The 103,636-nt window shown below is 46.8% G+C and overlaps 1 protein-coding gene across 5 annotated transcripts; it reads left to right on the forward strand.

Annotated features, from left to right (window-relative positions):
- Positions 1–30,387: 30,387 nt before the first annotated feature.
- Positions 30,388–93,870, forward strand: LOC130124079 (long-chain-fatty-acid--CoA ligase 1-like). Of its 5 annotated transcripts, XM_056293480.1 has the most exons (21): positions 30,388–30,576; positions 32,860–32,974; positions 41,447–41,511; positions 42,054–42,155; positions 46,191–46,290; positions 46,663–46,838; positions 47,072–47,104; positions 47,233–47,284; positions 47,436–47,494; positions 54,083–54,097; positions 74,985–75,062; positions 77,045–77,179; positions 78,998–79,132; positions 79,634–79,729; positions 81,802–81,874; positions 82,092–82,180; positions 82,817–82,933; positions 83,090–83,233; positions 91,616–91,720; positions 93,144–93,215; positions 93,543–93,870. In XM_056293480.1, the coding sequence occupies exons 1-21, from the start codon at positions 30,388–30,390 to the stop codon at positions 93,681–93,683; spliced, it is 2,091 nt and encodes a 696-aa protein (XP_056149455.1). In that variant the 3' UTR covers positions 93,684–93,870. The 5 variants fall into 5 exon arrangements, with proteins under 5 accessions (XP_056149455.1, XP_056149446.1, XP_056149471.1 ...); XM_056293471.1 differs by lacking the exon at positions 54,083–54,097 and having other exon boundaries at positions 30,388–30,582; positions 47,436–47,509; XM_056293496.1 differs by lacking the exon at positions 54,083–54,097 and having other exon boundaries at positions 30,388–30,477; positions 47,436–47,509.
- The last annotated feature ends 9,766 nt before the right edge of the window (positions 93,871–103,636 follow it).

A 103,636-nucleotide genomic window follows, 5' to 3' on the forward strand; every position in this document is an offset into this window, starting at 1 on the left:
CCGAGCTGCCTCCCCGGCATGTTCAAGCCACTCCCCCAGCTCGGACGTGCCGGAAACATCCGAGCGCTCGGCTCGCGCTCTGAGGAGACGAGCGCTGCACTGCACCAGGTGTTTGCCATCATCCATCAGGCACACCTGTGGCAATCAGGCAGCCTTCTACAAGAAGCCTCCCAGAACGTCTCTCAGTGCTTCGACGTACTGAACCCTGCGGTAAAGTTCTGACAAGCCCTCCAGCGTTCCTTGCATTCTGTTTATTCCCCAGTGTCTTATCTTCGTGTCTGTTTCCTCCCAAGACTCTCCCTCCGCGATTTCCACGGCTCCCCGCGTCTCCTTCGTCCCCAGCGACCTTCACGTTTCTCCCCGGACCTCTCCTGCGATCTCCCCCCTTGTCCCTCTATCTGGACCCCTCCTTTCGGACTCGACTTCCCGGACCTCGGACCTGGACTTTCTCGGACAAACCCCTCTTGGATCACGGACTGGACTTTCTCGCCAGGTGCACGCACATTTTTTCAACACCTCCTGGTCATTTACATACCGCACCACACATTGGCTAAAAACACTCACACATAGTTATACACGCAAACCACGGGACACCACACATAGTTTATTCACACATCCCACTAACAGAACGCCTTTTTTCACCATACATTTCCCTCCCACAATAAAACCTGCCTTTTGTAGATTTTGAAGTCATCTCGTGTCTGTCTGTCTTGGGTTTCGCCACACGGGTCAGGTTCTGGTGCGCGAGCATAACAGTAAATCTCCCACTCCTTCTTACTCTCACTCATGAACAACACCCCGAGATACTTGAACTCCTTCACTTGAGTTAACAACTCATCCCCAACCTGGAGGGAGCAATCCACAATTTGAACCATGACCTCAGACTTGGAGGTGCAGCCTCTCATCCCGGCCATTTCACACTGAGCTGCAAAACACCCCAGTGCATGCTGGAGGTCGCGTTCTGATGAAGCCAACAAAACCACGTCATCTGTGAAGAGCAGAGATGCAATTCTGTGGTTCCCAAAACGGACACACTCCTCACCTTGGCTGCGCGTTGAGATCTTGTCCATAATCTCACAAACAAATCGGAGACAAGGGACAACCTTGGCGGAGTCCGACACCCACCGAAAACGTGTTTGACTTTGTGGTGGGAATGCGGACACAGCTCTCACTTTGGTTATAAAAGGACCGGATGGCTTGTAGCAACTGCCCCGGTACCCCATACTCCCGCAGTACTTCCCACAGAGTGCCACGGGTTACACGGTCATAAGCCTTCTCCAAGTCCATAAACACATGTGGACTGGCTGGTCAAACTCCCATTTCCCCCTCGGTACTTTCGCAAGGGTAAAGAGTTGGTCCGTTGTTCCACAGCCAGGACAGAGTCTGCATTATTCCTCCTGGATATGAGGTTCGACAATCGGTCGGAGCCTCCTTTCCAGCACCCTAGAGTAGACTTTCCCAGGGAGGCTGAGTAATGTGACACCCCGATAATTGAAGCACACCCTCCGGTCCCCCTTTTTGAATATGGGGACCACCACCCAGTCTGCCACTTCACAGGTACTTTCCCAGACCTCCACGTGACACTGAAGAGGCATGTCAGCCAAGACAGCCCAACAATGTCCAGAGCCTTCAGCTTCTCAGGGCGAATCTCATCCACACCTGGCACCTTGTCACCGAGGAGCTTTTTGATTACTTCAGAGACCTCTGCCAGGGATATGGGTGGGGCTTCCCCTGAGTCTTCAGACACCACCTCCTCCACTGAGGACGTGTTAGCCAGGTTCAGTAGCTCCTCAAAATATTCTTTCCACCGCTTGACAACATCCTCAGTCTGGGTCAACAGTTCCCCTCCTTGACTGAACACAGCCTGAGTCAAGCCCTGCTTCCCCTTCCTGGGCCACCAGACGGTTTGCCAGAACTTCCTTGAGGCCAACCGAAAGTCCTCCTCCATAGCCTCGCCGAACTCCTCCCACACCCGAGTTTTTTGCTGTTATGTAAGTGAAAAAAGGCAGCCTTGGTGATTTCTTTAATGTGCTTATCAAACAAAAGGCTGGGATCAAACATACAACCAAGATTTTTGGCTGCCACAATTTGTGAACTTACAGAGTTGTCAAGTCTTACTGTTAGTTGATCAAATTGGTGTCTATGTCTAGCAGGGCAAACGACCAACATCTCAGTTTTATCTAAAGTTGAAAGCAGGAAATTTAGTGACGTCCAATTTTTTAAAGCAGCCAAGCAGGCCTCTAAATTAGTCATCTGATTACGATCATCAGCCCGTATAGGCACATACAGCTGAGTATGATCTGCATAGCAATAGAAATTTATTCCATGATGGCGACTAATTTGGGCAAGAGGTGAAATATAAAAAGAGAAAAGTAGAGAGCCAAGGGCCGAGCCCTGAGTTATGCCATATTTAACATCAGAGATTTTGATGTGATATTATTATAGCAGACGCACTGTTCTTCCAGATAATTAGGACAGAAACCAAGAGAGGGCTAGATCAGAGACACCAAAATTAGAGAAAGATTAGAGACTGATCGATATTTATTAAGAGATCCTGGATGGATGTACGATTTCTTAAGTAGAGGTTTGACCACAGCTGTAATGTCCGTAGACGCCTTGTCTTACTGACATAAGAATAATTCAAGAACGAGCCGACTTCGTAGGTTCTTAACTCTGTGTAGCTTTTACTAGCGTTCATCCGACATACAACCTTCATAACATGCCTTTCTCACTTCCTGTATACGTCACACGCACTGCACGTACACCCGTGAGTAGGTCAAGTTAAACACGTGACCTTTCATTCATTACATCTCCCCCTCTAAGATGATTTTCTAACCTGTATATCACCCCCCTTTTCACAAAAAAAATAAAAAATCCCCCACAGTACACAAGTCCATACGCCTCACAAATCCAGCCGGATTGCTGGCTTGCTCACCCTGCCAGAGCGAGTAACATATGGTGTGGAAGTTGGCATTTCTGCTGCTCGGGACTCATCCATGTTTCCACTCTCCCCTGGAGTGACATGGTCAGGATCCCTGCTGACAAAGGTGAGTGTTTTAGGTGTGGCCAACAGGTGGCGCCTGTTCCTTCTGTAATGTTCACCTTGAGCTGTCTCCACTATGTAGGATCTGGGAGTGGAGCGCTGACTGTGAACAACTGCTGGCATTGTCCATGTTTTCTGTCCATCAAGTTTGGTGAGTACTGCGTCACCCGAGTTCAGTGGGCGCAGTGTCCGCACGCCGTTCCTGCGGTTGTAGTAGAAAGCCTGCCTCGATTTGGCTGCGGCGTCAGCGGTTTTGATCAGTTCCTCTTTAGGCCAGGCCGGTTTCAGGTTATGCTGCAATGTGGGTAAGGTGGTTCTGAGTCTCCTACCCATGAGCAATTCCGCTGGACTGGCTCCAGTGGAAGAAGAGGGTGTAGCTCTGTATGTCAACAGGGCGAGGAGAGGGTCTTCCTGCCTTAATATGCTTTTGGCTATCTGAACAGCCCTCTCTGCCTGTCCATTACTCTGGGGGTAGTGTGGGCTTGAAGTCACATGGATGAAATCATAATCCTCACTGAACCTCCTCATCTCTTCTGAAACTAGCTGTGGCCCATTATCACTAACTACAATTTCAGGGATACCAAAACGTGCAAATGTAGCCTTCAGCCTAGCTACAACCTGACTGCTAGTAGTTGTTGGTAGATTTAGAATCTCCAAAAACCTGGAATAATAGTCAGACACTATCAAGTAGTTTTGCTTTTTGTACTCACACAGGTCTATGCCAACTTTCTGCCATGGTCTGGATGGGAGCTCACTTGACATTAAAGGCTCTTTTCTCTGTGTGTTCTTGTGTTCTCTGCAGAATTGACATTGCTGTATCTTTGTTGTAATGTGCTCTGTCATTTTGGGCCACCACACTGACTGGCTAGCTCTCTCTCTGCACTTAACTATCCCCTGGTGCCCGTCGTGTATTCTGTCTAAGATCACCTCCCTCATCTCTGTGGGAATGACGATACGACTGCCTCTGATGACTAAACCATCTACCTCAGATAACTCCCCTCTCACCTGATAAAAGTCTCTGACTGTCTCCGGCACTTTATCGACATACTCAGGCCAGCCGTGTCTGATGAAGCCCAACACTGTCTGGAGCTGCAGATCCCCATCCGTGCTCTGTTTTATCTCCTGCATCCTTTGAGGTGTGGCAGGCACCTGGCACACGATGGCATCAATGTGCGCTGCAACATCATCATGAGAAGCACCATCTCCGTAGCGCTGCTCTGGGCCTCTGGAGAGTGCATCAGCCACAGCTAAAGTTTTGCCTGGTGCGTATTCAGCCACTGCATTGAAACTCATCAGCCTCATTAACAGTCTCTGGCACCTAATGGGCACATTATCCAAGTCTTTGCTGTTCATGAGGGGCACTAGTGGTTTATGATCGGTGACAAGTCTGAAATTGTCAAGCCCAAACAAGTACTTCTCGAACCTTTCACATGCCCAGACGCTGGCTAAGCACTCTTTCTCGATCTGTGCGTACCTTGTCTCTGCGTCACTCAGCCGTCGGGAGCAGTAGGCCACGGGCTTCCAGTGTTCCCCGTGCTGCTGGAGCAGAACGCCTCCCAGCCCGTAGCTGCTGGCATCTGCTGACACCACCGTAGCCTTAGTGACGTCATAAAAGGTGAGTACCGGGGCGGTGGCGAGTGCTGCTTTAAGGTCTTGGAATGCTGTGTTCTGTGCAGGTCCCCACAGCCACTCTGTCGTTGCTTTAAGCAGTCCATAAAGCGGCTGACCTACAGTGGACAGCTCTGGGACGTATTTTGCCAAATAGTTCACCATCCCGAGGAACCTCTTGAGTTCCGTCACGTTCTGGGGCTGAGGAAAGTTCTCTATTCCGGCCACTTTGTCCGGGTCAGGTCTGATGCCTGCCTCGTTGATGATATGACCAAGGAAGCGGACTTGTTTCTGTTTGAACTTGCATTTCGCTTGGTTCAGTTTGAGACCTGCTGTTTCAATGACCCCCAGCGCTTCTGCTAGGCGCCGGTCATGGATTTCCTCAGTCTCTCCATGTATAAGGATGTCATCCATGTACACCTCTGTGCCCTCTAGCCCGGTCAGAGTTTCCGCCATCTTTCTCTGGAAAATCTCTGGAGCACTCGTTATACCAAATGGAAGGCGGCAGAAAGCATACCTCCCAAATGGGGTGATGAAAGTGGTGAGCCCCCTGCTGTCTTCATGCAAGGGGATCTGGTAAAACCCACTTGCTGCATCCAACGTTGTGAAGAACTTTGACCCTGCGAGCCTTGGCATTATTTCCTCCATAGTGGGCAGCACGTATTTCTCACGTTTCACTGCTCGATTCAGCCTCCTGAGGTCAGCGCAGCAGCGAACCTCTTTCTTGTTCGGTTTCAGCACCGGCACCATAGCGGCGCACCATTCTGTGGGCTGAGTCACTTTTTCAATAATGCCCTCATTTTCCATGCGCTGCAGTTCTTTCTTAACCAGTGGTACAAGTGGCAGCGGTATCCGTCTGGCTGTATGCACCGCGTATGGCTGGGCACCCTCCACCAGAGCTATTTTCACTGGGTCTGTTTTCAGCAGTCCACTTGAACCGAAAACTCCACTGACCTCATTCATCCGCTTCACTAGACCCATCTCCACTGCCTCTGGACGACTCAGCAGACAGCTGCCTCTCCCCTTGATCACATACACTGGAAAGGAGTATTGTTTCTCCTTGTAGTTGGTTGTGGCTTGAAACTGTCCTATGCAGCTGATGTTTCCACCTGGGCTTATGAAGCATGTGTCAGGAGGTCCCAGTTTTATGTTTGGCTTCAGCTTTTTAAATGTCCCTTGGTTGATAACAGTAGCGTCAGCCCCCGTGTCAATTTTAAAGGTTATTGGTACATCACTTATTTTTAAACTAACAGTCCAATCTTCCTGACTGCTCTCTTTGCCAACTTCTCCCAGAAAGTACAGCTGTTTAACCTCTTCAGTGACTTCTCTCACCGCTTTAGAGTGACATACACGCTCCCAATGTCCCTTTTTATGACACTTGTTGCACTTACTGTTCGTTGCAGGACACTTCCGCTCATCGGTGTGCTGCGTCTTGCCGCACCTCCCGCATTCATCTACTTTGTTTGTTGCCGGACTGCCGCCACCATGACGCTGTCCGCCCTTTTTGTTTTGGCGTTCGTCCCGCCATCGGACAACATTGACGTTAGCCAGCAGGGCCTCTGGTTGGTTAGCTTGGAGGCTGAGCTGCTTTGTTATTGCCTCCGCCTGGCGCACTTGTTCAATGACTTTCACCAGAGTAAGGTCCGCTGTGAGCTGGAACTGACGGGAGAGCACCTTATCTTTTATGCCCACTACCAGACGATCTCTGATATGTTCATCCCTCTTGTCCCCAAACTCACAGTGTTCAGACAGCTCATACAATGTCCGGATGTACATCTCCGCTGTCTCTCCTGGCTGCTGGCTACGTTGATAGAAGCACGCCCTCTCATGTATGATGTTACGGCGGGGAATAAAGTAGTCGTCGAACTTTTTCAGTACGATATCATAGTCCACTTTATCACCCTCCGCCGCGAAGTCAAACGAGCTGAATATCTTTTCAGCCTCGCTGCCCATTGCATAAATCAGCGAACTCACTTGAATCTCCCCGTCGTCTTTATCCAGCTTTGTCGCGAGCCTGAAGCGCGAAAACCGTTGTCTCCACTCCGGCCATTCAACGGGGCAGTCAAACTTGAATTCACTCGGCGGATTAAACTTCGGCATGACCGCTCGTGTTCAGATACACAGACTATTCTGACACCATGTAATGTCCGTAGACGCCTTGTCTTACTGACATAAGAATAATTCAAGAACGAGCCGACTTCGTAGGTTCTTAACTCTGTGTAGCTTTTACTAGCGTTCATCCGACATACAACCTTCATAACATGCCTTTCTCACTTCCTGTATACGTCACACGCACTGCACGTACACCCGTGAGTAGGTCAAGTTAAACACGTGACCTTTCATTCATTACAACAGCTGTCTTAGAATTGCTGGGAACAGTGCCAGTAGTAAGTGATAGATTAACATGTCTAGCACTGTCAGTCCCCAAGAAAGTCCAGAGGTCTTTAAAAAGTTTTGCTGGTAAGGGTCAAGTAGGTAAGTAGTTGGTTTAGATGCTGACAGAGATAGTCTCGAAAGCTGTAATAACAGGGACTATCAGTGACTCATTGTATAGGTGTGAATTTGGTAAGACAGGATCTGCAGCAGTAGCTGGAGTTGAAGAACTAATTTTGCCTCTGATCTCATCAACCTTATTGCAAAAAAAGTCTAGAAACTCACGGGCCATGAATGGTGAGCAGCTAGTAGACAACTGCTTTTTAGTAAATTTAGCTCAAGTGTGAAAGAGAAATCTGGGATTATGTTTATTAAAGGAAATTGTTAACAAATATAAATGTAAGGACCTCTAAAATCTATGGTACATATGTTGTGGCACTTCATTTACCAGCATGCTTTGTGTCTTGGATGTTTCCTATGTTGGTGTGGTTTCCGAACATGTGGACCAATGGAATGTATTTGTATTTGAATTTTGTTATTGGCCAAAGGTGTGGAGTTGTTATGCCCGCGAAATCGCGAGGTTCGCAACGGTCGATCTCCTCACGGGAAGGGAGGAGTTTGGGGATTCGCAGCAGGACTCCAAGGAGAGAGGTCTTTTTTTTTCTCTCTGCGGCCCCGTCTGAGTGCCCGTTATGCGGAGACTTTGTACACAGCCGTGTACTAGGCCCGCATTTGAGGACAGGAGTGTTGCAATTGGCCCACGGTCGTGTGCTTGCTGGTGGGGTTTGTTTTGGTCTGATTGCTTTGTTTCCCACCGGAGGACCATTGTCTTCGCCAGGGTTTTCGGAACGTTGCGACTTGTGGCCATCTTGCGGGTGGAGGCCGCTGCCGGGGAGCCGACAGCTAGCACAGCACCTTCCATCCTCTGGACTGCACACAGCCTCCTGGTCGTGGGAGCGATGGGTTGTGAGTAACCCGAAGATTTCACTTATACTGACACACACACACACACTTTTGTCTTGTCGCCTGGGCATCGTAGGGTGTCTGCCTTGCTCTGCGCTCACAGAACTGCTTTAATGTGCACCAACGGGCCCCAACAGAAAGCACTGGGTATTTTTGTACTCTTTTGATACTTTCTTTCTGTTTATTGTGACCGGTTGTCACACCCTGTGTAATTTTAATTAATGTTTATTTGACCAACAATACTACACTCGTGTGGTACTCTTTTTTCTCTCCCTCTCTCTCTCTCTCTCTCATTATTATCCAATAAATCCTATTATTATTAATTATATTTCGGGTGTATTGGCAGCTCATTTACTTTTAGAGTGCTGGTAATAAGCTGGTACAGTAATTCAGTACACAGCAGGGTTTAAGATCTGCCTTAACCACAGGTTTGTTAAATTCTGGGAAGATACACCATTCACTAGCCTTAGGTAAGTGTAGTATTTTCTCAGTGGAGGCACCGCGCTACTAAATTGATAATTATCTTGGTTAATTATTTCTATTATCATTTATCACTAATATTGTCATTAGTGGCACTAGCCTACTAGTACACAGGAGGTTCGGCCAGCTCACCATTCCACCGCTGAGAACTCAGGATCCTGTTGCGCCATTGCATTTTATTGTAACACTTTAGTAACTGGTAGCATTAAGATGTTGTCTTGTTTAAATGTGCTTGGCGTTGCCCGCCAGTGAAGAAGGGGTTACATAGAGGTCAAAACCCACCAGTTCTTATGTGTTTTATTGATGCTTCTAAAGCTTTTGATCGTGTTAACCATAGAAAGTTTTTTGTTAAATTGAGTCAAAGAGGGGTGCCTAAATACATTGTGAGAATCCTGGTTTATTGGTATGCCCACCAGACTATGCCAGTGAAATGGGGTAATAGCATTTCAGCCCCATTTGTGGTTAGCAATGGTGTCAGACAAGGGGGGAGTCCGTCTCCAGTTCTCTACAATCTATCTATTGATGATTTGTCCAAACAGTTGAAAGCTTGTAACACTGGGTGCACGATTGGTAATACCTTGGTGAACCATATTATGTATGTGGATGACCTTGTCATCCTTAGTCCCTGTAGCGGTGGTCTCCAGCAGCTCCTTAATACATGTTGTGTGTATGGTGTGGAGCGTGATATCAAATACAATGCTAATAAGAGTGTTGTCATGATCTACAGAACCAAAGTGGTCAATTATCTAAAATTCCTGATTTTAAATTGTCTGATAATAATATTGGGGTATGTAATAAGGTGAAATATCTTGGACATTATATTACTGAACAAATGACAGACGATGATGATATTCATAGGCAATGCCACATGATGTATGCACAAGCAAACACTCACGCAAGTTTGGTATGTGTTCAGTTAGTGTGACGATATCTCTGTTCAGAGCAAATTGTACACCACTTTATACTGCACACCTGTGATCAAACTACAAAAGAAGCAAGCTTACAGAGACTTCGAGTAGCTTATAATGATGCAATGAGAATACTACTGTGACCTAGATGGTGTAGTGAAAGTCAAGTCAATTTTTGTATAGCCCAATATCACAAATTACAAATTTGCCTCAAGGGGCTTAATGCAAGTGAAATGTTTGGAGCTGCAGGAGTCAATACTTCTCAGGCTGTTCTAAGAAATCTCATGTATAAATTTATTTGCCAGCTCAATGACTCTGATCATGTACTCATCATGAGTTGAAGAAAAATAAGATTCAATGCCACATGCTACCAATACCAGCAGTAGGACCATTGGTATAGCTGCCCCCTTGTAAGACACTGAATTGTTCCTTTTATGTTATTTTATTGTGTTTACTCCATGTATTGTCTTGGGTTTATCATTTACCAGTGGTTCTTACCTTTTATGTCTTTATTTATTTATTTATTTCACCATGTTCTTTGTCTGTTATTGACCCTGAGTCTGCAATAAAGTTTTGAGTTGAGTAATCACCTGCGACCTGCTGAACGTTAAGTCCCTAGTGTCAAACTACACATAAACAGCTATCTATATTGCTAGACAAAAGAGCGGTGTCATCCCCAGTAGGGTGAATGCCATCCACTTTCAGCAGATAAGGGCAGGCCCTTATCTGAAGAAAGAAGGCCAGTTATCCACAAAACCAAATCCCTGCTCATTACAGCAACGAGCCAGCCAGCACTTCATTGCGGTGAGTCTACTCGGGTAAGGGACCTGAGACGATTAATCGATGCCGACACATCTTTCTGGCCAACTCAAGCATCTTGACTAGGGTAGCTTTTGTGATCTCTGAATTTTTTTCATCCTAGCATTATTGGTGCCGACACGAATAACAACGTTGCTGAAAGTAGTGGTGCTGTGTGCCTGGGTTCCCCAATTCTCCCTCCGTGATGCCAGCACCCTAAGATTATCCTCTATGTCGGAGGCTCTAGCCCCACCAAGACTAGCAAAGCTAATCTAAGGTTGCGGGTAATGGTGTCTCCATCACTAGCGTGCATTGCTGTACTCTGTCAACAGGAGCGGGAGAGGCACGTTGGCCGGTAGGTCTACCAACAGGGCTGGGGAGTGGCGAAAACCGGATTGCAGTTGGGAGAGGGGACTGCGGACCAGGCCACACGACCACTGGCTTGCTCATGCGAGCCTTCCTAACAATAGCAGGTCTGCTGTCAGGCCCAGGGCTAATGCTATCTGGAGTGCCAGTCACGTCTAACATAATCCTAGCCGAAAGAAGCTGCTCTAACTCATGGACACGTCTCCAGTAAAGACAACCTACTGTATCTGTAACTGCACAGCAGCTACCACAAACCATCATTTTAATAAGGCTGATTTGACTGCAAATTCAATAAAGCTAACTGCTAAAGTCGGCTAAGTTCGAAGCTAGTAAACAGACTAGGGACGAAAGGCTACCCACTAACACAAGCGTCATTTGAGAAAGAAAACTAGTGAATCTATTGTTAAGTGAACTAAGCACAGAAAGTAGCGACATCAGTAGGACAAATGAAGAGCAGAATACAGAGGAGAAGAGAGAGTAAGAGAATAAACGGCAGTTATCGAGCTCACTAAGCCAGAAGTTGAAAGCAGTGTGAGGGTCAGGAGTTTCAGAGATTCTTCTGTCTATTCCCACTTCAAAAGGCTGAGCTCTAGGTCCAGACTGTTCTCTCACCTGGCCCAAAAGTGGTGGAACAAACAAACTCCCATCTTCCATCGGCGCTGTAGATGTTTGCTTCGTGAAAAAAAAAAACGAAACAAAAAAGGCCCCAAACGTTCCTTTTCCCAGTCTAACTTAATCGATCGATGGTCTGACTATGATATGGATTTGTGGCATAGTCTAGCTAATTTGTCATTTGAATTCCCTATTATTTACATTGCTTGACATGACATACATTCTTGGCTATGACATTATTACTGTTAAGGTCTGTAGACTGAAACACAAATAAATCTACCTGCTAGTTGTGGACTCTATTGTGTCACTTTGGATAAAAGTGTCTGCTTAACGGGAAGAGGCAAAATGAAAATGTACATAGAGGGTATTTGAACGGATTCATAGGGTTATCAGATTAAAATAACTCAAATGTATGCCCATTGTGTTACAAGCCATCTGGTAATTGTAACGATAGGAACAAATGGAGGTTTGCTTATTCTTTGTGTGCCTGTCGGATGGAGCATGCGCAGAGGTGGGGTCGTCTGTGTATGAGTTGAAAACTAGGCTTTAGGTGACATGTTCTGACAGTGTCTGCTGTAAACATGTGAATGAAGTTTGTTGATAAAGAATAACCTCTTTCAAGTTAGACTACGGTGTCGTTATTGAAGAACCCACAGTATAAACAAAACAGTAATGTCTAGAGTAGCAGTAAATGAGTGATGAAATTAAACTGAGTCCTGTTGAAACGTAGTTTGACCATTGCAGTTGTCAGTATCAGACACATTGATGCCAACATCCTACTCCCTTGTTCTGTATTATTTGTCTACATCTAAACTGATGTTTCTATATCGGCGGATCTTGAATGCTGCCCATTTCTCATTGGTGACACAAGACTGGTTTTTGGCTTAGTAGAGTCTACTGCTACTACTACTTTCGGCTGTTCCCGTTAGCGAATTTTTGAAATGCAGGGTGGCAGGGGAAGGCTTATTAATATTCATAAAGAAGTGCTACCTGGTTGGCCAGTGAAACGTTGCCACTCTGATGTTGGCGTTGCTCCTGTCAAAGCACGTGATTCCTTCATTGCCCTGACAATGCTTGGCTAGTCAGCTACATTAGCTAGCATAAGTTATAACCGAGCTTTGCCCATTACATCAATATACTATCAAACCACAATCAAATATATATATATATATATATATATATATATATATATATATATATATATATATAGTATATATACATACTGTTTTGATGGAAAGTATTTATTTTTCAGTACAAGGTAGAGCCCAGCTGGACAGAATGTGTTCTTTTTTGTAGATGACGAATGTCGTGTGTTGTGCTGGCATCTAAGTCACCCTTAGAACATAGAAATGCTTCATTAAAATGTTTAACTATTTAAACAATCATGAAATCAATAACATTCATTTATCATGAATGCTCTTACTCTGTGCTCGTTGTAGCAAGCAGAATCCTCAGTAGCAGGATAAGTTTTTGCCACCCTCCAGGTAAACTGGGATGACCTTTCAAAGACCTCCAGCCATCTCTGAACCTCCTCCCTAGTGCTTAATTGTAGTTTCAAGGAGGCTCTGAAATCCCCTCCCTCCCATGACTGATGAGAACACACATTGTGTGTGTACCCCTCAGGGAAAAGTTGCTGTTTAAACAGATGAAATATAATTTTAGTAAATCAACATTATTTCAAAATTCAACCCTAACCTGTCTTAACACAAATTTACAATTAAGTATTTATAATAACTGTCTATTTTACTAGCTTTGAATAGCTGTCTATTTTAGTAGAACAAAGTAGGGTGTCTGCATAGTCAATTCAGTCCTATGGATCTAGTCCCATGTACCTAAGAGAAATGTCCTTTATTTTCCTTTATAGAATCATACCTCAATGCAAAAAATGGCTAATGCATGGTCAGACTGTAACTATAATTATAATAACTTGTGTTTAACAGTGAGTTACTCTTAGCCGTCTAACCTCAAGATGCTCCAGTATGTCCAAATCATCTTGTTTCTCGCAAATATGACACCACTTAATTGGCATAGCTTCCTCCTCTCTCTCGTCTTCTTCCTCTCTCACCTCTCCTTCCTTCAGTAGTCTACCTTTATTGATATGAAAGTATAAATGCTAGACATGGTATCAGTTGGTCCAAACTCTCTATACCAACGTATGAATGAATTGACTTGGCTACTATCGGCACTGTAGTCACGCCAACATCGTTGGACGAGCATTCACGAGAGCTAGCATAGCTAGCATAGCTAGCATAGCTCGTCCAGCGATGTTGGCATGACTACAGTGCCAATAGAAGCAAGAATTGACTGTGTTTGTAATAGCCGATGTAGAACGTATGTCTTCTCTATTCCTGTTACGTTATACAAAAACATATTCATATAACGTTATCAGTCCATAAACAGTAAGGTCTGAACGCTTGCAAAATCCGTATTCGTATAACTATACGTTAACGAAAGTTAATGTATTAACACCTTCTTACCCTACGCTCATCTCCTCAGGATGTCTTGACAAGAGCGAGCAGCAACGTTTCACCGGCCAATGAGGCAGCGCTTCTTCCCGCGCCACTCACCGGCCAATCAGGCAGCGTTTCTTCCCGCGCCACTCACCGGCCAATCAGGCAGCGCTTCTTCCCGCGCCACTCACCGGCCAATCAGGCAGCGCTTCTTTATGATATTAATAGGGCTTCCCCTGCCATCCTACATTACGGAAATCTGCCTCCCGTTAGTGGTCACCACAGCGGATCATCCATTTCCATTTCGTCCTGTCCTCTGCATCTTCCTCTGTCACGCCAGCCACCTCCATGTCCTCCCTCACCACATCCATAAACCTCCTCTTTGGCCTTCCTTTTTTCCTCTTCCCAGGCAGCTCCATATTCGTAGTAAAGATACTCCATACTCCATATAGCCTAGTATGTTCTTATTGTATAAGAAATGAGACTTTGTTCAGTTTTCAACTCATATATATATATATATATATATATATATATATATATATATATATACACTACCGTTCAAAAGTTTGGGATCACCCAAACATTTCGTGTTTTCCATGAAAAGTCACACTTATTCACCACCATATGTTGTGAAATGAATAGAAAATAGAGTCAAGACATTGACAAGGTTAGAAATAATGATTTGTATTTGAAATAAGATTTTTTTTACATCAAACTTTGCTTTCGTCAAAGAATCCTCCATTTGCAGCAATTACAGCATTGCAGACCTTTGGCATTCTAGCTGTTAATTTGTTGAGGTAATCTGGAGAAATTGCACCCCACGCTTCCAGAAGCAGCTCCCACAAGTTGGATTGGTTGGATGGGCACTTCTTTGAGCAGATTGAGTTTCTGGAGCATCACATTTGTGGGGTCAATTAAACGCTCAAAATGGCCAGAAAAAGAGAACTTTCATCTGAAACTCGACAGTCTATTCTTGTTCTTAGAAATGAAGGCTATTCCATGCGAGAAATTGCTAAGAAATTGAAGATTTCCTACACCGGTGTGTACTACTCCCTTCAGAGGACAGCACAAACAGGCTCTAACAGGTACTATTTAATGAAGATGCCAGTTGGGGACCTGTGAGGCGTCTGTTTCTCAAACTAGAGACTCTAATGTACTTATCTTCTTGCTCAGTTGTGCAACGCGGCCTCCCACTTCTTTTTCTACTCTGGTTAGAGCCTGTTTGTGCTGTCCTCTGAAGGGAGTAGTACACACCGGTGTAGGAAATCTTCAATTTCTTAGCAATTTCTCGCATGGAATAGCCTTCATTTCTAAGAACAAGAATAGACTGTCGAGTTTCAGATGAAAGTTCTCTTTTTCTGGCCATTTTGAGCGTTTAATTGACCCCACAAATGTGATGCTCCAGAAACTCAATCTGCTCAAAGAAGTGCCCATCCAACCAATCCAACTTGTGGGAGCTGCTTCTGGAAGCGTGGGGTGCAATTTCTCCAGATTACCTCAACAAATTAACAGCTAGAATGCCAAAGGTCTGCAATGCTGTAATTGCTGCAAATGGAGGATTCTTTGACGAAAGCAAAGTTTGATGTAAAAAAAATCTTATTTCAAATACAAATCATTATTTCTAACCTTGTCAATGTCTTGACTCTATTTTCTATTCATTTCACAACATATGGTGGTGAATAAGTGTGACTTTTCATGGAAAACACAAAATTGTTTGGGTGATCCCAAACTTTTGAACGGTAGTGTATATATATATATATATATATATATATAGCCACGCTATAGACATCATTACATCCCCTTTCCTAAGAATGTCACATAACATAACTACAACTTTCAAGGCTTCCATATAAAACATTTGTCAAACACAACCCCTCAATAAAGCTCAAATACACTCCCAGAACTTGTTTGTACTTTCTCTTGTTTCCCAAACTATCAGCATTGTTTTATGGTCTAATATTGCATCTCACCTCTCGTATGAAATATTCCATATCACTTTGTTTTCTTGTCTTTGAACATATTCTGTTTAAATGCATTTCTTTCACACATCACAATATGGCCTAGTAAAAATACTCCATACTCCATATGGCCTAGTAAAGAGTGTTACAAATTAAAAACCTTAGTCAGATGATGACTAGGGTAAACATTTCCTGCACTTTCCATTGGCTTTCTTTCCTTCTGGTCACTGTGTTACTTTGTATCTGTACTTCGTGTCTCCCAGCTTTTGACTGTCTTTGCCTTAAACAACTGCGTTTGGATTTCGGATCTTGGTTTACCTGATTGATATATTTTGACTTTGACCTACACCTGGATTGAGACAACGAGCTAAAAACTACTACTACTGCCACAGCAGATCATCTAATTCCATTTCTTCCTGTCCCCCGTCACACCAACCACCTGCATGTCCTCTCTCACCACATCCATAAACCTCCTCTTTGGCCTTCCTCTTGTCCTCTTCCCTTGGCAGCTCCATATTCACCATCCTTCTCCCAATATACCCAGCATCTCTCCTCCACACATGTCCAAATCATCTCAATCTTGCCTCTCTTGATTTGTCTCCAAACTGTCCAACCTGAGCAGTCCCTCTAATACAATCGTTTCTAATCCTGTCCTTCTTCATCACTCCCAATGAAAATCTTTGCATCTTCAACTCTGCCACCTCCAGCTCCGCCTCCTGTCTTTTCGTCAGTGCCAATGTCTCCAAACCATTGAACATAGCTGGTTTCACTACCATCTTGTAAACCTTCCTTTTAACTCTTGCTGGTACCCTTCTGTCACAAATCACTCCTGAAACTCTTCTCCACCCACTCCACCCTGCCTCCACTTTCTTCTCCACCTCTCTTCTGCACTCCCCGTTACTTTGGACAGTTGACCCCAAGTATTTAAACTCATACACCTTTGTCACCCCTACTCCTTGCATCCTGACCATTCCACTATCCTCCCTCTCATTCACACATAGGTATTTCATCTTGCTCCTACTGACTTCCTCTTCTCTCCAGTGCATACCTCCACCTCTCCAGGCTCTCCTCAACCTGCACCCTACTCTCGCTACAGATCACAATGTCATCCGCAAACATCATAGTCCACGGAGACTAGACAGCGAGCTAAGAACACAGACTTGAAATAGTGAGATGGCAAACTGGCAAGCTAGCTTAGCCTAGCTTGCTTAACTATTGAGGTTAGCTTGGTCCGTTTCCTGGCTAGCATTGGTGCCGTGAGATAACCCAGACTTTTTAATGATTGGTAGTGTTAACGTTAACTACCAAATTACCTACAGATTTCAACACTGATGCACAAGATGGGACCAGAGAAGGCAAGTAAGTTTACAGATGAGGAAGCTGAAGACATGAAGAAATCTCTAAACTTTATGTCGGAAGAAAATCTCTAAACAACAGAAACTGATAACGGACTTGATAGGAGAAATAAAGGAACTGAGAAGACAAAACGACGACAAGGATAAAAAGATAACCATACTGGAGGACCGTGTGGCAGACCTGGAACAATACTCCAGAGTGAATGACTTGATAATCAGTGGCTTGGAAACCTGGGCCTAGTCCTTTGCCAAGGCTGCAGCGAAGGATCCAGAGCCCACCGAGCCTGACCTGGTCTCCCTCGAGCAGCAAGTGATCGCCTTCTGCGACAGTAAGGGAATAAAAGTGTACAGCAGAGATATTGGGGCGTGTCATCCCCCCCCCAAAAAAAAAAAACATGAAACGAGCCATAATAATTCTCTTTGTGAGCAGAAAACAAAAAAACAGCACTGCTCAAGCAGGGAAGAAAGCTGAAAGACACCAATGTGTCTCTCAACAAGCACCTGACGAAGAAAAACGCGGACATCGTCAGACAAGCACGCATCTTGAGGAAACAAAACAGGAGTCAATCAACATAGGCAACAAACTGTGAAGTATTCATAAAACTGAATGGATCACCAGAGGAAGCTAAAGTGCTGGCCATCAAGGACATTGCAGAGCTAGACAAGTATCAGAGATGACAACCCATGGAGAATCAAAATCAAATCAAATAAATCTTATTTGTATAGCCCAATATCACAAATTTGCCTCAGTGGGCTTAACAGCAACACAACATCCTGTCCTTAGACCCTCTCATAATGATAAGGAACAACTCCCTAAAAAACCCCTTTAACAGGGAGAAAAAATGGGAAGAAACCTCAGGGAGAGCAACAGAGGAGGGATCTGTCTCCCAAGACGGACAGAGTGCAATGGATGTTGTGTTCACACAATTTACATAATACAACATTGAAAGGATAACAGAATTATAATGGACATAAAATGTATGAAGAATATGATGCACAAGATGCCAAGCAGTGTCCAGATGCCAGAACAGCAAAGGTAATAGTTCTGACACCCATGACAATTACAACCCATGGCAAGCCTCTTTGACTGTCATTCATCTCCAACTGGAGATATTAATCAACAAGTACTGATCTCTGAATATGAAACAGTTGGACTGAAAACCTTGAATTCACTGAACATAAAGGACATGATGTGGAAAATTATGTTGATCCTGAGAACAATTTCTACATCAACACTCACAGCCATTGTGAGTATATACTGAGGAACAGTTTAACAGACATTTAAAAATGCATGGAGTAATATAAATTATAAATTTCAATAGTAGGAGCCTGAATTCAAACCTTTCAAAGATCATACACTGTTTAAGACAACTGAACAACCCATTGGACTGCTATAGCAATCTCTGAGACTTGGCTTAATGAGGAACAAACTGACATAGAGGTATACGAGATGTGTTCTGTAAATAGGAATCAAAAAAAGGGTCAAGGAGTTGCTTTAAACATTGACAAAAACTATAATAGTAAATCTATCAATAGTATGTCACAAGTAGTAGACAATATCATGGAATGTCTTACCGTAGAAATAGAACTAGAGAAATCAAAAACCATACGAATAAGCTGTGTATACAGAACTCCAGGATCATGTATTGATACATTTAGGGAAACATTATTGGAGAGGTATGAGAACATAAATAATAAGAAAATGGTTTTTGTTTGTGGGGACTTCAATATTGACTTGTTAAACCCACTTAAACACAATACCACTACAGAATTTCTTAATTGAATGTACAGTATGAGCTTCTATCCCTCAATCACACGCCCGACCAGAACAACAGTGCTACACTAATTGATAATATATTCACTAATGTAATTGATAGGAATGTAATAACTGGGCTAATAATAAATGACACAAATGACCATCTGCCAGTGTTTGCAGTCATTCAGAGCTGTACATGGGCAAATAAGGACTGTACAACATACAAAATAATTAGACAAAAAACAGAAGGGACAATTAATTCATTTAAAAACGATCAAGACTGGAATGAAGTCTATGTGGAAGATGTAGATGAAGCCTATGACACATTTCTGTCAAGAATGACCTGGCGGCCTGTCCAGGGTGCCTCCCTGCCTGCCACCCAATGACTGCTGGGATAGGCTCCAGCATTCCCGCGACCCTGAGAGCAGGACAAGCGGTTTGGATAATGGATGGATGGATTGACAACAGCTCTTTATGGAGAAAAAAAAACTGTCCTCTAGTTAAGAAAGTAGTAAAACAGAAATTTGCTGAAAAGCCATGGCTAACTAAGGGAATATTAAATGCACGTAAGAAGAAAAAAATTATTGTATAAAGACTTTTTAAAGAAGAGAACAAAAGAATCAGAACACAAATGTTAGACATAAAAACAAACTGACAAAAAATATGAGAAGTAGCAAAAGGGATTACTATAGTAATTACTAGAGGACAATAAAAACAACACAAAAATACATAGACGGTATTGAGTAATATTATTAAAAATAAAAAGGGGAAAACTGGATACCCAAATTACTTCCTAACCAAAAATAATAAAACTATCAACGATATGGCCTTAATTGCTAATGAATTCAATTATTTTTTTTGTTGTTGGTGTTGGTCCTGGTTTGGCTGGGGAGATTGCAAGCACTGGCTGTAGAAATGATTGTGGCAGGTAAAGATGTACAGCTAAAATAATCTATGTTTTTAAAGGGAACAAATGAAAAATAAATTACTGACATTGTCAAAAGATTTAAGAGTAAGAAGTCAACAGACTGCAATGGTATTGAAATGTCGCTAGTTAAAGATGTTATTGAGTGTGTGGTGGAACCTCTTACTTATATATGCAATCAATCTCTGAAAACTGGTGTTTTTCCATGTAAAATGAAAACGGCTAAAGTCATACCCATATGGAGATAAACACATACTCTCAAATTACCGACCTGTTTCTTTGCTTTCAAAATTCTCTAAAATACTGGAAAAAATATTCTATTCAAGGTTTGATGACTTTATCACAAAACATAATGTACTTTGTGCACAACAATATTGATTTAGAACTAATAGGACTACATCATTTGCACACATTGAATTTGTGGGAGAAATAACAACTGCTATAGAAAAGAAAGAATATACTGTAGGAGTATTCTTACATCTAAAAAATAACATTTAATATGGTTGACCATGACTTATTATTAATAAAACTACAAAAATATTGAATCAGAGGAGTAGCTCTTTCTCAGCTATCCAGTTACCTAAAGAATATGTACCAATATGTGCAAATTAATAATTTTAAATCACAATTAATGAAGGTTAAGTGTGAGGTTCCTCAAGGCTCGGTGTTGGGGCCATTGTTGTTTATTTTGTACATTAATAATATATGTAAGGTTTCCAAAACATTAAAAATAATTTTATTTGCAGATGACACTAACATACTCTACAGTGGGGGCGACTTGGAACAACTTTTGGATAAATTGAAGAAACTAAAGAGTTGGTTTGATTCAAATAAAGTAACTAAATTTAAGCAAAACAAAATGTATAATATACGGGAATCGGTCAACAAACTCAAATAAGAAGCTCATAATAAATGATGTAGAAATCAAAAGTATCAAATCAAATTTCTTGGAGTAAATATAGACAATAGATTATGTTGGAAGCCACATATAAAGTATATTAAAGCAAAATATCAAAGTCAATTGCAATATTACATAAAGTCAAACCTCTCCTGCATCAACCAGCACTATACACCTTGTACTGTTCCTTCATACGTCCATACGTCACCTACTGTGTGGAAGTGTGGGGGAACACATACAAAACAAACACAGATCCAATCGTCATCCTTCAAAAAAGAGCCATAACAATTGTAAATAAAACCCCTTACAGAGAGCCTACGAACCCACTCTTTATCAAACTGAAAGCACTATCAGTTAAGGACTTGGTTGGCTTTCAAACAATTCAAATCATGTACAGAGTAAAAAATCAACAGTTACCAAACAGTGTCCAAAAGTTGTTCCAGAGGAGGGAAAGTAAACACGATCTCAGAGGAATATGTAGATTCAAAAAACAATTAGGGCCCTGTGATGGCCTGGTGGCCTGTCCAGTGTGTCTCCTCGCCTGCCGCCCAATGACTGCCGGGATCAGCTCCAGCATCCCCGCAACCCTGAGAGCAGGATAAGCGGTTTGGATCATGGATGGATGGATGGAAAAAACAATTAGTGAGGACAAATGCAAAACTTCATTGTATAACCGTCCAAGGAGTTACTCTATGAAACAAGTGTGGAAATAAATGAAGACGTGTAGATCATTAAGTAAGTTTAAACAACTCTTAAGAAATAACATATTGAACAGATAAAGGATGGATGAACAAAGAGGTGGACTGGAATAACATGACATTAGGTGCCTTGTTTGACTTGTGCCGTTTTGTTTATTTGTTGTTTATTGTTGTTGATTTTGGTTTCTATGCATTGGGCTTTCTTTTTTGTCTCACTTTTGTTTCGTTTTGAAAGGTTTTTTTCGGTTTGATTTGATCGATAATGTATAAGAAAGGGGTAGGACCAGAAAAGTTCTTTACGTCATCCTACGCCCTTGTCGAACACGGACTAGTTATTACTTGTGTTGTTACAGAGAGTGTGCAAAATGCAAAATATGTTCACTGCTATCCCCATTTGTTTTGTATTCCTGCCTATGAATCTTATTTGGTTATTTTAACATGTTTGAAATAAAATCAATCAATCAATCAATCAATATTTTTCCCTTGGCTTGACGGTCCTCTTCTGTCCTTCTCCTTTCCTCCTATTTATTTATTTATTTATTTGGATTTGGATTTACTTTACTGATCCCCATAGGGAAATTACACTCTGCATTTAACCCATCCTTGCTGTGTAGCTAGGAGCAGTGGGCAGCCGCCGTGCAGCACCTGGCGGGGACCAACTCCAGTTTGTCTTGCCATGCCTCGGTCAGGGGCCCAGACAGGAGTATTAACCCTAACATGCATGTCTTTCTGATGGTGGGGGAAACCGGAGCAGCTGGACAAAACCCACCGCAGACACGGGGAGAACATGCAAACTCCATACAGAGGACGACCTGGGATGACCCCAAGGTTGGACAACCCCGGGGGTTCAAACCCAGGGCCTTCTTGCTGTGAGGCGACAGCGCTAACCACTGCGCCACCGTGCTGCCAATTTTTTTGTCTCATTCCTTCTCTACCCAGATCCGAGAGCTTACCGGGGAATATGACTATGCAAATGTGCAAACATCTTTCTTTTTCTCCTTTTCTCCCTGTCTCTTCCTCGCCTATCCGTTCTTCCGGAATTTGTAATAAGCCTAGGAGACAGAAGTGAACTCAGAATGACTATCTGTCTCCAGACTGAAGCTATGTTGTTAGAAAGCTGCCTCTGCAAACTGTCAGTCTGCTGCAAATGTCGTTCTGTTGTCTATTGATCTTCCCTCCCTCTTCGGATTTTCTCCACTCTAACACCGATTCCACCCTCCTTTTTCCTGCATTCCTCCCTTCCTCCTTCTCTTCTTTTTCTATCACCTCCCTTCCTCTCTTCTTCACGTGTCTGACTGCTATCTCTTCCCTCTTTCCATCTTTCCCTAATCTTTTGCTTATGTCCAAAAGTTATCAGGAGTATGCTCTCCCTCCACGAGTCAAACGCCTCATTGAACAACCTGTTGAAGCAACCTCTAACCCTCGTTGATTAGTTTATCAACTCGCCAATTATTTGACTTCAAAGTCTTTCGTGCAGATGGGTCAAATCAATCAGCCCTATCATTACATCACCCGACACAGTGCATGTCTCAATCCAGCTGGCCTGTTACAGCCCTTGTTTGGACCAGCCTTAATCTTTGATAGGTAGATTAACTGGTTACACACCAACTTCAGGCAGTATGTATTGTGTGTGTGTGCTGGTGAGAGCAGTCAGTGAGTGTTTTGGTCTCACAGCAGTGAGGACAGAGCTGTCCCGGGGTGCTGTCATCGGCTCGAAAAACCAAAGAGGTTCATTTCGCCTGGTTGGCTGGTCGGTGGGACGGGTGAGTTGGTGTGACATGGAAATAATAAGCATTTTTCAGGTGTATTAATAACTTGCAGTTTGGTATGGAATGAATTGTTGAGCTTTTGGAAGGAAATGTTCCTCTTGTTTTCCCCTTTTTGTATGTTGTCATTTCCTGGTGGGTCTCTCATCCAATTCTGGATGTGACGTCCACCAAAAAGACTATTTGGTGTTGTTGGTGTCCCTTGATGCCAGTAGGACCTGGTAGTCAAAGACCTTCCTCGTGGCTTGCAGCACCACGGGTTTCACTTAGGGTGCCCATAATCTTTTCAGTTAATTGAGGTGGCAACACACACAGACACCTTTCAGTAAGGCAGTCTTACTGTTCTCCATCTCCGTCGTTTCTCTGTATGTTTGAAAGTTGTATACAGCTGTGTAAATGTATGTTACATTTGTTGTTTTATTTCTCTGAGCTGCCACAGTGATTGGATGAGGAAATAGGTTGTGTTATATTTTCAGAATGAATAATGGCTGGTTGCCAAAATGGCACCTAGTAACTTTATATGCAAGAATTCGTCAGACAGTGCCTTGGTAAATGGCTCACTTCTTCTGAGTGATGTGGTGCCAGGCTTTTCAACAAGCCCTTTTATTAGCTTAGTGTAAGTGATAAGGAAAACATTGACTGGTCTCCATGCAGCTAAGGGACTACCTGGCAGAAGAGGTAAAACCAGGCGTTTACTGAAGTGAATATTGGGATCAAACCTAGAGTCCCTGTATAGATATAGATATTGAATCATCACTCTTACTTGATGAAAGCTAAATGGTAATAACTGAAATCCCAAATGGTGCTTTGTATAACATACCAGTTCAGATGTAGGAGTTCAGTTGGGAAAATGCAACACTTTCTATGAAGCTTGCATCTATAACGCCCTATAAGCATCTATAATGTCCTGTAAGTATCTATAACGCCCTATAAGTATGTACAATGCCTTATAAGCATCTATTGCATCTATAACGCCCATAGTTTCCTATAATGTGCATTACAATGACTAACAGCTATGGCTTAAGACTGTGAAATAACACTGAAGTCTCATTATGCATCTCTACAAAACTTCAGCAAAACAAGTGGGCTATGATGCATTATGACATTTGACAGATAAACAGGCTGATGATGACATATTTATAATCCATAAATCTGTTTTAAATTGACAATGTATCATAAAGGCGGTTATGAGATGTTGTGAGGGTGTATACATGGTTATAATGAATCTTACAATGACTTATAGCTACACTTATGGGGCGTTATAGATCAATATAGGGCGTTATAGATGTAAGCTACATAGAAAGTGTTACCCATTCCTCTATAACACCCAAAGTTAAAGGGAGGTGACTCGCTAGCTTGCTGGCAGTTGTGTGGAGACTTGGGTATATTAGAGCTGCAACTAATTATTTTCATTATCAATTAATTCATCGCTTCCGGGGAGGGTGACGACTGTAAACTACTAATAAGACACGTTAGTCCCTAGTTAACGGGTCTGACCCTTTAGCCGAGCGGTTAGTGATGTCGCCTTGTGGTGCAGTACACTCCGTATCAAATCTCGCACCGGGCAAGAAAATAACCGGTTACAGTTGTATTACCGAAATTGCAACTGGTTATTTTTCTGTCAGTTGACTAATCTGTTGATTGACAAATTGTTTTCGCACAAATACCTGCTAGAAAACGGATAAGCTTGTGAACAGTTTTGGTCTTTTTGTTCCTAGAACATAAAGTGCGGGTAAAAAGTAAAGGTCAGCTGATTGATGGGTTTGGCCAATCGGCGGAACTTGGCTCCGATAGTGGCCAATGGCTGCACAGCCTCCACCGGCCATGTGGTCAACAAGGTTTTTGCATGGAGGCTCCACACACGAAGTCAAAGTAATGTATTGTCTACCTGAGATAAATATATATTTATTTTGTTTGTTTGTTTGTTTGTTTTTGGGGGGAATTTTTCTCCCCAATTGTACCCGTCCAATTACACCACTCTTCCGAGCCGTCCCGGTCACTGCTCCACCCCCTCTGCCGATCCGGGGAGGGCTGCAGAGACTACCACGTGCCTCCTCTGATACACGTGGAGTATCACCAGCCGCTTCTTTTCACCTGACAGTGAGGAGTTTCGCCAGGGGGACGTAGCACGTGGGATGATCACGCTGTTCCCCCCCAGTTCCCCATCCCCTCCTGAACAGACGTCCCGACCGACCAGAGGAGGTGCTAGTGCAGCGACCAGGACTCATACCCACATCCGGCTTCCCACCCCAATTGTGTCTGTCGGGACGCCCGACCAAGCCGGAGGTAACACGGGGATTCGAACTGGCGATCCCCGTGTTGGTAGGCAATGGAATAGACTGCCACGTCACCCGGTCGCCCCGAGATCGTTTATATTTAAATGAAAGTTGACTTTATATAAGACCGCTCTATTCGTAAAGTATCAGCATGGTAAGGTTGTTGGTTGTGGAATGGCGCTATTAATGCATTAGACTACAGCTAACCGCTGCTCTGCCAAAAGCGTGCCGTCTCTGTTTTGCTAGCAAGCATGGTCATCATGTGCAAGTTTGGCACAGCTATGGGCTAACGGCCATATCTGATCACTTGAGGGCAACTTTTGCTGAGAATATCCGTGTGCGTGTGATCTAACTCCTGATTAAAAATCTAAACAACTGTTAAAGGCCTCATTAAATGGCACTCTCACTTAATTGATTTTTTTTTAGACCGGAAGAGGCAGGGAACGCGCTGGCACTCCATCAATGCGAGACAGATGTTAACCCAAGGGTCCCCAATTACTTTTCATAGCGGGCCACTTTTAGGGCCACTTTTAAAACCACGGGCCACTCAACCTCCAGCAGCATGTTGTTCGTTAGTTTGTTTTGGTGTCGATACGTTGCAGGTATTCTAATTTAAACAGAGATTTTTCATCTATTTTTCGATATATTACTAGTCTTACTTTTACTAAGAATTTTTTTTTTTTTTTGGCAGGGAAATAAAAAAAATTCTTCCTTATGGCATTTCTCCAAAAATTCTCGCGGACCATAAATCAACCCGTCACGGGCCGGACGTGGCCCGCGGGCCGCCTATTGGGAACCCCTGCTTTAACCCTTTCACACGTAGTGGTCACTACAGCGGACGTTTATCAATGTAGTCTCCATCAAAAATGATTTTTTTTTCTCAGACAGCAATTCTCCAATCCACGAAGAAACCTTCAACGCATTTTTTTTTGGCGATAGGGTTAGAAAATGTGGGCTTGTGGTGATACACAATTGAGGGTAGAGTCACCAGGGGTTGCTGCCCCTTTAAGGCAGAAGTTCAGAGTGATGACGTAGGCACTGCTCAGAGTTTCCGGGGTGGCGCCATGTTGGCAGCAGCCTGGCGGTTGGTTAGCTGGTTGCCAGGAGAGGTTGCGCTGTATCGGTGTCGTTTTGTGTGGCGAGTAAACGGAATTGACTCGACTCATCTCTCCATCTCCTCATTCCTGCACTCCCACAGGCTTACCTTTTTGTTGGGCCAAACCTTTTTGGAACAGCTGATCTTACAGCAAGGCTGACACGTGGCATTGAAAGTCATATCTGGCCTGTTTTCAGTTTATTTCCCCCCACGATAGTTATCTCTCGAGTATATGATGCAACACTGTCAGCTCCTGGTCCACGATAGAACAGCTAGGCAGACGGGGAGGAAAAGAAAACATTCAGCTGTTAATTTACTTACCAGTTTGGCGTTCTCTGTTCCAAATAATCCAGCCATGTAACTGTCCATTCATGAAATGAAATGGCACACTGTAGGATCCTTCTTACCCCAGGAATATGCATGAACATTGATGGTTTGTCACACTTCAGGATGTTCTGTTACCAACGGTGTAATCCCAGATAGCACCCAGATGTGGGCCACTTCAGGCAATGATGCGGCACTGATGGCCTTCTTCTGGCCCTGGCAAAATGGACGTGAGCCTGAAGTGGCCCACATGTATCATAGCAAATATGGCCCAAATAGGCCAAATCAAATGTGGGCCTTTTCTGGCGAAGATGCGGTGCTCTTGGCAACATGTAATCTGGATGTGACCCTGAAGTGGCCCGTGTGGTAAATGGTGACTATGGCCCAAATATCACAAAACAAATATGGGCCACCTTCGGCAAATATGTGGCACATGTGGCATTGCTATGGCTTGGTTCTGGCCCAGATCTGGCAAACAGGAGCGGACTGCCCAAGTACCATCATTTCACGCGGTATGATGGCCGGATGAAAGTGTCGGGTGTGGGACAGGCCCGGGCCACAGTGGCGCCTCCAAGGGGATACTATCCCTGGCCACCGCTGCCCCCCCCCCCCCAGCCACAAGTGGCATATGCAGAATATGCTTCTGATTATGCACAATATGCTACTATCTGATATTTTACATTAGGTGCTGTTCTGTTCATTTAAATCAATAATGTATATTTTCATAATAATTCATGTCAAAGAAAATAACAAATGCATAGCCAGGCAGCCAGCCGCTTTTGATCGTCCGTCACTGCGTCACACATATACAATATAGCAATGAATCATCTAACATGTTACAATATATACAGATACATAACACATTAAAACAGAATTGTTGTGGAACTAAAAATGTTAACTGTACCGGTATTGGTCTATGCACATCAGCTATTTAGTAACATTAACTGTAAAAAAAAAAAAAGAAACCAAAGTATTTCAGTATGCGATTCCTTAACTCTCATATTGACCGTTTTCAGCTAGCCTATACAGTATACTGCAACAGCGTAATAGAATTCCTGAAATTCAGTCGTGGCTTTTGGGTTTGGTGTGCCACCCCAAGATTTTCAGTGGCCCCATTTGGCCCCCCCTATGAAACATTTCTGGGGGCGCCACTGCCGGGCCACAGCAATTTTGCTATCTGGGATCCATGAAATCATGCTTCAGGGTATATTTTCTTATTAATTATTCAATTCGGAGTGACAAAGAAACTGGTTTATTAAAAACCACGTGTGCAAAAGTAGCCGATTAGGAGTAAAATACATCATGCATGACAGCACCACAGACTCCGACTGATGTTGCAGTGATAAAGGGCTAATTCACTTTTTAAATAAGATTATGCTATACTTGAGTTGTCTGCTGAATTATATAGTGTTTTTGCATTTTTTTTCCCCCAAACATAGGCCTAATGACCTGGAAAGCTTCTGTGATGCTAACCATTTGTTTCTAACTTTAATATTAACTTTATCTTATTTGACTATATTATGACTTATTTATATTTATCTTTATAAGTGCAACTTAAATAAAACATTCTTATGTTGTTGTTTTTTTGCTTGCTTGTTATTGTTTGTTGTTTGTTTTTTGGAGGGGGGGTGGGGGAAGATATTGGCCAATTAATCAGCTATCGGCTTTATCCCGCTCCAAACGATTCTTATTATATCAGCCTTTAAAAATCCCCTATCGATCGACCATTAGTAAAACAAATTCAACTTTAATGAAAGGTGATACATTTCTGGTGAAGTTCTGCTTTGACATTAAGAGATTCGGTGTATGTGTGTGAAAGGGGCTCTTCCGGGAATAAACTGGTATTGACTTCGCAGTGTGAAAGGGGGATTTTTCAGCAATTTCAGGATTTGAAACCCAGGGAAACACCAGTCGGTGTGAGAGAAAGAATATAAAATCACACAGAAGGGAAGAGAAGAACCGTATGTATTGTCTTGATGCATGCTCAGTAATCCAGGTAAGGGCGTCAAAGAAGGTTGAATCGGTTCATCAGGATACAATGTTTATTGACCAATAAACCTTGTGGCAATAAATGTAGCCAGATGAACTAACTCAGCCGTCTTTGATTAACCTCGTGTATCTTATGTGTCTATATTTCGCCAGGCCTTGGCTTTTATGGTTGGTTTTCTGAACCCCTCAAGTTTTTCTCTTTTGCCCTTTCTTTTTTTTGTTTACATTCTTCGCTATCTGTTGTGATAGGAGCTCTGGCCATCTCCAGAACGAGCCTTGATGTGATCACAGGGGTCCCTTGGCTTTACTCTCAGCTATAAATGTAGGCCTAAGGTCACCCTATCTTCCCCAGGGTTCACAATGAGATGGACCCGTGTCTCTGCTCCACCTCAGCTATTTTGTTCTTAAACACCGGTTCATGCTATGCGTGTCTGGTCAACCAGCCTTGTTTATGTGTGGATGTGGTGTGTTCGTACGTGACAACACCGACACACACCATGGGAGCCTCACATCTGACACATAATAGTTATGCCAGGAGAAAATCTGTTAGATATACAGTAAGGTGAGCCATTGTACTGGTGTGGTGGGTCATAGCTGAACAATGTAACCTCGGATTACTAGTATTTGCGTTGAGGTTTGGTTTCTAGTACTTTCTTCATCCTGGGACCCAACAGTGAACCTCTACGTAAATGTTCTCCCTTCCTCTGTGGCCTATTAAAAAGAACTAATGCTGTAGTAACATGGAGACCCAAACATGCTGCACTGATCCTGTCTGACAAAACAGAAACACCACAGATAAGATCTCCCCCCCACCCTCCTTTCCCCCCCAATTGTATCTGGCCAATTACCCCACACTTCCAAGCCGTCCCGGTCGCTGCTCCAGCCCCTCTGCCGATCCGGGGAGGGCTGCAGAATACCACATGCCTCCTCTGATACATGCTGAGTCGCCAGCCGCTCCTTTTCACCTGACAGTGAGGGGGTTTCACCGGGGGGACGTAGCGCGTGGGAGGATCACGCTATTCCCCCCCAGTTCCCCGTCCTCCTCGAATAGGCGCCCTGACCAATCAGAGGAGGCGCTAGTGCAGCGACCAGGACACATACCCACATCCGGCTTCCCACCCGCAGACACGGCCAATTGTGACTGTAGGGACGCCCGACCAAGCCGGAGGTAACACGGGGATTCGAACTGGCGATCCCCGTGTTGGTAGGCAACGGAATAGACCGCTACGCTACCCGGACGCCCCATAGATACAATTCTTCACTTGTAACCAGCTACGTATGTACTGTACGTGTATGAAGATGTTTATTAACTGGTCAGGATGCAGAGCTTACTAGCTGAGCAAATACTGAAAGTGCACCCAACAAAGACATGAGAGTGAATGAATGAATAATTTCTCTGTTTCTCTTTCTCTCTCTCCCCAGATCTTCTCCTGGGCAGCTAACGCCCCATCCTTCCACACACTCCTCTTCACAAAAGTAGACACTGAGCGCCCCACCAGGGGACGTCCACTTTTACTCCACATTACCTCAAAGTCCCCTTTGAGTGCCAATTGTTATCTTAACACTACTGTACCCAACAGTACCAACACACTACTGCCACCCCAGCCATACTCATTCACCTGGCAGCTACTTTTGCTACAGACATCACGTATTTGCCGCCACCATCTAGGCAAACATTATCTCAACATCACCTACACACTCATCCACAGGCGTATCGTCCTCGTCCCCATCCTACCATCAGCAAAATGCTGAGCCAGGAGTTACTACGAAGGATGCGGTTGCCAGATCTGGACGATGTAAGTCAGTACATCAGGAGTCTTTCCACCACCACTCTGGTCAGCATGGGGGCGGTGGCGGCCATGACGACCTACTACCTGGCAACCCGGCCTAAGCCCCTCCAACCACCTTGCAACCTCTGCATGCAATCAGTAGAGGTCCAGGTGAGTTTGTACTTCGGGATACCAGTGCAAATTTTTTTTTAAAAGCAATGTAGTCAGTGCCTGATTGTGTGATATACCAAACTAAATTAGCAGCAGCAGCATAGCTTACAAACTATAGGCAGGACAGTCACCTCTTGTGCACTACAAGACTGACCTACAACCATTCCTGCAACCTCCAGTGACTGCCTGCTCTGTGCTTAAGGAAAGTAGTACTACATTTGACTGGGTTCAGATTCATCCCCTGCTCTCAGGCTGTGAGAGGCCTGCGTGATGGCTGAAGGTAACTAGTGTCATCAAGAGAAGGTGCAGGTTCAAAAGTAGCCTACTAGTAATATGAGTAGTGCTTTAGTTAGAATGATATACCCCAGTATAGGGACAAATAAACACATAGGCACAGTACAATCCAGAAATCCACTCCCCTCAATTTGCAAGGAGTTATGATTGAATTTGGTGCGGTTTGTAGGCTGACATGAAGCAGAACAAGTAGAGCCAGCCAAGCTAGGTGTGAGCTGTGGTTAAGTGACAGCACATCAGTCTGCCCCAAGACAAGTTCGTATTAATAGCAAACAGGAATTTAGTTCAGTTTATTGTTTACTTGTCAGGGACAACACACAATTTTACAAATGTACTTTCCCAATGCAAACAATCGGTCAATGGGCACAAAGCATTTCTGTCTCTCTCGCACAGCGCACATACCGCATGCTTAAGTCCTTTCAAATCAAGTTTATTTGTATAGCCCAAAATCACAAGGTAGTCCCGAAGGGCTTTAGAATCAGTACATTACGCCACAATGTACAACAACATATGATATATGACCCCCTCTATCCTTGGACCCTAGACCCGAATGAGGAAAAATCCCCACAAGAAAAAGCTTATCAGGGAAAAACATGGGAGAAACCTCAGGAAGAACAACAGAGGGGGGATCCTTCTTCCAGGACGGACAGACATACAATGCACTAAATACACAAAAATAACAGAATTATAATGTAACATCGTATATTCCACACAGAGCAAGGTTATGTAGAATATACACAGTTCACCCATAAAATCCAGCAAATCCAGAAGTTGTCGTAGCTACAACAAACAGTATAAAAGAGATTTGACATGAGGACAGCGCAAATGATAGCCTAAATCTCCAGGAGGGTAGGATTGTGTCCAAGGGAAAACAGGACCCATCACAGACAGGCTCTGAAGTCATTGGGCAGATGAGAGAGAGAGAGATATGATCCATGGTCATCAGACAGCCCATAAAGGAAGCAAATGTGTCGTGGAAAGCGGGAAAGAGGGAGATGGAGAGCAAGAAAAAGAGAGATGGGGGTGGGGGGGAGGCACACAACATTAGCCATGAGCACACATGTGGTCAGAGATACAAACCATCTTAGAATGGTGCGATTCGTTCAGAAAGTTTAAGAACATTCTCGTCGGCAGGACGAGACCAAGAGATTACTGCTAAGGCCTACGGACACAATATATGAATATACTGAGAGTGAGACCCCCACTTTTGGTGGGAGTCTCAGTCTTCTCTGCTGCCCAAACTTTGATCCATGCCTTCATCACATCCAGAATTGACTACTTCAGTAGCATTCTCTATGGCTCGTCGTCCAAAGTACTAAACAAACTCATATATAAGTACACATTTAAAGAGAGTACATACAGAACTCTGCTGCTTGCCTGCTCACCCACTCCCACTCCCATAACTACATCACCCCTGTCCTCCAGAACCTCCACTAGCTCCCTGTCCCACAATGGATTCAAAGTCCTTCTCCTCACTCACAAAGCCCCTCATAACCAGGGCCCCTCCTACCTCACCGACCTGCTCCACTACAATACTCCTTTCTGCACCCTTCACTCCTTTCGACACCAACCTCCTGTGTCCACCGCACAGCACCAAGCACCGGACCCGGAGCAACAGAGCCTTCCCCATAGCTGCCCCCTCCCTCTGGAATTCCCTCCCTAACACATCAGAGACTGCACCGAGCTGTCCACGTTCAAATAATTCATCAAAACCTACCTTTTCAGAATTGCTTTTAATGTTTGATTGTGTGTTTTGTCTTTGGTGTGTTGTTTTTATGTTTATTTTAACTTGTGTAAAGAGTCTGTGTGCCTTGAAAAGCGCACTATAAATAAAATGTATTGTCATTAAATGTATTATTTGTGTGGGCCATCTATTCCACTTCCTCCTCATAGATGTATGTATGTATGTATGTATGTATGTATGTATGTATGTATGTATGTAGTATGTAGGCAATGTTAACATTTTATTTCTTGTTCTGTCAGGGTGAAGATTTTGCACGCCGGTCAGCTCTGCTTAACACAGATGATCACATGACTCATTTCTATGACGATGCCACGACCATGTATGAGTCTTTTCTCAGAGGGGCCAGAGTCTCAAGTAAGTGTTAATCAGTATACAGAATATTTAGTAGTCTCAAGTATCATGCATATGACTTTAGTGCTGGTTCAACGAAGCACATAATCCTTGTTGGTTCAATGTTTTTCTGATGGTCAGAGAAACAAGGTTTACGTTCTCCTCTTAAGGGCTCACAATGTCCCTTTATTATTAGTTATTTTCCTCAGTCTACCGCTGTTTGTTTATCCTTGTCCCTCTTTAGCTGTTCTGTGATATGCTTTCTCTAAATCAGTGGTTCTCAACCTTTTTGGGGTCCTGGACCCCCTGCGTATTTTGATCTACCCTGAGGACCCCTCCACCTGATCTTGGGGGAGGGGGGGTTGCAATTTGATAGAAACAGTAGAAACTGCATTTTAAATTGCATTATAGCATTTATTCATTCTTTTACAATCCTATTTATTTAAAGTAATATTAAATTACGCAGTGCTTTTAAACAGTCCAAGTTCTTTTAAGCCATCAGAAACCCATAATATTGTAGCAAATTCGGGGGTGGGGGGGCAGCCACAGGAACTGCCGCAGCCGGGACGCGAACCCGTATTTCCCGCACCGCGGGAGACATCGCCAACCGTTCGACTAAAGGGTCTGACCCATTAGCCAAGGGCCAAAGTGTTTATTTATCCATGCACCATACACTACACAGCCCCGCCCTTAAGCATACCAACTCTTTCACGCCTCTGGGCTCAAACGCTTCCGATGGCCTTACGGTCTCCCCGTCCCACTTCTAACACCAATGTAGCGAATTCGGAGGGGCAACCACAGGAACTGCCGCGGCGCGAACCCGTATCGCCCGCACCGCGGGAGACACCGCTGACCGCTCGACTAAAGGGTTCGACCCATTAGCGGAAGTGTCTACTTATCCATGCACCTTCCACTACACACACCCCCGCGCTTAAGCATACCAACTCTTTCACGCCTCTGGGCGCATATGCTTCCGATGGCCTTACGGTCTCCCCATCCCACTTCTAACACCAATGTAGCGAATTCGGAGGGGCAACCGCAGGAACTGCCGCGGCCGGGACGCGAACCCTTATCTCCCGCTCCGCGGGAGACAGACCGCTCGACTAAAGGGTTCAACCCCTTAGCCAAGCGCCAACATGTCTACTTATCTATGCCCGTTACAATATGCTTCAACTAAAAGCTTACGCAACTAACTACTATCCATAGTTTTATCATTCGTTGTTTCGCCATGTTTGTGACCAAAACAAGCACTTTTTTCCTTTCATCTCCATTTCCCGTGCTTCTTACTTGACAAGCATCATCAGTTTTGCAAACAGATTTACAATCAACAGAAACTAGTGTAAACTACTAATAAGACACGTTAGTCCATGGCTAACGGGTCTGACCCTTTAGCCAAGCGGTTAGTGATGTCGCCTTGTGGTGCAATACAGCCGTATCGAATCCCGCACCGGGCAAGAAAATAACCGGTTACAATAGAAACTAGATTATAGAAAATAGACAAACCAACCTGCACACGTGAACCCTGAAGAGGTAAACTGCACGTTTGGCAGCGGCGGTTATCTTCGCTAGGTAAAACAGTCTGTCAAATTCTAAAGTACGCGTCTTACTGGCTGCCTTTCTGTACTTTGGAGACGCATCAGTCCTGCGCAGGCTCGCCGCAGATCTGCCATTACTTTGTTTATGTATTATATATATATATATATATATATATATATATATATATATATATGTGTGTGTGTGTGTGTGTGTGTGTGTATGTATATGTATGTATGTATGTATGTATGTATATATATATATATATATAAGTAAATTCTTTATGAAACAGTACAAGCCTGTTTCATGCAATAGGCAATCAGCAGCTGTCAATAAAGCTCTTGCCATTACTTTGTTTATTTATTTGTTTATGTATTTCATATATATATATATATATATATATATATATAAGTAAATTCTTTATGAGACAGTACAAGCCTGTTTCATGCAATAGGCAATCAGCAGCTGTCAATAAAGCTACTCCATCACAGTAGCTTTATTGATATTAAGAACAACAATAAAATAATAAAAAAATAATAATAAAGCTACTCCATCGGACAGCTGATGATTGCTTATGGCATGCAATAGGCTTGTACTGTCTCATAGAGAATTTACTTGATAATGGATGGATGGATGGGTGGATGGATGGATGGGTGGGTGGACATATATACTATATATATATATATATATATATATATATATATATATATATACACACATCCATTATCTGAACCACTTATCCTGCTCTTGGGGCTGGAGCCTATCCCAGCAGTCATTGGGCGGCAGGCGGGGAGGCACTCTGTACGAGCCGCCAGGCCATCACACAGGGCCCACACACACACAGGTGAAAAGAACCTGTGTTGAAAGAAAATACCAACTGAATAGATTACACCATTTTCATTCCAATTTTGTGTTGCTGTAAAGCCCACAGAGGCAAATTTATAATTTGTGATATTGGGCTATACAAAATTGACTTGACTTGACACACACACACGCACGCACGCACGCACGCACGCACGCACGCACGCACGCACGCACGCACGCACACACACACACACACACACACACACACACACACACACACACACACATATTCATACCTAGGGGCAATTTAGTATGGCTGGTTCACCTGAACTGCATGTCCTTGGACTGTGTATATATATATATATATATTTTTTACTTATCCATTATAGACAGGCAGTGTTCATATCTGTTCATTGGAAAGATGATTGCATATCATAGGTATCACCTATGAGTCCGCCTTCGTTTGTCTTTGTAAACCTACAGCTGTTTTCAGTCAATTTTTTTTCTCTAAATTTCTGCGTAGATTCATTTAAGTCCTCCAGGAAATACGATGGCATAAACAAGTATTATGAACACTAGAGGTTTAAATTAATGTCAATACACCTGAGTAGTATCATGATACTCTTTTATAATTCCGTATTGTTTTTCAAAAACACTATCAGTTCTTATAGATTACACATAGAAACGTGGCAGCGACACGATTTCATTGTGTAATTTTTATTGCTGACCACTAGGTGGCGGGTGCAGTATTGTAACATGGCTGCATAGTACAACAGCAGCCGCTGCCAGTGCTACACCAGCTATGGCTCTGATTACTCTGATTTTTATTCATATTGAGGTTTTCTGTGTGACATTTTTCTGAAATTTTGCCAAATATTACAATAAACTACATTGTTTGTAGTATGATAAAGTAATACTATATTGACTGAATCGTGATACAAATCATCTCGCGAAATACTTTAAAAAGCACACTATAAGTCAAATGTAGTATCATTAAATGTATTATTTATGTGGGTCAGCTTGTTACTTGTAAATACTGTAGTCCTTATGCGCCCCTCCTGCAGTCCCTGTGATACAGTTTTGACATAATTTTTAAAATCCATCCTTACTGGCTTAGGTCCCGGAATACTCTCTTTCCTCAGCTGTTCACTCACATCCAGGTCCATGCCTGACTATTTTAAAATTACCTGTGTTCAGTCAGCCTCCCCCTCAAAAAACCTTTTCTCGAGCTGGCAAGGGTAGAGAATTATAGACCGATTTCCAAACTTATTTTTACTATCCAAAATCCTTGCAAAATTAGTCGCGTACCAAATTTTGCAGCTGACTGAGGGTCATAACATGTTCGATAAATTTCAATCGGACTTTTGTCACAAGTATAGTTCTGAGACTGCATTACTAAGAGTGTCCAACAACATTCTTACGCATGCTTATAAAGGTGAATATTATTATTCTTCTATATTTAACCGCTGCCTTTGATACCATAATTCATGCCATCTTACTTAATAGGTTGGAGAACTGGGTTGGCATTGCTGGTACAATGTTAAATTGGTTTCATTCTTATTCGACTAATAGATATTTTAATGTTTGTATTAACAATCATGTATCCTCGTCAGCTCCCCTACTGTGTGGAGTCCCTCAGGGGTCTGTCCTTGGGCCAATCCTCTTCTCTTTATACACCCTTCCTCTGGGTCATTTCTTTAGTCACTTTCAAGAAAGCCCCTTGAGCCAAATTTGTAATATGTGATATTGCGCTATACAAATAAAATTGACTTGACTTGACATGTCATACCACTATTTTGCTGATGATACTCAGATCTATTTCTCTGACAAACTCAGTAACCTGAATCAACTGTCCTCCCCACATGATTGCTTGGCTGCCACCAAAGACTGGATGTCCCTTGATTTCCTCTATCTAAATCCTGACAAAACTGAAGTTCTCTTTATTGGTCCTGAGAACTTTGCCACTGCAGTTGTTCAGTTTATTGGTCCACTTCATTCAAACATCAAACCTACCGCTAAAAATCTTAGTGTCATCTTTGACCAGAATATGTCTTTTGATCACCGTGTTACTAAACTTGTCCAACCCTGTTTTCTTCAGCTACGAAATATTGCAAAAATCAGAAATATTTTATCTTTTAAGGATAACGAAATATTAATTTACACTTTCATTTTCTCCCATCTAGATTACTGTAACCCCCTCTACTCTGACCTCAACATGTTACTTTACATTGTCTCCAGTTGGTTCAGAATGCAGCTGCTAGACTACTAGCTAGAATTAGCCATAGATCCCATATTACCCCTATTCTTGCATCCCTCCATTGGCTTCCTGTAAAATTCAGAATAATCTATAAGGTCTTATTAATAACATTTAAAGCACTGCACGATCTTGACCCCAGTTGCATGTCTGGCCTTTTCATTCCTCATTCCACTTCCTGTACACAAAACAAATAAAACTAGAGGAGTGCACTCAGTAGAGTGCAGATCTCCACCAGGCATACGTGTCTCCACTCATCTGGTGTTTGAACTTGGTTCAAAAAAACACCCCTTTTTTCACCTACCGGGAGAAGGGGAATAGTCACACAGACAGAAAAACCCGTGTTTTTCCTGTCATTATAAGACTTTTGTGCAGCGCCCAAGTCAATTGAACGGGAAATATGAAGAAAAAAATATTATATGCAGCACTCAAAGCTAAAAATCTACCCAATAAAAACATTATCCCTGTCAGCCTGGGGGTGTGCAGCCTCCTAGTCGGACCCTCAGATGAAAGTGACCAACTCTGACATGAAATGACAGAGCTCAGGCTGTCATCATTTCAAAGCCCTGAGAGAAGACTTCAGATCTGTTTAACTGTCGTGGTTTTTGTTATGTATGGATGAGGCTATTCTACCAGTGACCACTAGGTGGCACCTGTATTCTATATTGCTGTTGTCTGGGTTGTAACCAACAGAAGAAGAGTTCCTGGAAAAGCATGGAAATGAACAGCCGTGTGTGCGTTGTGGTCCCTGCATCGTGTGTGAAATTGTTTACACCATCGTGTTATTAGCCAGCTACATAATAATTTTCATGATATCACATGAATAAAGGCGAATGGCTGTTCTGCGGCTTGACTTTAATTCATTAAACAATGAGAAGAAAACCCAGCTCAGCCATGGGGAAATGTGTTATTGTAGCTACTGAGATGATTTGCAGCTGTGACTGTGATTAATCCTACTGTTGAAATTGTATTTTTTATAGCTTGTTTTTTTCCGCACCCGCATTCCGGGAACTCTGCCTCTGATTGGCTAGTACTCGTTGCCCGTTGGTTAGGTTGGCTAAGGTTAGGGTTAGGGATAGGGTTAGCCAATCAGAGATAGAGTAGGGGCGGGTCTTCCCGGAATCCAGGCATGACGGAGGCGCGTTCTTGCGGAAAACGGGTACGGAAAAAATGACGCCTTTTTAGCGGAGTTTTAACGTGGGAGACGGATGGCACTTCCGCGTGGCGGCGTCGGCGGCGGCGAGGGGAAAAGGGCGAATTGTTTCCGGTTCATCCAGCGTTCCTCCGGTTCCCCTGTGCCCGGATCAGCGGCGAATGATTTGCTCGCTTGCGAAATACGACCAACTTCTCGTTTACTTTAAAGCCTCGTACCCGAATACACGATGTTCTGGTTCCGATACTGTCGCTGCCCGACCCGACTCAACCGTGGATGTGAGTCGCGCCTGCGCACGGCTGACTCAGGGCGGGCGGCGACAGGAAGCGGCGTTGGTCGAGTGAGCTAGAGCAGTGTTTCTCAACCGGGGGTCCGCGGACCCCTAGTGGTCCGTGGTGTAATTGCAAGGGGTCCGTGAAAATAAAATATCTTTAAAAAAAAGATCCTATGACATTTTTAGAAATAGGATTATTTTACTCAAATGTGACTGAGACCTTTATCTACCTAAATTACACTGCTCAAAAAAAATAAAGGGAACACCTAAAAACACAATATAGACCTCGATGAATGAAATATTTCAGCTGAAAATCTTTATTTATTAGACAGAGGAATGTGTTTAGAGCAAAATAACCTAAGAATGATCAATGGAAATCAAAATCATTAGCCCATTAAGGTCTGGATTCAGAATCATACTCAAAATCAAAGTGGAAAATGAGAACATAGGCTGATCCAACTTCTGTGGAAATTCTTCAAGACGATTCAAAATGAGGCTCAGTAGTGTGTGTGGCCTCCACGTGCCTGTATGCACTCCCTACAACATCTGGGCATGCTCCTGATGAGACGACGGATTGTCTCCTGAGGGATCTCCTCCCAGACCTGGATCAGGGCATCGGTCAACTCCTGGACAGTCTGTGGTGCGACATCGCGTTGGCGGATGGTACGAGACATGATGTCCCAGAGGTGCTCGATTGGATTCAGGTCTGGGGAACGTGCAGGCCAGTCCATAGCATCAATGCCCTCGACATACAGGAACTGCTGACACACTCTGGCCACATGAGGACGAGCATTGTCATGCATGAGCAGGAACCCAGGAGCCACTGCACCAGCATATGGTCTGACAATGGGTCTGAGGATCTCATCCCGGTACCTAATGGCAGTCATGGTACCTCTGGCTAGCACGTAGAGGTCTGTGCGGCCCTCCAAGGATATGCCTCCCCAAACCATCACTGACCCACCGCCAAACCGGTCATGCTGGAGGATGTTGCAGGCAGCAGAACGTTCTCCACAGCGTCTCCAGACTCTCTCACGTCTGTCACATGTGTTCAGTGTGAACCTGCTCTCATCTGTGAAGAGCACAGGGCGCCAATGGCGAATCTGCCAACCAAGATGTTCTCTGGCAAAGGTCAATCGGGCTGCACGGTGTTGGGCTGTGAGCACAGGCCCCAATTGTGGACGTCGGGCCCTCATACCATCCTCATGCATTCTGTTTCTCACTGTTTGAGCAGAAACCTGCACATTAGTGGCCTGTTGAAGGTCGTTTTGTAGGGCTCCGGCAGTGCTCCTCCTGTTCCTCCTTGCACAAAGGACCAAATAGCGGTCCTGCTGCGGGGTTGTTGTCCTCCTGCGGCCCCCTCCACGTCTCCTGGTGTACTGGCCTGTCTCCTGGTACCTCCTCCATGCTCTGGACACTGTGCTGGGAGACACATCAAATCTTCTTGCCACAGCACGCATTGATGTGCCATCCTGGATGAGCTGCACTACCTGAGCAACTTCTGTAGGTTGCAGATACCGCCTCATGCCACCTCCAGTGGTGAGGGCACTAGCAAAATGAAAAACTAACCAAAGATCGGCCAGAAAAGATGAGGACAGGCAAATGGTCTGTGGCCACCACCTGCGAATCCATTCCTTTTATAGGGGTTGTCTTGCAAATTGTCTAATTTCCACCTGGTGGAAATTAGACAATTTACCAACAGGTGAAATTGATTCACAAATCAGTGTTGCTTCCTAACTGGACAGGTTGATATCTCAAAAGTGTGATTGACTTGGAGCTACATTGCATTGCTTATGTGTTCCCTTTATTTTTTTGAGCAGTGTATAAAGGGTAACAGGACTTTTTTCTCTAATTACATCTGTTTCACAAGTGTAATTTATTGTATTTTAATAAGAGATCTCGCTCCCGTTTGCGTTGTTAAAAGTTACTGCATAAAAATTATGTTGTTACATATATCTGAAAGTTACTGCATAAGAATTCTGTTTTGTTAACTATATCTAAGTCACAACTGAAAGCTCTTATTTTTGCCCCAAAGAGTGAATAAATGCTATAATGCAATTTAAAATGCAGTTTCTACTGTTTCTATCAAATTGCAACCCCCCCTCCCCCAAGATCAGGTGGAGGGGTCCTCAGGGTAGATCAAAAATACGCAGGGGGTCCAGGACCCCAAAAAGGTTGAGAACCACTGAGCTAGAGAGTGAATTCAGAGAGGGAGTGGCGGTAGCGAGAACAAACTTCTTCTTTTGAAGGTTTTCAATCGCTGCGACCATGAGAGGTTCTTCGTCATACACTCAGAACTGTGCGCAAAAGATTTTAGGCTGAGGGGTCCAGCAGTTTTCGAGATTAGCCAGGGACAGATTCACACACGTGGAGACACGCGCGCGCGCGCGCGCGACCAAACGCACAATCCCCTCCGTTTACAGTCTACAATTAACCTGCTTTGTTTGTTTTTCTTCCATTGGCTCTCTTTTCAACACTCAGATAACGGCCCCTGCCTGGGCTCCAGGAAACCCAAACAGCCGTATGAATGGATGACTTACAGGCAGGTATGATTAAACAGCACCGTCATCAGATCGCCTCTGAGAGAATATCATCTTCACTGGGCCCTAAGTTAACACTTAACAGTATCAATGTTACTACAGTGGAATCATACCCACACGATTCCTCAGGCCCCAGGCACAGCTCTACTCAGTCTCAGCTATGTTTCGTATTTAAAATTAGATTTTTATATTTATCATATATTATATTATATTATATTATTTATGGTGAAAAGAAGCGGCTGGCGACTCCACGTGTATCGGAGGCATGTGGTAGTCTGCAGCCCTCCCCGGATCGGCGGAAGGGGTGGAGCAGCGACCGGGACAACTAGGAAAATAGGGTAATTGGCCAAAGTACAGTTGACGAGAAAGGGGGGGGGGGACAAAAAAGAATGCCCAGTAGAATTACATATTGCATATTTGTTTGTACATATTACATATTACATACTCTTATTACATAGTTGTTTTGTTGCAGCTTGTTGAACATTGAGTATTTCGTGCACGTGTGTGTGTGTGTGTGTGTGTGTGTGTGTGTGTGTGTGTGTGTCTAGGTATTGGACAGAGCAGAGCGCCTGGGTTCAGCATTCCTCCACAGAGGACACTCAAAGAACGTGGACCCTCACATCGGCATCTTTTCTCAGAACAGACCTGAGGTACACAAACAAACACACACACGCATACGCACACGCACGCACACACACACACACATCAGTAGCAAGTCTGATATTTTTGCTCCACAAGCTGTTTAATATCAGACTGGGTAAAGTAGTCATTTATATTGTAGCGAATTGGCGAGGTAACCACAGGAACTGCCTCGCTGACCGCTCGAGCGGTTAGCGACGTCTCCCGCGGTGCGGGCGACACGGGTTCGCGTCCCGGCCGCGGCAGTTCCTGTGGTTGCCTCCCGAATTCGCTACAACATTGTTTCTATGTATGTTGAGGTTTTAATTTTTTTTTACTTATCTAATTTTTTTCCCTTTGGTTTCCTTGTTCGTGTTTGTATTTAACCTACTGTAATGTGGTTTGATTCTGTTCTGAGAAGGGGGCCTGCGGGATGGGGTAGGAGTAGATAGAGGGGAGCAAGGTGTGGGTGAATGGGATTTGGGATGTTAAACTGTTAAAAAATATTATATGTATGTATACATACACACACACACACACATATATATATATATATATATATATATATTGCAGTACAGGCCTGTTTCTTGTGTCTCGCACTCATCAGCTGCTAATGTGATTATAACCACATCATAATGTGGTTAAACAAAGAATCATGTGGTTAAATGATTCTTTGTTTAACCACATTAGCAGCACAGGAAACAGGCCTGTACTGCAATGTATTAAAACTTTTTTTCCTGTATCCATGTTGATATACACTCACTGGCCACTTTATTAGGTACACCTTGCTAGTACCGGGTTGGACCCCCTTTTTCCTTAAGAACTGCCTTAATCCTTCGTGGCATAGATTCAACAAGGTACTGGAAACATTCCTCAGAGAGTTTGGTCCATATTGACATGATAGTATCACGCAGTTGCTGCAGATTTGTCGGCTGCACATCCATGATGCGAATCTCCCGGTCCACCACATCCCAAAGGTGCTCTATTGGATTGAGATCTGGTGACTGTGGAGGCCATTTGAGTACAGTCAACTCATTGTCATGTTCAAGAAACCAGTCTGAGATGATTCGAGCTTTATGACATGGCGCGTTATCCTGCTGGAAGTAGCCATCAGAAGATGGGAACACTGTGGTCATAAAGGGATGGACATGGTCAGCAACAATACTCAGGTAGGCTGTGGCGTTGACACGATGCTCAGTTGGTACTAAGGGGCCCAAAGTGTGCCAAGAAAATATCCCCCACACCATTACACCACCACCACCAGCCTGAACCGTTGATACAAGGCAGGATGGATCCATGCTTTCATGATGTTGACGCCAAATTCTGACCCTACCATCCGAAAGTCGCAGGAGAAATCGAGACTCATCAGACCCGGCAACATTTTTCCAATCTTTTATTGTCCAATTTTGGTGAGCCTGTGCGAATTGTAGCCTCAGTTTCCTGTTCTTAGCTGACAGGAGTGGCACCCGGTGTGGTCTTCTGCTGCTGTAGCCCATCTGCCTCAAGGTTCGACGTGTTGTGCATTCAGAGATGCTCTTCTGCATACCTCAGTTGTAATGAGTGGTTATTTGAGTTACTGTTGCCTTTCTATCAGCTCGAACCAGTCTGGCCATTCTCCTCTGACCTCTGGCATCAACAAGGCATTTTCGCCCACAGAACTGCCGCGCTCAGTGGGTATTTTCTCTTTTTCGGACCATTCTCTGTAAACCCTAGAGATGGTTGTGCGTGGAAATCCCAGTAGATCAGCAGTTTCTGAAATACTCAGACCAGCCCGTCTGGCCCCAACAACCATGCCACGTTCAAAGTCACTTAAATCTCCTTTTTCCCCATTCTGATGCTCGGTTTGAACTGCAGCAGATCGTCTTGACCATGACTACATGCCTTAATGCATTGAGTTGCTGCCGTATGATTGGCTGATTAGAAATTTGCATTAACGAGCAGTTGGACAGGTGTGCCTAATAAAGTGGCCGGTGTGTGTGTGTGTGTATCAACCCATATTGATATTCCGCTCCTCATTAGTCGAGCACTCAACATCATTGAGGGTTTCGGGAAAAAGCCGCTATATATATATACATATTGTGACGTGGTTAAATAATGGACTTCTTAGACACCCCTTTCAGAGTTAACAAGCAAGCTTTTAATGACCGCAAATCAGAACAGACACAAGCTTGTATGGGTTTTCGCTTCTCTCTTTTTCCGGCCACCGAAGCGACCCTATCTATTTGCCTACTCTTTACCCTCATGGTGGGAGGTAGCATGTTGTCTAATACAACTTCTCTCATAACGTCCCCATTACCTTCCACCACATCACCGCTATCTGTAACAGGTATGTCCGTTTTTAACATGTTCCATATCCCACGACATAACCAAAACATCGACCGCTCAGTTGCATTGTGGGTAATATGTGAATAAACCTCGGGGCAGAAACACTAGTAGAATTCGCCACACTGCCCCCTTCCTTGAAAGACCAACGTCCCGTTGGCCTAACCCAAATCCCATGTGGATCGGTCCATCCACCATGAGGGTTTCTTCCGCCGAGCACCTCTCACATCCCGGGCTGCGCCTTGTCGCGGGCTGCTGATAGATGACGGGGACGGCTCTGCATTCGCTGGGTCTGAGCCCCCACCTTCGATGTCACCGCTGTTTCTATTCGTGGCCAGGGAGCTTCACTCTATAGGTAACCTCTGAGATCCTCTTCAGGACGAGGCAAGGCCTTTCCCAGTTGCTGTCCAGCTTTGGGGACCGTCCCTTCTTTCGCCGTGGGTTATACACCCATACGTTGTCCCCCTGCTGGTACGCTTTGCGGTGGCAACGTACATCATAGGCTCTCTTCTGCCTTTCCCCTGCAGAGGCCATATTCTCTCGAGCCAGCTGATGAGTAGCCTCCATCCGGTCCTGTAGTGCGTCTACATAGTCCTGGCCTGGCGGCCCTCGTACTGGTGGGTTTGGCGGTTTGCCAAAGACCAGATCCACAGGCGTCCGTTGCTCCCTACCAAACATTAGTGCGGCTCGGGTGCACCCCGTGGACTCCTGAATAGCTGACCGGTATGCCATGAGTACCAGGGGCAGATGGCGGTCCCAATCCTTTTGATGCCTTGCCGTGAGCATGGCTAGTTGTGTGACCAAGGTCCGATTGAACCGCTCAACCAGGCCATCACTTTGAGGGTGTAGGGGAGTGGTCCTGGTCTTCCGTACCCCAAGGCGCCGACACATCTCCCCAAACACCATGGATTCAAAATTGCGTCCCTGGTCACTGTGCAACTCTTCTGACACCAATGTGTCGCCACAGCCGGGACGCGAATCCGTATCTCCTGCACCGCAAGCGACAACGTTAACCAGTCGACTAAAGGGTCCGACCCGTTAGTCAAGGACCAGCGTGTCTACTTATCCATGCACGTTACACTACCCACCTCCTTCGGGAAGCGCGTCCCCGCGCTTAAGCATATCAGCTCCTTCACGCCTCTGGGCGCCTACGCTACCGATAGCCTTACGGTCGCTCCATCCCACTTCTGACACCAATGTGACGTGGTTAAATAATTGACTTCTTAGACAAACTTTCAGCGTTAACAAATAAGCTTTTAATGACCGCAAGTCAAACAAGTCAGAACAGATACAAGCTTGCATGGATCTTCGTTCCTCCCTTTTTCCGGCCACCGAAGCAACCCCATCTACCTGCCTACTCTTTATCCTCATGGTAGGAAGCAGCATGTTATCTAATCTAGCTTCTCTCATAACGTCCCCATTACCTTCCACCACATCACCGCTATCTGTAACAGATATGTCCGTTTTTAACATGTTCCATGTCCCACAACATAACGAAAACATCGACCGCTCAGTTGCATTGTGGGTAATATGTGAATGAACCTCGGGGCAGAAACACTAGTAGAATTCGTCACTATATATATATATATATATTAACGTGTATTTTAGCCTTTTTCAGAGCTGGCGACTTAAACTTTGTCTTTACCTTGACATCACTGGTCTCATTCATGTGTGTGTGTGTGTGTGTGTGTGTGTGTGTGTGTGTGTGTGTGTGTGTGTGTGTGTGTGTGTGTGTGTGTGTGTAGTGGACCATCAGTGAGCTGGCCTGTTGTTGCTATTCCTTAGTGACAGTTCCTCTCTACGACACCCTGGGTACCGAGGCCATCTGCTACATCATAGACAAAGGTAACCGTCACACTCTGTTAGGCGCCGTACGCCCACACTTTATGGATAAATAACGTTTTACAAGAATTGTGTTGTTCGTGTTGTTTTGTGCTGTTTTTACTGTATGGCCCATATTGTCCGATCATTTTGTTGCTCTCTTCTCGTTTTGATTTTGTTCTGCTGTACTTTTACTCTGTCAAGTATCCTTTAGCTATATGGGGCTCTATTCACATAACGTTGTGATTTTTGTTGTTATTATTATTAAATATCAGTGTCTTTCAATCAGCATTAACATCACCCACCCTGCTGACATCATCGTGTGTGTGTGTGTGTGTGTGTGTGTGTGTGTGTGTGTGTGTGTGTGTGTGTGTGTGTGTGTGTGCGTCAACACAGCCATCATCTCGACCATCGTGTGTGACGTGGCTGGCAAGGCCGACCTCCTGCTGGACTGTTTGAAGGGCGGAGACCACTCGGTCAGAACCATCGTCCTGATGGAAGCGCCCAGTACCGAGCTCACCAGCAGGGGGCACCAGGCAGGAATCCAGATCATCAGCCTGCAGGAGATGGAGGTCAGCCTCTGTCCTTTGTATTAATTTTTCTATGTTCTTTTCTTGTTTATTGTTATTAATATTATTATTATTATTATTATTTTGTTTGTTCTTACAATCTCTTTGTTCTCTTCTGGAGATGGAGGCGTTGTTCGGTTTCCCTTTTCTTTGTTTGGTTTCTTTTTCCTCTTTATTTCCCTTTTGTTCTTTTTTTTCATTTTGTTCTCACCCCCCCTCCTCCTCCTCCTCCCCAGGCGATCGGCAAGGCCAACCATCGCCCGCCAGTGGTCAGTACCCTTACAGTCTATGGTAGTGCCTTGGTCCCATCAGCAATGCGAATGATGGATGACACTGTCAGTTACTTGGTGCTGTTTAAACCCTTGACCCTTACAACCCCTCTCCATCCCACCCCTAGCCTCCAAGGCCGGAGGACATGGCTGTTATCTGCTTTACCAGCGGAACCACAGGTAATGTATTCACGAGGATCGTGAAAGTTTAAGATTGTTCAAACCTTCATCAGTAATCAATTTTAAGTAGGTGCGTTTTTCTGTCTATTTACTCGTTGTGTCTCAAGTCCGGTGAGTGTTTGCTGACTCCCGTGTGTGCGCTGGCTTTCAGGCAACCCAAAGGGAGCCATGCTGACACACAGGAACATCGTCTCCAACTGCTCAGCCATCGTCTGCCTGACTGAGGTGAAGCTCTTCTTCTTCTTTTTCTGCCGCTCTTCCTCGTGCTCTGTCCCGTCTCGCAGTGTTCTAACAGGTGTCGATTCGGCGTGGCGCCTTGGCGGTCCTCTGCGGCGGTCCCCGGCTCTGTCCGCTCGCTGCTCTTTCCGCCGGTCCGCCCTGGACCTCCGCGTCCGCTCCAGCCGTCGTTCGCTTCATGCAGAGCCGCAGCTCGTCAGACCGGGACGAAAGCCAAAATCCCTCCCAGAACCTGCAAGGTAAGGTCAGGCGGGCTGGGTCTACACAGCATCATCGGATCGGTTGTCGAAACTCGAAGCATATTACAGGATTCCTTAAGACTTTTTTTCTTGACAATGTGTTTCTGTTTTTTGTTTTTTTTATGTAGATAATACAGAAATGGCCAGTACGGTGGCGCAGTGGTTAGCGCGGCCGCCTCACAGCAAGGAGGTCCTGGGTTCGAGCCCCGGGGTAGTCCAACCTTGGAGGTCGTCCCGGGTCGTCCTCTGTGTGGAGTTTGCGTGTTCTCTCCGTGTCTGCGTGGGTTTCCTCCGGGGGCTCCGGTTTCCCCCCACAGTCCAAAGACATGTAGGTCAGGTGACTCGGCCGTACTAAATTGTCCCTAGGTGTGAATGTGTGTGTTGGCCCGTCCAGGGTTTCTCCCCCGCCTGCTGCCCAATGACTGCTGGGATAGGCTCCTGCATCCCCATGACCCTGAGGGCAGGATAAGCGGTTCAGATAATGGATGGCTGGATGGATAATACAGAAATACATCGGTAACTCAGCTCTTAAGAGTGCCCAATCCCTGCTGCCCCATTGTTGTGATTTACGTACTGTAACGTGCATGGATAAGAAGACACGCTGGCCGCTGGCTGGCGGGTCTGACCCTTTAGTCGAGCGGTTAGCGATGCCTCCTGCGGTGCGGGCGATACGGGTTTGCTTCCCGGCCGCGGCACTTCCTGTGGTTGCGTTGTCCCCCGAATTCGCTGCAATACATTTTCAACTGTACATACAGATAAAAGCAAGTCTACAACATGACTAAACAAAGAGATATAAGTAAAATAAATAGCACAAAAAAGGCACATAAGTTAAAACTCCCATATCTTAAAAGTCAGTGGTGGCGAAAAGCAAAAGGAAAGGAGAGAGGTGGAAAGAGCTCATGAGAATGAAATATCAGTAGTCTTTTCAAGATGTATCAGAACATGGGGGTATCTGGGTAGCACAGCGGTCTATTCCTTTGCCTACCAACACGGGGATCGTCGGTTCGAATCCCCGTTACCTCCGGCTTGGTCGGGTGTCCCTACAGACACGATTGGCTGTGTTTGCGGGTGGGAAGCCGGATGTGGGTATGTGTCCTGGTCGCTGCACTAGCGCCTCCTCTAGTCGGTCGGGGCACCTGTTCGGGGGGAGGGGGAACTGAGGGGAATAGCATGACCCTCCCACGCACTACGCCCCCCCCTGGTGAAACTCCTCACTGTCAGGTGAAAAGAAGCGTGTTACGTCTCGCCGCTCCACACCCGCTCTGCAGTGTAACCTTGGCCAAGGCTCAACGTCTCCCCGCTCCACACCCGCTCTGCAGTGTAAGCGTACCCGGAGCTCTGCCAACTCCACCTGATGCCTGTTTCCTCGTTACCCCTCCACTCACCTGTTGGCAATCACCTCCCTATATCTGGCTGTGTCACTCTCAGCTTGTTGCCAGTTCGTGCCGTTCCCTGGGAGAGTACTTGTGCTTGTCCTGCTCATCGAAGTTTGTTTACTTACCTGGATCTTCCCTGGAGATTTCTCTGTTGGACCTTCCTCGTTGCTCCCCTTCCCCTGTGCGCTGCTTTCCGTTTACGAAGAGGATTTCTTCACTCCAGCGTTGCTGTGATTTTCCGTTCTCCTTTGGTATCCTCCTGTTTACCCCCCCCCCTCCTGCCTGGATTAAGGGCCGACTCCACTGTTCCCGGATTAAAGGGCGACTCCACGGTTCCCGGTTTAAAGGTGGACTTCGCGTTTCCTGGTGAAAGTGGACTTCCTGAGTTTTCTCTTCAATAAATTAGCCTGTTGGTCCCGCTATATTGTGCCTTCTGTGTTTGTGCTCTTGGGGTCGGGTGCAAACCCTAACAGTACGAACTGGCCATGACGACCCCAGCCAGCACAGACGGCACACCCACAGCCAATCCGGTGCAAGCAGCCCTAGTAAAACAAATTCAGATTACCAACGCCCATTCCCAGCAATTACAAGAGGCTTCGGTTGCTGTGCAGGGTCTCCAGTCTCAAGTTCAACCCCTGCAAGCTTCTGTGGAAGCTTTAGTTGTCCAGCAGGCGGCGATGGCGAGTCAGCAGGCAGAGATCATGCAACAACTGCAGACCATTTCAGCAGCTCTTGCCAACCAGCAGCTGAACCAGCCTGTACCGCCAGCAAGTGCGCCCCCTGTGGCCGCCGCTCCAGTAGATCCTCCGGTTCCTGTTTATTTACCCCGTGGAACCATCATTACCAGTCCACGCCCATTTGACGGTAACTTTGAAACTTGCTCTACCTTCATTATGCAGTGTGAGCTTGTTTTCACACACCAGCCCACCGTGTTCTCCAGTGATGCTGTTAAGATCGCTTACGTGACCAACCTGCTCAGTGGTCGAGCAGCGCAGTGGGCTACGTCTTCTTGGTCCATGGGGGCCAGCTACTGTAACTCTTATAGAGACTTTGTCGCAGAGCTACGTAAGGTTTTCCACCATCCGGTAAGCGGTCGGGATTCTGACTCACGACTGAATAACATCCAGCAGGGCGGCGCCAGCGTCACAGATTACTCCGTCGACTTCCGCCTGGCTGCCGCTGAGAGCGGATGGAATGACCAGGCCCTGCGTGCCACTTTTCGTAGAGGGTTGAGCGAGGCGGTGAAGGATCAACTTGCTACCCGAGAAGAACCCTCATCTCTGGATGACCTCATTGCTCTCGCTATCCGCATTGATGGACGTATCCGGGAGAGAAAGCGTGAGAAGGCCTTGCGTGGAACTTCCTTCAATCCCAGAACTACCTCTGCGTCAGACCGAACCGCTGTTCCCGTTTCCCCGGCCAATCCCTCCTCTGACTCTTTCGCGACAACGCCACCTGGGGATGTAGAAGAGCGGATGGAGGTAGGACGTGCTAGACTTACTCCTGCTGAACGGGAGAGCCGATTCAAGGCAGGTCTTTGCCTGTACTGTGGTCTTAAGGGGCACCGACTCCGCGACTGTCCCTCACGGCCAAAAGATTAGGCTTACCAGGACCAAGGGAGATCCTAGTAAGCCGCCTTTCCTTCTCCCGTGGGTCCGAATCTCGCGGCCATCTTGTTCCTATTGCCTTAGTCTGGGCGGGCCAGAGACTTTCCCTTGGAGCCCTGATTGATTCCGGAGCAGATGATAGTTTTATGGACCTTGACTTTGCCTCGCAGGCAGACATTCCCCTTGAGTCTCTTGGGACCCCCATTGATGCGTTTGCCTTGGATGACCGGAGATTAGCCTGTATCACACAGCGGACCGTCCCCGTTACTCTCACCGTTGCAGGTAACCACACAGAGACAATGCAATTTTACATCATACGTTCCCCGCTTAATCCAGTTATCTTGGGACGCCCCTGGCTCAGACACCATGAACCCCACATCTCTTGGTCCACAGGCACAGTCCTTGGATGGGGCTCTACTTGCCATGCCCAATGCCTTCGTGCAGCTCCTAGTGCTACGCCTTTGAGCTCGCCTACTCCCCTGCCTCCTGATCTCTCCTCCGTGCCCCCTGTGTATCATGACCTTGGTGAGGTATTTAGCAAGACCCGTGCTAAGTCACTCCCGCCTCACCGCCCGTATGATTGCGCCATTGATCTCCGTCCTGGGGCTACTCTTCCCAGTAGCCGCCTCTACAACTTGTCACTCCCTGAGAAGGCGACCATGGATGAGTACATCACCGAGTCCCTTGCTGCAGGTCTCATCAAGCCCTCGTCTTCCTCTGTTGCTGCAGGGTTCTTTTTTGTGAAGAAGAAGGACGGGGGACTTCGACCTTGTATTGACTACCGGCAACTGAACGCAATCACCATTAAGAACAAGTACCCGCTTCCACTTATGAGTTCGACTTTTGAGCCTCTCTCACAGGCGACCATCTTCACCAAGCTAGACCTGAGGAGCGCTTACCACCTCGTGCGAATCAGGGAAGGCGATGAGTGGAAGACCACATTCAAAACACCCCGAGGCCACTATGAGTACTTGGTTATGCCGTTCGGACTCACAAACACACCAGCAGTGTTTCAGGCGTTTATGAACGACGTACTCCGTGACATGTTGGATGTGTTTGTCGTCGTTTACCTGGACGACATCCTCATTTTCTCCCAGTCTCTTGAGGAACACGTCCAGCATGTTCGCAGGGTACTGGAGCGCCTCCTCCAGAACCAACTCTACGACAAGGCGGAGAAGTGCCTGTTTCACTCCCCCTCTGTGGATTACTTGGGATTCATCGTAGAGAAGGGACGGACCAGAGCAGATCCCCGCAAGGTCCAGACAGTGGTGGACTGGCCGGAACCTACCAACCGTAAGGAGCTGCAGAGTTTTCTAGGGTTCGCAAATTTCTACCGGAGATTCATTCGCAACTACAGCCAGCTGGCAGAACCGCTTACTGCGTTGACCTCCCCAGCCAAACCCTTCATCTGGTCTCCTGCTGCCAGCTCTGCTTTCCAAGTCCTCAAGACAAGGTTCACCTCGGCCCCAGTGCTGCTCCATCCTGACCCCAAGAGACAATTCGTGGTAGAGGTTGATGCCTCGGATTCAGGCGTAGGGGGGGTGCTCTCCCAGCGGTCGGCTGAGGACCAGAAACTCCATCCTTGCGCCTTTTTCTCCCGCCGATTTCTGCCGGCCGAGCAGAATTATGACGTTGGAAACCGGGAGTTGGCTGCTCTGGAGGAATGGCGCCACTGGCTCGAGGGCGCTGAGCACCCGTTTCTCATCTGGACGGACCACAAGAACTTGACTCACCTGAGGGCAGCCAAACGTCTCAACAGTCGTCAGGCTCGGTGGGCTGGCTTCCTTAGTCGTTTCAACTATGTTCTGACTTACCGTCCTGGGACACGCAACGTAAAGGCTGACATCCTGTCTCGGCTACACCCGAAGGAAGGCGCGTTTGAAGAGCCTGAACCCATCCTCCCTGCGGCTAGAGTGGTCGGTGTGGTCACTTTTGGTCTTGAGTCGGCTGTTCGCACTGCCCAACGTGCTCAACCCGCTCCGAGTAACGTGCCACCCCGTCGCCTCTTCGTCCCAGATGCTGTTCGGTCTCGAGTTCTTCAGTGGGGTCATAGCAGTCGTTTCTCCTGTCACCCAGGAGTTAGTCGTACCCAGTCGTTCATCGCTCGGCGCTTCTGGTGGCCAACTATGCGGGAGGATGTCAAGAGCTTTGTAGCGGCCTGCACTGTTCGCGCCCGCAGCAAGGCCTCTCACCAGGCGCCATCTGGTCTGTTGCAGCCACTCCCTATTCCTAGCCGCCCCTGGTCTCACGTGGCTTTGGATTTCGTTTCCGGACTACCACCTTCTCGGGGAAACACTGTGGTTCTCACCGTCATAGACCGTTTCAGCAAGGGCGTCCATCTGATAGCCCTTCCCAAACTTCCTTCGGCTGCTGAGACCGCGGACCTCTTGATGCAACATGTCTTCCGGCTTCATGGCCTGCCATCAGATGTAGTCTCCGATAGAGGTCCTCAGTTCACCTCACAAGTGTGGCGTGCATTTTGTAAAGGCATCGGAGCCACAGTAAGTCTGTCTTCGGGCTACCACCCCCAAACAAATGGTCAGACCGAGAGGGCAAACCAGAGCATGGAGACAGCGTTGCGTTGTGTATGTAACAGCAAGCCCTCCACCTGGAGTGACTACCTACCGTGGGTAGAGTACGCCACCAATTCCCTGGTCAGCTCTGCATCTGGACTTTCTCCATTCGAGGCATCCCTGGGGTATCAACCTCCCCTGTTCAACCCACAGCAGGATGAAGTGGCCGTTCCCTCCGTACAGCTCCACTTGCGACGCTGTCAGTGTGTCTGGAGGACCATCCGGACAGCACTGCTCAAGGCTGGGGAGCGCGCTCGCAGAGGGGCTGACCGGCGACGTACCCCTGCGCCGGAGTACAAGAAGGGACAGAGGGTCTGGCTGTCCACGAAGGACGTTCCCCTCCAGACAACCGACAAGAAACTCTCGCCCCGCTTCATTGGTCCTTTTGAAGTCCAGAAAGTCCTGAGCCGGCAGCTGTTCGGCTGAAGCTGCCTTCCTCCATGCACATTCATCCTGTCTTCCACGTCTCTCGAGTTAAGCCCGTCTCCAGCAGTCCTCTTATGCCCCCGGTTCCTGAGCCTCCGCCTCCGGAATTTGTAGATGGTCATCCTCAATGGAAGGTCCGCCGGCTGCTTAAAGTCCGGCGCTGCGGCCGCGGGTTCCAGTATCTCGCGGACAGGGCAGGTTATGTGTAATGAATGAAAGGTCACGTGTTTAACTTGACCTACTCACGGATGTACGTGCAGTGCGTGTGACGTATACAGGAAGTTAGAAGCGCATGTTATGAAGGTTGTATGTCGGATGAACGCTAGTAAAAGCTACACAGTTAAGAACCTACGAAGTCGGCTCGTTCTTGAATTATTCTTATGTCAGTAAGACAAGGCGTCTACGGACATTACATGGTGTCAGAATAGTCTGTGTATCGGAACACGAGCGGTCATGCCGAAGTTTAATCCGCCGAGTGAATTCAAGTTTGACTGCCCCGTCGAATGGCCAGAGTGGAAACAACGGTTTTCGCGCTTCAGGCTCGCGACAAAGCTGGATAAAGACGACGGGGAGATTCAAGTGAGTTCGCTGATTTATGCAATGGGAAGCGAGGCTGAAAAGATATTCAGCTCGTTTGACTTCGCGGCGGAGGGTGATAAAGTGGACTATGATATCGTACTGAAAAAGTTCGACGACTACTTTATTCCCCGCCGTAACATCATACATGAGAGGGCGTGCTTCTATCAGCGTAGCCAGCAGCCAGGAGAGACAGCGGAGATGTACATCCGGACATTGTATGAGCTGTCTGAACACTGTGAGTTTGGGGACAAGAGGGATGAACATATCAGAGATCGTCTGGTAGTGGGCACAAAAGATAAGGTGCTCTCCCGTCAGTTCCAGCTCACAGCGGACCTTACTCTGGTGAAAGTCATTGAACAAGTGCGCCAGGCGGAGGCAATAACAAAGCAGCTCAGCCTCCAAGCTAACCAACCAGAGGCCCAGCTGGCTAACGTCAATGTTGTCCGACGGCGGGACGGACGCCAAAACAAAAAGGGCGGACAGCGTCATGGTGGCAGCAGACCTGCAACCAACAAAGTAGATGAATGCGGGAGGTGCGGCAAGACGCAGCACACCGATGAGCGGAAGTGTCCTGCAACGAACAGTAAGTGCAACAAGTGTCATAAAAAGGGACATTGGGAGCGTGTATGTCACTCTAAAGCGGTGAGAGAAGTCACTGAAGAGGTTAAACAGCTGTACTTTCTGGGAGAAGTTGGCAAAGAGAGCAGTCAGGAAGATTGGACTGTTAGTTTAAAAATAAGTGATGTACCAATAACCTTTAAAATTGACACGGGGGCTGACGCTACTGTTATCAACCAAGGGACATTTAAAAAGCTGAAGCCAAACATAAAACTGGGACCTCCTGACACATGCTTCATAAGCCCAGGTGGAAACATCAGCTGCATAGGACAGTTTCAAGCCACAACCAACTACAAGGAGAAACAATACTCCTTTCCAGTGTATGTGATCAAGGGGAGAGGCAGCTGTCTGCTGAGTCGTCCAGAGGCAGTGGAGATGGGTCTAGTGAAGCGGATGAATGAGGTCAGTGGAGTTTTCGGTTCAAGTGGACTGCTGAAAACAGACCCAGTGAAAATAGCTCTGGTGGAGGGTGCCCAGCCATACGCGGTGCATACAGCCAGACGGATACCGCTGCCACTTGTACCACTGGTTAAGAAAGAACTGCAGCGCATGGAAAATGAGGGCATTATTGAAAAAGTGACTCAGCCCACAGAATGGTGCGCAGCTATGGTGCCGGTGCTGAAACCGAACAAGAAAGAGGTTCGCTGCTGCGCTGACCTCAGGAGGCTGAATCGAGCGGTGAAACGTGAGAAATACGTGCTGCCCACTATGGAGGAAATAATGCCAAGGCTCGCAGGGTCAAAGTTCTTCACAACGTTGGATGCAGCAAGTGGGTTTTACCAGATCCCCTTGCATGAAGACAGCAGGGGGCTCACCACTTTCATCACCCCATTTGGGAGGTATGCTTTCTGCCGCCTTCCATTTGGTATAACGAGTGCTCCAGAGATTTTCCAGAGAAAGATGGCGGAAACTCTGACCGGGCTAGAGGGCACAGAGGTGTACATGGATGACATCCTTATACATGGAGAGACTGAGGAAATCCATGACCGGCGCCTAGCAGAGGCGCTGGGGGTCATTGAAACAGCAGGTCTCAAACTGAACCAAGCGAAATGCAAGTTCAAACAGAAACAAGTCCGCTTCCTTGGTCATATCATCAACGAGGCAGGCATCAGACCTGACCCGGACAAAGTGGCCGGAATAGAGAACTTTCCTCAGCCCCAGAACGTGACGGAACTCAAGAGGTTCCTCGGGATGGTGAACTATTTGGCAAAATACGTCCCAGAGCTGTCCACTGTAGGTCAGCCGCTTTATGGACTGCTTAAAGCAACGACAGAGTGGCTGTGGGGACCTGCACAGAACACAGCATTCCAAGACCTTAAAGCAGCACTCGCCACCGCCCCGGTACTCACCTTTTATGACGTCACTAAGGCTACGGTGGTGTCAGCAGATGCCAGCAGCTACGGGCTGGGAGGCGTTCTGCTCCAGCAGCACGGGGAACACTGGAAGCCCGTGGCCTACTGCTCCCGACGGCTGAGTGACGCAGAGACAAGGTACGCACAGATCGAGAAAGAGTGCTTAGCCAGCGTCTGGGCATGTGAAAGGTTCGAGAAGTACTTGTTTGGGCTTGACAATTTCAGACTTGTCACCGATCATAAACCACTAGTGCCTCTCATGAACAGCAAAGACTTGGATAATGTGCCCATTAGGTGCCAGAGACTGTTAATGAGGCTGATGCGTTTCAATGCAGTGGCTGAATACGCACCAGGCAAAACTTTAGCTGTGGCTGATGCACTCTCCAGAGGCCCAGAGCAGCGCTACGGAGATGGTGCTTCTCATGATGATGTTGCAGCGCACATTGATGCCATCGTGTGCCAGGTGCCTGCCACACCTCAAAGGATGCAGGAGATAAAACAGAGCACGGATGGGGATCTGCAGCTCCAGACAGTGTTGGGCTTCATCAGACACGGCTGGCCTGAGTATGTCGATAAAGTGCCGGAGACAGTCAGAGACTTTTATCAGGTGAGAGGGGAGTTATCTGCGGTAGATGGTTTAGTCATCAGAGGCAGTCGTATCGTCATTCCCACAGAGATGAGGGAGGTGATCTTAGACAGAATACACGACGGGCACCAGGGGATAGCTAAATGCAGAGAGAGAGCTAGCCAGTCAGTGTGGTGGCCCAAAATGACAGAGCACATTACAACAAAGATACAGCAATGTCAATTCTGCAGAGAACACAAGAACACACAGAGAAAAGAGCCTTTAATGTCAAGTGAGCTCCCATCCAGACCATGGCAGAAAGTTGGCATAGACCTGTGTGAGTACAAAAAGCAAAACTACTTGATAGTGTCTGACTATTATTCCAGGTTTTTGGAGATCCTAAATCTACCAACAACTACTAGCAGTCAGGTTGTAGCTAGGCTGAAGGCTACATTTGCACGTTTTGGTATCCCTGAAATTGTAGTTAGCGATAATGGGCCACAGCTAGTTTCAGAAGAGATGAGGAGGTTCAGTGAGGATTATGATTTCATCCATGTGACTTCAAGCCCACACTACCCCCAGAGTAATGGACAGGCAGAGAGGGCTGTTCAGATAGCCAAAAGCATATTAAGGCAGGAAGACCCTCTCCTCGCCCTGTTGACATACAGAGCTACACCCTCTTCTTCCACTGGAGCCAGTCCAGCGGAATTGCTCATGGGTAGGAGACTCAGAACCACCTTACCCACATTGCAGCATAACCTGAAACCGGCCTGGCCTAAAGAGGAACTGATCAAAACCGCTGACGCCGCAGCCAAATCGAGGCAGGCTTTCTACTACAACCGCAGGAACGGCGTGCGGACACTGCGCCCACTGAACTCGGGTGACGCAGTACTCACCAAACCTGATGGACAGAAAACATGGACAATGCCAGCAGTTGTTCACAGTCAGAGCTCCACTCCCAGATCCTACATAGTGGAGACAGCTCAAGGTGAACATTACAGAAGGAACAGGCGCCACCTGTTGGCTACACCCAAAACACTCACCTCTGTCAGCAGGGATCCTGACCATGTCACTCCAGGGGAGAGTGGAAACACGGATGAGTCCCGAGCAGCAGAAATGCCAACTTCCACACCATATGTTACTCGCTCTGGCAGGGTGAGCAAGCCAGCAATCCGGCTGGATTTGTGAGGCGTATGGACTTGTGTACTGTGGGAGATTTTTAATTTTTTGTGAAAAGGGGGGTGATATACAGGTTAAAATTGTTGGCAGTAAATGTTCAGAGAAATGTTTAGAAAATAATCTTAGAGGGGGAGATGTAATGAATGAAAGGTCACGTGTTTAACTTGACCTACTCACGGATGTACGTGCAGTGCGTGTGACGTATACAGGAAGTTAGAAGCGCATGTTATGAAGGTTGTATGTCGGATGAACGCTAGTAAAAGCTACACAGTTAAGAACCTACGAAGTCGGCTCGTTCTTGAATTATTCTTATGTCAGTAAGACAAGGCGTCTACGGACATTACATTATGGACCTGAGGAGCGCAGCTGGATTTCGCGGAAGCTCATTATGGATCCCTCTCTCCTCGCCGACTTCTACCGTGCCCACCCGGGGGCGCCAGGTCAGTCGCCAGGTGGCTCCCGTAGAGGGGGGGGGTACTGTTACGTCTCGCCGCTCCACACCCGCTCTGCAGTGTAACCTTGGCCAAGGCTCAACGTCTCCCCGCTCCACACCCGCTCTGCAGTGTAAGCGTACCCGGAGCTCTGCCAACTCCACCTGATGCCTGTTTCCTCGTTACCCCTCCACTCACCTGTTGGCAATCACCTCCCTATATCTGGCTGTGTCACTCTCAGCTTGTTGCCAGTTCGTGCCGTTCCCTGGGAGAGTACTTGTGCTTGTCCTGCTCATCGAAGTTTGTTTACTTACCTGGATCTTCCCTGGAGATTTCTCTGTTGGACCTTCCTCGTTGCTCCCCTTCCCCTGTGCGCTGCTTTCCGTTTACGAAGAGGATTTCTTCACTCCAGCGTTGCTGTGATTTTCCGTTCTCCTTTGGTATCCTCCTGTTTACCCCCCCCCCCCTCCTGCCTGGATTAAGGGCCGACTCCACTGTTCCCGGATTAAAGGGCGACTCCACGGTTCCCGGCTTAAAGGTGGACTTCGCGTTTCCTGGTGAAAGTGGACTTCCTGAGTTTTCTCTTCAATAAATTAGCCTGTTGGTCCCGCTATATTGTGCCTTCTGTGTTTGTGCTCTTGGGGTCGGGTGCAAACCCTAACAAAGCGGCTGGTGACTCCACATGTATCGGAGGAGGCATGCGGTAGTCTGCAGCCTTCCCCGGATTGGCAGAGGGGGTGGAGCAGTGACTGAGATGGCTCGGAAGAGGTAATTTGCCGGATACAATTGGGGAGAAAAAAGGGATTAAAAAAAACCCCCAAAACCAAACGTGTCAGTGCAAGCTGCCAGATAGTACAGAATTCATGGCTAAAACCTTTTGTAAGATAGTGAATTTTCTCTAGCATCAGATAGTGCATAAGAATTTATACAATTTAGAATAAAACTTGTGAAAGCACTGGTTAATCTGTGAGTGGTCTCCATAATTTACACCCGATTCATACTTTATATCAGGTACAAACTGCAGTGTGCTGGCATAACTGATATGCAAGAATCTCTCATCTCTCCTCTTCAGCCGCTTCTCCGGGGTCGGGTTGCGGTGGCAGCAAGCTAAGTAGGGCACTCCAGACGTCCCTCTCCCCAGCAACGCCCTTCAGCTGCTCCTGGGGGATCCCAAGGCGTTCCCAGGCCGGATTGGAACGTCCCTCTCCCCAGCAACGCCCTTCAGCTGCTCCTGGGGGATCCCAAGGCACTCCCAGGCCGGATTGGACATGTTGTCCCTCCAGCGCGTTCTGGGTCTACCCCGGGGTCTCCTCCCAGTTGGCCGTGCTCGTTAAACCTACAAAGGAAGGCACCCAGTAGGCATCCTAATCAGATGCCCGAACCATCTCACCTGGCTCCTTTCGATGCGAAGGAGCAGCGGCTTTACTCCAAGCTCCCTCCTGATGTCTGAGCTCCTCACCCTATCCCTAAGGCTAAGCCCAGACACCCTATGGAGGAAACTAATTTCAGCCGCTTGTATCCGCAATCTCACCCTTTCGGTCACTACCCTAAAGCTCATGACCATAGGTGAGGGTTGGAACGAAGATTGACTGATAAATTGACAGCTTAGCCTCCCGGCTCAGCTCCCTCTTCACCACAACGGTCCGGTACAACGTCCACATTACTGCTGATGCTGCACGAATCCACCTGTCAATCTCCCGCTCCATCCTACTGTAGCGCTATCTATCCTTTTTAACTGTCAAGGACAACGCTCCTGAGTTCTCTATACAACTCGGTATCCAATAAACTATTGAAGTATGTTAACTTCGCTTTTTATGCGTTTAAAGTATGTTCTAAAGGCTCTAAATGTCTTACAGTGTCATCTGGTAACTCCAACTGAAAAGGTTGACTACCCCTTTAAGGCAATCTAACGTGGTCTAGACACCTCAATGTGTCACCGAGTAACTTATATTAAAATGGTGGACTAGCCCTTTAAGGTTGTCTCAACATGTCACTTACTATAGCCTAGACACCACAGGAATAAACACACATGAATAATCCACACTCACACAGGTACATAGAATTATATATACAAATGTATTATGAGTAATAATTATTAGAATGAATGAAAGTGATAAGCCTCAAGGGCTAACAAGCGTCTGCATTCAGATATACACAAATTAATCAGACTAACACATTAGCATACAGCTCAATAACCCTATAACTAAGCCGGCAATAAAAGAAAGTCAACCCCCAGTTGCAGGCCTGTTTCTTTATCGGGTACGTTGGGACCCTAAACCGCCCTCTTCGCTCCCCTTGGGAGCCCGCACATCCAACTTGTACTCACAAAGAATGCTCCTCTTCGTCTCGCGCTTCCCACCGCAGCGCAGCCGCGAAAGTCAGGCCGGCAGCCATCCTAGTTAACTGGCTAGTTAGCCGTTAGCACCATCTCACGGTAGAACCGTGCGCTCGCCTCGGCAGACCAACACGGCAACAGACGACTCCTTCTGCGTTCCTCGATGGTCGCATGAACACAACACTACACTGTAACTGATAACGTTACTTCGCTAAACTAGAAGACGGCCCGACTCACTGTGGGGAGAGCCCCTTACCGCATCCAGTCCATTCGCCCGTCTTGCGGTGCTAGCAACGAACACCGACTGGCTAGCTCGCTCCGTAACGTCGCTGGGTCCACATATGGGACTGACGAGTAGTCAGTTTGTCTCCACAGTTCACACAAACAGTTCCCGGGATGGGTCTCGGTCAGACACCCGCACACATCACTGTTCACTAAACTTCAATTACATTTCTCTCACCGCAAAATAGCATATAACAACTCGACATCAAACTGCTCCGTGTTTCTCACACAAGGGACGACAGACCTCCTTCTCTCCGTCCAGTCTGCTCGTGCTGACGTTTTCCGCTGCCCTCTCAACCAATCACATTCAAGGTAAGGTATTCTCTCCACAGCCAACCAATCACAACAATGGTAAGTTTCAACACTAAAATAAATGCATTTCACATTGGTAAACAACTGTTTTGCAGAACAATATCAACAATATAATATATTCATATTCAAAAGGTATACAAAATAACAAACATAGGCCAAACTCTTATCTAATAGTGCAATATAATATATCTAAGGCCTATAATTTAACCACAAGGTTACACCCTCCCCCTACTGAACGTGTGATTGCCCTCATTCACCTAAATCTAACTAGTAAGGTCTCTGAACATCTGAGGGTATAAACTAAGTGTGGTGCACTAACTCTTTCCTATCCTGATAGTGATACCTCTGTGTACTATAGTTATAGGCGTATCTCTGGCTTTTCCTGGCTCATCATAGGTAAGTCTTACGACTGGCTTTACTAACCTCTTCGGCCTACCTACTGGTTGTCTTTGGGGACTAGCTTCCTCATCTACGCTGCTAGCTTGGCCCTCATCTATGTCAGACTCTGACTCATGGGCTAACTCTTCTTCAGACTCATTCTCCCTCTCTTCTTCTTCCTCACTTTGGTCTTCATCATTGTTGTCATCATTTGGGTCTTCGTCATTATTCTCTTCAGTTCTAGCACCAGGAGGTTCCTCTTCCTCCTGAGGGATAACTGCTTGTTCCCGTGCAGCTCTATGCTTGTTCAGGACATCTTCCAGGTAAGTGCTGTAGGGTCTTGGTATCGGTCTCTCGTACTCAGACTCTGTAGATGAGTCGGTCGAGCCCTCTTCACTGTCCTCTTCTTCTGTACTGACTGTTTGAGACTGTTTGGTTTGTTGCTTCTTTCTTGTGTCGGCTCTTGTCTTTGGCTTTGGTAGTGGTCTGTGGTCGCTCTCTTCTCTTTGCATTCTGACTTGCTGCCCGATAGGTAAGAGATGATCTCGGTGCAATGTTCTGATTCCTCCGTTTCCATCCTCCTGCTTCACTCTGTAGACAGGTAAGTTTGGCATCCGATTCACAACCACATGAGGAATCTCTTTCCGTCGGCTTTGGAGTTTGTGCTTGCCTTTGAGTCCGAGATTCTTCACCAACACTCTGTCGCCAGGTTCCAGGGTTTGTGAGCCCACCCTGCTGTCATAGGCTCTCTTGTTCCTCTGGTGTGTTTTGTCGGCTGTGGCAGAGGCCAGTTGGTATGCCTTCTGCAGATCTTCTTTGAGTCTAGCCACATAGCGTGAGTGGTGACCGACATCATAGCCATCAGGAGACGTCCCGAAACACACATCCACAGCCAGCCTTGCCTCTCTCCCGTATAGTAAGTAGTATGGCGAGTAGCCGGTTGCATCAGACCTACTGGCATTGTAGGCATGCACAACGTGGGGCACTTGCTCACTCCACTGCCTCCTCTTCTCTGGATTCAGTGTGCCTAGCATGGACAGTAGGGTACGGTTGAACCGTTCTGGTTGTGGATCTCCTTGTGGGTGGTAGGGAGAGGTCCTGGACTTTCGTATCCCCATCACTTTCAGCATTTCTCTGATTGTCTGGCTTTCGAAGTCTCGGCCTTGGTCCGAATGGATCCTTGCTGGCAGACCATAGTTTACGAAGAACTTCTCGTTGAGAACTTTTGCGACTGTGAGTGCCTTCTGGTTCTTGGTTGGGTAGGCTTTTGCATAGCGGGTAAAGTGATCAGTGACCACTAGCACGTTGCCAATACCCTTGCAGTCTGGCTCCACGGAGAGGAAGTCTATACAGACTAAGTCCATTGGCCCATTGCTCCGGATCTGGTGGAGCGGCGCAGCTCTCTGACAGGGACTCTTCCGTGAGACACACTTCCCGCAGTTTTTGACATACTGCTCTATCTCTCCTGCCATTCTCCTGGACATCTGTCCTAGCGCACTCACATCCACGCGCGTGGGGAAGGCGTAGAGCTCAGGGACACTTTCAGGACGAGCTCCTAGCTGTTCAGCATATCTCGGAGATGTCTTTGGGGAGCTCAGAACGCTTACTCGTCGACAGATTGACTGCACTCCAGCTTGTGAGATGGTCTCCCAGTCTCTTTGCCTCTCTTCACCCCTCTCTTGCCTCGACAGCAGGTCGGCGTCGATGTTGCTTTTCCCAGGTCGGTAGCGGATGTCGAACTCATAGGTAGACAGATCGGCCAGCCACCGATGCCCTGTGGCGTTGAGCTTGGCTGTAGTGAGTACGTACGTGAGGGGATTGTTATCAGTTCGTACTGTGAATCTGGCTCCGTAGAGGTAATCATGGAACTTGTTTACCACTGCCCATTTGAGGGACAGGAACTCCAGTTGATGGATGGGATAGTTCATCTCAGATGCGGACAGCTTCCTGCTGGCAAACGCCACCGGCCTCAACCCCTCTGGGTACTCCTGGTACAGGACGGCTCCCAATCCCGTTAGACTGGCGTCCACATGAAGGACATAGGGCTTGTTGGGATCAGCAAACGCCAAGACGGGCGCGTGGGTGAGACAAGTGATGATCTGGTGGAATGCTGCAGTGCAGGCCAGGTCCCATCGTTCTCCGAAGGGTTCAGACTCCTTCAGGTAGACTTTCTTGGAGTCCTTCGCAGCTCTCTTTCCGTGCTGTTTTGGGGCGTATCCTTTTGTCAGCTCGGTCAGGGGCCTGACGATGGAGGAGTAGTTGGCGATGAACCGTCTGTAGTATCCGCAGAAGCCGAGGAAGGATCGCAGAGTCTTCAGGTCAGTAGGCTGGGGCCAGGTGGTGACTGTTTCGATCTTGGCTGGATCAGTGGCGACACTGTTAGCAGATACGATGTGCCCGACGTACTTGACTTTGCTCTGGCCAAACTGACACTTGTCCAGAGAGATCTTCAGCCCCGCCTCTTGCAGCCTGTCGAGGACTTTGACGAGCCTCTCCTCATGTTCCTCCAAGGTCCTTCCGAAGACTATCAAATCATCGAGGTAGACGAGCACTTCCAGGAGATTCATGTCACCCACGGCTTTCTCCATGAGCCGCTGGAACGTGGCTGGAGCTCCGGTGATCCCCTGGGGCATTCTCTCGAATTGGTAGAACCCCAGTGGGCAGATGAACGCCGTCTTCTCCTTGTCTTCCTCCTTCATGGCGATTTGATAGTATCCGCTTCTTAGATCCAGTACGCTGAACCACTGGCTTCCGGAAAGGCAGTCCAGTGCGTCGTCAATACGAGGGGTTGTGTACTGATCGGGGATGGTTCGACTGTTCAAGGTGCGGTAGTCGATGCACATCCTCACTTTCCCATTCTTCTTCCGCGCGATCACTATGGGTGATGCGTAGGGGCTTCGGGACTCCTTGATAATGCCTGCCGCTATCAGCTCTTGCATATGTCGTCTCACGTCATCAATGTCAGCTGGGGCGAGGCGTCTGGACCGCTCACGGAAGGGTCGCTCATCCGACATCCTGATACTGTGCTCCACGCCTTTGGCCAAGCCAACATCCCATTCGTGTAGGGAGAAGACATCCGCACGTTGTGTGAGCTTCGTGCGGAGTCGCTCCTTCCACTCCTGAGGTAGTGGCGAGTCACCGAAGTCAATCTCGCTGGCATCCCACTCCACTGAATTTGGTTCTTTTTTGTGGGTGGAAGTAACGACATCTGTGGCATACACGTGACCCAGTACTGCTCCAGCAGGTATGATGGCTTCTTTGAGTGACTTATCCCGCAGCAGGACTGTGAACTGTTTGGGGTCAACGTCATAGCTGGGCACTACTATTGACGTCAGTAGCACGCCGGCAGGGAGGGGTTTGGTAGGAGAGTCATCCATCATCAGGATCTCTTTCTCCACTGGCTGGGTGAACTCTACTTTGCAGCTGGCCGCACGGCTGGCCCCAGGCGGTAGAATGAGCGAGCCTGGACCTAGCCACTTCACATATCCCACTCCCTCGTCTCCATCTTCCGTATCGTGTAGCGGGAGGTTTGGTCCGGTCTTTGTCCCAGCATCCATCTTCTTGACTCCAATGGTTTGGGCGAGGTGCACACCCACCATTTCTCCATACAGACGTGCGAGACGCTTAGGTAGATTGGCCTTGGCGTTGGTCCCCACAATGATCGGTGTTTGCTCTGGGCCTCTCGGTGTCGGGCAGATCAGGGCGAGCACGGAGATCGTCTCAGGGGCACCAGTGACTTTCTGGGGGAATTCCATCTCCACCACAACGTATCCTCTGTAGGGGTAGCTGGACTCACTCAAACCCAAGATGTCTAGGCCGTCTACTGGGTAGATGGGTACATCAGGTATGTACTTCTTGTACCAGCCTTCGAAGATTATGGTGACCTGAGAGCCACTGTCTAGTAGGGCAGTAGACAGATGTCCGTTCACCTTCACTGGCTCGAAGGATGGGGCTCCGATTAAGCCTGTTGGCAGGTTTGGGCCTCGCTGTACGTCAACAGCACTTTTCTTGGACGTGACAGTCACATTACCAGTAGAACTATCACTGGGAGGCTTCTGGCTCGTGACTTGGCCTCTCTTCCGTGACTGGATCAGCTTCTGATTCACCTTGCTCTGGTTCTCAGCGTTTCGACATTTAACAGCGAAATGGCCGCTTTCACCACACCGGTAACAGAAGTGTTCATCGGAGCCACTGCGAGGCCCTTGGGGCCTGTGACGTACAGGGCGTGTCGTCTCCACTGTCATAACTGCTGCTTGGTTCTCTAGGGGACTGACTTGTCGGTGTGAGAGTTTATGCTGCAGCTGCTTGACTTGCTTCTTTAGGGCTGACACTTCAGGGTCCTGCCAGTGTTCCTGTTTGGCTCTGGCGACGTTAACCTCTTCAGCGACAGAGGGGCCCTTTGTTGACATGGTAGCGAACATTGACCTTAGCTCCTTGATCTCGGCTTTCAGGTTCTGGATCTCGTCCTGCTTGCTATTATCATGTTTGGCGTGGATAGTCTGCACTGAGGGGTTCAGTTTACTCCGAGAGGCTTCATACTCTTCCTCACTGCGGATTTCGCTGAGCAGATCCACGAAGTTGGGAGGCTTGTCCGTCCTTTCTCTCAGTCTGAGCCGGATGAGCATCAGATCAGCCTCGATCCCGCCTCGAAGTAGCTGCTCTACACGGGCACGGTCAGCCCGGTCGGCTGGAAGTCCACCCTTCTGCACTACTTTGGTGAGGGAACTCTCCAGGCGTCTCAGGAACTCGGACAGCTTCTCTCTGGGTTTCTGCTGTAGTAAGCGGAAGGAGAAATACAGATCTTCCCCTGACTCTGCTGTTCCGAACGCGCGCTCCAGCGCTTCCAGGCACATTGCAGGACTCATGTTAGGGTCGGACACTCGCACAGCTTTGACTGTCTCCAATGCTGGCCCTTTGAGGCTTTCCATGATCCGTCGCCTTTTCTCCTTGCCACTGCAGTCACTCTCTTCAACCATGAGTTTGGCTTGCTCTAGCCAGTGATCAAATGGCTCTTCACCAGCTGGCGTGGGTAGGTTTCCTGAGAAGATCCGTAGTCGCCGGAAGCCACCACTGTCTGAGGAAGGCTTGGAGGTTTTATCGAGTAGGACGCTGACCACTCGTAGGAGTGCTTCAGTGGCTGATAGGGGTTCGGCTGGGGGTGGAGTAGTGGCGACGAAAGCCTGCAGGTCCTCTTCTGTCTTCCCCTCAGCTCGCAGTAAGGCTCTCAATTTACTATTGAAGTCTTCAACTGTAGCTTCCGGCTCCCCTACCATGACGATGAGCCACGCCTCTTGTCCTTCGATAGGTAGCACTTCAGGGGGGATGGTCTCTGACCTGACGCTCTCTCGACACTCACACAGCACCATCACCTTCCTTAGCTTCGTACTGAACCTCCTTCCTGTAACTCGTACTCTTCCCAAACACTTGATGGTTTCCATGGCTTCTTCAACTTTGGCAGTTTCGGTATCTTCAGGTGCTAGAACCATTACTGCACGGTCCTCTTGCAGGCCCTCACCTCTGCACCAGCTCTTTAGATCACTAACTAACTCCATGTTTGCTTGTTGTCTTGTATTTCTATGTAAACTTACTAATAAAGACTCAATTTTAATTTCTTGGCTCAGGTAACTGACTAATGACTAATTTAATGACTTGGACTTAAATGTACTGATCTTACATACAGCTAAACACATAAAATATCCTAGCGGTGCCTCCATTTATGTAGCGCTATCTATCCTTTTTAACTGTCAAGGACAACGCTCCTGAGTTCTCTATACAACTCGGTATCCAATAAACTATTGAAGTATGTTAACTTCACTTTTTATGCGTTTAAAGTATGTTCTAAAGGATCTAAATGTCTTACAGTGTCATCTGGTAACTCCAACTAAAAAGGTTGACTACCCTTTTAAGGCAATCTAACGTAGTCTAGACACCTCAATGTGTCACCGAGTAACTTATATTAAAATGGTGGACTAGCCCTTTAAGGTTGTCTCAACATGTCACTTACCATAGCCTAGACACCACAGGAATAAACACACATGAATAATCCACACTCACACAGGTACATAGAATTATATATACAAATGTATTATGAGTAATAATTATAAGAATGAATGAAAGTGATAAGCCTCAATGGCTAACAAGCGTCTGCATTCAGATATACACAAATTAATCAGACTAACACATTAGCATACAGCTCAATAACCCTATAACTAAGCCAGCAATAAAATAAAAGAAAGTCAACCCCCAGTTGCAGGCCTGTTTCTTTATCGGGTACGTTGGGACCCTAAACAGCCCTCTTCGCTCCCTTTGGGAGCCCGCACATCCAACTTGTACTCACAAAGAATGCTCCTCTTCGTCTCGCGCTTCCCACCGCAGCGCAGCCGCGAACGTCAGGCAGGCAGCCATCCTAGTTAACTGGCTAGTTAGCCGTTAGCACCATCTCGCGGTAGAACCGTGCGCTCGCCTCGGCAGACCAACACGGCAACAGACGACTCCTTCTGCGTTCCTCGATGGTCGCATGAACCCACCACTACACTGTACTGATAACGTTACTTCGCTAAACTAGAAGACGGCTCGACTCAATGTGGGGAGAGCCCCTTACCGCATCCAGTCCTTTCGCCCGTCTTGCGGTGCTAGCAACGAACACCGACTGGCTAGCTCGCTCCGTAACGTCGCTGGGTCCACATATGGGACTGACGAGTAGTCAGTTTGTCTCCACAATCCACACAAACAGTTCCCGGGATGGGTCTCGGTCAGACACCCGCACACATCACTGTTCACTAAACTTCAATTACATTTCTCTCACCGCAAAATAGCATATAACAACTCGACATCAAACTGCTCCGTGTTTCTCACACAAGGGACGACAGACCTCCTTCTCTCCGTCCAGTCTGCTCGTGCTGACGTTTTCCGCTGCCCTCTCAACCAATCACATTCAAGGTAAGGTATTCTCTCCACAGCCAACCAATCACAACAATGGTAAGTTTCAACACTAAAATAAATGCATTTCACATTGGTAAACAACTGTTTTGCAGAACAATATCAACAATATAATATATTCATATTCAAAAGGTATACAAAATAACAAACATAGGCCAAACTCTTATCTAATAGTGCAATATAATATATCTAAGGCCTTGTAGAGCCGAAGTAACGGAGAAGACCGTAGGTTCACACTTTAGCCGTGTAGGCAACTTTCTTTAATCCACGGTAAATCAGCGAGACAAACAAAACCCACAGCTCGACTGAGCGGAGGTGGCAAGAATAACCAGAAAACTGGCTGGACAACCATAACTTAACCCTGCGTTAACCTGCCAGGGCAACCATGACTTAACCCTTAGTTCCTGGGTTGAATTCTGTCCCCAATACGTGTCCACCACATGAGCCCCCCCAGAATTCGCCCTAGTAATCGAAGTCAGGCAGGCGCGGGTGGACGACAGGCCGTCCGCGGCGGCTCCGGATAACAGGGGCCGGAGTGTCTGTGGGAGGCATTGACGCGGGCCTGTGGAGGTCGGCCTGAGGAGCAGAAGAGGCAGCTCGGGCCTCCACAGGGGGAGGAGGCGGAGCCGGGGGACGACCGCGACGAGGAGGTTGGGCTAACTCCAACGGCTGCGTCAAGTCCAGGTGTGCGGGTTTAACTCGGTCCACTGAAACATGCTCGGCCGTGCCCCCAAAATCCACCACCAGGTGCTTAGTTCCCCGTTCCAGGACGCAGAAGGGGCCGTCATAAGGGGGTTGCAGAGGGGGGCGGTGTGCGTCGTGACGGATGAACACGTAGTCCGCTGACTGCAGACCTGGGGGCACCTGGGACACCGGAGCGCCGTGTTGGGCGGTAGGGACGGGTGTGAAAGCTCTGACCCCGTCCAGCAAGGAGGCTCGTTGGTCCACAGCTGACCAGGGACGCGTTGCATTGGGCATGAAATCGCCTGGGACTCGCAGCGGCGTGCCGTACACCAGCTCCGCAGAGGAGGCTTGTAGGTCTTCCTTCGGGGCGGTCCGCAGGCCCAGCATGACCCATGGGAGCTTGTCAACCCAGTTGCAGTCCTTGAGAGTAGCCCGAAGCGCAGCCTTCATGGACCAGTGGAAGTGCTCACATAGGCCGTTCGCCTGAGGGTGGTAGGCGGTAGTGCGATGAAGCTTGACGCCCAGAGCCTCACCCACAGCATTCCATAGCTCTGAGGTAAACTGTGGCCCGCGGTCAGATGAAAGGTCGGAAGGCGTACCGAAACGTGAGACCCACGACCCAATAAAAGCCCGGGCCACATCAGCAGACGTCGTGGATGCCAGGGGAACAGCTTCAGGCCAGCGCGTAGTCCTGTCCACCACAGTGAAGAGGTAGGTGAACCCATGGGAGGGGGGTAGGGGACCAACCAGGTCGACGTGGACATGGTCAAATCGTCTCTCCGGCACTGCGAAGCGTTCCAGGGGCGCCTTAATGTGGCGGTGTATCTTAGCCCGCTGACAGGCAACACACGAGTCGGCCCACGCTTTCACGTCTCTCTTAAGTCCCTCCCACACAAACTTAGCAGAGGTCAGGCGCACGGATGGCTTACCGCCTGGATGAGAGAGGCCGTGCACAGCTTCAAATACGGGGCGTCTCCAGCTGTGCGGGACGATGGGCCTGGGCTGTCCTGTGGAGACGTCACACAGGAGGGTGACACCTGTGTCGCTGAAAGGAACGTCCTGCAGGCGGAGCCCCGTGTCGGAGGCCCGGAGACGGAGGATGCTCGGGTCCGTGGCCTGGTCAGCAGCCATCTGTGCATAGTCAAGGCCTAGGTGGACCGCTCCAATCACTGCCCTAGACAGGCAGTCAGCTACCTGGTTAGACTTACCAGCGACGTGCTGGATGTCGGTAGTGAATTCCGAAATGTAGGAGAGTTGTCGCTGCTGGCGAGCAGACCATGGCTCGGCCGTCTTGGACATGGCAAACGTGAGGGGCTTGTGGTCCACGTACGCAGTAAACTCGCGGCCCTCTAGCAGGAAACGGAAATGCCGGACGGCGAGCCAGAGACCGAGGAGTTCCCTGTCAAAAGTACTATACTTGCGCTCTCGGGGTGTAAGCTGGCGACTGAAAAAGGCCAAAGGCTGCCAAGCCCCCCCCACCCACTGTTCGTGAACCGCACCAACAGCATAGTCCGATGCATCCGTGGTTATGGAAATAGGCGCTGTAGGTGAAGGATGCGCTAGCAGGGTAGCCTGGGAGAGCGCAGCTTTAGTCTCGGTGAACGCACGGTCCCGCTCTGCTGTCCAGTCGACCGCCTGGTTGGGGGACATGCCTTTCAGCGCCTCGTACAGTGGCCGGATGATAAAGGCGGCTCGAGGAATGAAGCGGTGGTAGAATGTCACCATCCCGATGAACTCCCTGAGCGCACGAGCTGTTTGGGGGCGCGGAAAGGCCGCCACCGCTTCCACCTTTGAGGGCAGGGGGACTGCCCCGTCCCCAGTGATGCGGTGCCCGAGGAAATCAATGGCTGTCAGCCCGAACCGGCACTTCGCCGGGTTGACGATCAGCCCATGCTGGCTGAGGCGTGTGAAGAGGGCATGAAGATGGGACAGGTGTTCTTCCTCGGAGGCGCTGGCGATGAGTATGTCGTCCAAATAGACGAAGATGAAAGGAAGGCCACGGAGCACTGAATCCATCAGCCGCTGAAAGGACTGGGCCGCGTTTTTGAGTCCAAATGGCATTCGTAGGAATTCAAATAGGCCGAATGGGGTTGTCACCGCTGTCTTGGGGATGTCTGAGGGGTGCACGGGAACTTGATGATAACCACGGACCAGGTCGACTTTTGAGAAGACGCATTTGCCAGACAGGTTTGCAGAAATATGATTTTCCCCATCAAATATGTCTTTATGTAACCGGAGGTCTTATCATGTTCAAGGCATGGATATTTTGATGGCTGTAGTCAACAAAACCCTCATCAGATAGAAGAGCATGAATACAGCAGGAATGATAATTAGATCATGTAATTTATATGCTGAATATCATGCATTGTGGAGCATGATCAGAAATCACTATTGTTTTATACTCACAGTCACTAGCTAAAGAAACAGGCTGCTCTACTGCAAAACTGTACCATGTTCGGAAGGGGCATTGATTTATAATGGTGAATATTGTATAATCATTCATCCAAAAGGTATTGTGAGTGTGTAAGACAGAAAAGAAAGGAGTGGGTAAGTACATAGATTTCCAGAGATGGTGCATCCACCACTGTGCAGCGAACATAAACATCTTGTTTAAGACAAAATAATAATAATCATTGTATTTATATGTGCTTGTCTAGACACCCAAAGCACTTCACGTTGAAGGGGGTAACTCACTTTAACCACCACCAATGCGTAGCACCCACCTGGGTGATGCGCGGCAGCCATTTTGCACTAGAACACTCCCCACACATCAGCTTGAGGTGGAGAGGGAGGAACCATTGAGACAATTACATGGGGGGGGGGATGATTAGGTGGCCAGATGGAGAGAGCCAGGTTGAAAATTTTGCCAGGACACCAGGGGAACCCCCTACTCTTTGCCAGAAGTGCCATGGGATCTTTAATGACCACAGTGAGTCGGAACTCGTTTTAATGTCTCATCCGAAGGACGGCATCTCCTACAGCACAGTGTCCCCATCACTGCATTGGGGCTTTGATAGTTGTTGTTTTTATTCGAACCAAAGGGAAGACTGCCCACTAGTGGCCCAGCAGCACCACTTCCCGCAACGACTCAGTTTTTCCCAAGAGGTCTCCCATCCAAGTACTAGCCAAGCCCCTACCTGCTTAGTTTCTGTCATTTGGCAGAGCCAAGGTACATGTTGATATGGCTGCCGGCGAATAAGAAACATATAGACAATTCCTAACTGCTTGTCCACTTCGATCCCTCCTTGACAGTATGTTTATAATCACAGATCGTGCAGCCAGTGTTTGCATGCATCCATTCTCGGGTTAATCAGAAAGTTTGGCCTATGCATCCATTAATAGGCTAGCCTTTTTGAAGCAATGTCATTTATTTGATCGTCAAGAATTTTGAAGACTTCGGCAGAATTATTTGGCCCCTATGGAGTTCTGTGTCAAATACAGTTTTGGTTTCCGGTGTTTTTACTGCATGTCCTACTTACAGTAGAGTCAGAATAACTCGTGGATAGGTTATTTGTGTCTGTGCATGCACCTTGAAGGTACATTGAACTATGCACTCAGCTTGGCTCAATTGGGACTTCTGGTTTGGCTCGATTGCTCGATGTCTACGCACCGGGATCATTAGCAGCTCCTCTCAAAAGAAGGGAAATACAGAAAAGAAGGGTGTATTTCCCTTTTCTCACCTGTTGTTCCAAGTCCAAAACCCAATGTGATTGGGGGCTGGAATAACAAATGTAATGAACAACCTTACAGAATATAAAACCAGAAGTACCGGGGGTCACTGAGCACCACTGCTTTAATAAATTCATTTCCAGCCGTTAGTTTAAGTTTGGGTCAACACTTATGGGACTACTTGAGTTTTCCGTTTCTAGCAGATGTTTCCTGCTGCCAAAACCCACAGTCAACGTGTCTTTTTTTTTAACTATGCAGGCCTACAACCTGGCCAGCATGTTAACAGCAATGTTAAGTGGGGGCTGTATAAGTGAGCCCAAGCGCTAAACACAGAGGCGTAGAGTGAGGCATATGGAAAAGGTGAATATTTATCGCAAAGCTGTTGAGCCGGGAATAAGAGGAGCAGAGCGAATGAATGGATTCGTGAAGAGCCGGGCTGGTGGCTGGCCATTTGAGGGGGCGGGGGGGGGGGGGTAGGGGTAGCTGAGCCAAACTGGCGAGGGTCGAGGGCTAAGGAGCAGGGCAGACAAGATGAAAGTTAGAGACAGGAGCCTGGCAGACGGGGACTGCAAGGAGAGGAGAACAGGGTCAGGTGAGGGTAAAGACAGGTAGCAAGCAAAATCTGCACTATAAAATGGCTCGAAGCATAGACTGAATGAGCAGGCACTACGATAAGGCAGAGCTGAGTATCAGTAGGAAACCACCTTGACTGCAGAAAGACTTGCAGCTGGTGAGGCTCTGCTCTGACTCCAGCCAGTGGTGGTTCTAGACCATTTCAAATGGGGGGGGGGCAGGCTGGGGCCACATGCGATTTTAGGGGTACCAAATATATTAGGCACAACTGTTACATACCACCATCACCCCAATAGGGTTGGTTCTCCGATAGTATATAACAATAAACACATGAATACTCATTCAGTGTTAATGTACATTTTATTTATCACTGCCCATGAATTACAGTTTACCCTCTCTGGGAATAAATGTGGGATGAAAATGTAAAAAAATAATAATTCTGATTTACTGATTCATGTTACCAGAGACAGACTTTGGTATCACTGCTCACGCCCAGTCGGTCTCAGTCAGCACCAAAATCCCGTTGATCCATCACCTAAATGGTTCGACTATACAACATGGTTTATTTTCTGGTTCCACGTTTATTATTTTTTTCTGCCTACAGTTAGGGGGGCCAGAGGGGGGCTCCGGGCTTAATATTACGGGGGCACTGGCCCCCCCTTGCCCCCCCCCCTAGAACCGCCACTGACTCCAGCACATCTGTCCCCACTCTTGACAGTCACACAAGTACAGAGAGTCACTGGGGGGCGTGGCAGCGGGTGAGGGAGCCGTAGAGTGAGAAGGGGAGGGCCTGTCAGGGGAGGCAGATGTGACAGTCAACCGGTTTGTTTTTGGAGACGTTCAATACTCGCTATTGGACGTCACTGACTGTCAGCAGCCAGTCACATTTGATCAATTCCTTGTTCGGGTAGTTCAGAAACACGCGTCTTTTAGATTATTGGTCTTGCCTGCTGTCCCATAAATGACAAAAACGGATTGTGCAGGGAAGGAAACTTATTACTTTGGCTGCTCAGCTTCCGTGAATATTTGCTTTGGGATCACCCGGCCCACCCTCTGCAGAGGCTTGAGTCACTGCCAGTAACTCAAGTAGCACATGATCACCGACCTCTGTTTCTCCTCTCCTTTCCAGTCATATGCTCAGACTTCTTCGGGTCAGGAGACGTAATGTTGTCATTTCTGCCTCCTGCCCACACGTTTGAGAGGGTGGAGGAGGTACATGCAGTATCATTTACTACTCTCCCGTTTTGTGTTTTTCTCTTTGTGTGTTCAACCTGTTTGTGTGTTGCTGAATGGGTGTGGTTATACATGTGCATGTATGAATGTCCCTGTATGTCTCTGTGTCGTAGAACACCTGTAGGTTAACGCCCACTGATGTCCATATTTCCTATCTACCCCTGGCTCATATGTTTGAGCAGATAGCACAGGTATGTCTTTTTTTTCTCTCGCTCTCTCCGTCTCGCTCTGTATCTCTCTGAGCTCTGTTTTAACCCCCCCCCCTTCCTTGTTTAGCCTTCCCTCATATTGTTTACCATGTGACTGTTGCATCAATAATAACACAGGGAGATCTTTTGGGAATCTCTTACCACCAGTCTACAATGCTATGTTTTTAGTCATCTGTCTCTCGCGACAGAGGTGCCCTCATTGCAATGATGCTACTGTCTACATCGCATCCATATATAGGTCAGTGTCTCAACTGCATCCTACTGCTGCTGCAACCTGTTTCAACCTTTTATAGTTTGTCTATTTTTTACATTAATTGGCATTTATTCCCTATATATAGTATATATATATTGTAGCGTTCATCGCTGTTAAAGAACACACAGAACTTAACAACCTACAGACCGCCATTATCTGAACAACTCACAGGTCATCTCCCTCCGCACAAGTCCCGTCCCCTAACATCTGGCCCGGCAACAGTGCACCCCCCCCCCCGGAACTGCAAAACATCTCCCAAACAACTATGTACAACTACCACTTATGGTAGTCATCTGTACAACTATGTACAACTATCATCATGGTGAACCTGAACACACTACAACCCCCCCCCCCTTATTAAAGTCCTCGACCCCGAAGACAAAGTCTCAAAACCTCTGGCTCCTTGAATGTCATCAGCCACTACAGAGGCATGATCAGTGTGCGTATGGTGAAAGACTGGCCACACAGGTAATACTTAAAGTGTCGGATGGCAAAGACTACTGCCAGCAGCTCCCTGTTAGTGACACAACACTGCCATTCAGCTTTGCTCAGTGCTTTGCTGTAATAGGCCAAAATGTTAATCTGTGTCCAGGGCGAAGGATAAATTGGGGTCAGGGGGCGCCAGGATGGGCGCGCTCGTCAGGGCCTGTCGCAGTGTGCGAAAAGCTGTTTTACAGTCCTCTGACCAGAGGACTTGCTGGTCTTTCTGTAGTAACTTGTACAAGGGGCTGCAATGCACAACCCCCCCCCCCCCCGCTCAAACTTCCTGTAGTAGGAGGCCAACTCTAAAAAACGTTTTGACCCCCTCCATTCTGTAGGGGTGGGCCACTTATGTACGACCCACACTTGGTTGCCTATCGCTGAGAATATGGGACATCAAATAGAATTCCTATGTAATGTACACCGGTGAAAAAAGGTGACTCTGACTCTGATTTTCCATTGGCCCTGAGGCGTAGTTCAGTTTATCACTGTACTTGTGGCAACAAAGAAAGTCTGTATTACCTTCCATGAGAATGTGGTTTCAGTACTGTCTGTCCTTGTAAACAACTACAATGCCCATGTGCTGTAACAGATTGTAACATTAAAAAAAAAATGACGTGGATGGCATATTCTCCACTGCTGAAGCTCGTTGGATTTTATTTTCCACTTCCAAACAGAAGTAATTTGCAATTACACGTAACCCGTGATTTCCCAGTTCATACAAATGAGGAAATCAGGAGTCACCCATAAAAACAATAAAAACTACTGTCGCAACGTTTCTCACGAGTTACTCGTATTGTTGTTAAGATAAAAAAAAATTTTAATTTATATAGCACCTCTCGAGCGTGCAGCGCAAAGTGCTTCAAAATAAAACAAAGTAAGACATGGAGCGAATAAAGCAAAATGGACAAAGAGGAACATTTCAACCAGGTTACAGCAAATGAGTATTTATTTTGTGCTTGCTGCAGCCAGTTGTGTTGTTGAAGTCTAACACAGATGGGGAAGCAGCTGAATCTAAATGGCTAGGAGGTGGAAATGTCTATTTCTGAGCCTTTATAGTACCTTTAAGTACTAAGATCTTCTCACACCCACTTACCCTCCCTTAGTATATTTCTACCCCGTATCACCCTTTTCTCTTCATCTACTTTTGTCTTTTTCTTTCCCTTACACCAACCTCTCCCTCTCTTCCTCGCTCTCTTTCTCTTTCGGCCTGTCACTGCCTCTTTTTTAGTGGGTGATGATGGTGTGTGGAGTGAGGATTGGCTTCTCCCAGGGGGATATTCGTCTGCTGATGGACGACCTGACAACTCTTAAACCCACTGTCTTCCCCGTGGTGCCCAGACTCCTGAACCGGTTGTTCGATAAGGTGGGCAGTGCACCGTCCGGCAATGCCACCAACTCGCCACCCCCTTCACACTGACTACACTATGCAGCATCCCCTCTGAATCATCAGCAGAAGGGAAGTGTTGCCGTCCTCAACTTCATTTGAAACTTTCACTCATTAAAGCTGGCATAGGCAATTTTCTGGAAAAGGTTTTAAAAAAGCAAAAAACAAACACACACCAGAATTTGAAAATACAGCCCTCCACCTGCAGCTCTCCCCCCCTCCCCTCTCGGTCCTAAGACCCTCCTCCCAGATGAGCGTGGACATATTATTCAAACGTGTACAACCAGGAAATGTCAACACGACACTTGTGAAATGTGCATCGTAGTTGATAATCTATCCATGTAAGAAATTAGGGTTGTTTTTTTCAGCGAATCGCTTAGTTACACTAATATTGTTCATATGAAGCAGCCATTTCGATTTGTTCTTTTTGATTTTTTTGAAAATAAAACGCTCACGTTGGGGGGCTGGTAGACAAGGAAGAACTATTCAACACAACCACAAGGGACCAGTGGGGCAGGGTGGATGCAAATTGATCACATACAGGGGTTGAAGTGGGATTTGGTAAGTGGGGGATCTCTGTATTAGAGAGGTGGGCAAAAGTGCGGGAGTGATAGCATTGTTAGCTAATAATAGCTACCGGTAGCTAACGTTTGCTAGCTAGTTAGTTATTTGAATGAAAATATTGCATGGCCAGAGCTAAGGTTGGACAAACATAACTAGCTAGCTACCGGTAACGTTACCGGACGCTACCGATAGTTAGCTTGCCTAGCGGCATTCAAACAACTAGCCAGCAACGTCAGCAACTAGCTAGCAACGTTACCGGGTGGAAGATAGCTAGTTAGCTAGCTAGCTAACGTTACGTTCGCTAACGTTAGTTGCTTGAATGAAAACCACAGCAGAGCTAGACAAAACTATTGGAAATACTATTGGAAATACACTGAAGATACTCACTCTTTATGCCCCGCAATCCAAGATAATAGTGCAGGCAGCAGGTTGACGCTCTCTCGAGTCTTTTCTGCCTGGTGCGGTGAACTGACCCTGACCCGTGAGTGTGAAGCCAATATCCTTTGATGTCAAGTCTGGTGAAGCCAGACAGCAGGCAGGTGCGGGTCACGTGAGGACGCGATATCGTTCAAACTTTTAGAAAAGTAAAGTAGTATAAAAATAGAAGAACGACTTTATATGCGATTTATTTTGTAATGCTTGTGAATTGGCTGCATCATGTTTTTGTTTTAAATTTTACTGTGACAGAAAGTTTGAAATTACTCCTGTCTACAGAGTGCCGGATCTCAGCTCCGGTTGACTTGGGGGAGGAGTGGAAGTGCCGGTGTCGGGATCCGGGTAGCTCCGGCCCACTTTAATCACTGATCACATACACATGCATCTGCTTTTGTAGAACGGCCAATAGGAACGCCCTCTCTTTGAAATGACCCGTGCTTGGCTAGTGTCCCGTCATGGGCTAGATTTTCTAAACCCTGATTAAAGAGCCAAGAGCTGGTGCAGAAGTCTTGTTTTCTCTCAGATCACTTGAATTACAACATGCTGAAAGGTTATTATGGACATTTTGCCCAATGATGCAAAAAATAATAATAATAACTGCCTATCCCAGCTTTAAAAGACTATCTGAAGTGTTTTAAATTTTCAAATTTAAACCACGTTATCCCTCAGAGTAGGCAAACAATGTTCTTCAGAATCCTTCCCAAGTCATCTTAACCAAGACTCAGTGATGATGATTTTTTTTTTGGTGCTGGTCATATATGTCTATGTTGGTCATTTTATGTGTGTGCACATGTGTAGATCTTTGGGCAGGCCAACACCTCGATGAAGCGCTGGCTGCTGGAATTTGCCTTCAGGAGGAAAGAGGCAGAGCTTAAGAAAGGCATTATCAGAAGAGACAGCATCTGGGATAGGCTCATCTTCCGGAAGGTCCAGGTACATCAAACTATCATGGCCCAAAAACGTGCTTTAACATCATGTAATGTGGTGACCCTCTGACATGAGCTCTTAGACAACACACACAAGCGATGATTTGAAACTTTACAGGGGAGGAACTTCACTAAAACCAACCGCTGGATAGGCCCTTTGAATAGTACAGCATCTATATGACTTCCCGCCTCACTGTACATCAATGTCATCTGTAGCCCATTACCAAGCTACGTATGCATCCATTCTCCACCATGCTGGTTGCAATGATCATTTATTGACTACTGTAATTCACAATTTATTAGAAGACTTCAAGGCAGGAGCCATGAGGCTTCTCTCACTTGCAAAACAGACAATCTCAATGCTTTTTGTCATGGCTGCTGGGTCATGTTCTTTGTAAAGCGGTCTTCCTTGCGCTGTTTCAGTATTGTGCCTTTAGATTTCCTAAGCAGGGAAATGTTTGCTTTGTCTCCATTCTAAGACAGTAATGACAAGTTGTGCCCTCTGCAGGCCAGTCTTGGAGGCCGCGTACGTCTCATGATCACCGGAGCTGCTCCCATCTCTCCTACTGTCCTCACCTTCCTCAGAGTTGCATTAGGCTGTCAGGTAAATCACATGCACACAAATTCCTAAAAGCTGCTGTGGTTGTCAGGAAATACAAGAAGTTTACCGTGTCCTCATTATGTTGTGGGTTTGCGTCCTGCACTTGTGAGAACTGTTCTTCCCTCTCTTTCCCATCTGTTCCGTAATTCTCCTATACACTCTCTAATGTTGAGGCTATACCTTCAGCATGAGCATTAAAGGTGCAATGTGTGATGTCCTTACTTTCCTGAAGTATAAACTTTTTGCTGCCAGTGTGGGAAGATGGCGGCGCAAATTCAGTTTTGCAGTGGCCTCACCCAATACCGGTGTGGGAAGATGGTGGCGCGAATTCACGTTTGCGGCGGCCTCACCCAGTACTGTCCATGCAGTGTCTTTGTCCATGTCTGCGTCTAAGTTTGTCTTCGTTTGATGGCTGGGAGAGCTGGCACTGGATCAGCTGGGAGAGCTTGGTCTGCTGTGTCCTGTGGGCCCAAGGACGACGGCCTTGCCTGGAGCTGTGCTCGAAGAGGAAACACCGAGGGCGGTCTGACAGGACGCGGAAGCGGGGCAGGTTAAGCTAACGGCTAGCCCATGCTGACCGGCAGTTCCGATAACACCAAGGGCGGTTTGGCAGCGGCTTTGCCTAGCCTTGACTGTGTTTTTATGCCCCTATTCCACTACATGGTAACGGCTCAATTCAACTCGACTCGCAGAGTGTAATTTTCCATTGCCGTCACAGTACCCCCTCAGTGTAGCTGGTCTGCATTGATTTTGGTACCCGCTCCAGCTTTTTTGGAACCTCGACAAAGGTGGTACCAGAAAAGTGGTAACAGTTACCAAAATGCCGGTACTTTCCAGTAATGGAAAACGAAAAACTCGAGTCGAGTTGAGCCGATACCGTGTAGTGGAAAAGGGGCATTAGTGTCGTCGTGTGGAGTGCGGGGAGGCATGTCGAAGGTGTCTGGCTGGGAGAGCTGGTGTTGGATTGGCTGAGGGAGCCTGGTCTGCTGCATCCTGTGGGCCCAAGGACCCCGGAGCTGTGCCCGAAGACGAAACACCAAGGGTGGTCTGACGGGACGCGGAAGCAGGGCAGACTAAGCTAACTGCTAGCCCACGCAGACCAACAATCCTGACAGTCATCCTGGCTGGCGTTCGTTCACCTGGACAGTGATTTTTTTTTATTAGACATATGTGTTAGTTTGGATATATGTGTTCTTGTAGTTTTTGGATGTGTTTTTGTCTTTGTGTTGCACTGCTATGGGCTGGGGGGAATGATGCTTAGTTTCATTTCATGTGTGCAAGTGCATGAAATGAAACGACAGCGTTCCTGATTCCTCCTCTTCTTTTCCTAATTCGGAATGTCCAACTCACTGCTCCACTAAGGTCTCCCCATTGCACTGCCCCCTTTTGGCAGTTGGGAGAAGCTTAGACTTCAGCGTACATGCTCTAATACAGTGTTTCTCAACCCTGTCCTCAAGGAACCCCTATCCTGCATATTTTCTTTGCAACCCTGAATAGGTACCTGTTTGTAGTTATTCAACCAATCAGCAATGAATTTTGTCAGACGTTGCACGCCTTGCATAATTAAGTGCTGCGAGATGATTGGTCGAGTAAGTACAAGCAGGGCTACCTATGCAGGGTTACAATGAAAATCTGCAGGATAGGGGTTCCTTGAGGACTGGGTTGAGAAACACTGCTCCAATACATATGGAAGCACCTACTCGTTCTTTTCACTAGATCTACCCCGTAGTCGAACACATGCCCCATCACATGTAGGAGTCGCTGACTGAAATGGTTGGACTCAAGACACATACTGCTTCCCCGCCATTTTTACATTCGAAAACACAGGAGAGGAGCACGCAGGGCGTATTTGTTGTTGTGTGACGGCACTCTTCTGGCCGCACGTCTGCTTAGAGGTCTTTGTTCGCATTACTGAACCACCAGGGGTCCCCACTCAGATAGATTTATTGTAGTTCGCATCGTAGATACACAACAGATTGTACACTTGTGTACACTTGTGATTGTGAAAGTCTGTTGTGTTGTCAGTAGCAGTTGTAACGATAATCACCATCATAATCAAACGTTCTCCGTCTTAGTTCTATGAAGGCTATGGACAGACAGAATGTACTGGCGGATGCACCTTCACCATGCCTGGGGACTGGAATGCAGGTAACACAAACTCACCCCGACTCACACACACACACGACGCACTGATCCATTTACCACTTGTTTAACTTGTACGAGATGTCGCCTGGACATTCATGGCCATGTTAACGGGAAATCTCTGGAGGATTTCACTTACCAGGTTATTATCAGGTACTGTTGTTGCCTCGTTGTGCCCTGGTACAGCATCAGCCGGACTGAACTGAACCGCTCGTCCCACCAGGTCACGTTGGCGCTCCCCTTACCTGCAACTTTGTGAAACTGGTGGATGTGGCTGAGATGAATTACTTGGCGACTAATGGAGAGGGAGAGGTCACACACACACACACACACACACACACACACACACACACACACACACACACACACACACACACACACACACACACACACACACACAGCGAATCTCTTCATTTCAAAGTTAAACTTAACCAGAAATGTATCACCTTTCATTAAAACATTAAACATATTCCGTCGCCTACCAACACGGGGATCGGCGGTTCGAATCCCCGTGTTACCTCTGGCGTGGTCGCGCATCCCTACGACACAATTGGCCGTGTCTGCGGGTGTCCCCTCTGGTCGGTTGGTACACCTGTTCAGGGGGGAGGGGGGAATAGCGTGATCCTCCCACGCGCTATGTCCCCCCGGCGAAACTCCTCACTGTCAGGTGAAAAGAAGCGGCTGGCGACTCCACATGTATCGGAGGAAGCATGTGGTCGTCTGCAGCCCTCCCCGGGTCGGCAGAGGGGGTGGAGCAGCGACCGGGACGGTTCGGAAGAGTCGGGTAATTGGCCGGATACAATCGGGGAGAAAAGGGTGGGGGGGAGTCCACAAAAAACCCCATTAAACGCACACACGTGCTTTTCTGCCAGTCTCAGTTTGACATCTAGGTGTAGCGCATTTGGGATAACTTTGATGGTTTGCGCGTCCATGTGTGTGCATTTGTAGGTGTGTGTGAAGGGTCCTAACGTGTTCCAGGGTTATCTGAAGGACCCAGAGAAGACCAAAGAGACCATTGACGCGGATGGATGGGTCCACACCGGAGACATTGGAAAATGGCTGCCGGTGAGTGCACAAATCAGCCCCCCCCCCCAATACAGTCTTCCAGCTTTTCCAGATCAACTTCTCCATCGTCAGTCTAATCTCACATAGTGTCGTATGACACTCTGTGGACAAAAACAAATCCCGTGTGTACGTTCGTCTGTACGTGTGTGCACACAGAACGGCACGCTGAAGATTGTGGACAGGAAGAAGCACATCTTTAAGCTGGCACAAGGGGAATACGTCGCTCCGGAGAAGATAGAGAATATCTATGTTAGGAGTGACGCACTGGCCCAGGTCTTCGTACATGGAGACAGCCTCCAGGTGAGCTGAGCTCCGTGTGTTGGGGAATGTTTATACTGTAACGTGCATGGATAAGTAGACGCGTGGGTCCTTGACTAACGGGTCGGACCATTTAGTCCAGTGTTTCTCAACCGGGGGTCCGCGGACCCCTAGTGGTCCGTGGTGTAATTGCAAGGGGTCCGTGAAAATAAAATATCTTTAAAAAAAAGATCCTATGACATTTATAGAAATAGGATTATTTTACTCAAATGTGACTGAGACCTTTATCTACCTAAACTATAAAGGGTAATATTAGAAGACTAGACTAATACTTTATGTCTATCTCTGCGCAGATGAAGTGGATTATTAAACCGTTATAAAGAATCGTACTGACTACCGAACTTCTGCTGGAGGGAAAAAGCAGCCTCCGTTTATTCGGTCGTTTTGGGAGAAGAAGAAAATTAACAGCGTCTCAGTGACGTAATCAATCCACGCATGCAAGCGCAACACCGCCCACTTGTGGACAAACAAAGTCGTAAACAAAATAATAGTACACAGTAACACATAGTCATACAAATACACTGGTCTTATATCTCAACACTCCCACTTATGAATCATGAGCTTACTGTATATCTTTTCATATTCATAGAACAAAATTAAAAAAAACTTGGTATAACCCATACCACTCACATTTCACACACCAAACATTGCCTTAGCAAATGTCTTCAATTTTACCTTGGAGGCGGGCTTCGTCATTACATCCGCAACCATTTCGTCTGTAGGGCAATACACCAATTACATCCTTTCCTCTCTTATGGTAGACCTTATAAAGTGGTATTTGATATCCACGTTTGCAGCGTTGCCTACACACCGGGTTCTTCGCTAAAGCTATTGTCCCCTTGTTGTCCTCATAAACCACTGTTCTCTTGTATTCATATGAATCAATACCTCCCAGTAACTGTTCAACATAAATACATTCCTGGATGGCTAAAGCCAGAGCCATATACTCTGCCTCGCACGTAGAAAGTGCCACAGTAGCTTGTTTCTTGGCTTTCCAAGAGATAAGTGCACTTCCCCTGCTCATGCTCACACAGTAACCTGATGTGCTGCGTCTATCCGCAGTATCTGAAGCCCAGTCGGCATCACTATATGCCTGTAAGCCAAGCTTCTCGTCGCTCTTCCTGTAACAGAGCTGTTTGTCTGTGGTGCCCTTAAGGTAACGAAACACATGTTTTACTGTCACCCATTGCTCTTCAGTAGGCTCTGCAAAATCTGAGATAGCTTGCTCACAAAAAAACATAAATCTGGACGTGTACATGTAGCTAAGTATATTAGACTCCCAACCACCTCTCTGTACTTTTTCACATCTAACATTTTTGGTGCATCTTTGGAGTAGTCTAATTTCTGCTCACATGGGGTTTCTCTTACCCTGCACTCCTGCATATCAAAACGCTCCAATATTTTCTCAGAGTACCTCTGTTGTGAAACTGTTACACAGTTGGCGGACTGAGTGAAGTCCATCCCAAGAAAGCACTTTAACCTGCCCAGATCTTTCATCCTGAATTTTGTGGACAGCATCTTTTTCACTTTACTCAGCATCTCTGTGCTGCTTGATGCTATGATAAGATCATCTACCCAGGTTATAATGATCGTTTTCCCTTCCTTTGACTCCTTGGAGTACACACAATGGTCTAATTGGTTTTGTGTAAAACCATCACCTGTCAAACACTCGTGTAACAGTAAATTCCAATTGCGGCCAGACTGCTTGAGGCCGTAGATTGACTTCTCTAGTTTACACACTAGTTTTTCTCCCTTCTCAATATAACCCTCAGGTTGTTCCATGTATATGTCATAGTCTATGGGGGCATGAAGATAGGCCGTCTTTACATCCATCTGGTGTAAAATCAAGTCATACTGAGCCGCCTTCTGTAGACGCACTCGAACACTTGTTAGGTTGGCTGTTGGCGAAAATGTCTCCCCATAATCCACCCCAGCTCTCTGGCTATATCCCTTTGCTACAAATCTAGCCTTGTACTTGTCATGTCCGTCTATATCTGTCTTTATCGAATACACCCACCTTCCTCCCACTGTTTTCTTGCCCTCTGGCAATTTCGTAAGGGTGAATGTTTTGTTGTCTCTTAGAGACTCCATTTCCTCATCCATTGCCCTGGACCACTTTTCTGATTCTGGCGATTCCATGGCCTCTTTAAAGGTCAGAGGGACACCGCACACTGCCCTGTATGCATAATCTATAGTAGTGAGTGAGCTGTCATCACTGTCGCCCTGACTATAGTCAATCAGGTATCTCGGAGGGTTGCGTTCCCTTTGGGGGTACCTTCCACTGGCTGAGGCTTGTGACGTCACCCTTGGGTGCTCCTCGTCATCATCCTCGGGTGCTGACTGTGTACCGTCAGTCTGTACATTTTTCTGTACTCTAGGCTGAGTTGCAGCTGTCTCAACAGACTTTCTCTCTCTTACCCAGTCTTCTGGGTGCAGACCTGGTGTCTGAGTCTCATTTTCACTAGTTGCCTTGTGTACAAATTTAACTAGTCTGTGTTTCTGTACTTTCTCTTGGTCAGGGTAGTAGACTAGGTAGGCCGGGCTGTTCTTGTCGTGTCCTACAAAACGCCCCCTCTCACATCTAGAATCTAACTTTCCCTTGTCCTGCTGGTAAGCATAGCATTCTGTCCCGAACTTTTGCATTCTAGCCATGTTGCACTTTTTTCCTGTCATTGCCGTGTATGGCGTAGTGCCTGTGTTTGTTGAAGCATCTGTTTCTGGTGTGGGCTGCCTCCTGTACAGCATAATGCCAGAGGCTCTTTGGTAGACCACTATCTATTAGCATACACCTTGCCATCTCGAATAGTGTGCGTCCTTCTCTCTCTGCAACGCCATTTTGATGGGGAGAGTATGGGCAGGACGTCTCATGTCTTATTTTGTTCCATCTCAACAGGGTTTGAAACTCCTTGCCTGTAAACTCAGTTCCATTATCTGACCTTATGCATTTCACTGTCCCATAGGGAGCTACATCTGCAAGAAATTTCTCGGTCGCTTGCACTGTGTCACTCTTTGTTTTTAAGAAATAAACACACACAGCCCCTGTGCACACATCTGTAAATGATTGCATGTACCTGAAACCATTAATGGACTCGTTTGCCACAGGACCGGCTAAATCAGTGTTTACCAACTCCAGTGGTGTCTTGGCTTTGTCTGTAGATTTCCTGTTCCTGTTTTGGGTAAACTTCCCTTCTATGCATACTGCACACTCTTTGTCAGGTTTACACACTTTACCCTTTATATGCATACCATCAGTGATATCCTGTAGCTTTATGATATCGTCATAGTTGCAGTGGCCCATTATCTCATGCCAAGTTTCTATATCATGGCTCACATGGCACTTTTCAACAACACATTCAGTTTGCAAATAGTACATTTTCCCCTGTACAAAAACATCAAACCTGGTACCATCCGGTGACATCAGGGCATCTCTGCCCTCTTCGAAGAACACACTGGCTCCGTGTGCTGTCGCAGACTTCACAGAGAAGAGCTCTTGGGGGTACGATGAAATATATGGTGCGTTCCGCAGTGTCACTCTACACCGTCGCCCCTCACTGTCGAGCAGACATACCGTAGCATCTCCCCTGCCCTGCACCAAACCAAAGGTGCGCTTACCGTCCGCCAGCTCCATGCAGTGTTTCTCTGGCTCGAACAAGCTGTCAAAGCTCTTGAACTTCTTCTTATCATTGACTATGTGGGAAGAAGCCCCACAGTCCACAATCAATCCTGGTTTGAACTGTTGCCGTCGTCCTGGTCCTGCTGAGCTGGTCTCTCCAGCCTGCACTCTGAGATGTAGTTCTCTTCTTCCGCTGCATTCCCCGGTCCCTGACCTCGACCTGCTCCGTGACCACCCCCGCCGCCGCCACCTTGCTCACGTGCACACCTGGCTCCATCAGCGCGGTCCTTCTTCTTGCACACTTGGTCCGTGTGACCCTTGACCCGGCAGAAGCTGCACCACATGCTGCGTGAACAGTCTGATTTCCGATGGCCTTTGTCACCGCATCGCCAGCACACCGTTTGTTCATCATCTCCCTCACAGCGTTTCACTGGCTTTTTCTTAGGCGCTGCGTGGGCCTTCATCACCCTCTCGGACGTCTCGTCCGATGCTGTAGCATTAGCTACATCTTCAGCCGCCTCAAAGTTTCTCAATTTGGCCTTAAATTGTCCCGATGTCAACTCACTGTCGCCATGTGTCACCATTAGAGTGAATGGCTTATATCTCTCAGGTAACCCCCTCATCACCATGGCCATCATTAGTCCCTCACTCGGTGCTTCTCCCGCCCCTTTGAGAGCCGTAATGATTTGTTCAGCTCGGGTAATGTATTCGGTTATCGTCTCATTATCAGCTTTCTTTAGCCCAGTCAGTGTTACATACAGAGTGACAATCCGGGGTCTGCCCTTACCAATGTAATGTTCCCGCAACACCCGTAGACTCTCTCTACCTTTGTTCTTCGTTTCTCTGAAGATCAGCCCCAAGCTTGTGTTGTCCAATAAAGGCGCCAATGCGCAGTAGGCGTCCGCGTTCCCCTCCTCGTCTAGGGCCTGCTCTTCCGCTGTCAAAGGTCCCACGGGCTCGGTAAGAATGGTGGTTTTCAGCCCCACACCATGCATGCAACAGAGCATTCGCTCTTCCCACAGTTCATACTCATCGGCCTGTCCGTTGAATGTGGGCCACCTGCTCTTCTTCCGCTCCATCTCCCTAGGTAGCGTTAGCTTAGCGTTCCGTTAGCTTCCCTATAGCCTCTCTCGATGCTAACTAGCTTCACACTTGCTAACTTGCTACTCCGTGCTAACCTGCGCGCATCCCGCCATCCGAGGTTATCACACTTCGTGTACTTCTTTTATCAAACTACTAAATAATCCAACGTTATCTGGGCCCATAACCTATTAGAAGACTAGACTAATACTTTATGTCGATCTCTGCGCAGATGAAGTGGATTATTAAACCGTTATAAAGAATCGTACTGACTACCGAACTTCTGCTGGAGGGAAAAAAGCAGCCTCCGTTTATTCGGTCGTTTTGGGAGAAGAAGAAAATGAACAGCGTCTCAGTGACGTAATCAATCCACGCATGCAAGCGCAACACCGCCCACTTGTGGACAAACAAAGTCGTAAACAAAATAATAGTACACAGTAACACATAGTCATACAAATACACTGGTGTTATATCTCAACAGGTAACAGGACTTTTTTCTCTAATTACATCTGTTTCACAAGTGTAATTTGTCGTATTTTAATAAGAGATCTCGCTCCCGTTTGCATTGTTAAAAGTTACTGCATAAAAATTCTGTTGTTACATATATCTGAAAGTTACTGAATACATATCCTGTTTTGTTACATATATCTGAAAGTTACTGCATAAGAATTCTGTTTTGTTAACTATATCTAAGTTACAACTGAAAGCTCTTATTTTTGCCCCAAAGAGTGAATAAATGCTATAATGCAATTTAAAATGCAGTTTCTACTGTTTCTATCAAATTGCAACCCCCCTCCCCCAAGATCAGGTGGAGGGGTCCTCAGGGTAGATCAAAAATACGCAGGGGGTCCAGGACCCCAAAAAGGTTGAGAACCACTGATTTAGTCGACTGGTTAACGTAGTCGCTTGCGGAGTGGGGGACACGGGTTCGCGTCCCGGCTGTGGCGACGGTCTCCCAGACTGCCCCCCCCCCCCGTATTCGCTACAATATCTTCACTCATCGTACCGGCAGAAATTATGTTTTTGTTTTATTTCTAGTTTTTCCCCTTATCCCACCCGATTAACCCAATGGCATATGGCCGGAACTCTTGTTGAGTAACTCCCCTGGCTCACGTTTCCACAGGAAGGAGATAGTCGTAACACCAGCTTCCTTCAAACTCGTGTCGGCTGCTCTCGCTAGTTTACACGCTGAAGCCTCGCATGGATTGCATCACCTTCAGGCCGCGAAGGACACGTAGGGGGCATGCTTTCAGTTGCTTGGCTGCAGGCGCCCGGATGGGCCAGAGGGGTCGCTGGAGAACGACGAGTCCCCAAACACTACACCGAGCTACACCCACTATCCCTCGGGTAAGGGTGGCCTAATGGAGGCCTTACCCCGCAGACGCTCTGGCCGTGACCGGTTACGGCGAGTCTGGGATACGAACCTGCCAGCCACGTGACGAGCGGACTGGAAGAACGGCGGTTTAGTCCGCTCGGCCACCTGAGCGGCCAGAAATGACCTTTTAATCACCTGTATTTTTCCCTCCTTTTTCTCCCCAATTACCCTATTTTCGGAGCCAACCTGGTCGCTGCTCCACCCCCTGTGCCGATCCGGGGAGGGCTGCAGACTACCGCATGCCTCCTTTGATACATGTGGAGTCACCAGCCAGCCAATGAGGCGTTTCTCCAAGGGGACGTAGCGTGTGGGAGGATCACATTAATTCCCCCCAGTTCCCACTCCCCCCTGAACAGGTGCCCCGACTGACCAGAGGAGACGCTAGTGCAGTGACCAGGACACATACCCACATCCAGCTTCGCACCCGCAGGCACGGCCAGTTGTGTCTGTGGGGACGTCTGACGAAGCCGGAGGTAACACGGGGATTCGAACCGGTGATCCCCGTGTTGGTAGGCAACAGAGTAGACCGCTATGCTACCCGGATGCCTACCACCTGTATCATTCACAGGCAAAATAATACGTCACTGTAGGCTTCTGACTAAAACTGGTAGGCATGAGAGAGTACTAATTGATTTGTCGCTTAAAACACTGCCGAGTGCCAGCTGCCGAAGTCCTTGTCTAAATTAACCCTTGAGCAAGGTATTTAACCAATAACTGCTTCTGGTGTATCAGAAGGATATGTAAAGAATCAGCTTCGTAACTACGTATATAGTCCTCACTGCTTGTCTCCAGTTTGCGTGTTCTCCACGTGTCTGTGTGGGTTTCCTCCGGGTGCTCTGGTTTCCTCCCACCAAAGAGGAGGTTTATGGATGTGGTGAGGGAAGACATGCAGGTGGCTGGTGTGACAGAGGAAGATGCAGAAGACAGGAAGAGATGGAAACGGATGATCCGCTGTGGCGACCCCAAACGGGAGCAACCGAGAGTAGTAGTAGTAGCAGTAGTAGTAGTAGTAGTAGTAGTAGCAGCTCCGGTTTCCTACCACAGCCCAAAGACATGTAGGTCAGGTGAATCGGCCATACTAAATTGCCCCTAGGTATGAGTGTGTGTGTGTGTGTGTGTATGTCGGCCCTGTGTGATGGCCTGGTGGCCTGTCCAGGGTGTCTCCTCGCCTGCTGCCCAATGGCTGCTGGGATAGGCTCCAGCATCCCCGTGACCCTGAGAGCAGGATAAGCAGTTCGGTTAATGGATGGATTGTCTCCATAATGTACAGATATGGATGACTAACAATTATCTAAAATTCAACAGTAGTAAAACTGAGCTACTCCTCATTGGCACTCAATATACACTCTCAAAAACTAACATTTGCTCACTCCCCATTGCTGGAGCCACCATACCTCTCTCCTCACAGGCTAAGAGCCTTGGTGTTATCTTAGACAGTACCCTTTCCTTTTCCAGACATATAAACAATGTCTCCCAGATTGCCTTTTTCCATCTGAGAAACATCCCCAGACTACGCAACACTTTAACACAACACTCCATGGAAGTCTTCGTCAACGCTTTGGTCACATCATTCATTGACTACTGCAATGCGATCCTGGCAGGGATCCCCAACAAATTTATCCACCAACTTTAACTCATCCAGAATTCTGCAGCACGGATCATTACACAGTCAAAGTCCACTGACCATGTTTCTCCCCCCCCCTGCTGATTCAATTACACCGGCTTCATGTGTCACCGTGGATTAACTTTAAAATTTTATCATTAACATTCAAAGCTCTTCATGATCTATCCCCCGCTTATCTCACAGACCTCCTTCAGTCATGCTCCATCTCGCTCCCTGCGGTCTTCACCAGCAGGTCTGTTGGCACTGTCAGCCATCAACCTCAGCACAATGGGTGCCAAGGCTTTCTCCTATGCTGCACCCAAACTCTGGAAGTCCATTCCCCATCACATCCGCTTACTGGACTCCATTACAGAATTCAAAACTGCTCTTAAAACCCCACTTTTTAAACTAGCGTACTCATTTCAAAAGCATTAACTGCATCATCTTCATCCTTTTTTAACTCCTGCTGATGTATGCTCTATTGCTTATTGTGTGCTTTATTGTTGATCGCGCTGTTTTTTACTGCTTTGTTTTATTGTACTTGATGGAAGGCGACCTTGAGTGTCATGAAAGGCGCCTTTAAATAAAATGCATTATTATTATTATTATTATTATCATATCAGTATAAGTGTGCTTATTATTATCATTTTTTGTTATTAATTTTTTTTTTTTTTTTTGCTTTTTTGTCTCAAGGCCTGTCTTGTAGCAGTGGTGGTTCCTGACCCTGACTTCCTGTGTGGCTGGGTTAAGAAGACACTAGGAATGGACAGCAGCTATTTGGAGCTCTGTGGCAGAGAGGTAACGCTCTCTGGCACGCATTTTATAGTACTTACCTCAGACTCATATCATTGTACATATTATACATATACATACATACATATTTTACATTTACATCCAGAATGTATTGGAACATATTCAAGTTTCATGTCTTACCGGTAAATGACAGAGCAGTGCCTGTTTAGTCTGTCTACCGTCAGATTTGAGGCAAACTAGCTTTCCTTGTGAAGCAGCAGGGATACTAAAGGATTGGACTGAAATATATTACCACAGTGGTTCCCCTTGGAAGGTGACCCCACATCACAGCTGGAATGTTACAGTAACCTGTAACATGTTTCAAACTTCACAGTTGAACCATAATATGATTCCTTTAAAACATAAAGTTTGCTAAATAATAACCTGCTGCTGGGGTGTCCGGGTGGCGTGGCAGTCTATTTCGTTGCCGACCACCACGGGGATCACCGGTTCGAATCCCCGTGTTACCTCCGGCTTGGTCGGGTGTCCCTACAGACACAATTGGCCGCGTCAGTGGGTGGGAAGCTGCATGTGGGTATGTGTCCTGGTCGCTGCACTAGCGCCTCCTCTGGTCAGTTGGGGTGTCATTTCGGGGGGAGAGGGAAGTGGAGGGGAATAGCGTGAGCCTCCCATGCGCTACATCCCCCTGGTGAAACTCCTCACTGTCAGGTGAAAAGAAGCGGCTGGCGACTCCACATATATTGGAGGAGGCATGTGGTAGTGTGCAGCCCTCTCTGGATCGGCAGAGAGGGTGGAACAACGACCGGGACGGCTCAGAAAATAGGGTCCATCCATTATCCAAAACCACTTATCTTGCTCTCAGGGTCGCGGGGATGCTGGAACCTATCCCAGCAGTCATTGGGCCGCAGGCGGGGTGACGCCATCACAGGGCCAGAAAATAGGGTCATTGGCCAAATTCAGTTGGGGAGAAAAACGGGGGAAAATCATAATAATAATAATAATAATAATAATAACCTGCTGTGCGTAAGCGGTGATGGTTTAAGTGGCTTCTCAACAGTCCAAAAGCCACTGCCTTTTTTTATTTTAATAGCATGAAAACTGATGGGAGTCACTTTAATATGGACAGTTTGTTAGAGATTCCACTTGTATTTTGCATGAGCTCTCACTGGGCTGTGGTCTAAGGTTGGAAAAGCTTGCATTGGATAGAGAAGAGGGCAAATACAGACCTAAATGTTTTTAAGTTGGATTTGAATGATTTCAGGCTGGTTAAAAACATCTAAACTTTGTGAGAAGCCGTCAGTCTTCCTCCTAGAGCACTTAACAGCCCAAAAAATTGGCTGTATCATCTTTAAAAGGGACATGGGCAAGGACTCGAGCATGGTGATACAGCAGAACAGTTTCTGTGACATAAATGAAGACCAGGTTATGTCATTATTCTGAAGTATCCTTGTTTTTCCTCCCTGTGTAGGAAGTGAAGACGGCCATCTTAAAGGATATGGTGAGGCTGGGCAAAGAAGGAGGTCTCAAATCATTTGAGCAGGTAGTTAGTTGACTGATCGGTCATTGTTCAAGCCCTTGGAACGAGTGCAGCATTTAGGCAGGCTGTCCATTTCCAGATCTTCATTAGACTAAATTAGCCCTGCAGACTGTGTTCTGTTGCTATTATTACCCTTAAGATAGTTGTTATGCTGCTGCTAGAAAGATGTCTTTACTGTCTTGAATTCAAACTGTGGGTCTATCTGGCTATGTGTTTGTGTGTTTGCCTGTGTATGTATGTGCTTTATGTATCTACACTTGTGTGTGCACATGAGTGTGTTTGCATATGTGCCTGTCCTCGTGTTAATTTATGTATCTCTGTGTCGCTCAGGTGAAGGCCATCTACATCCACACCGAGCTTTTCTCAGTCCAGAATGGCCTTCTCACCCCTACCCTGAAGACCAAGAGGGCTGACCTGCAGCGACATTTCAGACCCCAGATCGATGAACTGTACGCTGGGATAAAAATGTAGGGGGAGGAGGAGGAGTTAAGAGAAGAATAATAAGAGGTAAATGTAACAGAGTTGAAAATGACCTCACTCAGATAAAGTGAATTCTCCCAAAATTTCTATTTTAACATGTTATTGTAATCCAATGCTTTTTGATGGTTTGTGTAAACCCCAGATGTTGTACCGCATTCACTAAGGTTAAATATGAGGCTGCGCGACTGTTTGTCTATTTACTTTCACTTTGACACATTTTGGGCATTTGCGCTATCCGTACCTTAGAGCTAGACCATCTCCGCTGGAGGTAAGCAGGCTTTGGGAGTGCTCCGTGAATAATTTGATATTTTAATAAATGAACATGTTTTTCTTTTGCAAACTATGGGTTGGATATAAATGTATATAAGTTGTACTAACTGATGCTCTCGAAAAGTAATGATAGAAAGTGATTTGTAAGTGTTTTAACCGAGTTCAAGTATAATTTTGGCGGCAACCCGCTGCGCTGTGCGTTATGGAGAGCATTGTTCTTATTTTGGTTTTTATGCTATTTTAGACTTGTATGCAGTCGCGTTGCAGCAGAAATCTCATGGATTGTTGTTTTATTTGTGAATGCAGGTACGTGGTTTATGTATAATGTAAATGTGCAAGAACTTGGTTATGAATATTGCAAGAGTCAAGAATTTCTATGTTAAAACTATACGATCACTCAGTGCGCTATGCCAGTGCTGTCTGTCCTTTTGTTTGGTTTGTTTTGTACTTTTGTTTACACGAAGATTAATGAGTTGTGCATTTTGATTTCCATGTAAGTTTAGTATGCTATGCAACGCATGAGGTTAGCCAGAAGAAACATTGTTTGCTAGCTCATGCACGAGAGAGCTAGACCATCTCCGCTGGAGACTTGTATGCAGTCGCGTTGCAGCAGAAATCTCATGGATTGTTGTTTTATTTGTGAATGCAGGCAATAAAAGCCACTGTTAGGAACCCCTGGTCTGAATCTCTATCACGAACACCTGCACAAGTGAGGGTCGTTACATAAAGGTCTCGCAAAGAACACTCCCAAAAAGATTTTAGCGGGGGATCTGAAGGCCGCACTAGGGACAGCAAGAGGACGTACTCCCAGAGATGTAAACAGATAAATCAGCTGGTTTTGTCTGGGTGGTTAAGGCTAGTGTTGGCTGGGAACAATAGGTGGATATTGATTGAATCATTGTGACTTAGCACATTCGAAGAGAATCTTCAAGAACTAAACGATAACTAATACTAGAATCTATGCACAGATCAGATTTATTGGGACAGAAGTGGATGTGTACTATGTGCCGTATATATATTTCCTTTATAATATATTGATTTCATTCAGATGATTAATGACATTATTTACACAAAGAGAATTTAAATGGGAAATACCGCAGTACTGCTCTATTAGGGCAAACACTTCTCAGGACCATTGGTCAAAAGCCACATGAAGCATCTGCTACACACACTGTTTTTCACACAGATTTGAAAGTTTTGGGGGGGGGGTTTCAGGGTTTTTTTTGTACCTTTGGGACAAAAGGGGTGTGTCAGACCACTGTCCCTGACTAAATGAGTTTGTGGGACTGTGTTGGATTATAAGCCATATTAACGTCTTGTACACTTCAGACTACACACCTCAATGTGAGAGATGTAGCCAGTCTTCACGACATGTTGGCATTTGTCCAATTTATGCTGCAAAGGGTACTTAAACGAAGGGTTGTAAACCAAAGCAAATAGAAATTGTTTGTATTGGGTCTATTTGTTTTTCATTGTAGAACACTGGTTTCACTTGAATCTTTGTACTAATCAGGAATAAAAGGGGAGTTGGTAAAATTCCCAACCGTCACACACCTTCACACAGCAGGATTTCAGCTATTCTGTGATAATTCGCGGAATTTCTAAGTTCTTGTTTTAATTTATTTGTGAGGGCAACAGGAAAGGGAGAAATCACTTAGGAGTGTAAGAAACTATCGACACACGAGTATGGCAATACATGTTTTTTATACTGTATCGATTCTCAAAAACACCATCAATTTCTAATTAATAGTTAACATGAAAAGATTCATGAAAGACAGTGGTACATTTTGTGTTGTGTGTAAACCCCTGCCCGTTAGATAGCCGTTTTTGTAATCTGTCTTCAGCCATTTGACTCTTCCACTTCCAAAGTAACAGTGTAAACTGAGACAGGATGTTATAAAATCCCAATATATAGCCTTGCTTACAGTATCACAATATATTGAATCATAACCCCTGTATCGTGATACGTATCGTATCGCCAGATAATTGCCAATACACAGCCCTAAAATCAATAGTCTTAAATTATTAATTTTTATGTCATGGGATACAATTTAAGAAGACATTTCAGAATTGTATCAGTTGAAACCTTTCTTGTTTTTCAGTGAGATCATATGAAATGTTGTACTTGTATGTCTATGGCTGTGCTATTTGTCCTTATCGCTGTAATACGGGAATTGTTTTGTGAAAATAAATTCGAATTTCCAATAACCTCCAAAAATTGTTGTTTTCTTATAACTGAAACATAATCTTAATTTGTGGTCAGGTTAGCATGTTTTGGCAGAATTTTACTTCTTTGAGATTATATGTAAATTTTTACTGTATTATTTACAGCATAATACAGGAGTAAAATGTATATTTCTACAGATTTACTATGTACGATCCAGTGTGTGTATTTTCACTGTTATTAATTTCAGGCACGATGCAATGTTTTGTTTTCTTACCAGTGGTTCACACATCATCATCATCTTCTTCTTGTTCTTGTTCTTGTTCTTCCTTCTTCTTCTTGCTCTGTGCATCTTCCTCTGTCACACTAACCACCTGCATGTCCTCCCTCACCCCATCCATGAACCTCCTCTTTGGCCTTTCTCTTTTCCTCTTGCCTTGCCTGGCAGCTTCAATTTCAGCATCCTTCTCCCAAAATACCCAGCATCTCTGCTCCGCACATGTCCTAGCCATCTCAACCTCACCTCTCTTTCTTTGTCCAACCTGAGCTGTCCCCCTAATATACTCATTCCTAATCCTGTCCAACTTTGTCACTCCTAACGAAAATCAGAGCATCTTAAACTCTGCCACCTCCAGCTCCGCCTACTGTCTTTTCATCAGTGCCACCATCTCCAAACCATACAACACAGCTGGTCTCACTAACATTGTACTGTTCTCTTTATGTGTTAATCTTCCAAAGTGTTAACATAAATAAACAGCCAGCCACAATACTTTCCAAGAGCCAGGACAGTGAGCGTCCTTGCTCTTTTACTGACTTCGTACATCAGGTAAGTCAAGATGGCACATTGAATTAGCGTAAAACTAGAAAATGAAAGATACAAAAATAGACTTAAAGGACTGCTATGTAAACAACAGATAGGCTAAATATGAACAGCCTAGCACTAACACTGTAGACAATATTCCTTTAAGAACACTAGACTACACGTTTCTAGACAACATCTCTTTTCCATACAGAATGGAAACAGATCCAGCATCAAACAACACTTTTGGGTAAGTATAAAACAGCTTAAGTATGAAGATTGACATTAATAGACAACTAGGACTAGGTAAGTAGCAGGTAAGTATGGTATCGCATAGGTTACAATGTATTAAACTATTATTTTCCTACAAACTTAAACAATACGCACAATAATCATTATATCAGTTCTCGAACATGTAAGGAATATTTTTACCTTACAGCCATTGCTTTCTGAAGGCTATTCACAGTAGATTCCTTTTGATTACATTTGACAAACCATGAAGATTCGACCATGCCCTTTCACAGTTTACATCTAACAGCTACTTCCTACTTCCTGTTTTTCTTCTATTGTGTGGTTTCAAAAATAAAAGCTATACTTTCAAAATAAAAGTTCCCCAATCATTTGGGGAACATTTCATATACTTGAACAGTCAACTTAATGTCTCTTCAGCACACAAACATATTCAGGGCAGAACAAACGTCTTGTGACCCTTCCCTTTCACCTTTCACTCTTACTGGCGCCCTTCTGTTGCAAATCACTCCTGACACTTCTCCACCTACTCCACCCTGCCTGCTCTCTCTTCTTCACCTCTCTTTTCTGCACTCCCCATTACTTTGAACAGTTGACCCCAAGTATTTAAACTCATATGCCTTCGTCACCTCTACTCCTTGCATCCTCACCATTCCGCTATCCTCCTTCTCATTCACGCATAGGTATTTCATCTTGTCTTACTGACTTTAATTCCTCTTCTCTCCAGTGCATACCTCCACCTCTCCAGGCTCTCCTCAACCTGTTCCCTACTCTCACTAGATCACAATGTCATCCGCAAACATTACAGTCCCCGGAGACTCCTACCTGATCTCGTCTGTCAACCTGTCCATCACCATTGCAAACAAGAAAGGCCTCAGAGCCGATCCTTAATGTCATCCCACCTCCACCTTGAACCCTTCCGTCACTCACACACCTTAACACTGTCACACTGCCCTCATAACCTATCCTGTACCACTCTTACATTCTTCTCTGCCACTCCCAACTTCCTCATACAACACCACACCTCCTCTCTCGGCATCCTGTCATATGCTTTCTCTAAATCCACAAGGACACAATGTAACTCCTTCTGATCTTCTCTATACTTCTCCATCAGCATTCTCAGAGCAAACATCACATCTGTGGTGTTCTTTCCTGACATGAAACTATACCGCTGCTTGCTAATCATCACCTCTCCTCTCAACCAAGCTTCGACTAGTCTTTCCCATAACTTCATGCTGTGGCTGATCAACTTTATATTAATGTAGTTACAGCTCTGCACATCACCCTTATTCTTGAAAATTGTTACCAGTATGCGTCTTCTCCACTCTTCAGACATTCTCTCGCTTTACAAGATTGAGTTAAACAATCTAGTTAAAAACTCCACTGGCATTGCCATCTCTCCTAAACATCTCCATGCCTCTTCAAGTATGTCATCAGGACCAACCACCTTTCTACTCTTCATTCTCTTCATAACGGCCCTCACTTCATCCTTGCTAATCCACCACTCCTGATTCACTATCCCCAAATCATCCAACCTTCTCTCTCTCTCATTTTCATCATTCATCAGCCCCTCAAGGCACTCCTTCCACCTTCTCAGCACACTCTCCACACTTGTCAGCACATTTCCATCTCTATCCTTGTTGCCCTAACCTGCTGCACATCCTTCCAAGCTCGGTCCCTCTGTCTAGCCAATCGTTATAAGTCCTTTTCTCTTTCCTTAGTGTCTAACCTCTCATACTACTCCCCATATGCCATTTCCTTTTCCTTTGCCACCTCTCTCTTCACCTTACACCACATCTTCTTGTACTCCTGTCTACTTTCTTCATCTCTCTGACTATCCCACTTCTTCTTTGCCAACCTCTTCCTCTGTATACTTTGCTGTACTTCCTCATTCCACCACCAAGTCTCCTTGTCGTCCTTCCTCTGTCCTGATGATACACCAAGTACCTTCCTAGCTGTCTCCCTCACTATTTCTGCAGTGGTTGATCAACCATCTGGCCACTTTTCACTACCATGCAGTGCCTGTTTTAACTCCTCTCTGAACTCCACACAACAGCCTTCCTTCTTCAACTTCCACCATTTGATCCTTTGCTCTGCCTTCACTCACTTCCCCTTCTTGGTCTCCAAAGTCATCCTACAGACCACCATCCGATGCTGCCTACATTCTCCCCGGTCACCACCTTGCAGTCTCCAATCCCTTTCAGATCACGCCTTCTACATAAGATATAGTCCACCTGTGTGCACTTTCCTCCTCTCTTAGACGTCACCCTGTGTTCCTCCCTCCTCTTGAAATATGTATTCACCACAGCCATTTCCATCCTTTTCGTGAAATCCACCACCATCTGTCCTTCCACATTTCTCTCCTTGACACCATACCCACCCATCACCTCCTCATCACCTCTGTTTCCTTCACCAACATGCCAATTGAAGTCCACTCCAATCACCACTCTCTCCCCCCTTGGATGCACTCTCCACCACTTCATCCAAGTCACTCCAGAATTCTTTCTCTTCCCAACTTGTGGAGCATATGCACTGATAACATTCATCAATACACCTTCGATTTCCAGCTTCATACTCATCACTCTGACACTCTCTTCACCTCCAGCACACTCTTAACATACTCTCCCTTCAGAATTACCCCTACCCCCATGTCTCCTCCCATTCGTACCATGGTAGAAGAGTTTGAACCCACCTCCGATGGTCCTGGCCGTACTCCACTTCCACCTGGTCTCTTGCACACACAGTATACCTACCTTCCTTCTTTCCATTGTGGTGGACACGTATTGGGGACAGAATTCAACCCAGGAACTAAGGGTTAAGTCATGGTTGCCCTGGCAGGTTAACGCAGGGTTAAGTTATGGTTGTCCAGCCAGTTTTCTGATTATTCTGGCCACCTCCGCTCAGTCGAGCTGTGGTTTGGTTGCTCTCTGATTTACCGTGGATTAAAGAAAGTTGCCTACACGGCTAAAGTGTGAACCTACGGTCTTCTCCGTTCCTTCGGCTCTACACTGGTGACCCCGACGTCGGTTTTCGGATAAGTTTTCTGAAACCACACACATTATGGCTACGAACGCCGTTGCAATTAAACTGCCGGAGTTTTGGGAGTCTTCCGCGGCTACATGGTTCGCGCAGGCTGAGGCACAGTTCGCGCTCAGAGACATAACAGCAGACGAGACCAGGTACTACTACGTATTGGCAGCGCTGGGGTGCGCTACGGCTTCCAGGATAAGCGGTTTCATAACCAACCCACCGGCCGATGGTAAATACGCCGCACTTAAACATCTCCTCCTTGAAACTTTTGAACTGTCAACAACGGAGAGAGCACGTCGCCTCTTCGCAATTCAGGGCTTGGGAGATGGCAAACCATCGGAGCTAATGAGCAGGATGTTAAACCTACTGGGTCAAGAAAAGCCATGTTTCCTGTTTATGGAGCTGTTTCTGCGCAACATGCCGCCCCACGTCCAGACTGCGCTCGCTAACTCCACCATCACTGATCCCCGTGAGCTGGCAAAGGAGGCTGACCGATTCTTCGTCGCTACACAACGTTCCTCCCATGCCGGGGTGCTGGCTCCTACCTTCACTGGCCCCCCGCCGACATCGCGGGCGTGGCCCGACGGTGGCGCCACAGCATCAGACCGCTACAAGCCCTCTGGACTCTGTATGTACCACGCTCGATTTGGTGCGAAAGCTAAACGGTGCCGTTCCCCCTGCAACTACAGGCCGACGGGAAACGAGAGGGCCAACACTCAGTAGTGGCCATGAGTGTTGGCGATACGAGCAGGCTACTCTTCACCATCTCCGGTCGGCGATTTCTTTGTGACACGGGCGCACAGAGAAGCGTGCTCCCTGCTACTGACGTCGACATCATGGGCGGGGAGCGGGGCCCCCAGTTGGCGACGGCTGACGGCAGCCCTATCCACACCTACGGCGTGCGGTCTGTAGAACTGTGTTTTGGTGGACAACGTTTCACGTGGGAGTTCGTCATGGCCAATGTAACGCTTCCCCTCCTCGGAGCTGATTTTTTGTGCGCTTACGGTTTGCTAGTGGACATTCAGAACAGCCGTCTGGTCGATGCCTTAACCTTCTCCTCCTTCGCATGTACGCGGAGGGAAGCGGCCTATGCAGGTCTAGCCAACTCTCTCTCAGAGGCAGACAAGTTCACCCGCCTCCTCGCTGAGTTCCCTGACCTCACCCAGCCTACCTTCTCTGCACCCACCGCTAAGCATGGGGTGGAGCATCACATTGCTACGAAGGGGCCCCCGGTCTACGCCAGAGCCAGGCGTCTCGACCCCGCCAAACTCGCCATTGCCAAGTCTGAGTTCGAGCACCTGGAACGCATGGGGATCATCCGCCGCTCTGACAGCCCGTGGGCGTCCCCACTCCACATCGTCGCTAAGCCTGATGGAGGTTGGCGCCCATGCGGGGACTACCGCCGACTAAATGACGCCACCACACCCGTCCCTACCGCCCAACACGGCGCGCCGGTGTCCCAGGTGCCCCCAGGTCTGCAGTCAGCGGACTACGTGTTCATCCGTCACGACGCACACCGCCCCCCTCTGCAACCCCCTTATGACGGCCCCTTCCGCGTCCTGGAACGGGGAACTAAGCACCTGGTGGTGGATTTTGGGGGCACGGCCGAGCATGTTTCAGTGGACCGAGTTAAACCCGCACACCTGGACTTGACGCAGCCGTTGGAGTTAGCCCAACCTCCTCGTCGCGGTCGTCCCCCGGCTCCGCCTCCTCCCCCCGTGGAGGCCCGAGCTGCCTCTTCTGCTCCTCAGGCCGACCTCCACAGGCCCGCGTCAATGCCTCCCAGAGACACTCCGGCCCCTGTTATCCGGAGCCGCCGCGGACGGCCTGTTGTCCCCCCGCGCCTGCCTGACTTCGATTACTAGGGCGAATTCTGGGGGGGCTCATGTGGTGGACACGTATTGGGGACAGAATTCAACCCAGGAACTAAGGGTTAAGTCATGGTTGCCCTGGCAGGTTAACGCAGGGTTAAGTTATGGTTGTCCAGCCAGTTTTCTGATTATTCTGGCCACCTCCGCTCAGTCGAGCTGTGGTTTGGTTGCTCTCTGATTTACCGTGGATTAAAGAAAGTTGCCTACACGGCTAAAGTGTGAACCTACGGTCTTCTCCGTTCCTTCGGCTCTACACCATCATATTAGCCCACACTCTCCCTTCACCAATCATAGTGCCAACATTCAAAGTTCCAACTCTCACCTCCACACTCCTACCCTTCCTCCTCTCCCACTGCCTCTGGACATGCCTTCCCCCTCTCCTTCTCCTTCACCCAACACTAGCATAGTTTCCACCGGCACCCTGCTGGCCAGCAGTACCAGTGGCGGCCGTTGGTAACCCAGGCCTCAACTGATCTGATATGGAAATCTGATTTATGATCCGCATATTTGATTAGGCAAGATTTCACACCCTTCCTGATGCAACCCTTCCCATTTATCTGGGCTTGGGACCCGCACTAATCAATATACATTGGAATTCCATATGGAATTTAAGTAAATATTGTATTTCAAATGAAATCTGGGAAATTTCTTTTCAAAATCTTGCATTTAATAAATCCAGTTGGCAAAGCAAAAGTTAGAAATGATACCGACACATTTTCAGCCAGATGCAGGATGAACATTTATTCCATTATTATTTTTTATGTATTTATGTAAAACCCTTTTGGTTAGACTTGGAAGACTTAATTTTGACTGCTACAGGTATAAAAAGTACACTTCAACATTAAGATATTTTATTAACGATTTGATCAAGAATCAGAAAAGCATGTTACATAAAAAGGACTTCATTGCATAAAATACAAAGCAATAAAAACCCTCAATGTTTCGTTTAGTCACGTGTGGCCCTCACGTTGATGTGTATAATAAACATATTTCGGTGTTTGCTGTTATGCTCGCGCACCAGAACCTGACCCGTGTGGCGAAACCCAAGACAGACAGACACGAGATAACTTCCAAAGCTGCAAAGGGAGGTTTTATTGTGGGAGGGAAATGTATGGTGAAAAAAGGCGTTCTGTTAGTGGGATGTGTGAGTAAACTATGTGTGGTGTCCCGTGGTTTGCGTGAATAACTATGTGTGAGTGTTTTTAGCCAATGTGTGGTGCGGTATGTAAATGACCAGGAGGTGTTGAAAAAATGTGCGTGCACCTGGCGAGAAAGTCCAGTCCGTGATCCAAGGGGGGTTGTCCGAGAAAGTCCAGGTCCGAGATCCGGGAAGTCGGGTCCGAAAGGAGGGGTCCAGATAGAGGGACAAGGGGGGAGATCGCAGGAGAGGTCCGGGGAGAAACGTGAAGGTCGCTGGGGACGAGGGAGACGCGGAAATCGCGGAGGGAGAGTCTTGGGAGGAAACAGAGACACGAAGGTAAGACACTGGGGAATAAACAGAATGCAAGGAACGCTGGAGGGCTTGTCAGAACTTTACCGCAGGGTTCAGTACGTCGAAGCA

This window comes from Lampris incognitus, chromosome 1 (genome assembly GCF_029633865.1).
Source record: "Lampris incognitus isolate fLamInc1 chromosome 1, fLamInc1.hap2, whole genome shotgun sequence".
Classification (NCBI taxonomy): domain Eukaryota; kingdom Metazoa; phylum Chordata; class Actinopteri; order Lampriformes; family Lampridae; genus Lampris; species Lampris incognitus.

Excerpts from the sequence above, each read along its gene's own strand:
- LOC130124079 (XM_056293471.1), top strand. The coding sequence starts at position 30,388 with ATGCTGAGCCAGGAGTTACTACGAAGGATGCGGTTGCCAGATCTGGAC. Across the intron at positions 32,975-41,446 it reads CAGAGGGGCCAGAGTCTCAA|ATAACGGCCCCTGCCTGGGC; the intron begins GTAAGTGTTAAT and ends TTCAACACTCAG. Across the intron at positions 46,291-46,662 it reads CTGCTACATCATAGACAAAG|CCATCATCTCGACCATCGTG; the intron begins GTAACCGTCACA and ends GCGTCAACACAG.